This window comes from Pleurodeles waltl, chromosome 10 (assembly GCF_031143425.1).
Source record: "Pleurodeles waltl isolate 20211129_DDA chromosome 10, aPleWal1.hap1.20221129, whole genome shotgun sequence".
Taxonomy (NCBI): domain Eukaryota; kingdom Metazoa; phylum Chordata; class Amphibia; order Caudata; family Salamandridae; genus Pleurodeles; species Pleurodeles waltl.
In genome coordinates, this window is record NC_090449.1 from 1,067,738,526 (window position 1) to 1,067,882,704 (window position 144,179).

The following is a 144,179-nucleotide window of genomic DNA, read 5'->3' on the forward strand; positions in this document are numbered from 1 at the left end:
ATCCCTCGTATTAACTTAAACAGTATGTCACCGTTATGGCAGTATAAGCGCTACGAGGCCGTTGGGCAGTTAGGCGCTATATAAACCATTATAACATAACATAACATAACATTATAGGAGAGTTAATTATGCAATCCGGGATTAGCCAATTTCTACATATTTTAGGGGACACAGCACATATGCTGGGCACTGGACACAAGTGCCCCAGTGTATAAAGTTTAAAAAACAATGAAAAAATTAGCACAAAATGGGGGTGACCACGCCTAAAGTGGCATTTTCTCACACCCTGGTCGAGCACCCCCTACAGGCTGGTGTAGGACACTTCCCCTCTCTGGTGCCTGGCAATAGTTTTCTCCTATGCGACATGCGTGGTGCTCTAGTTATTTGATAAAATGTCATTAATCTTGGACCCGGCACCCTCTGGGGCTTCCGTACCCAACAAATAAGGCAAAGGAAACGGAGCTGCTTGCGTCACCAGGGGCCACTCTCCATCTCCGATGCAGTCGGCGCTGCGCGTTTACAAAGCACGTGACTTTTTGCAGAAGGCGGCAACACCGTTAATAATGTAACATGAGATATTATCTTTACACTAGTGACGTATTCTGCGTCTGTTGCTTGAGTTTAAATGGTAGTAAAAAGACGGAAGAACATAAAGTTTATCTTGTTTTATACTTCTATCTCACAAAAGTGTTTCTGCGGATAAAAGAGGGGTAATCGTGGAGAAATGATGGATTCTGAACACTGGGGGCCGAAAATATTGCAGTTTGGGAAACATAGTTACACCATTTTTCCTCTCAAGATCCCCACTTCCAATTTATATCAGTAAATACTTAACAAAGGCAGAGCCAGCAGGTGAGGTCTTTGAGCCCGGGTTTGAAGAGATACAAACGCGCGCAAACTTTAATTACGCGAAGCCATGCGTAGGTCACCATTACTGACTGACGTGTACATCTTGGAGTTTCCCTGTTTCATTACTTCTAACGTGCATTTTGCATACAAACTGGCAACATTTCTAGGGGTGCATGACATTTGCATAGTTTACTTTTGCATAACTTCGCCGAATTCTGCAAACGTTATGAAAAGTGTAAATCCGGAATTCAGCGCTACATGTTATCATGAAACGCACCTTTGCTTCCATTTTGGATGCAGGAACACGTTTTAAACTTTAAAAAATAGCGCAAAGCACACAAGGCCCGCGAGCATCCGCCCAGTTCGCGTACTCCTGCGCTCAAACGCAGCTAATAGTGAAGCGTAATTACGCCGCGTGCCACAATGGTGTAATGTCGAGAATTTCACGCAATCTTTTTTTAATAACATGAAAGTGGTGCGAAGCTTCCTTTGTTGCTTTGAAAACCGGCACGAAGAAAACTTAGCGATAAATATGGGACTTTTGGGCGGTTCGTGGTCGTTCAGAGACGAGAGGCACAAACTGGCACAGCCCTGGTGCCAGGGGGTCCTGGCAGCAGAAGGGTGGGCTTTGTGAGTGCCGGCCCTGACTGTGGCTCCCACCAGAGAGCCCTCCGCCTTGGGGCTCCCATAGGTGAGAGGGGCCCCTGGTTTAGGCCCTCTCCCTTCCTTTGCTAAAGTTAGAACCGGGGGGGGGGGGCTCTCAGGCTGGGAGGGGCTCAGGCCTCTCTGGACTTGGGTCTTGGTGCAGGGCACATGCTGCACCGACATCTGGTAGCCCGGTGCGGGTTGATGCCAGGCTGCAGGCAGTAGGATAGCGCCTCAGACAGGAAGTGTGGGCTGATGGTCACTGGGAGCTACCTTTGTACTTCTAGGCGCAGGGCTTCTTTAGGCGCTATGTCTGAGTCGCCCCCGTTGAAGCTCAAGCAGAGGAACTTTATTGTTTATCTTTTCGGCTTCCTCGAGATCACACCTTGCGATTACCTCCCCCTGTTTTTCATGTTCATTCATCCCGTTTTCTTTGTCCTGTATACTTTGTTCTATTGGTCCTTCTTTCATTATGTTTTGGTCATGTCCCAATATTTTTTTCTGTTTCTATTATTTAACTTTTCTGTTTTTTTTCTCGAGTGATTTATAGTTTTTGATTTTTTCTCGCCTGTCTTACTTGTCTCGCGTCATTTTTCATTGTTTTGTGTTCATAATTTGTTCATGTAAATTTATCTTTTCTCTTTCTTTTGATTTTCATCTCATTTCTTATTTCTTTGTTCCTGCTTTCCTTACATCCTATTTTACATCTGTCTGTTTTTCTCCTTTTCCTCTCTTATTTCCCTCTTCTTGTGTTTTTGTTTGTTTTCTTTTTCATTCCTTTGTTCCTGATTTCCCTACTAAATATCTCTTTTTAAATGTGAATATTTCTCTCCTTCCCGTCTCTCACTATTTCTCCCTCCTTGTGTTTGGGTTTTAAGTTTTCTTCCTCTTTCTTTCTTTTTCGTTTCTTCCTCTTACCCCTCCCCTCGCCTTCTCCTGCCTCCCCAGGCTGACAGACGTGACCCCTGCGCACCTGGACCCTTCCATTGGCTGAGGGCTCGGGCTGGGATTGGCTGCGCCCTGCTGTCAGTGCCTGGGGCCCCTCCCTCCCGGACAGGTAAGGTTTCACTCCAGAGTGCAGGCTCCCCAGGCAGCAGCTCCCCTGGTCTCTGTGGAATAGAGGGTCCCTCCTGCCCCAGCGGCCCCTGCCTCCCACCCTGCCGGGCCTGCATGTGCTGAGAAGGACGCAGGGGTGATGAGAGACAGCTGCCCCACCCTCTGCACCCCTGCGCCGGACGAAGCCGCGGTCTTCACCCAGCTGAAGCCCGTCAGGATGTCCGGGGAGGCGGGCGAGGACAGCTCGGTGTTTGAGGAGGCCAAGGGCGGCCTCCGGGGCCTGGAGAGCGCGCAGGACCTGGCGCAGGTGAGCAGCTGGGCCCTCCCATGTGGGGGTGGGTGGAGGGTCCTGGGGACGGATCCAGTGGGTTTGGGACCAGAGGAGGGGGCATGGGGTGTCTAGGGAGGGAACAAGGGGGCCCCAGGGGGCGGCAGTGGGGCTTCTGGGAGCTTCTGAGCGGGGCCCCCAAGGGACGATGCTTCAGGAATATGATGGCAGACCAGGGGGGGCAGAGAGGGGCTTCAGGGAATGTCAAGGGCTAGTCCAGGTAGGGCACAGCAGGGAAGCCTGCACCGGGGGAGGGGGCTTCAGAGGAGGGCAATGGGGCACGTAGGGATGGAAGAGCCAACCAAGGCCGGTGGCAGGGTGGGGAAAGAGGGATTCACGTGGAGAGCGGCACGAGGGGGCTCAGGAAGGGGCCAGGAGACGGCTGGAGGGAGGTGTGGGCCGAGGGCCCTCTGGGGAAGAGCGGCTCTTGGGCAAGGGAGGGCAGAGCCAGGGCTTCAGGGGCCTACGAGTCTCGTGCACCTGAGAAGGGGCAGGACGCCTAGGTCTCAGGGCCCTGACAGTCTGAAGTGCTGGGGACACCTGAGGCCGTCAGGCCCGACCTTCAGGGGGACTTGGACTTGAGACCCAAAATGTGGGTTGATTTGTTTCCGGGTACCCCCGGGTAGAAACACGTTACCCGCCTGTGCGAGGCCCGTGTGCCAGGGTCAGGTTAAAGGTCACCGTCTTTAAGATGTTACAGTCAGCAGGCGCACAGAGGACCCATGGTGGGCAGCCGTGTTATGGCTCTGTAAGTCACTTCCATGTGAGCAGCGGGTTATGAAGCATGTTACATGTGTGTATCCAGCGACACGGACGCAGCGCTCCATGTATGTACACTTAGCTCTGATACTATGGTGACCCACTGTCCAAGGTGTGCGCAGTGATTCTTGCTGGGAGAGCGGGGAGTTTGAAGCTTTACCCGGCTACCACAATAGTTAATTTCCAATTGAGTTAATCACAAGGGGTCGCCGTGTCAGTTCACGATTGAAATATATTATTTAACGCACGCAAAGTGAAAACAAATCAATGAAACTCTGATCTCAATGCAGCCGCTGTTTTCTATATGTTTAAATGTGCATGTGTGGTTTTTGTGTCATATACGCGTTATATTATCAGCGTGTGCGCGGCAGCATAGCGCTTAGAGGGCCTGAGGGCCCTTTCTGTAATACTGTGGAGTTTTCCCCAAGAGATTGTGTGTGTTTTTCAAGGCAGATTTGTGTAATAACTGCGAGAAATAACATGTCTGATCCCGCCGGGGTCTCCTGAAGTGTGCCAGGGGTCTGGACCCGGCGCCCAGGACCGTGCAGGTTGTTCCCCGTGGGTGGCAGCCCCGTGCCCGGCCTGGGCACCCTGCTCCGTACACTGGCACCCGCGGCTTCTTATGCGGGGTGTGTGCGTGGGGGTCGTACATATCTGTGCACCGAGCCCTCGGTAACGGAGGGGCGGGGGCGCACGGCACCTTCACCGGGCCCCTTGACAAGAGATCCCAGGGGTCATTGGGCGCGAAGAAAGTCCGGCCGAGGTGTGCACTTCAAGCAGAAAACAGCTGGTCCTGGACCGGTTTTACCTCCTGGGAGTCTGAACAGTTCAAGTTGCAAAACATAGATTCTACATATATATTTGTGTACGAAACAGTTCACACGCGTGTCGCGTTTCAGAAACACCTTAATGTGGCGTAGGGTGGAGGCGGCCAGGCTGGGCGCGGAAACCGGTAGCTTGGGTTCCATTGTGTTGTGAATTTATATAGCGCGTTGAAGAGCTTTGTGGACAGGTATAGGCTTCTCCAGGGAGCCCCGTTATAAAGCGCGTTGAAGCGCTTTGTGAAGAGGTACATGCTTCTCCATGGAGCCCAATTACATAGTGCTTTGAAGCGCTTTGTTCAGAGGAACGGGCTTTTCCGTAGAGTCCAGTTATATAGCGCGTTGAAGCGCTTTGTCAACAGGTACAGACTTCTCCATGGAGCCAATTATATCGTGCTTTGAAGCGCTTCTGGCACAGGTACGCGCTTCTCGGTGGAGCAAAGGGTTAGTCAGGCAGCATCTTATATGCCTGTCTGTACATTAACCACGGTTTACTTGTGCATATAAGCGTGTTTGTCTGCAGACCTCTATGTCTCGGTGTGCCCGCTTTGAGAGCCGCTTGTGTGCACATGTAAACCCTGTGGATAGTGCACATATGAGATGTGTAACATGCCTAGAGTCTCGCAAGCTCCTCCCAGGGATGGCTGGCGGGATTTCCTGGCTCCAGGCTGGCACTTGGTGTGTTTGTCTGCAGACCTCTATGTCTCAGTGAGCTCGCTTTGAGAACGCCGCTTGTGTGCACACACAACCCCTATGGATAGTGCACATATGAGATATGTAACATGCCTAGAGTCTCGCAGCCCCGGGCTCCTCCCAGGGATGGCTGATGGGATTTCCTGGCTCCAGGCTGGCACTTTGTGTGTTTGTCTGCAGACCTCTGTCTCGGTGTGCAGTGTTTTGAGAGCGCCGCTTGTGTGCACACATATACCCTATGGATAGTGCACATATGAGATATGTAACATGCCTAGAGTGTAGCCCCGAGCTCCTTCCAGGGATGTCTGATGGGAGTTCCTGGCTCCAGGCTGGCACTTTGTGTGTTTGTCTGCAGACCTCTATGTCTCGGTGTGCCCGCTTTGAGAGCCGCTTGTGTGCACACGTAAACCCTGTGGATAGTGCACATATGAGATGTGTAACATGCCTAGAGTCTCGCAAGCTCCTCCCAGGGATGGCTGGCGGGATTTCCTGGCTCCAGGCTGGCACTTTTTGTGTTTGTCTGCAGACCTCTATGTCTCGGTGTGCCCGCTTTGAGAGCCGCTTGTGTGCACACGTAAACCCTGTGGATAGAGCACATATGAGATATGTAACATGCCTAGAGTGTAGCCCCGACCTCCTTCCAGGGATGGCTGACGGGATTTCCTGGCTCCAGGCTGGCACTTTGTGTGTTTGTCTGCAGACCTCTGTCTCGGTGTGCCCGCTTTGAGAGCGCCGCTTGTGTGCACACGTAAACCCTGTGGATAGTGCACATATGAGCTGTGTAACATGCCTAGAGTCTCGTAGCTCCGGGCTGCTTCCAGGGATGGCTGACGTGTTCTCCTGGCTCCAGTTTGGCACTTGGTATGTTTGTCTGCAGACCTCTATGTCTCGGTGTGCCCGCTTTGAGAGCCGCTTGTGTGCACACGTAAACCCTGTGTATGGTGCACATATGAGATGTGTAACATGCCTATAGTCTCATAGCCCCGGGCTGCTTCCAGGGATGGCTGACGTGTTCCCCTGGCTCCAGGCTGGCACTTTGCGCACCAGGCTGTAATTGCTCGGGCTGGGCCATGTCCAGAATGTGTTTTGAAATCTCGCAGGACCAGTTCCTCGGAGGGTGGGTGCGTTGCTCGGCGGTGTTTGAAAGGCAGGTTTTCGGCCTGTACTGGGGGCCCCTGTGTGGGCGGACAACGCCCCCAGACAGCTACAAACTCAGGAATCTGACGGACTTGGCTTGAGAGAAGGGTGCATTCCTGTGCAGGGCTGTGGTGCCAGCCACGATCACTGATTGGGTCTGTGTCTGTACGCTATGGTGCCAGCCGAGACCATGGACACTGCCCGTGCCTGGGCACACACTGCGGGACCTCAGGCTGCGGTGCCATCCTAGACCATGAACACTGCCCGTGCCTGGGCACACACACTGTGGGACCACAGCCTTTGGTGCCATCCCAGACCACTAACCCTGCCCGTGCTAGGGCACACATTGTGGGACCTCAGGCCGTGGTGCCAGCTGAGACCACCAACCGTGCCTGGGCACACACTGTCCCCCCCGGCTGTTGTGCCAGCGACGATCACTGACTGGGTCTGTGCGCTGAGGTGCCGCCACCCGATACCATCAACTCTGCACGGCCTGGGCACACACTGAGGCGCCCCCCACCTCCGGCTGTGGCAACAGCCACGATCACTGACCGAGTCTGCGCTGTGGTGCCAGCCAAGACCACTAACCCCGCACGTGCCTTGGAACACACTGTTAGACCTCAGGCTGTGGTGCCAACTGAAACCACTAACCCTGCCCCTGCCTGGTCACACACTATGGGACCGTAGGCTGTGGTGCCACTTGGGATAACTCGCCGTTCCCCTACCTGGCCACACATTGCGGGGCCTCAGGCTGTGGTGTCAGGAGGGCTAGCTTAAACTATCCGGATAATACCTAAACTTTCCCAGGTTGTAGCACCGACAGAGGAGGCAATTTCTTGCCATGTTTGCGCACAAGCTGCGGCTGCCCATGTTGTGGTGCCAGGGGAGAGAGCACCATGCGCCCGTTACAGGGCACTGAGGGGCAGAGCTGGGTTCTCATAGTGCGGTGTGAATAGAAGGTCAGTAAACTATCCCTACGCCTCCTCATGCTGTGGCACCACCAGGACAGTAAATTATCATTATGCCTCATGCTGTGGCACCACCAGAAGGACAATAAAGTATCCCTATGCATCCTCATGCTGTGGTACCACCAGAAGTACCGTAAACTATCCATATGCCTCCTCATGCTGTGGTACCAGCAGAGGGACAGTAAACTATCCTTTTGCCCCTTCATGCTGTGCCACCAGAAGGACATTAAAATATCCCTACGCTTCCTCCTGTTGTGTGGACCAGAGGGACAGTAAACTATTCCTATGTCTCCTCATGCTGTGGCTTCACCAGAGGAACTGTAAACTATTCCTACTCCCCCCTCTATGCTGTGGTATCACCAGAGGGACAGTAAACTATCCCTATGCCTCCGCATGCTGTGGTATCACCAGAGGGACAGTAAACTATCCCTACCCCCCGTGCTATTGTGCCATCAGAGGGACAGTAAACTATCCTTACACCCCCTTCATGCTGTAGTACCTGCAGAGGGAGAGTAAACTATCCTTACACCCCCTCCATGCTGTGGTGCCACCAGAGGGACAGTAAACTATCCCAACGCCCCCTCAGGCTGTGGTGCCACCAGAGGGACAGTAAACTATCCCTACGCCCCTCAGGCTGTGGTAGACCAGAGGGACAGTGAAGTATCGCTATGCTCACCATGCTGTGGTGCCACCAGAGCGACAGTAAACTATCTCTACGCCCCCTCAGGCTGTGGTGCCTCCAGAAGGACCGTAAACGCTCAGCACGGGCACGTACTCCATCTCTTCATGCTGTGGCACCAGTTCAGGGACACCGAGCCCTCTCTGAAGTCAAAGCCGAGCCTCACTCCTGTGCAGGCAGGCTCTGCCCCACTGCACTCTGCTGTGGTAGTTTCCCTTCGCGCTGCACATGGTCCGAGGTCACCACGGTCCTGTGATCCGCTGCACCCTCTCAAACACACACGAGAAAGAAACGGCGCAGCTCACCGTAACTCTGGACAGCAACGTGGCTATTGTTATTGCGTGTATATAGCGCTTACTCCCTCGACGAGGCGCTGAAGCGCTGTTCTTAAAGTTAGAGTCACTAGACAGCCGGCACCTACTTCAAGGCACCTGCAAACCACAAACAGCCCTCCCCATTGTCTGACAACCCCACCCCCCAAGTCGCTCAGCAGAACCAATAAATGCTAAAACGGAAAATGGGGCACCAGGCTTTCTCCATCCGTGCCCCCAGGATCTGGAAGAAACCCTCATCAGGACCACCCCAGCCCTGCTCCACCTCAACACAGATTAAGGTGCACCTCTGTTCTTGATGCAAGGACTGGGGGTATTGATGCAAGGATTGGAGGTATGCTCCCCACTGGAATGTTCTTGATGCAAGGATTGGGGGTATTGATGCAAGGATTGGAGGTATGCTCCTCAGTGAAATGTTCTTGATGCAAGGACTGGGGGTATTGATGCAAGGATTGGAGGTATGCTCCTCAGTGAAATGTTCTTGATGCAAGGACTGAGGGTATTGATGCAAGGATTGGAGGTATGCTCCCCATTGGAATGTTCTTGAAGTAAGGACTGGGGGTATTGATGCAAGGATTGGAGGTATGCTCTCCATTTGAATGTTCTTGGTGCAAGGACTGGGGGTATAGATGCAAGGATTGGAGGTATGCTCCCAGTGGAGTATTCTTGATGCAAGGACTGGGGGTATTGATGAAAGGACTGGGGGTATTGATGCAAGGATTGGAGGTATGCTCCCCACTGGAGTGTTCTTGATGCAAGGACTGGGGGTATTGATGCAAGGATTGGAGGTATGCTCCTCAGTGAAATGTTCTTGATGCAAGGACTGGGGGTATTGATGCAAGGATTGGAGGTATGCTCCCCATTTGAATGTTGTTGATGCAAGGACTGGGGGTATTGATGCAAGGATTGGAGGTATGCTCCCCATTTGAATGTTGTTGATGCAAGGACTGGGGGTATTGATGCAAGGATTGGAGGTATGCTCCCCATTTGAATGTTCTTGATGCAAGGGCTGGGGGTATAGATGCAAGGATTGGAGGTATGTTCCCCAGTCGAGTGTTCTTGATGCAAGGACTGGGGGTATTGATGCAAGGATTGGAGGTATGCTCTCCATTTGAATGTTCTTGATGCAAGGACTGGGGGTATAGATGCAAGGATTGGAGGTATGCTCCCAGTGGAGTGTTCTTGATGCAAGGACTGGGGGTATTGATGAAAGGACTGGGGGTATTGATGCAAGGATTGGAGGTATGCTCCTCAGTGAAATGTTCTTGATGCAAGGACTGAGGGTATTGATGCAAGGATTGGAGGTATGCTCCCCATTGGAATGTTCTTGATGCAAGGACTGGGGGTATTGATGCAAGGATTGGAGGTATGCTTCCCATTTGAATGTTCTTGATGCAAGGACTGGGGGTATAGATGCAAGGATTGGAGGTATGCTCCCCAGTGGAGTGTTCTTGATGCAAGGACTGGGGGTTTTAATGAAAGGACTGGGGGTATTGATGCAAGGATTGGAGGAATGCTCCTCGGTGAAATGTTCTTGATGCAAGGACTGGGGTTATTGATGCAAGGATTGGAGGTATGCTCCTCAGTGAAATGTTCTTGATGCAAGGACTGGGGGTATTGATGCAAGGATTGGAGGTATGCTCCTCTGTTAAATGTTCTTGATGCAAGGACTGGGGGTATTGATGCAAGGATTGGAGGTATGCTCCTCTGTTAAATGTTCTTGATGCAAGGGCTGGATGTACTGATGCAAGGATTGGAGGTATGCTCCCCAGTCGAGTGTTCTTGATGCAATGACTGGAGGTATTGATACAAGGACTGCAGATATTGATGCAAGGACTGGAGCTATGTTCCTCATTCGAATGTTCTATATGCAAGGACTGGAGGTATCGATGCAAGCACTGGATTTGTGCTCGTCGGTGGAATGTTATTGGTGAAAGTACTGAAGATATTGATGCCAGCTCTAGAGGTATTGCTACAATGACTGGATGTACTGATGCAAGGACTGGAGGCATGCTCCCCAGTGGAATGTACTTGATGAATGGACTGGAGGTATTGATGCATGGACTGGAGTATTGATGCAAGGACTGGAGCCATGCTCCCCAGCTGAACGTTCTCGATGAAAGGACTTGAGGTATGGCCGCAAGGACGGAAAGTATGGATGCAAGGACTGGCAGTATTGATGCGAGGAATGGGAGTATGCTCCTCTGTGGCATGTTCTTGATGCAAGGACTGAAAGTATCGATGCAAGGACTGAAGATGTGCTCCTCAGTGGAATAATATTGGTGCAAGGACTGGAGGTATTGATGCAAGGACTGGAGGTATTTTCCCCAGTGGAATGTTCTTGATGTAAGTACTGGAGGTATGCTCCCTAGCTGCATGTTGTCGATGCAAGGACTGGAGGTACTGATGCAAGGACTGGAGGCATGCTGCTCAGTGAAATGTTCTTGATGCAAGGAGCACAGGTATTGATGCACGGAATGGAGGTATGCTCCTCAGTTGAATATTCTTGATGCAAGGACCGGAGATATTGCTACAGGGATTGGAGGTATTGATGCAAGGACTGGAGGTTTGCTCATCATTGGAATGTGCTTGATGCATGGACTGGGGGTATTGATGCAAGGACTGGAGTTATGCTTCTCCGTGGAAAGTTCTTGATGCTAGCACTGCAGGTATTGATGCCAGGACTGGAGGTATTGATGCCAGCTCTGGAGCTACGGATGCAAGTGATGGAGGTATTGATGCAAGGACTGGAGGTTTGCTCATCTATGGAATGTTCTTGATGCATGGACTTGAAGTATCGATGCAAGGACTGGAGTTATGCTTCTCCGTGGAAAGTTCTTGATGCTAGCACTGCAGGTATTGATGCCAGGACTGGAGGTATTGATGCCAGCTCTGGAGCTACGGATGCAAGTGATGGAGGTATTGATGCCAGCACTGGAGCTACGGATGCAAGTGATGGATGTATTTATGTCAGTACTGGAGGCATGCTCCTCAGTGGAATGTTCTTGATGCCAGCACTGGAGATATTGATGCAAGAACTGTAGGTATTATCCACAGTAGTATGTTCTTGGTGCAAGGACTGGAGGTATTGATACAAAGACTGGAGGTTTGCTCCTCGGTGGAATGTTCTTGATGCTAGCACTGCAAGTATTGATGCCAGTACTGGACATACTGATGCCAGTACTGGAGGCATTGATGCATGGACTGAAGGTATTGATGCCCGTGCTGGATGCATGCTCCCCCGAGGAATGTTCTTAATGGCAGTATTGGAGGTATTGATGCCAGGTCTGGAGGTATTGATGCCAGGTCTGGAGGTATTGATTCAAGGACTGAAAGTATGCTCCTCAGTTGACTGTTCCTGATGCTAGCGCTGGAGGTATTGATGCAAGGACTGAAGGTATGCTCCCCAGTGGAATGTTCTTAATGCCAGTACTGGAGGTATTGATGCCAGGTCTGGAGGTATTGATGCAAGGACTGGAAGTATGCTCCTCGGTTGAATATTCTTGATGCAAGCACTGGAGGTATTGATGCAAGGACTAGATGTATGCTCCCCAGTGGAATGTTCTTTATTTTCTTGATGTAAGGACTGGAAGTACGCTCCTCAGTGGAATGTTCTTGAAGCCAGCACTGCAGGTATTGATGCAAGGATTGGAGGTATGCTCCCCAGTGGAGTGTTCTTGATGCAATGACTGGAGGTATTGATACAAAGACCGCAGATATTGATGCAAAGACTGTAGCAATGTTCCCCATTCAAATGTTCTTTATGCAAGGACTGGAGGTATCGATGCCAGGTCTGGAGCTATTGCTGCAAGGACTGGAGGTATTTTCCCCAGTGGAATGTTCTTGATGCAAGGACTGGAGGTATGCTCCCTAGCTGAATGTTCTAGATGCAAGGACTGGAGGTACTGATGCAAGAACAGGAGGTATTGATACAAGGACTGGAGGCATGCTGCTTAGTGAAATGTTCTTGATGCAAGGAGCACAGGTATTGATGCACAGAATGGAGGTATGCTCCTCAGTGGAATATTCTTGATGCAAGGACCGGAGATATTGCTACAGGGATTGGAGGTATTGATACAAGGACTGGAGGTTTGCTCATCATTGGAATGTTCTTGCTGCATGGACTGGAGGAATTGATGCAAGGACTGGAGTTATGCTTCTCCGTGGAAAGTTCTTGATGCTAGCACTGCAGGCATTGATGGCAGGACTGGAGGTATTGATGCCAGCACTGGTGGTATTGATGCCAGCACTGGAGATATTGATGCCAGCACTGGAGATACGGATGCAAGTGATGGAGGTACTGATGCCATCACTGGAGCTACGGATGCAAGTGATGGAGGTATTGATGCCAGCACTGGAGCTACGGATGCAAGTGATGGAGGTATTGATGCCAGCACTGGAGCTACGGATGCAAGTGATGGAGGTATTGTTCCAGCACTGGAGCTACGGATGCAGAGGAGGTATTGATGCCAGCACTGGAGCTACGGATGCAAGTGATGGAGGTATTGATGCCAGCACTGGAGCTACGGATGCTAGTGATGGAGGTATTGATGCCAGCACTGGAGCTACGGATGCAATGGAGGTATTGATGCCAGCACTGGAGCTACGGATGCAAGTGATGGAGGTATTGATGCCAGCACTGGAGCTACGGATGCAATGGAGGTATTGATGCCAGCACTGGAGCTACGGATGCAAGTGATGGAGGTATTGATGCCAGCACTGGAGCTACGGATGCTAGTGATGGAGGTATTGATACAAGGACTGGAGGTTTGCTCATCATTTGAATGTTCTTGATGCATGGACTTGAGGTATTGATGCAAGGACTGGAGTTATGTTTCTCCATGGAAAGTTCTTGATGCCAGCACTGCAGGTATTGATGCCAGGACTGGAGGTATTGATGCCAGCACTGGAGCTACGGATGCAAGTGATGGAGGTATTGATGCCAGCACTGGAGCTACGGATGCAAGTGATGGAGGTATTGATGTCAGTACTGGAGGCATGCTCCTCAGTGGAATGTTCTTGATGCCAGCACTGGAGATATTGATGCAAGGACTGGATGTATGCTCCCCAGTGGAATGTTCTTGATGCAAGGACTGGAAGTACGTTTCTCAGTGGAATGTCCTTGATAGAAGGACTGGAAGTAATGATGCCAGGAGTGGAATTATGTTCCCCGGTGGAATGTTGTTGATGCTAGCACTGCAGGTATTGCTGCAAGGGCTGGAGGTATTGATACAAAGACTGGATATACTGATGTAAGGACTGGAGGTATGCTCCCCAGTGGAATGTTATTGGTGCAAGGCCTTGAGGTGTGCTTCCCAGTGGAATAGGCTTTATGCATGGTCTGGAGGTATTGATGCCAGGTCTGGAGGTATTGATGCCAGGTGTGGAAGTATGCTCCCCAGTGGAATGCTTTTTATGTAAAGACTGGAGGTGTGTTACTCATGGCATGTTCTTGATGCAAGGACTGGAGGTATGCTCCTCTGTGGAATCTTCTTGATGCTAGCACTGGAAGTATTGACGCAAGGGCTGAAGGTACTGATGAAATGACTGAAGGTATGCTCACCAGTGAAATGTTCTTGGTGCAAGGACTGGAGGTATTGATACAAAGACTGGAGGTTTGCTCCTCAGTGGAATGTTCTTGATGCTAGCACTGCAAGTATTGATGCCAGAACTGGACATACTGATGCTATTACCTGAGGCATTGATGCAAGGACTGGGGGTATTGATGCCAGTGCTTGAGGCATGCTCCCAAGAAGAATGTTCTTAATGGCAGTACTGGAGGTATTGATGAAAGAACTGGAGGTATTGATGCCAGGTCTGGAGGTATTGATGCAAGGAATGGAAGTATGCTCCTCAGTTGACTGTTCTTGATGATAGCACTGGAGGTATTGATGCAAGGACTGCAGGTATGCTCTCCAGCTGAACATTCTTGATGCAAGGTCTGGGGGAATTGATGCCAGGTCTGGAGGCATGCTCCTCAGTTGAATGTTCTTGATACTAGCACTGGAGGTATTGATGCAAGGACTGGATGTATGCTCCTCAGTGGAATGTTCTTGAAGCCAGCACTGCAGGTATTGATGCAAGGACTGCAGGTATGCTCCCCAGCTGAACATTCTTGATGCAAGGACTGGGGGAATTGATACAAGGACCGCAGGTATGCTCACCAGTGGAAGGTCCTTGATGCAAGGACTGGAGGTAATGATGCTGGGAGTGGAAGTATGTTCCCCGGTGGAATGTTGTTGATGCTAGCACTGCAGGTATTGCTGCAAAGGCTGGAGGTATTGATACAAAGACTGGAGATACTTATGTAAAGACTGGAGGTGTGTTACTCATTGAATGTTCTTGATGCAAGGAGTGGAGGTATGCTCCTCTGTGGAATCTTCTTGATGCTAGCACTGGAAGTATTGACGCAAGGGCTGAAGGTACTGATGCAGTGACTGGAGGTATGCTCCCCAGGGGAATGTTCTTGGTGCAAGCACTAGAGGTAAGCTCCCCAGGGGAATGTTCTAGATGCAATGACTGTATTGATGCAAGGACTGGGGGTATTGGTGCAAGGACTGGTGGTATGCTCTCTGTATTGATGCAATGACCGGAGGTATTGATGCGAGGATTGTAGGTATGCTCTCGGAATGTTCTAGATGCAATGACCGGAGGTATTGATGCGAGGATTGTAGGTATGCTTCTCAGTGGAATGTTCTTGGTGTAAGGACCAGAAGAACGCTCAACAGTACAATGTCCTCCATGCCATGATTTGAGGTGTGCTCCTCAACAGAGTGTTCTTGGTGGCAAGAAGAGAGATATGCTTAGCAGCAGAAACTTCTGCAAACCATAACTGGTCATTTGTGCATCTGCTCATCACTGAAACTGTCTAGATCTAGTTTGGGTTTTATAAAGGGCTGCTACACCCGAAGGTTTCTTCATGCTAGGATTAGGAGAAAGCAGAGAATAGCAAATTGCTTCCTAGAAAAAAAATAGTCAAACATTCATATTTCAGTGGCCTTTCTGAACATGTTAAAATTTTACAAAGATTGACTCTTTTGAGAGAGTAGATTCCAAAAACATGGGGCCAGAAAAAAGCAGTCAGGGCCACCGACGTGGCTACGGGGTAAATATGGATCAATGGAAACATAGCTTTAGAAAACCTTAGGTGTCTGGCAGGGATGTGTCTGGACACAAAGATTGGAGGTATGTTTGTTAGTACACCGATGATCTGCTCTTCAGTGGCTGGCTACAAGACTGGAGGATGGCTCATCAGAGGAATGTTCTTGCCTACAAGACTAGAGGATGGGTCATCAGAGGAATGTTCTTGCCTACAAGACTGGAGGATGGGTCATCAGAGGAATGTTCTTGCCTACAAGACTAGAGGATGGGTCATCAGAGGAATGTTCTTGCCTACAAGACTAGAGGATGGGTCATTACAGAAATGTTCTTGACTACAAGACTGAAAGATGGCTCATAAGTGCCATCTTCTCATTTGCTTGAGGGGAGGATGTCTCATCAGTGGGATGTTCTGGGTTACACGATGGGAGGGTGCCTCATCAGTGATACGTTCTGGGTCTACAAGATATGAGGATGGCTCGTCATTGATATGTCCTGGGTCTACAAGATGGGAGGATGGCTCGTCAGTGGGATGTTCTGGGTCTACAAGATGGGAGGATGGCTTGTCAGTGGGATGTTCTGGGTCTACAAGATGGGAGGATGGCTCGTCAGTGGGATGTTCTGGTTACAAGATGGGAGGATGGCTCATCAGTGGGATGTTCTGGGTTACACGATGGGAGGGTGGCTCATCAGTGATACGTTCTGGGTCTACAAGATAGGAGGATGGCTCGTCATTGATATGTTCTGGGTCTACAAGATGGGAGGATGGCTCATCAGTGATACGTTCTGGGTCTACAAGATAGGAGGATGGCTCGTCATTGATATGTTCTGGGTCTACAAGATGGGAGGATGGCTCGTCAGTGGGATGTTCTGGGTTACAAGATGGGAGGATGGCTCCTCAGTGGGATGTTCTGGGTTACAAGATGGGAGGATGGCTCCTCAGTGGTATGTTCTGGGTTACAAGATGGGAGGATGGGTCATCAGTGATATGTTCTCGGCTACAGAGGGGAGGATGGCTCATCAGTGGCATGTTCTGGGCTACACAATGGGAAGATGGCTCCTCAGTGGCATGTTCTGGGTTACAAGATGGGAGGATGGCTCGTCATTGATATGTTCTGGGTCTACAAGATGGGAGGATGGCTCGTCATTGATATGTTCTGGGTCTACAAGATGGGAGGATGGCTCATCAGTGATACGTTCTGGGTCTACAAGATAGGAGGATGGCTCGTCAGTGGGATGTTCTGGGTCTACAAGATGGGAGGATGGCTCGTCAGTGGGATGTTCTGGGTTACAAGATGGGAGGATGGCTCCTCAGTGGGATGTTCTGGGTTACAAGATGGGAGGATGGCTCCTCAGTGGTATGTTCTGGGTTACAAGATGGGAGGGTGGGTCATCAGTGATATGTTCTTGGCTACAGAGGGGAGGATGGCTCATCAGTGGCATGTTCTGGGCTACACGATGGGAAGATGGCTCCTCAGTGGCATGTTCTGGGTTACAAGATGGGAAGATGGCTCAACAGTGGGATGTTCTCAGCTCCAGGACTTGTGAGCTTCACTCAGTTCTCGACATCCAGACTGGCATTCTCATTAGCTGACTGTTCTTGATGCCGGGACTGGAGGTATGTGCAGTGCTTGGACTGGCCAGAAATACGTTCATCAGCAGAATTCAATGTTCTCTGTGCGGGGATGCAAGATAGGATCAACAGCAGAACATTCTTGAATCGAGTACTGTAGAGATCTTACTCAGGATTGTTGTAACGCCTGGAATTGATATATGTGTTTGTCAGCACAAAGTTATCAGCTTCGAGATTAAATGTAAATTAATTGAGAAAATGTTCACATCTCCAGCACTGGGCATATACTGATTGAGACAGAGTTCTCAACTCCAAGCTGGAGGTATACTGATTAAGACAACGTTCTAGACTCTGCTTTTAAGATATAGTGGTTGAGACAAAGTTATCTACTCTGCTCTGGAGGTACACTGATTGAGACAGAGTTCTTGACTCTGTACTGGAGTTAACTGATTGAGACAGAGTTCTTGACTCTGTATTGAAGTTAACTGATAGAGACGAAGTTCTTGACTCTGTACTGGAGGTAACTGATTGAAACAAAGTTCTTGGCTCTGTACTGGAGTTAACTGATTGAGACAAAGTTCTTGACTCTGTACTGGAGTTATACTGATTGAGACAAAGTTCTCGACTCTGTACTGGAGGCATACTGATTGAGACAAAGGGCGTGATTTAGATCTTGATGGAAGTTCCCTTGTCCCGCCGTGGCGGGGGGGTTCAAGTACTCCAACAAGCCGGCAAGTTCCAGCCGCCGTATTGAGATGCATTGCGCTTGAACCCCCGACCGCCTCACCGGAGTGCACTCAGTCGCCGTCAGGCTGGTGTTGTTCCGCTGAGTATATGTAGATGTTACAGTTGCACTGGCGTTGTTCTGGCAGCGGATTCCTGACAGAGGGAGGGTTTAACATTAGCACTATGTGTTGATACAGGTGTGTCTCACGTAATTCCTGAGACAATTCATTTAGTCTGTAAAAATCAGTAATAGTACATGCATGTAAATGCGCGGGTTCCGAGCTAATGTGAAGGGACATTTCACGTGAACAGGTAGTATGAACTATTCACCTTCGAGTCCGGCGACCACGGGGTCATGTTCCGTCGTGGTCGAGTGGCAGCAGCAACAGCAGGACTTTTCTGTTCCAGTTCCTGTTCAAAACAGAAGGGGGAAAGGAAAAAAATTTAGGTTTTTACTTAATTTCCCTCCCATTCCACCAACTCAAATGTGGAGGTATCCCCGCCACATCGTGATAGCTTGGCGGGAAACCCGGCTGGGGTCCCGCCACCAGCTGCTCTTTCCTACGGCGCCGCCGTTGCAGATCTGAAGTTGTGGCCACTCGGCGGGACTCGGGCGGTCTATCGTCTGTGGTCCTGCCAGCATCTAACTAGGGCGAGTAGACCATCGGGATGGAGGACGGGTTGTCCGTCGAAAAAAGCAACAGCGCGGACCATTACCACCAAGATCTAAATCAGGCCCAAAGTTCTTGACTCCATTCCGGAGATATACTGATTGAGACAAAGGTCTTGACTCCATTCCGGAGATATACTGATTGAGACAAAGGTCTTGACTCTGTACTGGAGTTAAACTGATTGAGACAAAGGTCTTGACTCTGTACTGAAGTTGTACTGATTGAGACAAAATCCTTGACTCTGTACTGGAGTTGTACTGATTGAGACAAAGTTGTTCACTCTGTACTGGAGTTAAACTGATTGAGACAAAATTCTTGAGTTTGTACTGAAGTTAAACTGATTGAGATCTACCTTGAAAAGAAAAATTGAAACTCTAAAATTTAAAATACTCTGTAAATTTGAAGGACTTTGTGCAAAGGGAAGCATGTTTTACTTTGGGTGGGGAACACTGGTGTAACAAAGGCTCCTGCAGCCCTCCTGATGCAGCCCCCCCGATCTCCAGGTGGGGGGCCTCAGCAAAGTACACTGTACAGGGGGGTGAGCACCTGGCCTGAGAGCTCGTGACTGGGTGGAGGTCCTCCATGCACTTTGCGGGGGTGGGGGCGGCTCAAGTTTCTTTACGCCACTGGTGGGAAAGTGGGGGGAGGAGGGGGGTTAGTACGTTGGGAGGGATAGGGGAGGTTTGGAAAGATTCACCTCGGCTGGGAGGGATGGGGCAGGTGTAAAAGGGTTCACTGTAGCTGGGAGGGAGGGGGCAGGTTTAGAGGGGTTCACTTCGGCGGCGGAGGGGTCTGGGGGGGTCACTGCGTCAGGAGGGATGGGGCAGGTTTAGAGGGGTTCACTTCAGCTGGGAGGGAAGGGGCAGGTTTGGAGGGGTTCACTTCGGCGGCGGGGGAGGGGGGGGGCAGGTTTAGAAGGGTTCCCTTTAGCGGATTGGGGGGGGGTCTCTGCGTTGGGAGGGATGGGGCAGGTTTGGAGGGGTTCACTTCGGCGGCGGAGGGGTCTGGGGGGGTCACTGCGTCGGGAGGTATGGGGCAGGTTTAGAGGGGTTCACTTTAGCTGGGAGGGATGGGGCAGGTTTGGAGGGGTTCTCTTCGGCGGCGGGGGGGGTCTGGGGGTCACTGCGTCGGGAGGGATGGGGCATGTTTGGAGGGGTTCACTTCGGTGACGGAGGGGTCTGGGGGTCACTGCGTCGGGAGGGATGGGGCGGGTTTGGAGGGGTTCACTTCGGTGGCGGAGGGGTCTGGGGGTCACTGCGTCGGGAGGGATGGGGCAGGTTTGGAGGGGTTCACTTCAGCTGGGAGGGGTGGGGCAGGTTTACAGGGGTTCACTTCAGCTGGGAGGGGTGGGGCAGGTTTAGAGGGGTTCACTTTAGCTGGGAGGGATGGGGCAGGTTTGGAGGAGTTCACTTCAGCTGGGAGGGGTGGGGCAGGTTTACAGGGGTTCACTTCAGCTGGGAGGGGTGGGGCAGGTTTACAGGGGTTCACTTCAGCTGGGAGGGATGGGGCAGGTTTGGAGGAGTTCACTTCAGCTGGGAGGGGTGGGGCAGGTTTACAGGGGTTCACTTCAGCTGGGAGGGGTGGGGCAGGTTTACAGGGGTTCACTTTAGCTGGGAGGGATGGGGCAGGTTTGGAGGGGTTCACTTCGGTGGCGGAGGGGTCTGGGTTTCACTGCGTCGGGAAGGGTGGGGCAGGTTTGGTGGAGTTCACTTCAGCTGGGAGGGGTGGGGCAGGTTTAGAGGGGTTCACTTCAGCTGGGAGGGGTGGGGCAGGTTTAGAGGGGGTCACTTCAGCTGGGAGGGGTGGGGCAGGTTTAGAGGGGTTCACTTCAGCTGGGAGGGGTGGGGCAGGTTTAGAGGGGGTCACTTCAGCTGGGAGGGGTGGGGCAGGTTTAGAGGGGTTCACTTCAGCTGGGAGGGGTGGGGCAGGTTTAGAGGGGTTCACTTCAGCTGGGGGGGGGGGGCAGGTTTGGACAGAGCAGGTTTCTGCCAGGAACGACCTCCCTGGGGTCAGCAGGCTGGGAGCCGAGAGGTGAGCTGCGGTGGAATGGAATGCGCGTTCGGAGTTGCACACCGTGAGCCTCACTGAGCGGGGTGTTTTCACGAGACTGGAGGGCCCGAGGGTGGGGGCAGCCGAGAGGTTTCCCTTATCCCAGAGTCTGTATAAACCACACGTTTCGTGCAGAAGCTGTGTTTGTTTTGAGGGCTGTGCAGGCCCGCGGAGGGGAAGGTTGCACAAGAGACCCCAGCACAGCAGTTTGTACTCGGACCTGTTGGGGCAGGAATGCTGGGTGTTTGTGGGGTGCTCGTGGCTGAGGAGCCTGGTGTTGTCATCCGGTGGACGGCTGCCAAGGGAGGCTTGTTTTAACTAGCGCCTCCTTTCAGGCAGGAGTCCCGCAGCGCGGCGCCCCCACGGGGGAAACTTTCAAACAGCAGTGAACTGGGTGCCGCTCCGTCTGAGGTTACTCCTGAGCCCACCGAACGGGGGGTACCTGCGCTTCTCGGCCGGGGTAGTACTTTTAATGAGAGTACCTGCGCTTCTCGGCCAGGGGCAGTACTTTTAATGAGAGTACCTGCGCATCCCGGCGGGGGTGCAGTACTTCTAATGAGAGTACCTGCGCTTCTCGGCGGGGACAGTACTTTTTTAATCGGAGAATACCTGGGCTTCTCGGCAGGGGTGCAGTACTTTTAATGAGAGTACCTGTGCTTCTCGGCTGGGGGCAGTACTTTTAATCGGAGAGTACCTGGGCTTCTCAGCAGGGGTGCACTACTTTTAATGGGAGGATACTGTGCTTTTTATCAGGGGTGCAGTACTTTTATCGAGAGAGTACCATACTTCTCAGCAGGGCTGCAATACTATTAGCGGGAGAGTACCAGCGGTTCTCAGCAGGGGTACAGTACTTTTAATGGGAGAGTACCGTGCTTCCCAGTGCGGGTGGAGGGGCAGTCCTTTTAATGGGAGAGTACCGTTCTTTTCATCAGGGGGGCAGCACTTTTGATGGGAGAGTACTACCTGCTTCTCAGCAGGGAGGAGCACTTTTAATGGGAGAGTATTGGCACTTCTCTGTAGGGGTGCAGTATTTTTATTGGGAAAGTACCAGCATTTCTCAGCAGGGGCAGTACTTTTAACAGGAGAGTACTGTTCTTTTCAACAGGGGGGCATCTCTTTTGATTGGAGAGTACTACCCGCTTCTCAGCGGGTGGAGCACTTTTAATGGGAGAGTATTGGCACTTCTCTGTAGGGATGCAGTACTCTTAATGGGACAGTACCTGTACTTATCAGCAGAGATGCAGTACTTTTATTGGGAGCGTATCAGAGCTTCTCAGCAGGAGTGCAGTACTTTAAATGGGAGAGTACCTGCATTTATTGGCAGAAGTGCAGTATTTTTAATGAGAGAGTAATCTCCCTCTCAGCAGGGGTGCAGTGTGCAGTGGTTTTAATGGGAAAGTTCTGTGCTTCTCTGCAAGGGTGGGGTACTTCTAAGGGGAGAGTATCTGAACTTCTCAGCAGGGGCATAGTACTTTTAATGGGAGCGTACCTTAGCTCTCATTAGAACTGCAGTGCATTTAACTGGAGAGTACCTGCATATCGCAACAGAGTTGCAGTATTTTTAATGTAAGAGTACCCACCCTTCTCAGAAGGGATGTGGTCTTTTAACGGGAGAGTACCAGTGGTTCTTAGCAGGGGTGCAGTACTTTAAATGTGAGAGTACCTGAGAGTGCAGAGCTTCTCTGCAGGGGTGCAATACTTTTAAGGGGAGAGTATCTGGACTTCTCAGCAGGTGCACAGTACTTTTAATGGGAGAGTACCTGCACTACTTGGCAGAGGTGCAGTATTTTTAATAGGAGAGTAATCTCCCTCTCAGCAGGGGTGCAGTGTGCAGTGGTTTTAATGGGAAAGTTCTGTGCTTCTCTGCAGGGGTGGGGTACTTCTAAGGGGAGAGTATCTGGACTTCTCAGCAGGGGCATAGTACTTTTAATGGGAGAGTACCTTAGCTCTCATTAGAGCTGCATTGCATTTAACTGGAGAGTACCTGCATATCTCAACAGAGCTGCAGTATTTTTAATGTGAGAGTACCTGCCCTTCTCAGCAGGGATGTGGTATTTTAATGGGAGACTACCATTGGTTCTCAGCAGGGGTGCAGTACTTTAAATGTGAGAGCACCTGAGAGTGCAGCGCTTCTCAGCAGGGGGTGCAGTAATTTTAATGAGATACTACAGCGCCTCTCAGTGGTCTTCGATCTCTCAACCCTTCATATGTGCTTTATCTAATGGGAGTTGTTGGCATAAGAAGAGAACCCTATATGTATTTGTGCTTTAAAAGCATAGCAAGTGGAATTATGCGGTTATGTGGCTGCTGCATTTTCCACATAATTATAGATTTGCCGCATTTATCTCACTGTCCATCAGCTGTTGCATAATTTGTAGATTTTAACAATGACAACATTCAATTATTTCCAGCTCAAACCTTTCAAAAGTTACTAAAATACAGCGAGGAGTTGGTCTTTGCAAAGGTCAGAGGGTCCAATTGCTGTTGTTTATTGCTAAGTTTGGGTGTTAAACGGGTCCTAGGAAGGTGCAACCAATGCCCAGGATGTGGTAACAAGTGTAAAATGTCAAAATAATGCAGTAATACTATCACAAAATGTGCCACATTATGCTGCATAATTTACTTAACCCTGCCGCATGATTTGTTTCCTACTGCTGCATAATTTCAGTGATCCTGCTTATTAGCGCAGTGAGGTTTCTGAAAAGCATAGGTGAGAAGTGAGTGAACAGGGTTTAAAGCTCTGAGTCGGACCATGGGCTTCCTCGCTGAGGACCATAGAGATGGTCAGCCGTGGTCCTGGGAGTTTGTTTTGCGTCAGGTTACACTTCTTGCACAATTGGAGCCTGATCTACGGTTCGTGAACTGTTCCGCACTTCTTTTCACTAATAAAGCTCCCTTGGCTCTAAAGGGTCAGTCTCATCCTATGAGATGTGAACCATGGAAAGCTCTAGATTTATCCTGGTTGCTCTACTTTTTCCCAAGGGGAAGGGAGGGTTGTCTATGGAGGTACCCCCGGGGTACAGCATCTCTCTGCCATGGGGAAGGGAGGGTTGTCTACAGAGGTACCCCCGGGGTACGGCATCTCTCTGCCATGGGGAAGGGAGGGTTGTCTACAAAGTTACCCCTGGGGTATGGTACCTCTCTGCCATGGCGAAGGGAGGGTTGTCTACAGAGGTACCCCTGGGGTACGGCATTTCTCTGCCATGGCGAAGGGAGGGTTGTCTACAGAGGTACCCCCGGGGTATGGCATCTCTCTACCATGGGGAAGGAAGCCGCTGGGCAGGGTTTGACCAGGAGTTTGAAAGTTTGCTGCTGTAATGTTTGTGGTAATAGCAGAGAAATCAGCAGTGAAAACCAGCTGAGCAGAGCATAAAACAGGACCACAGACAGTCACGAAACCGGCCGAGCAGAGCATGAAACAGGGGCACAGACAGTCAAGAAACCGACCGAGCTGAGCATGCAACAGGACCACAGACAGTCAAGAAACCGGCCGAGCAGAGCATGAAACAGGAGCACAGACAGCCAAGAAACCAGCAGAGCAGAGCATGAAACAGGAGCACAGACAATCAAGAAACCGACAGAGTACAGCATGAAACAGGAGCACAGACAGTCAAGACACCGGCCGAGCAGAGCATGAAACAGGAGCACAGACAATCAACAAACCGGCTAAGCAGAGCATGAAACAGGAGCACAGACAGCCAAGAAACCGGCCGAGCAGAGCTTGAAACAGGAGCACAGACAATCAAGAAACCGGCTGAGCAGAGCATGAAACAGGAGCACAGACAGCCAAGAAACCGGCCGAGCAGAGCATGAAACAGGAGCACAGACAATCAAGAAACCGGCCGAGCAGAGCATGAAACAGGAGCACAGACAGCCAAGAAACCGGCCAAGCAGAGCATGAAACAGGAGCACAGACAGCCAAGAAACCGGCCGAGCAGAGCATGAAACAGGAGCACAGACAGCAAAGAAACCGGCCGAGCAGAGCATGAAATAGGAGCACAGACAGCCAAGAAACCGTCCGAGCAGAGCATGAAACAGGAGCACAGACAGCAAACAAACCGGCCGAGCAGAGCATGAAACAGGAGCACAGACAGCCAAGAAACCTGCCGAGCAGAGCAGGAAACAGGAGCACAGACAGCCAAGAAACCGGCCGAGCAGAGCATGAAACAGAAGCACAGACAGCCAAGAAACTGGCCGAGCAGAGCATGAAACAGGAGTATAGACAGTCAAGAAACCGGCCGAGCAGAGCATGAAACAGGAGCACAGACAGCAAAGAAACCGGCCGAGCAGAGCATGAAACAGGAGCACAGACAGCCAAGAAACCGGCCGAGCAGAGCATGAAACAGGAGCACAGACAGCAAACAAACCGGCCGAGCAGAGCATGAAACAGGAGCACAGACAGCCAAGAAACCTGCCGAGCAGAGCATGAAACAGGAGCACAGACAGCCAAGAAACCGGCCGAGCAGAGCATGAAACAGAAGCACAGACAGCCAAGAAACTGGCCGAGCAGAGCATGAAACAGGAGTATAGACAGTCAAGAAACCGGCTGAGCAGAGTATGAAACAGGAGCACAGACAGCCAAGAAACCGGCCGAGCAGAGCATGAAACAGGAGCACAGACAGCCAAGAAACCGGCTGAGCAGAGCATGAAACAGGAGCACAGACAATCAACAAACCGGCTGAGCAGAGCATGAAACAGGAGCACAGACAGCCAAGAAACCGGCCGAGCAGAGCATGAAACAGGAGCACAGACAATCAAGAAACCGGCTGAGCAGAGCTTGAAACAGGAGCACAGACAATCAAGAAACCGGCCGAGCAGAGCATGAAACAGGAGCAAAGACAATCAACAAACCGGCCGAGCAGAGCATGAAACAGGAGCACAGACAGCCAAGAAACCAGCCGAGCAGAGCTGGAACAGGACCACAGACAGTCAATAAACCGGCAGAGCAGAGCATGAAACAGGAGCACAGACAATCAAGAAACTGGCAGAGCAGAGCTTAAACAGGAGCACATACAGTCAAGAAACCGGCCGAGCAGAGCATGAAACAGGAGCACAGACAGTCAAGAAACCAGCCGAGCAGAGCATGAAACAGGAGCACAGACAGTCAAGAAACCGGCCGAGCAGAGCATGAAACAGGAGCACAGACAGTCAAGAAACCGGCCGAGTAGAGCATGAAACAGGAGTACAGACAGTCAAGAAACCGGCAGAGCATGAAACAGGAGCACAGACAATCAGGAAACCGTCCGAGCAGAGCTGAAACAGGAGCACAGACAATCAAGAAACTGGCAGAGCAGAGCTTAAACAGGAGCACATACAGTCAAGAAACCGGCCGAGCAGAGCATGAAACAGGAGCACAGACAGTCAAGAAACCAGCCGAGCAGAGCATGAAACAGGAGCACAGACAGTCAAGAAACCGGCCGAGCAGAGCATGAAACAGGAGCACAGACAGTCAAGAAACCGGCCGAGTAGAGCATGAAACAGGAGTACAGACAGTCAAGAAACCGGCAGAGCATGAAACAGGAGCACAGACAATCAGGAAACCGTCCGAGCAGAGCTGAAACAGGAGCACAGACAGTCAAGAAACCGGCCGAGCAGAGCATGAAACAGGAGCACAGACAGTCAAGAAACCGACCGAGTAGAGCATGAAACAGGAGTACAGACATCAAGAAACCGGCCGAGTAGAGCATGAAACAGGAGCACAGACAGTCAAGAAACCGACCCCCACGCTGACCTGTCAAACCAGCCCTTCTGGCACTGCCTGACTGTCCAGGAGGCCAGTCCGACCCTTCTCGGGGAGTTGAAACGTGGAGCTGTTCGTCTCTTGTTGGAGAAATCTCCCTAATTAACTACAATATGGAACAACAAAAACAAATCCTTACACCTAACATTGTGAGGTGTTTTGTAAGGCATGTTTCACAGTATTGTGTTACACGGAGGTGAACCTGGCTCACTGTGGTGTCTCACTGAGGGGAGAGGTGCCTTGCACAGTTCTGGGTGTCACACCTTGACATGCACACTGTGTAATGGTGCTCTGTGAGGCATGTTCCACAGTACTGTCAAAAGGAGGTGACATGGCTCACTGCGGTGTCTCACAGGGGGGTGACTTTCACTGTTCTGGGTGTCACACCTTGACATGCACACTGTGTAATGGTGCTCTGTGAGGCATGTTCCACAGTATTGTGTTGCGAGGAGGTGACATGGCTCACTGCGGTGTCTCACAGGGGGGTGACTTTCACTGTTCTGGGTGTTACACCTTGACATGCACACTGTGTAATGGTGCTCTGTGAGGCATGTTCCACAGTATTGTGTTGCGAGGAGGTGACATGGCTTACTGCGGTGTCTCACAGGGGGGTGACTTTCACTGTTCTGGGTGTTACACCTTGACATGCACACTGTGTAATGGTGCTCTGTAAGGCATGTTTCACAGTATTGTGTTACAAGGAGGTGACATGGCTGACTGTGGTGTCTCACTTAGGGAGAGGCGCCTTGCACAGTTCTGGGTGCTACAGCTTGACATGCACACTGTGTAATGGTGTTCTGTGAGGCATGTTTCACAGTATTGTGTTGTGAGGAGGTGCACGTGGCTCACTGTGGTGTCTCACTGAGGGAGAGGCGCCTTGCACAACTGTGGTGTCTTACTATGGGGGGTACTTGCACAATTGTGGGTGTTACAGCTTCAGATGCACACTGTGTAATGGTGCTCTGTGAGGCATGTTTCACAGTATTGTGTTGCGAGGAGGTGCACGTGGCTCACTGTGGTGTCTCACTGAGGGAGGGGCGCCTTGCACAACTGTGGTGTCTTACTATGGGGGGCGCCTTGCACAACTGTGGTGTCTTACTATGGGGGGCGCCTTGCACAACTGTGGTGTCTTACTATGGGGGGCGCCTTGCACAACTGTGGTGTCTTACTATGGGGGGTACTTGCACAATTGTGGGCGTTACAGCTTCGCATGCACACTGTCTTCAAAGAGCCGCATGCAAACTGCAGGGTGTAGATTTGCGCTAGGATTTCTCCCCAGTCTTTTATTATCCTAATGTTGCAAAAAGGGTTCATTTGGGTAAAAGTCAGTTCTTCTTATTATAAAATAAAACCCCAATCACGGTGTTACGTTTTAAGTTCTGAGTTTGTGCTTTTTCCAGGACAAGCAATCTTAAACTGTACTGCCTCCCAGTATGGATGACATGTGCCTCCCACACCTTGTAGACCTCACTCTTATGTAGCATTTCCTATACACTGATTCACACAGGTAGGAATGATAGTCTCTGTACTCAGGCACCCTACCCTGGAATGAGTGCCTCTATAAAACCAATGAAATGCGTCCGTGAGAGAGTGGTTACGGACATTTGAGGGGCTCTGTTAAAGGGTGTTAGTGAGGGAATCCCTGGCAGACGTGGTCATGGGGGGAACGGGGGTGGGTGGGGGCTACAATCATTGTCTCACAGGGCGCCTGCGCTGAGGCCCTTGATGAGACTTCCAACAGGTGGGATTCCAGTGAGGAGTTATTCTAAAGTCTAGAGTGAAATGTCGAGAGGAAACTCTGAGATAAAGGTTAACAATACCTAGTGCTGGATCGTAGGCTTTATCTGTGGCCTCGGGGTGTTGATTAGAAACTACAGGGGGAATCTTTGGCCCAGGTATGTGGTTGACATGTTTCTGTTAATGTACGCCATAGGTGATGACAGTGCTGTTACAAGCACAATATAGTGTTTTATTACATGAGACGTACACTGTGGCTCTTACATAACTGTAGAAAGCACAGGCTTCCAGGGGTACGCATGGTGTGTACTTCTCTCTTTCAGCAGTGAGCTGCCAATTGTATAATATTTACATTGTGGTGCGGAATGTCCACTGTTGTGTTTCACTAGACGTGATGTAGGATGCCCAATGCTCTTGCTTTTGTGCTGTCTTGTGGACAATGTGAGGTGCGGTCACATCGAGATGCAGAGTATAGTGCTGTGTTTCACGAGGTGAGAGGCACATTGTGCAGTGCTGCGTGGGGCGCAGTGTGCAGTGTTATCTTGAGGTGCACAATGGTGTACTGCACTGTGTGAGATGTATACCACGCAGTTTTGTTTCACTAGGTGAGTTGTAAGCTGTATAGTGTTTTCACAGTGAGGTGCATCACCAGGCGAGAAGCATATTGTGCAGTGCTGCGTGGCGCACAGAGTGTGCAGTGTTATCTCCAGGTGCACAATGGTGTATTGCACTGTGTGAGATGTATACCATGCAGTTTTGTTTCACTGGGTGAGCCGTAAGCTGTATAGTGTTTTCACAGTGAGGTGCATCACCAGGCGAGAAGCATATTGTGCAGTGCTGCGTGGGGCGCGGTGTGCAGTGTTATCTTGAGGTGCACAATGGTGTACTGCACTGTGTGAGATGTATACCATGCAGTGTTGTTTCACTGGGTGAGCTGTAAGCTGTATAGTGTTTTCACAGTGAGGTGCATCACCAGGCGAGAAGCATATTGTGCAGTGCTGCGTTGGGCGCGGTGTGCAGTGTTATCTCCAGGTGCACAATGGTGTATTGCACTGTGTGAGATGTATACCATGCAGTGTTGTTTCACTGGGTGAGCTGTAAGCTGTATAGTGTTTTCACAGTGAGGTGCATCACCAGGCGAGAAGCATATTGTGCAGTGCTGCTTGGGGCGCGGTGTGCAGTGTTATCTTGAGGTGCACAATGGTGTACTGCACTGTGTGAGATGTATACCATGCAGTTTTGTTTCACTGGGTGAGCTGTAAGCTGTATAGTGTTTTCACAGTGAGGTGCATCACCAGGCGAGAAGCATATTGTGCAGTGCTGCGTTGGACGCAGTGTGCAGTGTTATCTTGAGGTGCACAATGGTGTATTGCACTGTGTGAGATGTATACCATGCAGTGTTGTTTCACTGGGTGAGCTGTAAGCTGTATAGTGTTTTCACAGTGAGGTGCATCACCAGGCGAGAAGCATATTGTGCAGTGCTGCGTGGGGCCCGGTGTGCAGTGTTATCTCCAGGTGCACAATGGTGTATTGCACTGTGTGAGATGTATACCATGCAGTGTTGTTTCACTGGGTGAGCTGTAAGCTGTATAGTGTTTTCACAGTGAGGTGCATCACCAGGCGAGAAGCATATTGTGTGGGGTTGCGTGGCGCACAGAGTGTGCAGTGTTATCTTGAGGTGCACAATGGTGTATTGCACTGTGTGAGATGTATACCATGCAGTGTTGTTTCACTGGGTGAGCTGTAAGCTGTATAGTGTTTTCACAGTGAGGTGCATCACCAGGCGAGAAGCATATTCTGTGGGGTTGCGTGGCGCACAGAGTGTGCAATGTTATCTTGAGGTGCGCAGCGACTTACTGCAGTTTGTGACTAGGCCTGGACGGAACTCGTGGTGTTTCACTCTGCGGAGTTGCACGAAAAGTGCAAGATTCTTCTTAGTTCTGCGAGCAGTAGGAATTCACGCGCGTCCCGCTGGTTGTGCTGATATTTAGCGCCGGAAGATTGTTCCACACTGTAAAATCAACGCAAATGGCACCACATGGTGCACCTGTGGGCTCTGCTTCTTTCTGCCGCTCAAGTAGATTTTCACTTCCTCAACGTGAATGGTTGCGACCTACTGCGACTACCCGCTTTGAGAAATCTCACCAGGAGTTCTAGCATTCAAAAATCGCACTACGGAACGCAAATTCTCACTTGCGCTCACCAGCATTAAGTTGGCGAGCACAAGTGAAAAAAAAAACGACACCACATGGAGGGTTGCAGAGTTTTCACAGGACTCCGCGCTTCAAGCGGAGCGGGTAAAACTTTGCGAACTCCACTGCTGGAGTGGAATGTTTTTGCCCACCCCTATTTATGAGATGAATAGTGTGCTGTGCTTGAGTAGATGAATTGTAAGTTGTATAGTGTTGTCACACTGAGGTGCAACAAGGACAGTGTTGTGTGTCATGAGGTGAGAAGCACATTGTACAGGGTTGCGTGAAATGCAGAGAGGCAGTGTTATCTTGAGAAGTGCAGTGGTGTGTTTCACTTTGTGAGATGCACATTGTGCAGTGTTTCACTAAGTGAACTATAAGCGTTACCATAGTGAGGTGCAGAAAAGACAGCGCTGTGCTTTCCTAGGTAAGATGCACGTTCAGTGGTGTTTCTCCATTCAGATGCACAATGTTCTGCAATAAAATACACTAAATGGAGTGTTTTGTTACATTATCTTATATTAAGATACACAGAGTGCTGTGCTGTACTGAGATGCACAGTGCTGTGTTATATTGAGATGCATAGTGTGCAGTGCTGTGCTGTACTGAGATCCACAGTGCTGTGTTATATTGAGATGCATAGTGTGCAGTGCTGTGCTGTACTGAGATGCACAGTGCTGTGTATTAAGATGCATAGTGTGCAGTGCTGTTCTGTATTGAGATCCACAGTGCTGTGTTATATTGAGATGCATAGAGTGCAGCGCTGTGCTGTACTGAGATGCACAGTGCTGTGTTATATTAAGATACACAGAGTGCAGCACTGTGCTGTACTGAGATCCACAGTGCCGTGTTATATTGAGATGCATAGTGTGCAGTGCTGTGCTGAACTGAGATGCACAGTGCTGTGTTATATTGAGATCCATAGAGTGCAGTGCAGTGCTGTGCTGTACTGAGATCCACAGTGCTTTGAGATGCATAGTGTGCAGTGCTGTGCTGTACTGAGATCCACAGTGCTGTGTATTAAGATGCATAGTGTGCAGCGCTGGGCTGTACTGAGATCCACATTGCTGTGTTATATTGAGTTGCATTGTGTGCTGTACTGAGATGCACAGTGCTGTGTATTGAGATGCATAGTGTGCAGTGCTGTTCTGTACTGAGATCCACAGTGCTGTGCTATATTGAGGTGCATAATGTTCAGTGCTGTGCTGTACTGAGATGCACAGTGCTATTATATTGAGATGCATAGAGTGCAGCGCTGTGCTGTGCTGAGATCCACACTGATGTGTTATATTGAGATGCATAGTGTGCAGCGCTGGGCTGTATTGAGATCCACACTGCTGTGTTATATTGAGATGCATAGAATGCAGTGCTGTGCTGTACTGAGATGCACAGTGCTGTGAATTGAAATGCATAGTGTGCAGCTCTGTGCTGTACTGAGATCCACAGTGCTGTGTTATATTGAGATGCATAGAGTGCAGTGTTGTGCTGTACTGAGATGCACAGTGCTGTGAATTGAGATGCATAGTGTGCAGTGCTGTTCTGTACTGAGATCCACAGTGTTGTTATATTGGGATGCATAGTGTGCAGTGCTGTACTGAGATACACGGTGCTGTGTTATTTTGAGGTGCCCAGTGTTCAGTGCTGTACTGAGATGCATAGTGCTGTGCTGTACTAAGATGCACAGTGCTGTGCTGAGATACACGGTGCTGTGTTACATTGAGATGCACAGCGTGCTGTGCTGTACTGAGATACACAGTGATGTGTTATATTGAGCTGCATGGTGCTGTGTTACATTGAGATGCATGGCGTGCAGCGCTGTACTGAGCTGCACAGTGCTGTGCTGTACTGAGCTGCACAGTGCTGTGCTATCTTGAGCTGCACAGTGCTGTGCTATCTTGAGCTGCACAGTGCTGTGGTATCTTGAGCTGCACGGTGCTGTGGTATCTTGAGCTGCACGGTGCTGTGCTGAGATGCACAGTGCTGTGCTGTACTAACATGCACAGTGCTGTGCTGAGATACACGGTGTTGTGTTACATTGAGATGCACAGTGTGCTGTGCTGTACTGAGATGCACAGTGATGTGTTATATTGAGCTGCACGGTGCTGTGTTACATTGAGATGCATGGCGTGCAGGGCTGTACTGAGCTGCACAGTGCTGTGCTGTACTGAGCTGCACAGTGCTGTGGTATCTTGAGCTGCACAGTGCTGTGGTATCTTGAGCTGCACGGTGCTGTGCTATCTTGAGCTACACAGTGCCGTGGTATCTTGAGCGGCACAGTGCTGTGTTACATTGAGTTGCATGGTGTGCTGTGCTGAGATGCACAGTGATGTATTATATTGAGCTGCACAGTGCTGTGTTTCATCGAGATGCACGGCGTGCAGCGCTGTACTGAGATGCACGGCGTGCTGCGCTGTACTGAGATGCACGGTGTTGTGTTACATTGAGCTGCATGGTGCTGTGTTACATTGAGATGCACAGTGCTGTGCTGTGTTACATTGAGATGCACGGTGCTGTGCTGTACTGAGATGCGCGGTGCTGTGCTGTACTGAGCAACACGGTGCTGTGCTGTACTGAGCAACACGGTGCTGTGCTGTACTGAGCTGCACGGTGCTGTGCTGTACTGAGCTGCACGGTGCTGTGCTATCTTGAGCTGAACGGTGCTGTGCTATCTTGAGCTGCACGGTGCTGTGGTATCTTGAGCGGCACAGTGCTGTGGTATCTTGAGCGGCACAGTGCTGTGTTACATTGAGTTGCATGGTGTGCTGAGATGCACAGTGATGTATTATATTGAGCTGCACAGTGCTGTGTTTCATTGAGATGCACGGCGTGCAGCGCTGTACTGAGATGCACGGCGTGCTGCGCTGTACTGAGATGCACGGTGTTGTGTTACATTGAGCTGCATGGTGCTGTGTTACATTGAGATGCACAGTGCTGTGCTGTACTGAGATGCACGGTGCTGTGCTGTACTGAGCAACACGGTGCTGTGCTGTACTGAGCTGCACGGTGCTGTGCTGTACTGAGCAACATGGTGCTGTGCTGTACTGAGCTGCACGGTGCTGTGCTGTACTGAGCTGCACGGTGCTGTGCTGTACTGAGCTGCACGGTGCTGTGCTATCTTGAGCTGCACGGTGCTGTGCTATCTTGAGCTGCACGGTGCTGTGCTATCTTGAGCTGCACGGTGCTGTGCTATCTTGAGCTGCACGGTGCTGTGCTATCTTGAGCTGCACGGTGCTGTGGTATCTTGAGCGGCACAGTGCTGTTACATTGAGATGCATGGTGTGCTGTGCTGAGATGCACAGTGATGTATTATATTGAGCTGCACAGTGCTGTGTTTCATTGAGATGCACGGCGTGCAGCGCTGTACTGAGATGCACGGTGCTGTGTTACATTGAGCTGCATGGTGCTGTGTTACATTGAGCTGCATGGTGCTGTGTTACATTGAGATGCACAGTGCTGTGCTGTGTTACATTGAGATGCACGGTGCTGTGCTGTGTTACATTGAGATGCACGGTGCTGTGCTGTACTGTGATGCATGGTGCTGTGCTGTACTGAGATGCATGGCGTGCTGTGTTGTGCTGAGATGTACGGTGCTGTGTTGTACTGAGATGCATGGTGCTGTGTTACATTGAGATGCACAGTGCTGTGTTACATTGAGCTGCGCAGTGCTGTGTTATGAGCTGCACGGTGCGCAGCGGTGTGCACGGTGCTGTGTTACACTGAGATGCACGGTGCTGTGCTGTACTGAGCTGCACGATGCTGTGTTACATTGATATGCACGGGGTGCTGTACTGAGATGCACAGTGCTGTGTTACATTGAGATGCACAGTGCTGTGTTACATTGAGATGCACGGTGCTGTGTTACATTGAGATGCACGGTGTTGTGTTACATTGAGATGCACGGTGCTATGTTACATTGAGATGCACGGTTCTGTGCTGTACTGAGATGAACGGCGTGCTGTGCTGAGATGCACGGTGCTGTGTTACATTGAGATGCACAGTGATGTGCTGTGTTACATTGAGATGCACGGTGCTGTGCTGTACTGAGCTGCACGGTGCTGTGTTACATTGAGATGCACGGTGCTGTGTTACATTGAGACGCACGGCCTGCTGTGCTGTACTGAGATGGGCAGCGTTGTGTTACATTGAGATGCACAGTGCTATGTTCCATTGAGATGCATGGTGCTGTGCTGTACCGAGATGCACAACGTGCTGTGCTGAGATGTATGGTGCTGTGTTACATTGAGCTGCACGGTGCTGTGTTACATTGAGATGCACGGTGCTGTGCTGTACTGAGATGCACAGTCCTGTGCTGAGATGTACGGTGCTGTGTTACATTGAGCTGCACCGTGCTGTGTTACATTGAGATGCACGGCGGGCAGCAGCGTGCACGGTGCCTTCTTTGATGCACTGTGAGTCCTTCCGCCGGTTCCTCCCGCCCTTTCCCGGGCCTGTTCCCGCCCTTTCCCGGGCCTGTTCCCGCCCCACAGGTTCTGTTCTCAGCCCTCTGTCAGTGTGTTTCTGCCCTCGCCCGCCATCTCACCAACTCCCGTGCTTTGTTTCGCTTTGAGCCGCTACGGGCTGTAAATTAGCCGAACCTGTTCCACCGAATCTTACCTCGGATACAACACTCTGGCTCCCACAAGTGAGTGTGAAAGAGAGGGGTCGGCTGAGAGGGTCACAAACATTAAGTTTACACCTGTACCGCGTGACACGTGTTCTCGAGGTGGCTCCAGGTACCCAAGATGTGGGAAGCCCAGGCCCTCCATCCGGGCACCTCACCGAAGGAAGCCATGTCCATCACACGTGTGGAAGGTCTCGCGCGCTCCCAAAGTTCAATGGAAAGATGGCCGCCTAGATATAATGAACCCAGGCTCTCCATCCGGGCGCCTCACCAAAGAAAGCCATGTCCATTACACGCGTGGAAGGACTCGCGCGCTCCCAAAGTTCAATGGAAAGATGGCCGCCTAGATATGATGAACCCAGGCTCTCCATCCGGGCGCCTCACCAAAGAAAGCCATGTCCATTACACGCGTGGAAGGACTCGCGCGCTCCCAAAGTTCAATGGAAAGATGGCCGCCTAGATATGATGAACCCAGGCTCTCCATGCGGGCACCGAAGGAAGCCATGTCCATCACACGTGTAGAAGGACTCGCGCTCTCCCAAGGTATGAATGAAAGATGGCCGCATAGATATGCTGACCCCAGGCCCTCCATTCGGGCACCTCACCGAAGGAAGCCATGTCCATCACATGAGTAGAAGGCCTCGCGCTCTCACAAGGTTTGAATGAAAGATGGCCACCTAGATATGATGAACCCAGGACACCATCCGGGCGCCGAAGGAAGCCATGTCCATCACACGCGTAGAAGGACTCGAGCTCTCCCAAGGTTTGAATAAAAGATGGCCGCCTTGATATGATGAACCCAGGCTTTCCATCCGGGCGCCTCACCAAAGAAAGCCATGTCCATCACACGTGTGGAAGGACTCGCGCGCTCCCAAAGTTCAATGGAAAGATGGCCACCTAGATATAATGAACCCAGGCTCTCCATCCGGGCGCCTCACCAAAGAAAGCCATGTCCATTACACGCGTGGAAGGACTCGCGCGCTCCCAAGGTTTGAATGAAAGATGGACACCTAGATATGATGTACCCAGGCTCTCCATCCGGGCACCTCACTGAAGGAAGCCATGTCCATCACATGAGTAGAAGGACTCGCGCTCTTCCAAGGTTCGAATGAAAGATGGCCGCCTAGATATGATGAACCAAGGACACCATCCGGGCGCCAAAGGAAGCCATGTCCATCACACGCGTAGAAGGACTCTCGCTCTTCCAAGGTTCGAATGAAAGATGGCCGCCTAGATATGATGTACCCAGGCTCTCCATCCGGGCGCTTCACCGAAGAAAGCCATGTCCATCACACGTGTGGAAGGACTCGCGCGCTCCCAAAGTTCAATGGAAAGATGGCCACCTAGATATAATGAACCCAGGCTCTCCATTCGGGCAACTCACTGAAGGAAGCCATGTCCATCACACGTGTAGAAGGACTTGCGCTCTCCCAAGGTTTGAATGAAAGATGGCCACCTAGATATGATGAACCCAGGCTCTCCATGCGGGCACCGAAGGAAGCCATGTCCATCACACGCGTAGAAGGACTCGCGCTCTTCCAAGGTTCGAATGAAAGATGGCCGCCTAGATATGATGTACCCAGGCTCTCCATCCGGGCGCTTCACCGAAGAAAGCCATGTCCATCACACATGTGGAAGGACTCGCGCGCTCCCAAAGTTCAATGGAAAGATGGCCACCTAGATATAATGAACCCAGGCTCTCCATCCGGGTGCCTCACCAAAGAAAGCCATGTCCATTACACGCGTGGAAGGACTCGCGCGCTCCCAAGGTTTGAATGAAAGATGGCCACCTAGATATGATGTACCCAGGCTCTCCATCCGGGCACCTCACTGAAGGAAGCCATGTCCATCACATGAGTAGAAGGCCTCGCGCTCTCACAAGATTTGAATGAAAGATGGCCGTCTAGATATGATGAACCCAGGACACCATCCGGGCGCCGAAGGAAGCCATGTCCATCACACGTGTAGAAGGACTCGCGCTCTTCCAAGGTTCGAATGAAAGATGGCCGCCTAGATATGATGTACCCAGGCTCTCCATCCGGGCGCTTCACCGAAGAAAGCCGTGTCCATCACACGTGTGGAAGGACTCGCGCGCTCCCAAAGTTCAATGGAAAGATGGCCGCCTAGATATAATGAACCCAGGCTCTCCATTCGGGCAACTCACTGAAGGAAGCCATGTCCATCACACGTGTAGAAGGACTCGCGCTCTCCCAAGATTTGAATGAAAGATGGCCACCTAGATATGATGAACCCAGGCTCTCCATCCGGGCACCGAAGGAAGCCATGTCCATCACATGCGTAGAAGGAGTCGTGCTCTCCCAAGGTTTGAATGAAAGATGGCCACCTAGATATGATGAACCCAGGCTCTCCATACGGGCACCGAAGGAAGCCATGTCCATCACATGCGTAGAAGGACTCGAGCTCTCCCAAGGTTTGAATAAAAGATGGCCGCCTAGATATGATGAACCCAGGCTTTCCATCCGGGCACCTCACCAAAGAAAGCCATGTCCATTACACGCATGGAAGGACTTGCGCGCTCCCAAGGTTTGAATGAATGATGGCCACCTAGATATGATGTACCCAGGCTCTTCATCCGGGCACCCCACTGAAGGAAGCCATGTCCATCACATGAGTAGAAGGCCTCGCGCTCTCACAAGATTTGAATGAAAGATGGCCGCCTAGATATGATGAACCCAGGACACCATCCGGGCGCCGAAGGAAGCCATGTCCATCACACGCGTAGAAGGACTCGCGCTCTCCCAAGGTTCGAATAAAAGATGGCCGCATGGATATGATGAATCCAGGCACCTCACCGAAGGAAGTGGTGTCCATCACACACGTAGAAGGACTCGCTCTCTCCCAAGGCTCGATGGAAAGATGGCAGCCTAGATGAAATGAGCCTAGGCTCTCTAGCCGGGCGCCTCACCGAAGGAAGCCCTGTACATCACACATGGGAGGACTCGTGCTCTCCAAAGGCCCGAATGAAAGATGGTGGCCTAGGTGTGATGAACTTATAAATAATAAAGTGCCTTGATTTGTTTTGATCCTATTAAAATCTTTGTTTCCATCACACTTCAGAATTAATAAAAATGTGCTTTATATTTGCTTTCTTAACTGCTGAATGTGTGCAGTTCAAGTACAGGTGTTTACATTCTGTTGTGTGTTACAAAAACGCAACATCCTGCAGCCTTTCCTTTCAGACTCCTTGTACCCCAGCAAGATGTTGCACAATTCACTTTTCTCTTTTTTCCTCTCACTTCGAAGTGAGGGGAGTTCTTAAAACCTGTTGGCGCAAAGAGCACAAATCCTCATACCGGGAGTGGTGTAGTCCCTATATGGAATTTGGTGCTCCTAGATTGGACCCGTCCCTACTACCAGTAAGTTCACATACAGAATTAAAGCGGTAACGTTCTCTATAAGAAGGACAGGCATAGGCAAATATTCAAAGGTTTACATAAAGAATTATTAACGCAGTGTACGGAAATTAGGCTATTGATAACTTTAGCATCAAGACATAGAAATCTTAAGTGCAAAGAACTTAGTAAAGTTCAACAGAAAATCCAGCATAGATTCTCCTTGTATGAACAGGAAATGGGGGTTCCCCCAACACAGGAAGAGTATGTGCTCTCTTAGGACTTTATACAAAGAATTTCACATATTACCACAGAAGTACACAGTTCTCAGGCTATGCACCAATCGGAAATAAGCAAAAAGAAACAATTTACTACAGGATATATTCAAAGATTCTCTCATAATACGATTACATTAGATTCAGGGGTTCTCAGAGTCTATTCAGGTAAGGGGAGTTGAAACACTATACACAATAAAAATGTCACCATGTATGGGGTATGGGGGGGCAGCTTCTGCCAAGAAGTACCTAAGCGGCACTTTTGCCCCACCCCTCTCCCAATCCTCTTCCTCCTCCAAAAAACAAGTCCCGCTGGGGCTGCTGGCCCTGTCCTGGGATGTTTTCACACCCATTAATGGACGTCAGCAGCTCAAAGTCTCCAAAAAACAAGCTGAAGGCCACCTTTGACAGTGGTTTCCCCCTGCAGCCGTGATGTCGGCTCCTCAGTGGATGACTGTGTGATGGGAGCCGATATAGGGAGTCACACGGTGGCACCGTGTGAGTTGGCCGGTCTGGGGACAACGAGGTTGTCCCTGATTACGCACATCATGATCAGAAGATGAGGAAAGCTCCCTGTCTCTCAGTACAAAGCTCACAATTCTTTGTAATTGGAGGAAAAACAGCAACAGTAATCCTGTGGTGCATGGCAACGTCATTTCTTAGCTGAAGGAAGCACAATTTCAGATCAAGTTAGACTTCTGTTGCAGTAAAATCTAAGAGAAGCTGAAGCAGAGTCCACAACACCAACCCACATGTCAAAAGCATAAGAAGCAATTTGTCAGAAGATACAGCCTGGCATTTGATCTATGTCTTTGACTCACAGAAAGTATAACAGGATAAATACAGAATTTAAATGCATCTTTATTTAATGCTTGGACTTTCACCCAATGGGCCGTGACCCAGAGTGGGGGACCGCTAGAGGGCTTCTTGGCGATAGCTCGATGACGCCAACTTTGGATTGGAAAAAGTTGGCGGCTCCTTGGTTGCTGAGAACAGAAAACCCTGGTTGGCACCGTGAGAGAGGACTGTATGCTGTCCTGAAGCTCTGCCTGGAGTGCCATCCGCAGTGCCAAGACTGATACGTGACCAGCCCTGGAGTAACTTCAAGTTCTCATGGTTGTTCCAATTTACAGCTGACCTGGTGAGCTGGGCCAGAGATTCGATACATCTTCTGGCCTTGGCACTATTTATAGAAAGGTTTGTCTATCTCTATTGTAGTCGAGAAGAGTTGGGGAGCAGTCACCACTGGACAGGCAAGAGTGGCCTCAGAAAAAGTTTTTGTGAGTCCTCTGTTTTTTTCTGAATTCTGAGCAAGAGAGCTCAGTACAGTGTAGCGCAGGGAACTGAAGTCGCGTCCAAGCAATGAGTCCAGGGCAGCGGGCTGGGAGACACCCCTTTAAATAAGACGCCTGGAGATACAAAAGGTGGTTTTAATTAGGCACCAGAAGACCATAGATGTTACGCTGATTGATACACTCATAAGAAGTAGAAGTGCGTGGAACTTACGGAGTTTCACTCTGCGGAATTCTGCATAGTTGCATGAAAACTCGGTGCGATTCTGTGGAGTTCCATGAAAGGGTGGAATTAGGCACATTGCGTTGCTCATGCAGATTTTTAGTGCTGAGACCTTGTTCTCCGCTGAAAAATCTGCGTGAATATGGCACTACGCAGCACTCCAGAGGGCGCTGCTTCTCGAGTCGATTTTGTTGCCTCTCGAGTACATTTTCTACTCAAGCAGCAGTTTTCTGACTGTGAACAGTTGTGATCGCCCATGACCCCCTGTGTTGGGGATATCTCACCTGGTGGCCTCCTTACGACCGAAAACTGTGCTAAGGGATGCCAAATCTTGCTCCTGCTTGCCAACTTACCATTGACGAGCTGCAAATGAGAAAAAACTCTGCCACACGGCAGTTGCCAACATTTTGCCGGTATTCTGAGTTACGTGTGTATTGTGGAGTAGCAAAAACTCCACCTACTCCACCAGCAGAAAGGCTTTTATCTCACACCCCTAATATAAAGCAGAAGCCCCTATATGAGGGCCTGATGGTGTCCAATCAGGATCAAGTGACTGAGGTGTAACCAGGGATTGGTCCATGACATCAGTGATTGAGCTAGGAGGTGGAGCCAGAGAAAGTTGAAATGTGGCTGGCAGGCTCTCTACCAGACAGCGTTATGGGAAGCCTGGAGTTATAGAAGGGCCTTCCTGACCCTAATGCTCTGGACACCTCAGTTGGCCAGTCTTTGGAAAACCCTGGCAGACACAGAGGATCAGATAAATAAGGAATAGAGAGGGTTCCCCCTCAGCACAGCTTCTTTAAAACCTTCTCGCAGCCTCGCTGACGCCCTGGCCCCCCAGTAATACCTCCCTGCCACAACTTGGTGAGTCCCTGGGCACTTCTTGCAAACCCCATTCACTTTCCAAAGGTGCACCTCATGTCACCCATCTAGTTTTGTCCCTAGGATCCTTTTCCCATAATCCCATTTGCTCCCCACTTGAGCTTGCACTCAGTGACCCTCATCGGTTTCTGGGGGTGCACAGCTCGTCTGCTGCCCAACAAAGCGGCGGCCATTTTGTTCTCTTCTCACGGCTGGCCTCCGTCTTGGACCCACATCGTTGAATGCCTGCAGAGGCGCTCTGGCCTTGGAACACTTCCTTTCAGCACTGTTTGTTTTATGAATATACGGAACAAGGTGCACTGTTTGCTATTGAGAGCAAACACAAAAAGCAAACAGGAATTCAACATTACAAGCCGCTGTGGCTAACAAACATTGCTTCATACCGCGGCCTTTCGGAGTTCAACACAAATTAGCGCGCACAAAACCAACTGCCTTTTTTAAAATTTCTGTGCTGTAAAACATTTATTCTTACTCCTCCTAAGATGGCGGCTCAAGAAGCCCAACCCAGGAGCACCCCTTGGGCCTGTCTTCTTTCTAATGGTCTAGTGCAGCGGGTCTTAACCGTTTGACTTCTGAGGTCCCGTACAGAATCACCACTGGAGGCTGGGGAGACGCACCTGCTGAATGTCAACGATTGTAGTCTCAAAATAATATACAAAAATACAGAAACAAGTATACATCAAACAAATATACAAGTTATGAAATATTTGATTTAATTCACAACCAAAAAATATAAAGAAATTGAAATTTGAATGCGAAGGTTAGATTTTTTGAAATTGTAGTTTTATTTCTAAAAGCGGAGAAATATGCTGGAGTCTAGCACAGCACATATTCTAGATTCTGTTTGCTGTTCCCGCACTGCTCCTTCATATCCAGACAAAAGATACCACATTTTTAGCTTTCTGTTTCAAATTCCTTCACATTTACAGAGCATTTTAAAATCTTCAGTTTTCAATTTTGCTTTTTCAATATGTGTCCTTTATTAATCTGCTAAACCGTTGTGGACCCCCTGAGTAGGTGTGGTGCGCCCCAGGGGTAAGCAGACCACAGGTTAAGGAGCACTGGTCTAGTGCAGCGGGGGACTGTGCGGTTCGGAAGACGGGCCCAGGCTGCACTGTCAGGACTGTCACTATGCAAATCACTTTTTATTATATATACAATATATAAAAGTATTTTATGTTTCTAGTATGAAAATCTGAAGTGTGTCCGGCCTTCCAGGAACGACACTGGGCACGCCGGGTGTGGGGTCACAATGCAACATCCTAAGGGGGGATTAATGTTTGGGGGAAGAAAAACTGGGGTCTCCAGCACTGCTGTGGATATGAGTATCTTCTCAGAGCACCCTCCCTGCCGGCAGCCCTCCTCCATCCTCCACAATACTCTCTGAGCAACCCTCCCCACCACACCCCTCAGTGCACTCTCCTCGCCACACCCCTCAGTGCACCCCTCCCCATCACACTCCTCAGTGAACCGCTCTCCACCACACTTCTCAGTGCACCACGCCCCACCACACTTCTCAGTGCACCCCTCCCCACCACACTCTTCTGTGCACCCCTCCCCTCCACAACCCTAGGTGCACCCTCCCGGCAACACCCCTCAGAGCACTCCTCCCCACCACACTCCTCAGTTAACCGCTCCCCACCACACTCCTCAATGCACCCCTCTCCATTGCACCCCTCAGAGCACCGCTCCCCATCACACCCCTCAGTGCACCCCTCCCCACCGTACTCCTCACTGCACCCCTCCCCACCGCACTCCTCCGTGCACCCCTCCCCACCGCACTCCTCAGCGCACCCTCCCCGCCACACTCCTCAGTGCACCCCTCCCCGCACCCCTCCTCACCACACCCCTCCTCACCACACCCCTCCTCACCGCACCCCTCAGTGCACCCCTCCCCACCGCACCCCTCAGTGCACCCCTCCCCACCGCACTCCTCAGTGCACCCCTCCCCACCACACTCCTCAGTGCATCCCTCCCCACCGCACTCCTCAGTGCACACACTCCTCAGTGCACCCCTCCCCATCACACTCCTCAGTGCACCCCTTTCCACCACACTCCACAGAGCACCCCTTCCTGCCACACTCCACAGAGCACCCCTTCCCGCCACACTCCACAGAGCACCCCTCCCCATCACACTCCTCAGAGCACCCCTCCCCATCACACCCCTCCCCATCACACTCCTCAGAGCACCCCTCCCCATCACACCCCTCCCCGCTACACTCCTCAGTGCACCCCTCCCCGCACCCCTCCTCACCACACCCCTCCTCACCGCACCCCTCAGTGCACCCCTGCCCACCGCACTCCTCAGTGCACCCCTCCCCACCACACTCCTCAGTGCATCCCTCCCCACCAGACTCCTCAGTGCATCCCTCCCCACCGCACTCCTCAGTGCACACACTCCTCAGTGCACCCCTCCCCATCACACTCCTCAGTGCACCCCTTCCCACCATACTCCACAGAGCACCCCTTCCCGCCACACTCCACAGAGCACCCCTTCCCGCCACACTCCACAGAGCACCCCTTCCCGCCACACTCCACAGAGCACCCCTCCCCATCACACTCCTCAGAGCACCAGGGGCGGTCATCTTTCAAGAGAAGAGTGCGGCATGTTTACAGGGGTGGTGACAGTGTGCCCCCTCAGCTCCCCCATGCACCCCTGTTCCCCTGGCAGTAACTTTATCATTTGTTTTCTTCTCTTTGAGGGGCCCTGCACCACATGGTCCGATCCGCAGCCCCCGAAAGCGCCTTGTGAAACAAGAACAGTCGCACTCGAGATTCACACCAGCGTCCGTACATGTATGTGTAACCTGCATGGCACCGTGTGCCCACACCCCTGTGCCCCCAGAAACACCGTGAGTAGTGATTAGAAGTAATAACCTGCATGGCACCGTGTGCCCACACCCCTGTGCCCCCAGAAACACCGTGAGTAGTGATTACAAGTAATAACCTGCATGGCACCGTGTGCCCAAGCCACTGTACCCCAAGAAACACCGTGAGTAGTGCCTGGCACCGCGTGCCCACTCCCCTGTGCCCCCAGAAACACCGTGAGTAGTGATTACAAGTAATAACCTGCATGGCACCGTGTGCCCAAGCCACTGTACCCCAAGAAACACCGTGAGTAGTGCCTGGCACCGCGTGCCCACTCCCCTGTGCCCCCAGAAACACCGTGGGTAGTGATTACAAGTAATAATTTGCCTGGCACAGTGTGGACACTCCTGTGCCCCCCAAAACACAATGAGTAGTGCCTGGCACCGTATGCTCACTCCCCTGTGCCCCCAGAAACACCGTGACTAGTGCCTCGAGCGTGTGCCCACAGAAACACCGTGAGTTGTGATTAGAAGTAATAACCTGCATGCCACCGCGTGCCCACACCCCTGTGCCCCCAGAACCCCCGTGAGCGGTGATTGCAAGTAATAACCTGCCTGGCACCGAGTGGACACAGAGCCAGCAGGGATGTGGGCACGGCTGGCGCAAGCACTGTCCACCTGCGGCCTCTGGGGGCACTGCCAGCAGGGCGAGCCTGTGTGACACCAGTCAAGCTACTGTTAGCGCTTTTTAATGCCAATAAAGAGGTCGTTGCAGGGTAATTAAAGCCCGAGTTTGACATCAGACCTGGGGAGTTCACGGACAAATAAGGCCCCGGGGGAGATAAGGAAACACGTGCCCCCTCGTGCACCACGTCTCGGCTGCTTACCTGACCGACGGCTCTGGACAGAAAACAACCTTGATTATATATCTATTGCTAATTCTGGTCGATGGCGGTCATATAAGTATCGGTTTACACTAATACACGCATTAATCGCGTCCTAATAATGTAACTTTATCTTAGATTCTTCTCACGATCGGGACAAATAGATGTGACCTCACGACAGGTCAGTGGTGTCCTAGCTGCTCCCCGACAGGTGACACTGTCTGGAAAACAGCCTTAAGTTTCCCTGCATCCGTTGTCCTCTCTGTGGACTTACCTCTCTGAGTAATATCTTCAGAAGTCCCTCAGCGCAGGACACCTGAAGAGCTCTTTACGCACTCATGAACTGCTAACCTAACATAGCACCGCATTCATGGCTTGGTTCTGGTTGTCAAGGGATAGAATTATAAGTAACAGCTAATTACTGGGACTTGTTTCACCGAGGGGGCAGAGGCGTAACATAGGCCCCCGCAGCCCGCGCGCGGGGGGGACCCCTCAGCAGCGTGCCCTAGCCTGGGAGCTCTTGACTGAGTTGGTGGAGGCTCTATGTATTTTGCAGGGGGCCCCCTCAGGTTTCCTCAGAGGGGTTTTCTCGTGACACACCCCCGAGGTGTGTGACTGATTACAAAAGGAACGACTGGAGACATTACCAGGGCCAGCCCCTCGCCTCTGTGCACCCAGGAAGCTTGGCACATGGAACACAGGGGGCAGATGTAAGAGCCCCATCTGCCACCTTACCGCCACCTTAGCGTAATTTCTTTTACGCTTAGGTGGTGCTAAGGTGGCCTTTTCCCTGCGCCATGTTTACAAAGTAACACTTGCTCCACATTATGCCAGTGCCAGGCATACTGTATGGTGGGGGGGTTGTTCCCCCCCACCCGTTAGGAGGCCCAAAAAAAAAATGGCGCAGTAAAATTTAAAAGATTTGACTGTGCTTTTTTTTTCTGTCATTTTTAACACCTGCTCAGAGCAGGCGTTAAAATGATGCACACATTTAAATCAGTACACCTCCTTGCACTTTGCTACAAATAGCGCCACAATGTTTGACGTTAGTGAAACAAAGCACCACAATAGCGTCAAAAATCTTCCTGCTACTGCCATGGTGCGCTCTATCTTGAATAAGGCACACACATGATGGCGTTAGGGGGGTGCATGGGGCGCATGAAAAGTGCGCTGCATTGAAGGCAATGCCACTTTCATTAAATTCGGTCCGTGGCGTCTGCTCGTAGGTGCGATCTGTAGGTCTGGGCAAAATGTAAATTACACCAGCGCATTTTGCATAATTTTGACAAATTCATGTTATGCTTGTTATGCAAAGTTCCTGAAATTACGTCATTACACCACTTTTCATAACTACGTGCCATTTGCGGTAAAAATTTACATCAATTGGCCAAATGCGCAGTAAAAGTTCACCACGAATGAACAAAAGTAACACAATGCGAGCAGCTGGTATTTGCAATGCTCTTGGTCAAAGGTATTGTCACGTCACAAATTGACAGTTGGATGCATTTCGCACTAAAAAAATAGAGCAAAATGACGGATTTGCATTTTGTGTATTTATGCGTAATTTTATGTAATTACTCAAAAGCAATTTAATGGAATTTGGCACAACCCCGGGGTGCAAAACGAAACAAGCGAGCTGTCCTTGTAGGTAGAGGGTCAAAGATGCGTTAGATTCCACTTTACGCAGTTGTATGGATGACTGGGAAACTTTGTGAAGGGTCCGGAGTTTTACATTTTGCTCTGAAATTTTTGACTTTTGCTACTAATTTATGTCACAAACATAAACTTGCTGCGAAAAAAATCTCCTATGTTTGCCATTGTCCATACAAAATCTTTGCAGAAAGTAAACTAACGAAAAATCTCAGTATACAGTTTTCATTTTGCCGGGCTCACTTAGGGCCATATGTACGAACACTTTTTCCCATAGACACAGAATGGGTAAAAACCTTTGCTACATCTGGCCCTTAGTGAGAAAAGGACCTCGCAGTGACCGGTGTGCGGAAAAACCCAACCAGCAAAAGGCCAAGTTAATTCAGGAAGTTTCGCAAACTTGAGAAAATTGAAGATCACTGACTTTGCCAAACCTCTCTGATCATGAACTTATTTAGGGGTCGCAAAGCTATGACCCCTGACTTGCTCCTTGCCAGCCTGGCACTACATTTGCGACCCCTGGCCTCAGAGGGACCAAAAGCCCAGGCCACCTGTCCTAGGACATCATTACCCTTGGCATGTTGGTGAACTGACGTTCATGAATCAGGTGTACAGAAGAAAGCGTGTGAACTATTTTAGAGTGCACGGGAGGTGGGGGTGGGGGGGAGAGGTCCCTTGAACATGGTCTAGAATTTGGAAATGTGGATTGTAATGTGAAGCAGCGGAGTGAGGGCCGCTCCTCGCGCCCACCCTCCCCAGCCCAGATTTACCCCGGGTTGACGTCGACTCTGACTGACTTGAGTTAACTTTGCGGTTGGACAAGTTTTTTTTTTTTTTTTTTTTTTTTTTTTTTTTCCTTTTGAAGCGGTTTCGTACGTGCCAGGCATGATTTCCTGGCACTCACCAATGGTGGCACACTCCTCCCAAGCTACCAGGAAGCCCGCGTGGTGCCATAGGCACCAGCAGCGAGGCGCGGGCACGCCACCCTGCCACCCAAGGGGTGTGTACCTAGTGTCATGCTGTTTGCCAACCTGCAGAGATCAATATGCAATCCTGTGTGTACAGAAATGTGCAATTAGCAGTCACACATGACGCGCAAGGATGTGGCGCGCTTCGCAGCGGTGATGTCTGCCTCGAGGCGAGGAAATTTGTAGGGCGCGGCTGTTGGATTGGAGAAAGGTTGTCCCCATTCTCCCAGGGGCCAAAAAGTTTGGTCTGTGATGTGACCAAGGGCCCAATTCATGCCAGCAGTCTGAGACCTGGGGGCAGTGCGGGGGGCGCTAAGCTGGGTGTAGGGAAGCAAAGCATATACATTTAGTGGCTGAACTGTACAATGTAAAACCAGAAAACCTGCGATTAATTCCGGCTTCCCCACTTAACCAAATTGTGTGTCTTTAGTCAATTGTTTTATTTCAATTTCCCTTCTTTTATCTTCAATACCACAAATAAGGGGGCCTTGAAATACACAACTTGAGGATCTGCGCTGCAGAAAACCTGGACCTGTGTTTTGTTTAATACTCTATAATGTTGTCCATGCGTCATACGAAAGCAGGCCACCCAGAGAGAGCACATAACAAGTGACTTGTGCCTTCATTAACTCAAAAAAATACTTCTCAATGCACTTATATAATCAGATGTACTAAGATGAAATGGTTCTGCTTGTTAATGAAATAAACTTTTTGAATTTTGAAGTGACCTTTGCTGCACGGTGTCTTAATAAATGAAGGTGTTCCTTTGTTTAACGTCATTGACCTTTAAATAAATGATTGCCTGTTTATTTAATATATTTTTATTGATAGTGCTGAGTCGAGTAAACAACAGGCCAGTGCCGCTGTTGACCAGGGGGGCCGCACCTTGAGTTTCACAGGATTCGAGTGTCCTGTGGCTGCTGAAAGCCGGATCCTTGTATTCACTCAAACATTAAATCGTAGGCCATGTGGCTACTGAAACCCTAAATCTATGGCCACTGGAACCCTAAATCCTGTGGCAGGTCTAAAGAGGGCATGAGGAGCCAAGGAAGGCCAGCACTAGTTGTTGAAGAGAGGTCTTCAAAGCACTTGTCTACAGTGAGGAGCAGCCTCACCACCGACAAAGCATCTTCCAGTGACACCCCCAGTGGAACCCGCTGTCCACGCACTGGCCCACAACTCGCCGCATCCACATGGGTGCTACCAGGATTACACACGGGGGTGCCCCCGACTCACCACCATTGATGTCAGTGTCTAACCCCTTATAAACATCCCTTGACAAAAAGCAGGTCTGCTAACGCTTTCAAAGGAAGGATTTTGTGCCAAATCTTAGCAAATGACTATGGGTCTGATTTAGATGTTGGAGGACGAGTTATTCTGTCACAGTGGTGACCGAAATCCCCTCCGTCGAAATATAAATCCCATTATATCCTATGGAGACCGTAATACGGTGGACAGAATATCCGTCACACTTGTGACTGAGAAACTAATCTGCCAAGATCTCAATCAGGCCCTAACTTTGAAAGCACTTTGGGCCTGATTACAACTTTGGAGGAGGTGTTAATCCGTCCCAAAAGTGACGGTAAAGTGACGGATATACTACCATCCGTATTACGAGTCCATTATATCCTATGGAACTCGTAATACGGCTGGTGGTATATCCGGCACATTTGGGACGGATTAACACCTCCTCCAAAGTTGTAATCAGGCCCTTTGAGTTTTTCTCGATGTCACAATAGTGTTTGATACATTTGGTCGCAAGCGTGTCCTGCTCCTTCTTGGACATTGTTGCAGGGGCGCCTTTAGCACTCTGCTAAGTTGTCTGCTTTCTTTTCTGCCCCTGTTACCCCATAGAGTGAAGATTGAAGGAAACACCTTGGGGTCTGCCCTCGTTTCTTATGGGGTTCCCCAGAGTTCTGTCTTAGCCCCACACTTTTCAACCCACACTTGGAACCTCTGCATGAAGTCTGTGACGGTACGGGTACCTCTCTCCACCTGTACGCCAACAACACCTGAGTCTACCGTAAACCTCATCAGTAGGCGATCCTCACCCTCCCTTCGGTCCTTGTAAGGAGTCGATCCTAGATGTCCGACAAGCCCTCAACTCAATCCTCAAATAACCTGGACCCTTAATGCTTCTCCCACAAACACAAAAAGAGCTTCTACCCAAACATCTAAACATTGCTGGATTCCCTCCCACAGAGTAACATCGCGGGGTCATTTACGACCTGCCCTTTGGGTGATCTCTCACAAAATCAAAGCTGAAACCTTCACCAAAGAGCCAAGGAAGAAATCAAGTCATTTCTGTCACCTGATCTCCTGAAACAGCATCTCGTGCTCTAACCCTGTCTCGTGGGGAGGGGGGTGGGTTGGGGGGACTCTGGATCCGTATTTTAGCAGGCCTACTGCAACCTTCCCTCATCCCACTCAAAGCGCTTCCACGGTCCACGGTGAGTCACCTCTCATCTTCTGAGAAGTGCCAACCCCTCAAGGTGGTCCTCATCACATTACATTAGCTTCCCTCGAGAGGAGAATAAACATCAAGCTGAGATGCCCAACCTCCAAGTCAGTCCTAAATTTACCAACCTCTCCATCTGACCTCCTTAAGTTATCCGATGGTGCAAGAGTCCTCAGGAGCAAAACAAGTTGTCTGCAGGAAGCCAAGCTTCAGAACTTCACATGCCAGCTGCCACCCTTCTCTGCAGCTGTGCTCTGGGGCTCCCTTGTACCTGACCTCAGGGTTAAACCCACCTGTGGTCATTCCGACAACACCTGATGACCCATCCCTTCAGACTCCCCTTAACTCAAAAACACTGATGTCTTCCATGTTCCTTTCCCCTGCACCTGTCTCTGATCCTGCCCCATATAGATGCAGAGGGGGAAGGCAGAGTTAAGGGGGACCCCATGCAGAATGGGATAAGGACCCGAATCTCCAATATCTCACACAGACTCATATGTTTTGGATTGCATTGGGTGCCCTCACGAGTTGGGGTCCCCCTGAAGGAGCAGGAGCTGCTAGGGCCTGTGGACGCCCCTGCGTGGATGGACTGCTTGGTGGTCCATCCTCCTTTCCCTGCAGTTCTACTGATCAGCATCCTTCTGGGCTCACCTGATTCCTCCATCTACTCCTCCCTGCCTCTTCCCTCTGACTTCCATTTCAACTTTAAAATCCATTCCTTGCCCACCTGCCTCATTACTCCTCGGCCGTGCACTCTTCGGTCCGTCTACACTCCCTTCTTCTCTGGTTTGTCCCTCCATCCCTGTTATCTCTCATGATAACAGAGCACTCCCATCTCCTCATTTCCCTCCCCATAATCTTGTCCGGGTTCAAGCAAGCCTCCAAGCGGCAACCCCGCCCTAGGCTCCTTCAGCTGTCTCCTCCTCCCACATATAACCAGTGCTTAATTTGTGCCGGTTTTTGCCGGTGCTCAGCACCTACACTTATTTGTAAACACCGGCACTTATTTATGGCAATCTCCCACATGGTGGTGCTATTTTTCAGCATAACTCGTCAACGCCATAGTCAATTTAATAAAAATAAATAAATAAAAGAAGAGGGTGCAGGCCATATTTACAGCGCTATGTGACTTGGAATAATCAAAATATTGTGTCTGTGTTATGGTTCGAATTTGGCCGCACTGGCAGGGACAGTGGGTAATGCCAACCATATGGCCTCCTGGAAAATATCTCAGGCCCTGGCACTTACATTATTACAAATTAAGCACTGTGTATATCCCTTCTGAGCCACTGCATGTTTTTCCCTAATTCCACCAAAGTTTATAACTACATTTTTTCTCCCTGCTTAATTGAGGTCTCATTTTTTCCCGTTTCTTCTATTTACATGTAATTATCAATTGTATTTACATTGTGATAATGTAAACAACCCAAATACTTTATGCTGCACATGCACTATAAAATTGTTTAAATTAAAGCCCCGTGCATTGATCAGCAATTCACAGGATTTAAAAATGGTGAGTGGGCAGCAAAGGAGTATTTTGAGTGCTGGACCGCTGAGCATTCAATGAAAAAGGGCAGCTTTTGTGGCCTTTTGTAGTAATCTGCCAGCACCACTAGGTGTCGCCCAAAGCTGATGTTGTTACTCACCACGTGTAGGCGCCTTTTGAAGCGCACGTGGCCACCACCTGGGAGTGTGTTACCGGAGACCTACGTACAGACTTTGAGATTCATATTTTTAAATGTTGGGTATTGTTGTCCTAAACAGTCCAGCTATAACAGGGTGTGTGACGTCAGGGTCACGGGTTCGAATCCCAGCAGGTCCATTAACCACTTGGCCTTTCATCCTTCTGCGGTCAATAAAATGATTATTTCTGAGTTGCTTCACAAGAAATATCTTTTCTTCACCCCAAGGGCTCTGCCTTTAGAAGCCCCCCCTTGCTGGTTTCACAGGTGCTGCACCTGTTGTGTCAATGAGTTTGTTTGGGGATCAGGGGTGGTGGGTGGTGACCTCTGTGCCCCAGTACAGCGCTCCCAGGGTCCTTCTAGGAGCGGTTTACGAGCCCCTCCAGGGAGGACTCTGAACCCTATAAACTTATAAACACAGACAGCCGTTGGCCATAAACCGGCTGATCACAGTGCCGGCGGGAAGTACCCGCCAGTGCCAGCAGGTCACCAACCGACAGCCAGGTGCTGTGGGGAGCATAGGCCTGGGTGTCAAGAGTGCAGCAGGTGCAGTGGCGCCCGGGGAGCTGAGGGACGAGGGACCCACTTCACAGCTGTCTGTTAATGCTAAGGAAGGACTGAGGGTGGGGTGTGGGTGTGATGGGGGAGGGATCGGGTCCTTTGTATTTATCACAGCTCACTGTGCCCTTGTTGCTTCACGCTGGTGGGAAGGATGGACGAGGGGGTGAGTTAAGGGGCTGGGGGCTGAGGGTTGGGAGGGAGGGGGGGTGCGGGGTGGGGGGGTGGGGGATGCTCTCCTGTCCGGACTGAGTGAATGGAGAAACGTATGATTTGGTCTCCTGGATACCCAGGGCGTCGATGGGCACTGCTGGCGTGTGCTTGTTAACCAGAGCGTTGATGGGCACTGCTGGTGTGTACTAGTTAACCAGTTAACCAGAGCGTCGATGGGCACTACTGGTGTGTACTAGTTAACCAGTGCATTGATGGGCACTGCTGGTGTGTGCTAGTTAACCAGTGTTAATGGGCACTGTTGGTGTCTCATGGTTAACTGGAGCGGCGATGGGCACTGCTGGCGTGTGCTTGTTAACTGGAGCGGCGATGGGCACTGCTGGCGTGTGCTTGTTAACCGGAGCGGCGATGGGCACTGCTGGCGTGTGCTTGTTAACCGGAGCGTCGATGGGCACTGCTGGCGTGTGCTTGTTAACTGGAGCGGCGATGGGCACTGCTGGCGTGTGCTTGTTAACCGGAGCGTCGATGGGCACTGCTGGCGTGTGCTTGTTAACCGGAGCGTCGATGGGCACTGCTGGCGTGTGCTTGTTAACCAGAGTGTTGATGGGCACCGCTGGTGTGTACTAGTTAACATGAGTGTGATTGGCACTGCTGATGTGTCCCGGTTGACCATGGTGTTGATGGGCACTGCTGCCGTGTGTTGTTAACCAGAGTGTTGATGGGCACTGCTGGTGTGTACTAGTTAACTTGAGTGTTTATGGGAATTGCTGATGTGCATTAGTTAACTTGAGCATAGATGAGAATTGCTGGTGTGCGCTAGTTAAGTGTTGATGGGAATGGCTGGTGTGTATTAGTTAACTTGAGTGTTCATGGACAATGCTCATGTGTACTAGTTAACTTGAGCATTTATGAGAAGTGCTGGTGTATGCTAGTTAACTTAAGTGTTAATGTACACTGCTGTTGTGTACTAGTTAACTTGAGCGTTGATGGTAATTGCTGGGGTGTACTAGTTAAATTGAGTGTTCATGGACACTGCTCATGTGTACTAGCTAACATGAGTGTTGATGTGCACTGCTGGTGCGTACTAGTTAATTTGAGTGTTGATGGACACTGCTGGTGTGTACTAGTTAACTTGAGTGTTGATGGATACTGCTGGTATGCACCTATTAACCTGAATGTTGATGGGAATTGCTGGTGTGTACTATTTAACATGAGCGCTGATGAGAATTGCTGGTGTATACTAGTTAACTTGGTGTTGATGGACACTGCTGGCTTGTACTAGTTAACATGAGCATTGACGAGAAGTGCTGGTTAACTTGAGTGTTGATGGACACTGACGGTGTGTGCTAGTTAACTCGAGTGTTGATGGACAATGCTGGTGTTTACTAGTTAACTTGAGCATTGATGAGAAGTGCTGGTTACCTTGAGTGTTGATGGTCACTGCTGGTGTGTACTAGTTAACTTCAGTGTTGATGGATGCTGCTGGTGTTTACTAGTTAACGGAGTGTTGATGGGCACTGCTAATGTGTACCTATTAACCCGAGTGCTTTCGGGAATGGCTCATGTGATCAGGTTGACATTTCCGGTGAGTCTGATGTTCAATGGTGAGGAGTCGTGGTGCTCATTGGGACCCTTGCTCTGGTCTTATTGACTGGTCAAGGGCACAGCAAGGTAATTTATTTCAGTATTTGTTGTTTTCAGGGAAACAATTGTGTGCATCTCTAAAGTACACATTTGGCATCTAAGTCCCGTCCCAGAGTAAAGTCAGCTAGTAGGGCATACTTCACAAAATTGGCTAATGTATGAAAGGAGGGAGACATTTTCATTTAGAGGAACAATTTGGATAGAATCTCCAACTAAAGAGGGAATTCCCCTAATCTAAAATCTTACAGGAACTAAACACCCTAAGTCAACCTCAGTGTTTGATTCAACATCAAACCCTGACGCAATACTTACAAAAACAGAGAAAGAAACCTTGTTACTTTGACGTCCCCTTGTCGATAAGATCTCCACGGCTGAACACATTGTACTCTGGAATCTTGCAAAACACTTTCTTAATCTCACTGTGGCAAGGGTTCTCACCTTTTGCAAAATTAGGTAATGCTTGGTAACAAAATGTGAATATACAAGAAATTACTCAGACACACAGCTATTGTTTAAATTGTCCCAAAACGTAGGTAAGACAGTGTGATGAAAGAACAAATGGAGGATAAAATAGCTTTCAAAATGTTTCGGCTCAAATATAATTGGTTGGTTCTTCTTCAGGAGGTGCCACCATGCGTTAGTTTTTCCTTCCACTGATTCCCTGTTCCACCTGCTTATGGTGCTTTCATTGCTCATTTTGATTCACTAGATTTACTGATTCTGTTACACTTTCAGTTGTTGTGCCTTGTCACATAAGTGCTAAACAACTACAGGCAGCATAGGACAACAACCCCCACCTGAGCCTTTTCGTGTGATATTGCACTGTAAACACCAATCCTAAGCTTGCTAACAAAGTGATGGAGGCCAGCTACCAAAAATTCCGTCACTAAAAATGTAATAATAAAAACTTTTAAGTAGACAAATGTTGGGTATCAGAGTTTACACCCAAGTTTCTAGGTAGCACAAAGTTGGGCATGGTGTGACTTGTGACGAGCATGGGTGGTGTTCATATAATTACATCTAAGCGTCGTCTTTTTTTCCCCATTGACATATTGGGAGATATTTACCCTCACCACGTGCACTAGGCCTTCGTGGGTCTCCGTATTCCTGATAGATGGAGAAGGAATATAAGGTCTTGTTGGAAACACAGGGCTATGTAATGGTAACCATGACCGCTACGGGTGAGTCTTAGGCCTTGCGACCGTAGACAGGTGTATCCTTCCGCCCAAGGGGCGCAGGTGGGGGTTTCACCTCCCTGACCCTTCTCATATATGACAACATTACAATCTGTCAGGTTGGCAAATTTCCAATTTCTATATCTTAGATCAGTGGTTCCCAACCTTTTGACTTCTGTGGACCCCCACTTTAACATTGATGGAACCCAGGCACCCCCAATGAATCATCATCGGAATCCAGGGACCCCCGCCTGTGTCATTACTGGAAGCTGGGGACATAACTTGTCAATATTTGTTCATATTTGTTAATTTTCTAGGCTCTCGCGGACCCCCTGAGAAGGCTTCGCGGACCCCCAGGGGTCCCCGGACCACAGGTTGGGAACCACTGTCTTAGATAATGAATATTTGAAGCCCAACAGCTGAGACTCTCTGTGCAATAGCCTTTGCAGTACTACCAGACCCCCCACAATTTAAGATCAGAGCATGTTTTACTTTTAAAATAACCTCAGTTTCGTTGGAGAACTAGGGGAGGCCATTCTTCTGCGGATTAAGCTTCTAAGGCCTGGAATGAGCTACCTGTGGCAACTGAAGACCAGGCAGTTGACAGGGATTCATTCTGTGTTTATTCTTGGGTGGAGTTTTGTGCCGTTGGCAGCCGGGCGCTCTATAAATGTTTTTGATTGGTTGATTGACTCAATCTCATGGGAACCACAAGCTATACATTTTTCATTGGGCATCCACCCAGCCAGGACAGTGGAGCTTTTTGGCAACCGTAAAGTTGAGAGGTGGTAATGTTTGCATAAAGTAAAATATTCTTCTATAACCAAGGAAAGGTCTATTCAAACCTTATTTTTTTAAACTATTGCATCTTAACGAGGAAGAGTGTTGTGAAATCTCTAGTTTGGTACCATCTGGGGTCTGTAAAGCGCTTGCACGCTTCTAGCACTGAGTTAAATGAATGTTATTTGAAAATAACAAAGGCTCCTTTAATTTGGTGTTTGGGTGAAACCAAAGAAGAAGGAAACGCGAAAAGAAGGTTGCGTTGCAATTGATATATGAGTGTTGTATTGTGTATCATCGGTGTAATTCGTGTTTTATGTCCCAATGGCCGTGATAAACCGTCACTAAACAATGATTAACCACACAATGCATTTCAACAGAGGAGTGAAAAGCAGTTTATGGATGAAAGAGGCAGAAAATGAACGCTAGGGGAGACAACAGCTATATAAGTATTAGCTTTCTCAATAATATTATGAGTTTTAAGGACCTTTCTCCAAGCTGCCTCACAATATATAGCCATATGGATGAGCGCCCCCTACGCTCCCCCCCACCAGCCAATACTTGGCCTTCAAGGATGCTGTTCTGCTAGGGGGTGCCTTCCCGGCAATTGTAATTGTGACTGTGAATTATATTTATATAGCGCTTGCTACCCCTGACGAGACATTGAAGCGCTTTGTGGTATTTAGCGCGCTAATCCAGAACCCAAGATTAGAGGTTAATAGTTAGTAGATTGGAAATAATAGTTTTCGTCTTTTCTTTCTGCTTTAGCTGTGTTCATGATCTTGATTTCTTGTGTGCTTACCAGAGTTTACACTACAGCAGTGATAGAATGATAGAAGTAGATTTGAAAGGGGGCGGTCGGAAGTTGTTTTGTAAGTAGTGGTCGTGTGTGCCTGTTAGTTGGGGGGTGGCGTGGCTAAAAAGAATGGGGGGATACATTTGAGAAGGATGTTTTGGAGATCATAGTAGTCAAGTTTTGAGTGAGTCAGAGAAAAGGGGGATGGGGAAAAGGTTAAAAGAAATACTTTTTTTTATATATAACAAAGCTGAAATTAACCATTAGGTACATATATGCACGCAACACTTGCTAAATTATTAGTGGCTGGAGAAAACCCGTACATATATTACTACCCGAAATGTGCATAGAATAAGCTAGATAAATACCCATATGTACATAGAAGCAGCAATATTTACATGGTCTGATGTGCACATATACCTCCAATGAGTAACCCCAGTACACAGAATATATTCCGCCCAGTGTTCATTTCTCAACCATGGATACATTAAGGTTACCAGATGGCTCTGTCTTGGTGACGCCATTTAATGGTGGGTTCAAGGTGTCCATTTAACAGGCGAATGAGTTCTGGGAGCCGTTCTGACAGCCCATCAACATTTTATGAAAAACAAAATCTAGACTGGAGTATATGTGCCAATAATTAACAGGCACTCGGTTTATCACCCAGCTGGTAGAGGTGTCAAGAGCTCATGAGATTAAATCATGAGCTCAAAGCGCTAGAAAAGGCCTGGTGCAGAGGGATAGGGTAAGAGGGTATCTGAGGTCCTATCTCGAGTCCTGTATGTCGGTATTAGACGCCCTTCCACACGCAGGCCTGTACTCTATGGCCCTCCAGGCAGGGATGCTGTGTGCGTGAGCCCAGGCCGGTACCATAGAGACGCTGACCCGAGGACAGAGCGGCCCCTTGTCACTCCCAGGGCCACTAGGGCTGTTGTGTGGCTAGGGCGGTGGAACAGAGGCTGTAAACACCTAGGTGCTGTTGATTAAACAATCAGGCTAAACAATGAGGCTCGATGCGGTTTGAAACTTCCAATGAGAGTACCAGGCTGTCCTCATTAAACACTAAAGACATCGTTTATTCCACGATTGTACCCCAGCATGCCTCTGCTTGAGTGCCCTGCAACTAACCCAGGACCCTTTGAGGTTGCCAGAGATGTTGCACTGATCAGATGCTCTGTATACTGGACGGTGATGGTTGCAAATGTCATTAAACTTTAACCGGAAGCTGTAGGGCCCAAATTCACCGTCACTTCCTCTCCAACCATCTCTCCTGGCGACCTCAAACTTTAGCACGAATGTGTCCAGTGCTCAAAGGAAGGTCCCAGAGCGACAAGTACACAAAGAACCCGCTGCCCGAATTATTTACAATGACTCATTCTGTACATTACTGCTCACCCGCTGCAATATTCACCCACATGAATATTTTTTACTTATTCATTATAAATAATCGTGCTAAATTCATAACAAAATTATAAACAAATTCCGTTGGTATATGCATTCTGTGTGATTGATTCGGGTATTACAGCAGAAATGCAATATTCCAGGATAACAATTTAATCAGTCCCAAAACGAATTACATAAAACAATCACATACAACGATGTCACCAAACCCCCAAACATTCAACTCTGGAGTTCTTTCCCAGTAATAAAAACTGTGGCTTTGGAAGGCTGAGGCCAGAAAGGACACGGGTTCCAAGGAGCGTATTTGGTATCAGCCTTTCGGATATATGCACAGGCACCTCACAACTATACTTACAGTACTGATCAATGGAAAGAACTCCCGGGACATCAGTGGACCCTGTGCAGAATCCTAGGGAAGCGAGGTAGGTTCTTACAGGAGGTTACTTTTAAAAACCCTGCAGAGGGGCATAAAGTACGTATACGAGGCTTACTCAACAGAGGATATTATCACAATGAACATTAAGGAACCGTTGTAAGATACAGATGCACCAAACCCACGTGGTCATAAGTTAAAAGACAATGAAGGGAGATGTCCTGAAGAAGGCAGCTATGAGTTACCGAAGCTGCCGAAACGTGTGCTGACCAAGTGTCGGCTCTTCTCACTAGACACATTGTTGCAGAGGGGAACTGAGACCCTCCCCTCCTTTGAGGAGGAAAGAGTAGGGGTTGGATTATGAGTGAGGAAGTGGATGTTTATGAATACATTCATGTTTGGGGGTTTGGTGACATTGTTTTATGTAATTGATTTAGAGACTGATTACATTGTTATTATGAAACATTGAATTTCTGATGTATTATCAGACTCAATAATACTGAATGCATATACCAAAGATATTTATGTATAGTTTTGTTCTGAATTTTGCATGAATGTTTATAATGTATTAAAAAAATGTGAAAATATTATGAAGATGGTAGTGGGTCTATAATAATGTATAGATTGACTCGTTGTAAATAATTCGTCCAGTGGGTTATTTTTGTAATATGTTGGTTTCTCCCTCCCTATCCTGACCCAGTAATTAAATGTTTGGGGGTTCCCTTGATAGGAAAGGTCCAGAGCGATGTCTGAGCCTCCTGAGGGCAAGGGATACTGACCTGATAATGAGTGATCATGGGTCATCCACTGCGTCTGTTGATGTGTGGAGGGGACGGGGGTCCTGGGAAGGAACCGGACATCTATTGCCCAAATAAATCAATATTATGTGAATTTGAAAATACTTTCATTATTTTTCTTCATGATGTAGCTGAGCTCTGTCGCGGCACGGACAATTTCAGGCCTTTGGATAGTGGCCCGTAAAGGATGGACGCTGTGGTTCTGCAGCTGGTATCAATAGGTGCTGTGGTTCTGTGGCTGGTATCAATAGGTGCTGGGGTTCTGCAGCTTGTATCAATAGGTACTGGAGTTCTGCAGCTGGTATCAATAGACGCTCTGGTTCTGTGGCTGGTATCAGTAGGTGCTGGGGTTCTGCAGCGGGTATCAATAGGTGCTGTGGTTCTGCAGCTGGTATCAATAGGTGCTGTGGTTCTGCAGCTGGTATCAATAGGTGCTGTGGTTCTGCAGCCGGTATCAATAGGTGTGGTGGTTCTGCGGCTGGTATCAATAGGTGTGGTGGTTCTGGGGCTGGTATCAATAGGTGCTGTGGTTCTGCAGCTGGTATCAATAGGTGCTGTGGTTCTGGGGCTGGTATCAATAGGTACTGGGGTTCTGCAGCTGGTATCAATAGGTGCGGTGGTTCTGTGGCTGGTATCAATAGGTGCTGTGGTTCTGCGGCTGGTATCAATATGCTCTGAGGTTCTGCGGCTGGTATCAATAGGTGCTGTGGTTCTGCAGCTGGTATCAATAGGTACTGGGGTTCTGCGTCTTTTATCAATAGGTGCTGTGGTTCTGCGTCTGATATCAATAGGTGCTGGGGTTCTGCAGCTGGTATAAAAAGGTGCTGTGGTTCTGCAGCTGGTATCAATAGGTGCTGTGGTTCTGCAGCTGGTATCAATAGGTGCTGTGGTTCTGCAGCTGGTATCAATAGGTGCTGTGGTTCTGCAGCTGGTATCAATAGGTGCTGTGGTTCTGCAGCCGGTATCAATAGGTGTGGTGGTTCTGCGGCTGGTATCAATAGGTGTGGTGGTTCTGGGGCTGGTATCAATAGGTGCTGTGGTTCTGCAGCTGGTATCAATAGGTGCTGTGGTTCTGGGGCTGGTATCAATAGGTACTGGGGTTCTGCGGCTGGTATCAATAGGTGCGGTGGTTCTGTGGCTGGTATCAATAGGTGCTGTGGTTCTGCGGCTGGTATCAATATGCTCTGAGGTTCTGCGGCTGGTATCAATAGGTGCTGTGGTTCTGCAGCTGGTATCAATAGGTGCTGTGGTTCTGCGGCTGGTATCAATAGGTGCTAGGGTTCTGCAGCTGGTATCAATAGGTACTGGGGTTCTGCGGCTGCTATCAATAGGTACTGGGGTTCTGCGTCTGGTATCAATAGGTGCTGTGGTTCTGCGTCTGATATCAATAGGTGCTGGGGTTCTGCAGCTGGTATAAAAAGGTGCTGTGGTTCTGCAGCTGGTATCAATAGGCGCTGAGGTTCTACGGCTGGTATCAATAGTTGCTGAGGTTCTGCAGCTGGTATCAATAGGCGCTGTGGTTCTGCGGCTGGTATCAATAGGCGCTGTGGTTCTGCAGATGGTATCAATAGGTGCTGTGGTTCTGTGGCTGGTATCAATAGGTGCTGAAGTTCTACGGATGGTGTTGTAAGATACTGAAGTTCTATGGCTGATATCAATAGGCACTGAGGTTCTGCTGCTGGTATGAATAGGTGCTGTGGTTCTGCAGCTGGTATCAATAGGTGCTGGGGTTCTGCAGCTGGTATCAATAGGTGCTGGGGTTCTGCAGCTGGCATCAATAGGTGCAGAGATTCTGCAGCTGGTATCAATAGGCGCTGTGGTTCTGCAGCTGGTATCAATAGGCGCTGTGGTTCTGCAGCTGGTATCAATAGGCGCTGTAGTTCTGCAGCTGGTATCAATAGGCGCTGAAGTTCTGCAGCTGGTATCAATAGGCGCTGTGGTTCTGCAGCTGGTATCAATAGGTGCTGTGGTTCTGTGGCTGGTATCAATAGGTGCTGAAGTTCTACGGATGGTATTGTTAGGTACTGAAGTTCTATGGCTGATATCAATAGGCACTGAGGTTCTGCTGCTGGTATGAATAGGTGCTGTGGTTCTGCAGCTGGTATCAATAGGTGCTGGGGTTCTGCAGCTGGTATCAATAGGCACTGTGGTTCTGCGGCTGGTATCAATAGGCACTGTGGTTCTGCGGCTGGTATCAATAGGCACTGTGGTTCTGCTGCTGGTATGGGTGAGTATGGTATGGGGCTGGTGTGGTTGTGCCCTGTGGTTCTGCTGCTGGTATGGGTGAGTATGGTATGGAGCTGATGCGGTTGTGACCTGTGGTTCTGCTGTTGGTATGGGTGACCGCTATGGTCCTGGGGCCCACTATGGCTAGGCGCGGAGGTTCTGAGCTTTGTTTGGAGAATGCTGTGGCATTTGCCACAGAATAGAAGGAGGTACAATTTGTACAGCCACCTTTGGTTGTGCACAGAGGTTTTGTGGCCCAGTATGTAGAGGTTCTGGAGCCTGGTGTAATGGAGTTCTACGGACTGATATGGATTGGTGCAGAGGTTCAGCACTCTGGTTTGGGTGAAAACTGTGGTTCTGCAGCCTGGTATGGATGGGCACTGGTTCTGTGGCACGGTGTGGAGGATGCCTAGGTTCTGTGGCACAGTGTGGAGGATGCCTAGGTTCTTAAGCCGGGTGGGGTGTGGGGGGGGGTACGTAGAGGAGAAGCAGCTAGGTATGGCTGGCACAGAAGTTCTACAGCTCTGTAGGACTGGAGGGTGTGACGTTTCTTCACTCCAGTATGGATGGACATACATGTTCTGTGATCCAGCATACATGGGTGCTGAGGTTCTGGGGTCTCTTCTGGAGGGTGCTGAGGTTTCTTAGCCCGGTATGGATGGACATACATGTTCTCTGATCCAGCTTACATGGGTGCTGAGGTTCTGGGGCCTCTTACGGAGGGAGCTAAGGTTTCTTAGCCCGGTATAGATGGACATACATGTTATGTGATGCAGCATAGATGGGTGCTGAGGTTCTGGGGCCTCTTACGAAGGGCGCTGAGGTTTCCAGCCCAGTATAGATGGTCATATAGTGTTCTGGGATCCAGCATACATGGGTGCTGAGGTTCTGGGGCCTCTTACGGAGGGCACTGAGGTTTCCAGCCCAGTATGGATGGACATACATGTTCTGTGATCCAGCGTACATGGGTGCCGAGGTTCTGGGGCCTCTTACGAAGGGCGCTGAGGTTTCCAGCCCAGTATTGATGGACATATAGGGTACTGTGATCCAGCATACATGGGTGCTGAGGTTCTGGGGCCTCTTACGGAGGGCGCTGATGTTTCTCATCCCAGTATAGATGGACATATAGGGTCCTGTGATCCAGCATACATGGGTGCTGAGGTTCTGGGGCCTCTTACGGAGGGCGCTGAGGTTTCTCAGCCCAGTATGGATGGACATATAGGGTTCTGTGATCCAGCATACATGGGTGCTGAGGTTCTGGGGCCTTTTTCGGAGGGCGCTGAGGTTTCTCATCCCAGTATGGATGGACATATAGGGTTCTGCGATCCAGCATACATGGGTGCTGAGGTTCTGGGGCGTCTTACAGAGGGTGCTGAGGTTTCTCATCCCAGTATGGATGGACATATAGGGTTCTGTGATCCAGCATACATGGGTGCCGATGTTCTGGGGCCTCTTACGAAGGGCGCTGAGGTTTCCAGCCCAGTATTGATGGACATATAGGGTTCTGTGATCCAGCATACATGGGTGCTGAGGTTCTGGGGCCTCTTACGGAGGGTGCTGATGTTTCTCATCCCAGTATGGATGGACATATAGGGTTCTGTGATCCAGCAAGCATACATGGGTGCTGAGGTTCTGGGTCCTCTTACGGAGGGCGCTGAGGTTTCCAGCCCAGTATAGATGGACATATAGGGTTCAGTGATCCAGCATACATGGGTGCTGAGGTTCTGGGGCCTCTTACGGAGGGTGCTGAGGTTTCTCAGCCCAGTATGGATGGACATATAGGGTTCTGTGATCAAGCATACATGGGTGCTGAGGTTATGGGGCCTCTTACGGAGGGCGCTGAGGTTTCCAGCCCAGTATTGATGGACATATAGGGTTCTGTGATCCAGCATACATGGGTGCTGAGGTTCTGGGGCCTCTTACGGAGGGTGCTGAGGTTTCCAGGCCAGTATGGATGGACATACGGGTTCTGTGATCCAGCATACATGTGTGCTGAGGTTCTGGGGCCTCTTACGGAGGGCACTGAGGTTTCCAGACCAGTATGGATGGACATACGGGTTCTGTGATCCAGCATACATGTGTGCTGAGGTTCTGGGGCATCTTACGGAGGGCGCTGAGGTTTCCAGCCCAGTATGGATGGACATATAGGGTTCTGTGATCCAGCATACATGGGTGCTGAGGTTCTGGGGCCTCTTACGGAGGGCGCTGAGGTTTCTCATCCCATTATGGATGGACATATAGGGTTCTGTGATCCAGCATACATGGTTGCTGAGGTTCTGGGGCGTCTTCCGGAGGGTGCTGAGGTTTCCAGCCCAGTATGGATGGACATACGTGTTCTGTGATCCAGCATACATGGGTGCTGAGGTTCTGGGGCGTCTTCCGGAGGGCGCTGAGGTTTCCAGCCCAGTATGGATGAACATACAGGTTCTGTGATCCAGCATACATTGGTGCTGAGGTTCTGGGGCCTCTTACGGAGGGCGCTGAGGTTTCTCAGCCCAGTATGGATGGACATATAGGGTTCTGTGATCCAGCATACATGTGTGCTGAGGTTCTGGGGCGTCTTCCGGAGGGCGCTGAGGTTTCCAGCCCAGTATGGATGGTAGCAGAGGTGCTGAGCCTTAGTTTGGCTGGTCACAGGGACCTGTGGCCCAGAGTTCTTGGTTACAAAGGTTTTGTGCAGAAAATGTTCAGGGGATGTTACTGTGAAATACATAAATGCACAATTACGCAATAATAAGCTGTGTTTATTCCACAGCTTACCCCCGTGAGGATGGACCACTGGCGGCAGATGGCCTTGCAGGTGAAGTGTTTATTACAATGTGTAAACTATACAATCTATAAGCTCTGTATGTGACAATGTAAACCAGCAGGACAGATAGAGGTGAAGCGTGAGATGGAGAGAGGCACCAAGAGGGCTGTATCTGTGTACGCAGCGCCTATGAAGTAACTGGGCGCTGTACAAGGGAGACAGACAGATGGGCAGACAGACAGATCAATACACAAATACACCTGGAAGAGAAAACATGTCAGGGAGAGCTAGAAAAGTGGGATAGAGTGACATCCGTTCTCAGAAGTGTATCGCCCTGCCTCCTGTTTCTAAGAATTAGTAACACCTCTTCCTTGGGATGGTCACAGCAAGTGACTGGTAGCTACTGATAAAGCATCTATCCCTCCCCAGTCACTGTGCAATAAGAAGAATGAGTCTGTGAGGGAGAGCCCATGGAAGTCAATGAGTGCACTGTAACGTAGTGCGTGTTTCCTGGGATGTATGTTTGCTTGGAATTAATTTTTCCTGAGAAGCATGCGTCCTGAGATGCATGTTTTCCTGGGTTATATGTCTACTGGGAAGTATGCTTTCCTTGGGACAATGGATGCATCTTTACTGGGATATATTTTTCCTGACATGCATGTTTCCTGACATGCATGTTTCCTGGGACACGTGTTTTTGGTATGCATGTTTCCTGGAATGCATGTTTCCTGGGATGCATGTTTTTGTGGGATGCATGTTTCCTGGGATGCATGTTTCCTGGGATGCATGTTTTCTTGGGATGTATGTTTCCTGGGAAATATGTTTCCTGTGAAGTACTCTTTCCTTTGGACTATGGATGCATTTCTCCTGGAATATTTTTCCCGACATGCATGTTTGCCTGGGAAGCATGTTTTCCTGGGATGTCTTTCCAAGGATGCATGCTTCCTGGAATGCATTTTTTCTGGGATGCATTTTTTTCTGGGATGCATGTTTTCCTGGGATGCATGTTTTCCTGGGATGCATGTTTTCCTGGGATGCATGTTTTCCTGGGATGCATGTTTCCTGGGATACATGTTACCTGGGATACATGTTACCTGTGAAGTATGCTTTCCTTGGGACTATGGATGCATGTTTCCTGGGATATATGGTTCCTGCATATATGTTTCCTGGAATGCATGTTTCCTGGGGTGTAAATTTCCTGGGACACATATTTCCTGGATGCATGTTTTCCTGGGATATATGTTTCCTGGGAAGTATGCTTTCCTTGGGACTATGGATGCATGTTTCCTGGGATATATTTTTCCTTACATGCATGTTTTCTGGGAAGCATGTTTTCCTGGTACACATGTTTTTGTGGGATGCATTTTTCCTGGTATGCATTTTTCCTGGAATGCATTTTTCCTGGAATGCATGTTTTCTTGGGATGCATGTTTCCTGTGAAGTATGCTTTTCTTGGTACTATAGATGTATGTTTCCTGGGGTGTATGTTTCCTGGGGTGTATGTTTTCTGGGGTGTATGTTTCCTGGGGTGTATGTTTCCTGGGGTGTATGTTTCCTGGGGTGTATGTTTCCTGGGGTATATGTTTCCTACGATTAATGTTTCCTGGGACACATGTCTCCTGCAACGTGTTTCCTAGGACACGTTTCCTGGGATGCATGTTTTCCTGGTATAAGTTTCATGGGCAGTATGCTCTCTTTGGAACTGCATACTTCCTGGGAGGCCTGTTTCCTGGGATCTATTTTTCCTGGGTTTCCTGGGACACATGCTTCCTGAGATGCATGTTTTATGGGGCATGTGTTTCTTGGGATGCATGTTTTATGGGACACTTAATTCCTGGGACAGTTGTTTCCTGGGACGCATGTTTTCTTGGATGCATGTTTCCTGGGATGCCTGTTTTCCATGGAAATGTTTTCCCAGGATGCATGTTTCCCAGGAGTCATGCTTCCTGGGACGCATGTCTCTTGTGATGCATTTTTCCCTGGACGCATATTTCCTTCGAATGATGGACGCACTTTGGAGAGGTGAACTCCTGGATTATCTCATTTCTCTTTGAGGCTCATCCCATTGTAGTCTATGTGGCGAGGTGATCCATTGGAGTGTATTTGGGGAGGGTGATCCCACTGGATTTTATGTAACGAGGGTGATCCCATTGGAGTCTGTGTGGGGAGGGTGATCCATGAGAAGGATAACCTAGTTGGAGTCTGTGTGGGGGGGTGATCCTATTGGCAAAGGGTGATCCGATTGGAGTGTATGTGGGAGGGTCCCATTGGTGTGAGTTATCCGTGCCAAGGTTGATCCTATTGGAATCTGTGTGGGGAGGTGATCCATTGAGAAGGATAACCCAGTTGGAGTCTATATGGGGAGGGGGGTCCCGTTGGAGTGTAAGTGGGCAGGGTGGTCCCGTTGGAGTGTAAGTGGGCAGGGTGGTCCCATTGGAGTGTGGGCAGGGTGGTCCCGTTGGAGTGTAAGTGGGCAGGGTGGTCCCGTTGGAGTGTAAGTGGGCAGGGTGGTCCCATTGGAGTGTGGGCAGGGTGGTCCCATTGGACTGTAAGTGGGCATGTTGGTCCCACTGGAGTGTAAGTGGGCAGGGTGGTCCCACTGGAGTGTAAGTGGGCAGGGTGGTCCCGTTGGAGTGTAAGTGGGCAGGGTGGTCCCGTTGGAGTGTAAGTGGGCAGGGTGGTCCCATTGGAGTGTAAGTGGGTAGTGTGGTCCCATTGGAGTGTAAGTGGGCAGGGTGGTCCCGTTGTAGTGTAAGTGGGCAGGGTGGTCCCGTTGTAGTGTAAGTGGGCAGGGTGGTCCCATTGGAGTGTAAGTGGTTAGTGTGGTCCCATTGGAGCGTAAGTGGGCAGGGTGGTCCCGTTGGAGTGTAAGTGGGCAGGGTGGTCCCATTGGAGTGTAAGTGGGCAGGGTGGTCCCATTGGAGTGTAAGTGGGCAGGGTGGTCCCGTTGGAGTGTAAGTGGGCAGGGTGGTCCCATTGGAGCATAAGTGGGTAGTGTGGTCCCATTGGAGCGTAAGTGGGCAGGGTGGTCCCGTTGTAGTGTAAGTGGGCAGGGTGGTCCCATTGTAGTGTAAGTGGGCAGGGTGGTCCCATTGGAGTGTAAGTGGTTAGTGTGGTCCCGTTGGAGTGTAAGTGGGCAGGGTGGTCCCGTTGGAGTGTAAGTGGGCAGGGTGGTCCCATTGGAGTGTAAGTGGGCAGGGTGGTCCCGTTGGAGTGTAAGTGGGCAGGGTGGTCACATTGGAGCATAAGTGGTTAGTGTGGTCCCGTTGGAGCGTAAGTGGGCAGGGTGGTCCCGTTGGAGTGTAAGTGGGCAGGGTGGTCCCGTTGGAGTGTAAGTGGGAAGGGTGGTCCCGTTGGAGTGTAAGTGGGAAGGGTGGTCCCGTTGGAGTATAAGTGGGCAGGGTGGTCCCATTGGAGTGTAAGTGGGTAGTGTGGTCCCATTGGAGTGTAAGTGTGCAGGGTGGTCCCGTTGGAGTGTAAGTGGGCAGGGTGGTCCCACAGACATTAGTATCCCATTAGATTTTGCGTGGGAAGGGTGAGCCCGCTGAGGTCTAGGTTGGGGGTTCCTTCTCAGGAGGTTGTCAGTGACACCAGTTCTAAAGAGTGAGAACCTTCTGAGGGAAGCTGAGTAGGGAGCTATGTTTGACTTGCAGAGTTAGTGAGGGAGAGGATGAGTCGACAGGTCTCATATCTACAGAGCAAAGAGTTTGAAATCAGAGCACGAGACAAACAAGAAGCCCCTGGTCCTCTGATCCTGTGCGCCTGTTCCCTGGTTCATGTCTCATCAGACCAAAGAATAAACTATAGGTGCGACCTGTGACGCCAACCTATGTGTCAAAGCATCTTTGTGTGATGGCCGGGGCAGCACCTTGACGACTAACGTTGAGTGCAACTCCTTGCTCACTACAAGCTCTTGCTGCACCCGGTTGACCAGGCGCCATTACCGTCCCGTTGACTAGATGTCCTTAAAGACCTGCTGATCAAGTTCCATTACCGTCCCATTGACCAGGTGCCATTACTGGCCCGTTGACCAGACACCATTAACGGCCCACTGACCATATGTCCTTAAAGACCTGCTGACCAAGTTCCATTACCGTCCCATTGACCAGGTGCCATTACCGGCCCACTGCCCAGATGTCCTTAGAGACCTGCTGACCAGGTTCCATTACCGTCCCATTGACCAGGTGCCATTACTGGCCTCTTGACCGGGCACCATTACCCACCCATTCACAAGGTGTCATTACTGGCCTATTGACCAGATGTCATTAGAGATCTGCTGACTATGTGCCATTACTGACCTACTGACCAAATGCCTTTAACAGCCCATTGACCAGGTGCCATTACAGGCCCACTGACCAGGCACCATACCGACCCATTGACCAGGTGCCGTTACAGGCCCACTGACCAGGCGCCGTTACAGGCCCACTGGCCAGGCGCCGTTACAGGCCCACTGGCCAGGCGCCGTTACAGGCCCACTGGCCAGGCGCCGTTACATGGCGCCGTTACAGGCCCACTGGCCAGGCGCCATACCGACCCATTGACCTCATGCCGTTACAGGCCCATTGACCTCATGCCGTTACAGGCCCATTGACCAGGCGCCATACCGACCCATTGACCAGGTGCCGTTACAGGCCCATTGGCCAGGTGCCATACCGACCCATTGACCTCATGCCATTACAGGCCCACTGGCCAGGCGCCGTTACAGGCCCACTGGCCAGGCGCCGTTACATGGCGCCGTTACAGGCCCACTGGCCAGGTGCCATACCGACCCATTGACCTCATGCCGTTACAGGCCCATTGACCTCATGCCGTTACAGGCCCATTGACCAGGCACCATACCGACCCATTGACCAGGTGCCGTTACAGGCCCATTGGCCAGGTGCCATACCGACCCATTGACCAGGTGCCGTTACAGGCCCATTGGCCAGGTGCCATACCGACCCATTGACCTCATGCCATTACTGGCCCACTGGCCAGGTGCCATACCGACCCATTGACCTCATGCCATTACAGGCCCATTGGCCAGGTGCCATTCCAACCCGTTGACCTCATGCCGTTACAGGCCCATTGGCCAGGTGCCATTCCAACCCATTGACCTCATGCCGTTACAGGCTTGTGGACCAGCTCTCATTGGAGTCTTGCTGACCAGGTGCCATTAGGGGCCCATCGACTAGGTGCCATTACCCACCATTGACCAGGTGCCATAAGTGGCCCGCAGACCAGAGGCCATGACAGTTCTCTTGGTCACAGTGATAGAGGACAAAATGCTAAATAAGAAAATGGCGGGGAGAAAAGAGAATTCTGGACCCAGCTTTCAGGAAGCAGATATCGGCTCCTTAACATCCGGGGGACAATAAATAGACCAATAAAGAGTCAAAATGTAACGTCCAATGGTGTCATCTGTACTTTAAAAAGTGCCAGCACTGTGGTGCTAAGGCATATATAGGATGATGCCCCCCCCCCCCCCATTAAGGAATTAGCAGCCAATAATGGTGAGATTTAGGCAGAGCTTGAGCAGAGAATAGAGGCATACTGGTACTCGCTGTCCCAGAGTACCTGCTTGCTACTGAGAAGTGCCAACACTCCCCTATGAAAAGTACTGAACCCCAGCTGAGAAGTGCATTGAAAGTATTGTGGCCCTCCTGAAAAGTGCTGGTACTCATTAAGAGTATTGCACCCTTGCTGAGAAGTGCTAATGCTCACTACAAGTATTGCACCCCTGCTGAGAAGTGAGAAGTACCAGTACTCATTAAAAGTATTGTAACCTTGCTGAGAAGTGTTGGTACTCATTAAAAGTATTGCACCCTTTCCGATAAGTGAAAAGTACCGGTACTCATTAAAAGTATTGTAACCTTGCTGAGAAGTGCTGGTACTCATTAAAAGTATTGCACCTCTGCTGAGAAGTGCTGGTACTCCTTCAAAGTACTGCATCCATGCTGAAAAGTACTGGTGTTCATTAAAAGTGTTGCACCCCTGCTGAGAAGTGCTAGTACTCTCCCTTTCAAATTAAGTAAGAGCAGCCAGTACTGAGTTCTTACCAGTACCTGCCAATTTAAAGCACTGGAAGTAGGAGCGGGAGTCTGCTGGGGTCCCCTGAAAGGAGAAGTCGTAGAAAGTGAGGTACAGTGCAAGGAAGTAGGGGGGAAGTGACACTTGGGAGTTTATTCACCTAAACATACCTCACTTTGATTCATTTGCATGCATCTGGTGTGATGTGGGCGCCTCTGCTCTGAAGGTTTGATATGAGGAGGTAGGGGTTGGAATGAGGGTTCCCAAGTTTGCTTGCCTGCTGGATTTAGACCCTCCTGTGATCAGCTTGTCTCTGACCCTTCTCTTTCTCTTACCCCCTCCAGGCGCGATCAGAGATGGACAAGTACCTCTTCGACCACACAACGCCGGTGGTGCAACTGTTGTCAGACAAGAAGTACCGGCGGGAGAGCGCCTCGGTGGTGGATGAGTTCTTCGAGACGGAAAAGCCCTCTTCCGCACCCTACAGTGTGAACATCAACGTGATCCTTCCCGACACCACGCACCTACGCACCGGCCTCTACCGGCCAGCCAAGCCCCTGGCCGCCTACCCCCAGATCAAAACCGAGCCGGGTACCAGCTTCGCGCAGCCCTGCTCCTCTGCCCAGACCCTGCCCGACTTCACCAGCGTCTTCAACATGCCCCAGTCTGTGTCGGTCAACAACATCTTCATCAAGCAGGAGGTGCCAGCAGAGCTACCCGTGGCCTGTGCCGGCTCTCAGCCACCCCAACTCTTCCAGATGCCACGTGGTGATGGAGTGGCCAGCTTGACCTCGACGCCCGGCACCACCACACTGGTCAATACCCATGGGGGCGTCCCCATGACCACCACCAGTGGTGGATCCAGCCTTCATCTCACCACCACTCAAGCAGCGCAGGTCAAGGTGTACCAAACTCTTGGCCAAGATCAGGCGAACTTTGCTCTTCCGGCACACTTCTACCCGGTGCCGGGGGTCCACCTTCCACCCTCACCCCCGAACTCACAGCCAGGGAGCCCCGAAAACCAGCCAGAGATGATCAACACCATCTCCCCCCCACCCTCCTACGAAGCCACCTTTGGACTCAAGCTGGGACAATCCCCCCCAATGCCCCCGATGTCCAATGGCCTGGCCTCTCTCTCGCAGGGGAGTCTTGGGGGGCCACCCCTCAAGTTCAACCGGAGGAACAATCCAGAACTGGAGAAGAGGCGGATTCACCACTGCGATTATCCAGGTACCTCCCAGGTTCACCTCAGGACAACCCCAATGTCCTGGAAGTTTTACTAACCTAAGTGTTCAACTAACAACAACACAGCCGTTTCCAAACTGTGAAACAACTGGTGGGACAGCTCAGCTAACGCTCCCAACCTTTAGAGCAGAAATCATGTCAAGAGGGAAGAGTTCAGGCCAGGGACGCTGCTTTCACCTTTGTTAGCGCATTTTTGCTTTTTATTGACCTTTGCTATTTTTCTCTTGGAAAGATCCATTGGGTCAAAACGTTATGAGCGATCCGCAAGGATGTTTAGGAGTTGTGAATATTTGGAAGGTAACTAAAATACATATCCAAGTATTCTTCACAAATAAAAAAAATATATTGTTAATTTGGAAAGGTATAAAATAATATTGGGGATAAAAAAGATTGCTAATTGTGAATGATTAAACATATTGGTATGTACGTGTTATCCTGTCCCAACAAAAAACATGTTTTAAAAATCATTTAGTTAATACACCAATCACTTGTTAATAAAGCGCAGTTAACGGCAAACCGCCTTATATCCTAATGCAGGGAAAGTTCTCAAACTTTTGAATTTAAAAGGTGCCCTTTGACCTTCTCTGGATGATAGTGTGTCTAAGTACACCAGTGTCACGTGAACTATTGCGGTGGGAAATTATAGAGAAAATACTGGGGTGCCCTGGGCGGATGAATTAATTGTCTTACACGGCAGGGAGCTGGTACTGTGAGGCCCTCCAAATGGAGAACCGGGGCACAGGGCGAGAAAGGCGATTTGTTCAGGATCACACAGTTTGTGTGCGTGGGGATGCTGGGATTCCTAATTTGGCTATCTATTCCTAAAGTCTCCAGTGTACCCCTGGTCCGCATCTGTGCCCAGAAGTGGACCGGGGAGTGTTGAGTTCATGACCGTCGGGGTCGTCTCCCTGCAAATCGCAGCTCGACAGAGGGGTTTAAATGACCACGACAGGCAATTTAATTAACCGTGCATTCAACAGCCATCACTCCTGGAACTACCCGAAAAGTCACCTCTGACAAAAACTGCCACAGCTGGGAAGTCTGGAGGAGTGGAATAGAATGCAGAAGTACTGGGAGAGTAACCAGAAATGTAAAATACACACTGTGATATATTATATAGAGAAGACGAGCAGCCCTCACAGTAACGAGATCCCCTGTTAGTTCATTAGCATCGCCGATGACGTCAATCTGTCCCTTTCACAACTACAAAGTGAAAGAGCCCACACTGAACACACTCGCCACAACTGACCCACCAGGGAAACAGGCACTTGTGCTAATCCACCACTTTTATACCTCTAATCTTGGAGTGCAGAGAGCGTGCTACTCTCTGCAAAGTGCCTTGACGCCTCGTCAGGGGTAGTAAGCGCTATATAAATATAATTCACTATTGTAATCTGATATGACATCAGAAACCCCGCCGCAGACTCTTCCAGAAGGAGTGGGCGTGTCAGGGATGACCCAAGAAGCGGACTTAGAACCAGGACATGAAGACCCGGTCAGGCCGGGCTGGGGACGTTGGGAGGGGAGGATAGATGCTGGCCTGAATATAAGACCCGGTCAGGCTGGGGTGTGGACGAGGGGGTAGATGCTGGCCTGAATATAAGACCAGGCCAGGCTGAGCTGTGGACGGGGAGGAGGGGGGATAGATGCTGGCCTGAATATAAGACCAGGCCAGGCTAAGCTGTGGACGAGGGGGTAGATGATGGCCTGAATATAAGACCAGGCCAGGCTGGGATGTGGACGGGGGGGGAGAGGGGTAGATGCTGGCCTGAATATAAGACCAGGTCAGGCTGAGCTGTGGACGGAGAGGAGGGGGATAGATGCTGGCCTGAATTTAAGACCAGGTCAGGCTGGGCTGTGGAGGGGGGAGGGGGGGGGGGGGGGTAGATGCTGGCCTGAATATAAGACCAGGCCAGGCTAAGCTGTGGACGAGGGGGTAGATGATGGCCTGAATATAAGACCAGGCCAGGCTGGGATGTGGACGGGGGGGGAGAGGGGTAGATGCTGGCCTGAATATAAGACCAGGTCAGGCTGAGCTGTGGACGGAGAGGAGGGGGATAGATGCTGGCCTGAATTTAAGACCAGGTCAGGCTGGGCTGTGGAGGGGGGAGGGGGGGCGGGTAGATGCTGGCCTGAATATAAGACCAGGCCAGGCTAAGCTGTGGACGAGGGGGTAGATGATGGGCCTGAATATAAGACCAGGTCAGGCTGAGGTGTGGACGAGGGGGTAGATGATGGCCTGAATATAAGACCAGGTCAGGCTGGGCTGTGGACGGGGGGGGTTCGATAGATGCTGGCCTGAATATAAGACCAGGTCAGGCTGAGGTGTGGACGAGGGGGTAGATGATGGGCCTGAATATAAGACCAGGTCAGGCTGGGATGTGGACGGAGCGGGGGATGGGGGGGTTATAGATGCTGGCCTGAATATAAGACCAGGCCAGGCTGGGATGTGCGCCAGCGGGACAGGAGCTGACCACAGCAGGGGGTCGGGTCAGTTCCTCTGCATCAAAGCAGCTTAAACGCAAAATAGAAGTGAAGAGGCGCGCGCCTTATCACTGAGAAACGGAAAATGACTGTTTTATTTTAGGATTCGACATTTTTGGTCGGGGGTCTTTTAGAGAACATGTAGTTAGAAATATTTTTTAAAAAAAGGTCTTGTAACCTGTTAGTCGAGTGTGTCAAGCACATGTCCCCTTTCAGTTGAGTGAACTTGACTTATCCAAATATCAAACTGCCTACTGACAGGGGGGGGGGGGGGGGCAATCAATCGCATATCACCCTGCACCTGGGTCAATCACAGGTCATGCGGTATGGTATTTGGGAACAGTCATGCAGTACCTGGAAAGAGTCAGTCACAAGTCATGCAGTACCTGGAAAGAGTCATTCACAGGTAATGCAGTACCTGGGAAGAGTCAGTCACAAGTCATGCAATACAAGAGCCAGTCACAAGCCATGCAGTACCTGGGAAGAGTCAGTCAAGTCATGCAGTACAAGAGTCAGTCACAAGTCATGCAGTACCAGAAAGAGTCAGTCACAAGTCATGCAGTACCGGAAAGAGTCAGTCACAAGTCATGCAGCAACGGAAAGAGTGAGTCACAAGTCATGCAGCAACGGAAAGAGTCAGTCACAAGCCATGCAGTACCTGGAAGGAGTCAGATCTCTGGCCGTAGCTGATTTGTTTATTTCAAACCTGCGGTGTCTCCCCCTCTTTAACAGTGGGGACCCCAGGGTTTCCTCCAGCTGAGCCCAGTTGGCTCTTGCCCCTGACCTGATGGCCTTTCTGTCAGGTCACATTGTTGGACGCCCCTCCCTGTTTAATGCAGGACAACCCTCATTTAATATTCCTCCCCGAGACCACAATGTGCGAAAACTCTGCATCGGGACAAGAGCTTCCTCGTTCTGTGAGAGCAGACCTGTCACTGAGGCGGAGTTTGCTCCTACAGAACAAATACTTTGCCAAGTGGCCCCATCAGACTTGTCACTCGCTGGGTGAGAGATCAGAACCTTTTATGGCCCCAGTGGAGGCAGTCCCAGTGGTGGCAACCCCTGCGGGGGCAGCCTCAGTGGTGGCAACCCCTGCGAGGGCATCCCCAGCGGTGGCATCCCCTGCGAGGGCAGCCCTAGTGATGGCATCCCCTAAAAGGGCAGCCCCAGTGGTGGCATCCCCTGCGAGGGCAGCCTTAGTGGTGGCATCACATGGAAGGGCAGCCCCAGTGGTGGCATCCCCTGCGAGGGCAGCCTCAGTGGTGGCAACCCCTAGAAGGGCAGCCCCAGCGGTGGCATCCCCCGCGAGCGCAGCCCCAGTGGTGGCATCCCCTAGAAGGGCAGCCCCAGTGGTGGCATCCCCTAGAAGGGCAGCCCCAGCGGTGGCATCCCCTGGGAGGGCAGCCTCAGTGGTGGCATCCCCTAGAAGGGCAGCCCCAGCGGTGGCATCCCCTGGGAGGGCAGCCCCAGTGGTGGCATCCCCTGCGAGGGCAGCCCCAGCGGTAGCATCCCCTGCGAGGGCAGCCCCAGCGGTGGCATCCCCTGCGAGGGCAGCCCCAGCGGTGGCATCCCCTGCGAGGGCAGCCCCAGCGGTGGCATCCCCTGCGAGGGCAGCCCCAGTGGTGGCATCCCCTGCGAGGGCAGCCCCAGTGGTGGCATCCCCTGCGAGGGCAGCCCCAGTGGTGGCATCCCCTGCGAAGGCAGCCTTAGTGGTGGCATCCCCTGGAAGGGCAGCCCCAGTGGTGGCATCCCCTGCGAGGGCAGCCTCAGTGGTGGCAACCCCTAGAAGGGCAGCCCCAGTGGTGGCATCCCCTGCGAGGGCAGCCCCAGTGGTGGCATCCCCTGCGAGGGCAGCCCCAGTGGTGGCATCCCCTGCGAGGGCAGCCCCAGCGGTGGCATCCCCCGCGAGGGCAGCCCCAGCGGTGGCATCCCCCGGGAGGGCAGCCTCAGTGGTGGCATCCCCCGGGAGGGCAGCCTCAGTGGTGGCATCTCCCGGGAGGGCAGCCTCAGTGGTGGCATCCCCTGCGAGGGCAGCCTCAGTGGTGGCATCCCCCGCGAGGGCAGCCCCAGTGGTGGCATCCCCTAGAAGGGCAGCCTCAGTGGTGGCATCCCCTAGAAGGGCAGCCCCAGTGGTGGCATCCCCCGGGAGGGCAGCCTCAGTGGTGGCATCCCCTAGAAGGGCAGCCCCAGTGGTGGCATCCCCTGGGAGGGCAGCCCCAGTGGTGGCATCCCCTGCGAGGGCAGCCCCAGTGGTGGCATCCCCTGCGAGGGCAGCCCCAGTGGTGGCATCCCCCGGGAGGGCAGCCTCAGTGGTGGCATCCCCCGGGAGGGCAGCGATGCCTACCAGGTAGGTGAGACTCTCTAAATGTGGCAGGTGGGATTCTACTGGGGAAGCAGCGGTCACAGCCTCCCCCGACCTGGGGGGCAGCAGCCGCTCCCACACTTTAATTGATGTCCTAAATATCAAGATGTTTTGTGGACAAACAGCACCAACTCGGGGGACGCACTGAACCCGTCTTTTTTGTTTTCCAGGTTGTCCCAAAGTCTACACGAAAAGCTCTCACCTGAAGGCTCATCAGAGGACGCACACAGGTAAGAGGCGCAGGGCCTCACATACCTTAATGCTTCCTTCATAACCTGGGGTAATTACTGCTAGCAATCCCGTGCAGAGGGTGCAGGGTTGCCACCCGGCTCCTTGCCATCATAACACCTTCTTTCCAGTACAGCCAGGGGGAGGTGCATTGACAGAGCTGTGTGTGGTGTCAGGAGCGGCTAGTGAGGAGCATTGACAGAGCTGTGTGTTATGTCAGTGGTTGAATACTAGAGAGCGGCGCTAGCCGGGGGGAGGTGCATTGACAGAGCTGTGTGTTGTGTTAGTGCTTGAATGGTAGAGAGCGGCGCTAGCCAGTGGGAGGCGCTTTGACACAGCTGTGTGAGGCGCTGCTCTGGTGTCTGGGATAGCGGTGACTACTGCAGAGGCGCTCTCAAGGCGCTCTTGCAGGTTCGTGCACAGCACACGGCGGGGCTGCTGGTGATGTCCGCGGGTCTGATCGTCCTTCGTTTTGTAAAGGAACAGTATTTTTATTTGCAGTGAATGTGCGCAGATCCGGGCAGTGAAGTGGACAGTGGAGCGGGTAGAAGTGCGGTCAGTGTAGGGGGTAGTGGAGTTAGCAGTGAAGCGGGCAGTGGAGCGTAGTTAAGCGGACAATGGAGCTGTCAGTGAAGTAGACAGTGGAGCAGTTAGTGGAGTTAGCAGTGGTGCGGACAGTGAAGCGGGTAGTGGAGTTAGCAGTAAAGCGGACAGTGGAGCGGTTAGTGGAGTTAGCAGTGAGGCGGTCAGTGAAGCGGACAGTGAACCTGTCAGTGAAGCGGACACTGTAGCGGGTAGTGGAGTTAGCAGTGAGGGGCGCAGTGAAGGCGACAGTGGAGCGGGCAGTGAAGTGGACTATGGAGCTGTCAGTGAACCAGGCAGTGGAGCAGGTAGTGGAGTTAGCAGTGAAGCAGACAGTGGAGCGGTCAGTGAAGCGGACAGTGTAGCAGGTAGTGAAGAGGGTAGTGAAGCGGACAGTGGAGCGGTCAGTGAGGCGGACAGTGGAGCAGGCAGTGAAGCGGATAGTGGAGTTAGTATTGAGGCAGTCAGTGAAGCGGACAGTGGAGCGGTCAGTGAAGCGGACAGTGGAACGGGTAGTGGAGTTAGCAGTGAAGTGGACAGTGGAGCGGGTAATGGAGTTAGCAGTGAAGCGGACAGTGGAGCGGTTAGTGAAGCGGACAGTGGAGCGGGTAATGGAGTTAGCAGTGAAGCGGACAGTGTAGCGGATAGTGAAGCAGACAGTGGAGCGGACATTGGAGTTAGCAGTGAAGAAGACAGTGGAGCAGGTAGTGGAGTTAGCAGTGAGGCGGCAGTGGAGCTATTACTGGAGTTAGCAGTGAAGTGGACAGTGGAGCGCTCAGTGACGCGGACAGCGGAGCGGATAGTGGAGCGGTCAGTGAAGCGGACAGTGGAGGGGTTAGTTGAGTTAGTAGTGAAGCGGACAGGGTAGCAGGTAGTGAAGCAGATAGTGGAGCGGTTAGCAGTGAGGCGGGCAATGAAGCGGGCAGTGGATCTGACAGGGGGGCAGTTAGTGGAGTTAGCAGTGAGGCGGCTAGTGGACCTGACAGTGGAGCAGGTAGTGGAAGTTAGCAGTGGAGTGGTCAGTAAAGTGGACAGTGGAGCGGGTCGTGGAGTTAGCAGTGAGGCGGACAGTGGAGCGGGTAGTGGAGTTAGCAGTGAGGTGGGCAGTGGAGCTGGTCGTGGAGTTAGCGGTGAGGCGGACAGTGGAGTTAGCAGTGGAGCGGTCAGTGAAGCAGACAGTGGAGTTAGCAGTGAGGCGGGCAGTGAAGCGGACAGTGTAGAAGGTAGTGAAGCGGACAGTGTAGCAGGTAGTGAAGCGGACAGTATAGCGGGTAGTGGAGTTAGCAGTGAAGCGGACAGTGGAGTTAGCAGTGAGGCGGATAGTGGTGCAGGTGGTGGAGTTAGCAGTGAGGCGGGCAGTGGAGCGGGTAATGGAGTTAGCAGTGAAGCGGACAGTGGAGCGGTTAGTGAAGCGGACAGTGGAGCGGGTAATGGAGTTAGCAGTGAAGCGGACAGTGTAGCGGATAGTGAAGCAGACAGTGGAGCGGACATTGGAGTTAGCAGTGAAGCAGACAGTGGAGCAGGTAGTGGAGTTAGCAGTGAGGCGGCAGTGGAGCTATTACTGGAGTTAGCAGTGAAGTGGACAGTGGAGCGCTCAGTGAAGCGGACAGCGGAGCGGATAGTGGAGCGGTCAGTGAAGCGGACAGTGGAGGAGTTAGTTGAGTTAGTAGTGAAGCGGACAGTGTAGCAGGTAGTGAAGCGGATAGTGGAGCGGTTAGCAGTGAGGCGGGCAATGAAGCGGGCAGTGGAGCTGACAGGGGGGCAGTTAGTGGAGTTAGCAGTGAGGCGGCTAGTGGACCTGACAGTGGAGCAGGTAGTGGAAGTTAGCAGTGGAGTGGTCAGTGAAGTGGACAGTGGAGCGGGTCGTGGAGTTAGCAGTGAGGCGGACAGTGGAGCGGGTAGTGGAGTTAGCAGTGAGGTGGGCAGTGGAGCTGGTCGTGGAGTTAGCGGTGAGGCGGACAGTGGAGTTAGCAGTGGAGCGGTCAGTGAAGCAGACAGTGGAGTTAGCAGTGAGGCGGGCAGTGAAGCGGACAGTGTAGCAGGTAGTGAAGCGGACAGTGTAGCAGGTAGTGAAGCGGACAGTATAGCGGGTAGTGGAGTTAGCAGTGAAGCGGACAGTGGAGTTAGCAGTGAGGCGGATAGTGGTGCAGGTAGTGGAGTTAGCAGTGAGGCGGGCAGTGGAGCGGACAGTGGAGTTAGCAGTGGAGCGGTCAGTGAAGCAGACAGTGGAGCGGGTCGTGGAGTTAGTAGTGAGGCGGGCAGTGGAGCGGACAGTGGAGCGGACAGTGGAGTTAGCAGTGAAGCGGACAGTGGCGCGGGCAGGAACACGCCCCCATTCACAACTTGATTATTTTGAGTCCCTTCTCCAAAAGAGGAACTGTTTTTTTTCTGGCGGGTTCTCCCGGCGCCGAAGCCATAGTCCGCGGGTCCCGTTTCGAAAGGTTTTCCCACTGAGTGAGCACCCCGCCCTCCCCCCGCCGCACCCCTCCCCCATCCCTCCACCCTCCCCCCCGCCCCTCAGAAAGGGAGGTTTTCATGAAAGTGGAACTTGAATCTTCTCGGTGCACGGTACCCAGGGGGGGGGGGCGGTGCCCGGGGAGGACGGTGCCAGGGGCGGTGGGAGGGGGGGGGGGGGGGGAGCAGTGATAATATCGGACTTTGAAAAGGGAGTTGGGAGTTTGGGGTGGGGGTGGGGCGGGGGCTGCGCAAACGGAGACTTAATAACCAACCCCACGTGTGGGGGGCCTTCACGAACCCCAGGTCACCCTACTTCATGTGTCCTGCAGCACAGATAGAAAGAGCAAACAAGCATTTGCAATGCAATGGGTCTCAGGATTGCTGCAGTCAGAGCTATTAGTGTTGTAAATTCCTAACTGGAGTGTTCTTGACACACAAGCTGAAAATGAAAAGTGAAACAGTTGGCATAGCGGAGCCCCTGACCCAGAGGAAAAAGTTTGCAGTCAAAGTATCAACGTAAAGCATTTACCAATGATAACACAAGATTTTTGAAGGGCAAGCCCATGAATGAGTGATCGTGATGGGCGTGCGGTGGGCGTGGTTGAAAGCCCACAGATAGACTACAACAGACCAGAGCGCTTGCACGCCAACGCGAAATAAAGATATATCTCCTCAGTGCACCTGCCCTGGGGCGTAGGCATTTGAGGCATTCCCAGGTTTACAAATCCTTGTGAATCTGGAAATGCTTCAGAACCCATGGATGTTATGAGGGAACCCCCACCCCAACGCCCATGGAATGCTCCCCTGAAGTGGCTTTGCGTGGCCTCATAGATATGAGTTCAAGGTGTGTGCAGCAGCACAAGGGGCTCATGGTGTCTGTGAGCAACAAGATCCCTGAGATGGCGGCCTTTCTGCCCCGAGATTTCTGTAACCGTAGGCCTGAGACCTGGGCTCGATCAGGGCAAAACTGAGGTTGCTTCTGCTGAGGGGGGTTTCTAGCTCCCCTGCCTTTCCTTGTGCTGCTCTGTCAAGGTTAGTTCTGGCTCTGTTGTTCTGCTAGCACTTTAAGAACAAGCATTTGCAATGCAACGGGTCTCGCATTACGTCGAGTTAGAGCTATTAGTGTTACAAACCAGACTTTTCTTGCCACACTAAATGAGAATTTAAAAAAACTACCGCGGTCGTGCTGTCGCGCTGCGAAATAAAGACAAAAGTAGTTCAGAAACCATACAGAAAACAAGGATCCTCGTATGTTTCCAGTAGTTTACCGGTGCTCTCAAGGAGGGCTAAACACTGGAAAAGGCATGACGTATGCATGCCTTTCACAAATGAAAACAAGCGGATTTTAAAAGGCAAGCCCACGAATGAAGGAAAGTGACTGACGTGGCATGGGTGTGGATAAATCGCCCTAACGAGAGATTAGAAGAGGGACGGAGAGCTTTGCACTCGCCCCTAAAAATGCCATGCCCGCCTTCCTTTGATGGAGCTTCATGTGTTTCCTCTGAGCACCTGTGACAAAGCTGCTTTCTTTCTTGTGCGCTTACTGACGAGGTCTCTAAAACGCCTACTGAAGGGGTCTCTGAAACACCTAGTGAAGGGGTCTCTGAAACGCCTGGTGAAGTGGTCTCTGAAACGCCTGGTGAAGGGGTCTCTGAAACGCCTACTGAAGGGGTCTCTGAAACGCCTGGTGAAGGGGTCTCTGAAACGCCTGGTGAAGGGGTCTCTGAAACGCCTGGTGAAGGGGTCTCTGAAACACCTAGTGAAGGGGTCTCTGAAACGCCTGGTGAAGTGGTCTCTGAAACGCCTGGTGAAGGGGTCTGTGAAACGCCTGGTGAAGGGGTCTCTGAAACGCCTGGTGAAGGGGTCTCTGAAACGCCTTTGGACACATTTTCAGCTTTATAAAAATTACACATTCCTTGAACACGATCACAATGAAGCAGTGTCCACAGGCTCCCCACTGCCCTGGGGCAGGCCCATTAAACAATAGAAGGGGTTGAAACATGTAGACTTCATGACGAACACGCTCCATAGGAGAGAGACAAAAGGCGCAACTCTGCTCCCTGCTACTGCAAATAACTTTCACCCAATTCTGTACTGCAAGCATCTTATTAAATGGAACTCGTGCAACTCCCTGACAAGTGGTAGTTTGTACTGAATACAAAACTGGACGCTACGCCTGGTTCATCCATTCATGGATTGGTAAAAATAATACTATCAGAAGCAGTGGTGACTCTGCACAGACCTCAGGACTCTAATTTATATTTATGGAGACTCTTCACTGATGCCAGAGTCGAAAACTAGAAGTTTTCAAATATAAGGGGTTGGTTTGACATGTAGAAGTGAACCACATATTGGCCAACTCTATTTTTAAACAGACTTTAATAATAAAACTTTTAAGACATGGACTTGTGAACGTGTCCTGGCGTTTCGGTGTTTTCTGCCTTAAAACAGCCGGAGAAAGGCTGGAAACGGGAGAGTTCTCTCCATTAACAGACTGTACACGTCTCACCAACAATTCAATAACTGTAATTCTTTTTCGCCCATAAACACCACGGTGGAGGTGATTTTTTGCTTAAAACACAGAACTCCCTTCTCTAGTGAGAGAGAAGGGGAGAGAGTGAGAGGGGATCAGGGTGTGGGGGATGGATGGAGAGGGGGGGTGGGAACAGGAGGAGAAGGGGGCGGGGCCGGTGTCAGCATCTGAAGTTGAGGTTTGCCACGTCACTCGTGGCAGTGGATAATTCTGTGGATAATTCTGTTCTACTTCTGACCCTTGATGTCTCTCTGGTGTCTCAGTGCGGCCACAAATGCACCGATGTGCTTTTTTTTTTAATAAATCCTCTCGTCTCTGTTTTATATCACGTGACAGAGGGAATAGTTTCGGGATGAGGTGAGCGGCAGAACGGGGATCAAACCTTGACCTCAGAGCTGGAGTGAGTGGGGAGCTCCGGGATCTTATTGGCAGAGCACCCCTCCCCCATATATATATATATATATATATATATATATATATACGCACACACACACACACACACACACACACACACACACACACACCCACACCCACCCCCACACACACCCCATCTCTCTCCCTCCCTCCCTCGGGGGCACCAGGCACACAATCGCATCTTCTCTGTGTGAACGCACCATCCTCGCCACCCCAAGCCTGGGATGCGCGGTGCCCCCTCGGCGCCCCGCATCCCGGAGCGCGCGCTCTCAGGGGCCGTGCCCATCAGATACGGCTGCGCTCCCCGGCACCCCGTCTCCGGCAGGAATGTGACCCGAGGTCCCTCCCAGGACGCGGCATCTCCTCCTCCATGGGTGGTACGCCTCTGTGGCCACGCCTGGAGGGAGAGCTCATTACATCCTCTGAGAGGCTGGTAGGGCTGGGCCGGAGTCACCTCGTTACAGTGACCACTTAGGCCCTAAGATGCTGGCGGTTTGGTCCCTACTCCATCCTTGAAGGAGGCGGCTGGCACGTCTGACTCAGGGCTGGCGCCTGGTCGGTTTGGTTCCCCACCAGCTGACGTGGGACCAGCATACCTGGGGCTCCCCATTGTACATGTTCAACCGGCCTTCATTAGTCCAATCTGGCCCATTTCTCTCGCCCATGGGGAATGAAACATCTTAGGGGACCTCAGACTTCACTGGTGTGTTTACTCCTGAAGATGGTCTCACGTACTAGACACAACCGAGGCCGAAACGCACAGCAGCTCCCCATGTCCTCTGTCATTTACTTACTAGACCGACTTCTGCAGCTCCTAGACGTCTTCTTCTGACTGTTTCCAGGAGTGGAGCGGACGGACACGTGACTCACGTGTGATTATTGTAACCACACGGACACACTACACACTGGACGTGTGTGCATGATTGCGCATCTCTGTAACGTCCTACTGTATGTTCTTCTGTAACATACATACCACGAATGCAGTAGTTTTATTTTCGTAGCTGTTTTTCATTAGTGTTTATCAGTCATTGTGTTACCCGTGATTGGTTGAGGTTGTCCTGTTTAGTTGATGTGGGTGTTTGCCTAAATATGGTCGAACATTCGATTCAATGCGTCATACCTCAGAGACGCCTAAATATCTGGACTAAGCACCCCCTTTTTGGCCCTTGACTTCAGCTGATGAGTGCCGGGGTGGCACCCCTGTCCAGCCGCAGTAAGGGACTGAGCCTAGTAAGCAGACATGATGTAGCTAGCCCCTCCCAGCTCCTACAAGGGGGCCTTGTAGACTGGCGGGTGAGTGGTGTTTAAGGGGCCCAACACAGTCCCTCAGAGTGGGCCCTCCTGGGGCCGGGGTTGTTTAGGGTTCTGTAAGTGGGGACGGTCCTGGCTGGGGTGGGGGCCAAGGCCAAGGGTCCTGAGAGAGGCCTGCCTGGAGTGGGGGCTGTTTAGGCCTTGGTTATGGCCTGGATGGGGTGATGGTTGTCTAGGCCTCAGCTAGGGGCCCGCTGAAGTGAGGGTTTAGTTGTGAGGTTGCAGTCAGGGCCAATCTGGGGTGGGGGTTGTTTAGGCCTTGGTTATGCCTGGATGGGGTGAGGGTTGTCTAGGCCTCAGCTAGGGGTCCGCTGAAGTGAGGGTTTAGTTGTGAGGTTTCAGTCAGGGCCAATCTGGGGTGGGGGTTGTTTAGGCCTCGGTTAGGGCATGGCTGGGGTGAGGGTTGCTTAGATCTCAGTTATGGCCTGTCTGCACGAAGAGTCATTTAGACTGGTTGGTTCAGTCCTGGCTGACAGGAGGGTTGGACGGTCAGGCCTCGGTTAGGCCTGACTAGGGTGATGGTTGTTTAGTAGGCGGTTAGAGCCTGGCCGAGGAGATGGTTGGACGGTCAGGTCATGGTTAGGCCTGGCTGGGGGGAGGGTTGTTTAGTGGTCGTTTAGGGCACACCTGAAGGGAGGGTTGGACGGTCAGGCCTCGGTAAGGGCCTGGCTGGGCTGAGGGTTTTTTAGTGGTCGGTTAGGGCGTGGCTGAGGGGAGGGTTGGATGGTCAGGCCTCGGTAAGGGCCTGACTGGGATTTGGACTGTTTAGTGGTCGGTTAGGGCGTGGTGACAGGAGGGTTGGAGGGTCAGGCCTCAGTAAGGGCCTGGCTGGGTTGAGGGTTTTTTAGTGGTCAGTTAGGGCATGGCTGAGGGAAGGGTTGGACTGTCAGGCCTCAGTAAGGGCCTGGCTGGGTAAGGGTTTTTTAGTGGTCTGTTAGGGCGTGGCTGAGGAGAGGGTTGGACGGTCAGGCCTCGGTAAGGGCCTGGCTGGGATTAGGACTGTTTAGTGGTCGGTTAGGGCGTGGCTGACAGGAGGGTTGGAGGGTCAGGCCTCAGTAAGGGCCTGGCTGGGCTGAGGGTTTTTTAGTGGTCAGTTAGGGCATGGCTGAGGGAAGGGTTGGACTGTCAGGCCTCCGAAAGGGCCTGGCTGGGTAAGGGTTTTTTAGTGGTCTGTTAGGGCTGAGGGGAGGGTTGGACGGTCAGGCCTCAGTAGGGGCGACGCTGGGCTGAGGGTTGTTTAGTGGTCGGTCAGGGCCTGGCTGACGGGAGGGTTGGAGTTGGACTGTCAGGCCTCAGTAAGGGCCTGGCTGGGTAAGGGTTTTTTAGTGGTCTGTTAGGGCGTGGCTGAGGGGAGGGTTGGACGGTCAGGCCTCAGTAAGGGCCTGGCTGGGGGGAGGGTTGTTTAGTGGTCGTTTAGGGCACACCTGAAGGGAGGGTTGGACGGTCAGGCCTCGGTAAGGGCCTGGCTGGGCTGAGGGTTTTTTAGTGGTCGGTTAGGGCGTGGCTGAGGGGAGGGTTGGATGGTCAGGCCTCGGTAAGGGCCTGGCTGGGATTAGGACTGTTTAGTGGTCGGTTAGGGCGTGGCTGACAGGAGGGTTGGAGGGTCAGGCCTCAGTAAGGGCCTGGCTGGGCTGAGGGTTTTTTAGTGGTCAGTTAGGGCATGGCTGAGGGAAGGGTTGGACTGTCAGGCCTCAGAAAGGGCCTGGCTGGGTAAGGGTTTTTTAGTGGTCTGTTAGGGCGAGGCTGAGGGGAGGGTTGGACGGTCAGGCCTAAGTTAAGCCTGGCACGGTGAGGGCTGTTTAGTGGTCGGCTAGGGCCTGACGGACGGGAGTGTTGGAAGGTCTGGCCTCGGTAAGGGCCTGGCTGGGATTAGGGCTGTTTAGTGGTCGGTTAGGGCGTGGCTGACGGGAGGGGTGGAAGGCCAGGCCTTGGTAAGGGCCTGGCTTGGGGAGAGAGTTGTTTAGTGGTCGGTTCGAGCCTTGCTGAGGCGAGGGTGTGATGGTCAGTCTTCAGTTATTTTTATTTCTCTATGGAACAGTGTACTTCAGTTAGTTTTATCAGTCTTCAGTTAGACCTGGCCTGGGGAGAGAGTTGTTAATGCTTCAGTTTCTCACAGTGGGCACTCCTGAGCTGAGTTGTTTTCCAGCGAATATCGCTTCTTGGCTCGGCTCTTATCTGCATTTCAGACCATGACACGGAATCTCATCCAACCTGTTTCTTTCCATCTATTCATCAATGTGCCATGCGCCGCACTGCATTGTGGGAGTCTACATTTCAAAGTGCTTTCTTGAAATTCAAATAAACAAGCTTGATTATCCTGTGTGGCTGGTGGGACAAAGTGCAGGGCAGGCTAGGTGTGATCAGCCCCAAGTCATGCCATGATGCAAAGATAGCCATATCTGGACGCCTCATTAATATGTGGTCAGATATGAAACATGTGCCTGGGTAAGCGATGCACTGTCAGGTCACCAGTGTTGTAGGGATTGCACTTATTAAATGTATGTGTCGTCCTTTTAGTTTTCGTTAACTTAACATCTTTCTGGGGTGGTAGTTTGAACATGTTTTTCACTAAGAAGAGAAAATGCCATGCACACGTTTATTCAAACGTTGTTCTGTAGTCTGCACAGTTTGTTTCAGGGACGGTTACTTTGTCACCACAGTGAGAATATCCCGGGCCACAGAAATTTAAAAGTCATTGGATATAATGGTATTTAGATTTCAGCAGATGGGATATCCCTCACACATCAGTTCTAAATCAGGCCCAAGTTCTGTTGTTTTTCTGCATCTCTTGGTGGCCTTTTATTATTTAAACAAGGTCTACTGATATCAGCTGAGAGGCACTTCAGGCTGGAGTTATCATGCAAAGCTGCGGAGGAGAATGCAGTTCGCTCACCCACACAGAGTGCATTCATTCCATGCACTGAGGCCGGCTTCCCGAGATATCACACCAGGGCATGGAGTTAGATCATTCCACCCAGGTCTTCCAGGATGCTCTCAGGCCTCTTAGTGACAGGTAGAAGCAACCTTAGGTGTGCAACAGTACGGCTGAATTATTTGTGTTTTTCACCATTCTAATAAAGCTTGTTATAGAAACATCTCTCATTTGTCTAATAATCACAGTTCTTGTTTTTATTAGAAGGACTAGATTATACAATAAACCTTTGAAAAAGTACGATTGTTCAATTCTTCATGAAAGTTTGGACATGTGAAAGTGACATGCGAAAGGGTAGATCTGTTCCATGAATTCCTTGGGAGTCAGAGTGGTCATGTGGTGAGGTTGCCAACACAAACTATAACTCTGGAAGTTTAGGAGTTTAGATGTGATACTGTGAGCAAGCTGAGCCAACATTTACTGATTATACTAGACTACTGAGGGCCTGATTTCGATTTTAGTGGATGGGTTACTCTGTCACAACTCTGACGGATAGCCCGTCCGCTGAAACATAAATCCCATAGGACATGATTGGATTTATATTTCGGTGGATGGGCTATCATTCACTGTTGTGACTGAGTTTCCCGTCCGCTGAAAAGTAAATCAGGCCCTGAGTCCCTGAAGTTTTGTTTATCCGGTACATAGTTGTACTGAATTTGTGGAAACCATGCACCAGCACACCTGATCAGATGGCATATGTCTGGTTGGGTCAGGTGTCTGTGCTCAGGCCAGTGATATGTGGTCAGATTAGAAATATCTGTTTGAGCCAGTGAGACGGGTTACACCAGCAATAGTTTTTCAGACCACTTATATGTGGTTGGGTCAGATATACATGGTCAGGTCAGTGATTTGTGGTCAGATCGAAAATACGTGGTTGGGTCAGTGGTACGTTGCCAGGCCAGAGATACGTGGTCAGATCAGAAATCTGTGGTGGGGTTAGTGGTACGTGATTAGGTCAGTGATCCAAGTTACTGATATCTAGGTTGGTCAGTAGTACATTGCCAGGCCAGAGATGCATGGTCAGATCAGATACATATGGTTGGGTCAGGGATATGGTGTGAGGACCACGAGACATGGACAGATCGGAAATGTGTGGTTGAGTTAATGATTCATGATTAGGCCAGTGATATGATGTTAGGCGTATTTGGGTGGGTCAGTAATACACTGCCAGGCCAGAGTTATTTGGTCAGATCAGATACATGTGGCTGGTCAGTGATCTGTTGTGAGTCCCACAACATGTGGTCAGATCAGATACATGTGGTTGGGTTAGTGATACATTGTGAGGCCAGTGGCTCATTGTCAGACAAGAAACATGTGGTTGCATTGATGATATGTGGTCCACCCAGCAATGTCCGGGTGTCTCATTGGAACATGATTGGATCAGCAATATGTGGTTATATGGGGATACATGATCAGTTCAGTAGTATGTGGTACAGCCACTGAAATATCAGGAGTTCAGTCACACCTTGTAAGTTCAGAAATCATATGGGCATTTTTACCTAGTGAAGTCAGAGAAACGTGGGCAGATTGATGGCGTGGCTGAACTTGCCATACGTGAGTTATCACCAATTGACAATAGGGTCGTTGATACTTTATTGTGGCATTAATATTTGGATGGGGTAGGCCAGATGTGGCCCTGTCATTGATAAAGCATATGTGCTCAGGTGGGCTTAGGCCAGGTAAATGCCATCATGTCAGTGGCATGTCAGAGCAGCAATATGTGGTCCGACGAGCAATGTGTGGGCAGGTCATCACTGAGTGGATGGGTTGCAGATAGGTGGTAGAGTCAGGGATACTTTGCCGGGTGATTGATATGTGTGGGCAGCACCGCTATACTGGGTCAGATCAGTGATGGTTTTTCAGCAGTAGGCCAACAGTATGTGGCCGGGGCTTCTTCACATGGTCGGTGATGTTTAGATCAGCTGTAGATAGGTAAGCAGTTTGTGGCCAGGGTCCCTATGTAGGGTCAGTGGGGGCTGGATCAGCTGTAGATAGTCAAGTCAGCACTCAGTACTTGGCTAGGGACGATATAGGGGGCAGGTGATGGCTGGTATCCGCTACAGATAGCTAAGTCGATGTGGCTTGGGTTGTTAATTCTATAGTGAGTTGGTTATGTTCTTCCAGGGCTGATACAGTGCCTAATTTGTGTTTAAAAGACAAAAAAAGTGCCGGGGCCTGGTCAGGAGGCTACCCCAGCCTGCACCATCCATTGCCCCTACAGCCCTGTCAACGTCAGCCCTTGCCAATTACTAAGCATCATGCTCCTACAATTGTGACAGTTCAGACTATTTCAGGCCCGAAAGCTTTAAGAATGGCTTGGGTGGCAGGCAGGTTTTAGTCGCTTTTAGTGTATATTCAATTAATAAACAATTGTTGTTCTGCTAATTTCTAAATCATACAAGAAGCGCCACCATGTGGCAGATTGTCATAAGAGCTGGTATTGACAATTAAGTACTGGTGTAGAGCACTGGAAACCACCGGCTCAAATTAAGCACTGGCTGGTATAGTGGTGCATAGTATGTGGTGAGGTCATTGTTGTCCATATGTACAGAAGGAGCCCTGAAAGCCGTAGGGCCCACAGCGGCACCACACTTAATGGAATTACCACATTGGCATTGAGGAAATATTATATGGGGTATTGTCTGCCTAAAGTCTGTCTCAGGAGGAGTCCACACACCATATACTCTAATCATGTACTAATCATATACTCTAATCATGTAATGTAATGATCATATACTCTAATCATACACTCTAATCATGTAATGTAATGATCATATACTCTAATCATGTAATGTACTGATCATATACTCTAATCATTTACTAATCATATACTCTAATCTTGTACTGATCATATACTCTAATCATGCACTAATCATATACTCTAATCTTGTACTGATCATATACTCTAATCATGCACTAATCATATACTCTAATCGTGTAATGCACTGATCATATACTCTAATCATGTAATGTACTGATCATATACTCTAATCATGTACTGATCATATAGTCTAATCATGCACTAATCATATACTCTAATCATGTACTGATCACATACTCTAATCATGCACTAATCATATACTCTAATCATGTAATGTACTGATCATGTGTTCTAATCATGTACTGATCATATACTCTAATCTTGTACTGATCATTTACTCTAATCATGGACTAATCATATACTGTAATCATGTAATGTACTGATCATATACTCTAATCATGTACTGATCACATACTCTAATCATGCACTAATCATATACTCTAATCATGTAATGTACAGATCATGTATCCTAATCATGTACTAATCATATACTCTAATCATGTAATGTACTGATCATATACTCTAATCATGTACTAATCACATACTCTAATCATGTACTGATCATATACTCTAATCATGTAATGCACTGATCATATACTCTAATCATATACTCTAATCATGTAATGCACTGATCATATACTCTAATCTTGCACTAATCATATACTCTAATCATGTAATGTACTGATCATATACTCTAATCATCTACTAATCACATACTCTAATCATGTACTGATCATATACTCTAATCATGTAATGCACTGATCATATACTCTAATCATATACTCTAATCATGTAATGCACTGATCATATACTCTAATCTTGCACTAATCATATACTCTAATCATGTAATGTACTGATCATATACTCTAATCAGGTAATGTACTGATCATGTATTCTAATCATGTACTGATCATATACTCTAATCATGCACTGATCATTTACTCTAATCATGTACTGATCATATACTCTAATCATGTACTGATCACATACTCTAATCATGTAATGTACTGATTATATACTCTAATCATGCACTAATCATATACTCTAATCATGTAATGTACTGATCATATACTCTAATCATGTACTGATCACATACTCTAATCATGTAATGTACTGATTATATACTCTAATCATGCACTAATCATATACTCTAATCATGTAATGTACTGATCATATACTCTAATCTTGTACTGATCATTTACTCTAATCATGCACTAATCATATACTCTAATCATGTAATGTACTGATCATATACTCTAATCATGTACTGATCACATACTCTAATCACGCAGCTCTAGGTATTGCACTGTCCTCCCCCCTCCCAGGGCAGATGCACACACCATGATGTGTCCGAGCACCTGGTGACACAATACAAGGTGCTTCTGCCCGCCCCGCCCGCTACCTTCAAACTGTGCACTCAGTTTGTGTTTACTGTGAAGTAGGCTCGGGGGTCTTGTAAATACTCCGCACGCTCTTGCAATAACTGCTGTTTTGAAGACACCGTGATGTGAAAATACATTTGCATCAGTAGGTTAAAATGACAAAGAATGAATCGTTCTTTCTATCTTGTTTGGATTGCATTTAAATATGTTTTGTGTTTGTTTCCTGGTGCAAAAATATGCAAATTGAGCGCCATATTGAGAACTGACTGGCAACTAATGGTAATTTTATAGCACCCGGATGCCCCCAGTCTAGCCTCAGCCCTAGCAAAACCCCAGCGAAACACTGACAAATGACACCTTGATTGTGAGTGGAACATTGTTTTTAACAAAGGATATAAACATTATCGTGTGTGGAGCTATTGAGTCAACTGTAAGTGAAATATCATGAAACATAATTAAAAACAGATCGGTAAATAAGTCACGGAGAGTAACTTCTGACAGGTGAATAAATCAGAGCGAACACTCCATACCCCTAAGAGCACCAAGGCACCTCTTGCATCCTAAACACCATTGGACCACACAGGTGGAACCACACACCTGCATCCGTGGGGGACGGCCCCCACCTTTCTCTCCCTTGTCCTGATGCAAGAGCCCCCCCCCCAAACACCAAGCTGCTAAGGGGCTGCGATGAGGTGGCCAGGAGCTGAACCCATGCCCATCCCCATGAACTGGGCACCCTAGCCCCCAACTGGTGGGCACATCCGCTGGTTGGATCAGGACTACTCGACCCTAACCTTGGGTTTATCCAGGGGACCCTGCTTTGGGGCTCCTTTGCTGCCTAGGGGTGAATGTAGTAGTTGAGATCCCGCTCCAAGATAGGGGCGGAGTTTGGGTGACGCCGATCACCTTTGCCCGGCATCACTGCACCCGCTGCCAGAAAGGCAGAGGCCAAGGAAGAAAGCACCTAAATCCCCCCCACCAGCGCAGCGGCGGGCGGAAATGACGTGCCTCTGTGCCACTCCCTACTTCCTTCTGCCCCCTGTTCTTGTGGGGTGTGGGGGCGGAAGCAGATTGGCCAGCTTAATGCCAAGACGGCACCCGGGCCCAAGGGCCACGGTGGCCCGTGTCCTAAACGGCGCACCACCCTGATTGGGGTGGTGCTCTGTCCATTAATATAGTGCTTACTACCCCTGGATGACGAGGCGTTTAAGTGCTTTTTAGTGAGTAGCACGCTACCCCGGAACCCAAAGGTGGATTATTAGCGCAAAATATAAATTGTCATTGGGCATGGTGGGAGGGGTAGACATGTGAGTCTGTGGGTAACTGAATGGGTTAAATGAAGGGTAGAGGTGGGAATAGTTTAGACCGGATTATTTGGGAGTTCACAGTGGTAAAGTGTGTAAAGTAATGCGCAACACTCCGTGGGTGTAGAATCTCACCACGCCAGTGGCCCTCAGTATCTTGTACTTATCAGCAGTGGAACCAGGGCTCGCTCCAGCCAGGGAGGGGCTCCCAGACTCACCTAGAAAAGATTGTGATTTAATAGGAGGCTTAGATAGCAGAGCTATCATTAAAGGACTTTATTAGTAGGAAGTACTTGCTGGTCTCAGTGGATACAAGACAGGGGTCTCCTGGGTCACTGGTTGGAGTTCAGAGCACATAATGCCAGGGTCACTGGCAGGTAACACCGCTGCACCTGGGTTTTTAGCTCAGCACTGCATGAACTGACCTCTGACTTCCATGGACCCCCAACAAACATAGAGCCGGACACAGACCAGACCAAGAACTAGACACAGACAGGACCAAGAGCTGGACAGCCTAGAGCCCGACAGATCCAGAGCCAGACGCAGACCAGACCAAGGGCCAGACACAGACCAGACCAAGGGCCAGACACAGACCAGACCAAGGGCCAGACACAGACCAGACCAAGGGCCAGACACAGACCAAGAGCCAGACACAGACCAAGAGTCAGACACAGACCAGACCAAGAACTAGACACAGACCAAGAACTAGACACAGACAGGACCAGGAGCCAGACACAGACCAGACCAAGGGCCAGACACAGACCAGACCAAGGGCCAGACACAGACCAGACCAAGGGCCAGACACAGACCAAACCAAGGGCCAGACAGCCTAGAGCCGGACAGATCCAGAGCGCGACACAGACCAGACCAGGAGCCAGACAACCGAGAGTCGGACGGATCCAGGCCCAGGCCCAGACAGGCCTGTGTTGTGTTGTGTGGTGTGTACACGGCACCAGTCCAGCACGCTCCTGCCCCGCGTTCCACGTGTCTGCATCTGTGGGTTTGCCCACGGAGGGTCCTCTGTGTGGCTCTCTGCAGACAACCCACGCCAAGCACAGCGGGACTGGTCTTCTGCTGGATGTTGGGGTTCCAGCAGTTCTTTTTGGAAGGGTGTGTGTGTGTCACTGGGACCTGTTGGCTAAACTAATGTGGGGTGTTCCAGGGTTTAGCTCTGTGGGTCACACAGCAGTGGTTGACAGGTAAACCGACTGCCCACCTAAGGTGTTTTCGTGTGCTTCCCTATGTGTAATTGTAGTGTTTGTGTGAGTGGGTGTGTGTGTAATGTGTGATCTGTGATGTGTGGTGTGTGTTACTGAGAGTGTTTAATGTGATGTACTGTCACTCTCACCTGTGTGTTGTGTGGGTCAGTGTACTTCCAAGGGTGTTATTGTAGTGTTTGTGTGAGTGTGTGGGTGTGTGATGTGTGGGTGTGTGATGTGTGGTGTGCGTTACTGAGAGTGTTTAATGTGATGTGATGTCACTCCCACCTGTGTGTTGTGTGGGTCAGTGTACTTCCACGGGTGTTAGTGCAGTGTTTGTGTGGTGTGTGATGTGTGGGTGTGTGATGTGTGGGTGTGTGATGTGTGGGTCAGTGTACTTCCACGGGGGTTATTGTGATCTGCACTGATCTAGGGTAGAGTGATTATAGATTTTCTGGTGCTGGTGAATATCTTTGTAGAGTTTCTAACAAGGCAGAAACATGTTGGTCACTGCACGAAGGTTCGGTTGAAAATGAGCCCCTGTTTTTAACTCACCCACAGACCTCTCACCGGTGTGTGGATGTGACCTGCCATCCTCACTCTCACAGTGCACAAGCGTCACCCTCACAGTGCACAAGTGTGACCTCTCACCCACAGACCTCGCACCGGTGTGTGGATGTGACCTGCCATCCTCACCCTCACAGTGCACAAGCGTGACCTCTCACCCACAGACCTCGCACCGGTGTTTGAGTGTGAGCTACACCCTCGCCCTCACAGTGCACAAGCGTGACCTCTCACCCACAGACCTCTCACCGGTGTTTGTGAGCTGACATCCGTGCCCTCACAGTGCACAAGTGTGACCTCTCACCCACAGACCTCGCACCGGTGTTTGAGTGTGAGCTACATCCGCGCCCTCACAGTGCACAAGCGTGACCTCTCACCCACAGACCTCGCACCGGTGTTTGAAAGTGAGCTACATCCGCGCCCTCACAGTGCACAAGCGTGACCTCTCACCCACAGACCTCGCACCGGTGTTTGAGTGTGAGCTACACCCTCGCCCTCACAGTGCACAAGCGTGACCTCTCACCCACAGACCTCTCACCGGTGTTTGTGAGCTGACATCCGTGCCCTCACAGTGCACAAGTGTGACCTCTCACCCACAGACCTCGCACCGGTGTTTGAGTGTGAGCTACATCCGCGCCCTCACAGTGCACAAGCGTGACCTCTCACCCACACACCTCGCACCGGTGTTTGAGTGTGAGCTACATCTTCGCTCTCAGGCTGCACAAGCGTGACCTCTCACCCACAGACCTCGCACCGGTGTGTGGATGTGACCTGCCATCCTCACTCTCACAGTGCACAAGTGTGACCTCTCACCCACAGACCTCGCACCGGTGTTTGAGTGTGAGCTACATCTTCGCTCTCAGGCTGCACAAGCGTGACCTCTCACCCACAGACCTCGCACCGGTGTTTGAGTGTGAGCTACACCCTCGCCCTCACAGTGCACACGTGTGACCTCTCACCCACAGACCTCTCACCGGTGTTTGTGAGCTGACATCCGTGCCCTCACAGTGCACAAGCGTGACCTCTCACCCACAGACCTCGCACCGGTGTTTGAAAGTGAGCTACATCCGCGCCCTCACAGTGCACAAGCGTGACCTCTCACCCACACACCTCGCACCGGTGTTTGAGTGTGAGCTACCATCCTCGCCCTCACAGTCTCCTCCAGACAGTGCTTAATTTAAGCCGGCGGTTTTGGGTGCGGGGCACTGGCACTTATTTTGGAGGGCCAGAGATTATTTTTCTACATCAGGCAATTACTGCGAGCAAAAGACACATGTGAAAGACGGAAGGGAGAGAAAAACGAAAAAGCATCACAATGGGAGAAAGCAGAAAGCTGCAAGAGTGAGCTGAAGGGGCAGGGAGTGGCTGTGAATGGATTGAAGAGGCCCGAGATGGCTTCAGGATTAGCTTCCTCAGTATTCCCTGCTGGCACATTTAATTTCAGCAGCCGCATGTTTCAGAGGAGAGCTTTGGGCACTGGCACGTTTTTATTTACAAATTAAGCACTGTTGGGTAGCTCCCCCACCCCGTCTCCCCCGGACCTTTTATGGAGTGCCCTCATGGCGTGTGAACTCCCCCCCCCCTTCTCAGCCCTCGCATGAAGGTGCATTCTTGGGTACGCCCCCCCCACGACCTTGCTCGGGGGTGCCATCCTTGGGTAAACCCCCCCATACCACTCTCACCTTGCTCTGAGGTGCCTCCCATGGCCTGTGAACCCCACCCTTCCCCAGCCCTCGCTTGGGGATGCATTCTTGGATAGTTCTCCCCCCTCGACTTTGCTTGGGGGTGCCATCCTTGGGTAGCCCATCTCCCCCCCCCGTGCCCCCACACCTTGCTCGGGGGTGCCTCCCACGGCCTGTGAACCCCACCCTCCCCAGCCCCCGCATGAGGGTGCATTGTTGGGTACACCCCCTCTTCCCCCCGCGATCTTGCTCGGGGGTGCCATCCTTGGGTACATCCGCCCACCCCCCGTGCACTGTCTGGAGGAGACTTGCTCTGGGGTGCCTCCCGTGGCCTGTGAACCCCACCCTTCCCCAGCCCTCGCATGGGGGTGCATTCTTGGGTAGCTCCAGCCCCCCACCCGACCTTGCTGGGGGTTCCATCCTTAGGTAGCCCCCATCCGCCCCAACCCCCGTGCCCCCCTACCTTGCTCGGGGGTGCCTGTCACAGCCTGTGAACCCCCTTCCCAGCCCTCGCACCGTGCCCTGGCAGTGCCCAGAGCCGGAGCCCTGCTGGGAGAGCCCGGTGCCCGCCCGGGCCATTGTTCCGAGCTGCCCTGCCGTGATGCCCCGGTGCCAGGAGCCAGCTCCGGGACAATGGCGCCGCGGCGCAAAGATTGATCCGCCATTGTTCCGGCGCACCCGGCTGGCAGCGGGTGACCCTGGGCGGACAATGCCTGGCCGAGGAGGGGACGCTGCCCCAGGCCGGCTGGCAGCACATGCGGAGCTGTGGGGAGCAGGGCAGTGATGGATGGGCGTCCCGGGAGAGGCCCACTTGAGCTGGGGGGCGGGGGGGCTTAGGGCAGCTTGTACTTCACGGTGATGGGTACCCCTTCGGCTACCTCGGAGGGCAAATACTGAAATCCATCCTTATCCTATCCAAGGGGGCTTCGGACTTCCCGAAGTCAGGCTAAGATGCAGACATGACGCGCTGTGTGATATTGTGCACATCCCTTGCTCTGTCTGGGCCCTTTAGGGCACAAGTGATTGTAAACCATTCACCAAGAGAGTGCTGGACTGCAATGGGCTCTAAAAGCAGCCATGGATGATGCCAATACCAGCCCCGGATGTTCCCAAGTGAGGGTAGCGAGTGAGTCTGACCACTTCCGGGCGCATTGGACGGTGGTGCTTAAAGTCCACACTTCACCCGTGCCAACCAACCATCAGATTTCATAATGTGAGTGCAGTGGGCTGCCTAGATTTTACATACACCTTATCAAATGCCGGAGAAGTACCTCGGTCAGTAAGGTTGGGGTGGGGTGAGCTTCAAAGTTTCCAACAATCAGACTGGCATAAAATGTTAAAATACATTATACAACAGGGAGGGCGCACGGGAGGGGCCTGTGGGACAGTGGCAAGGGAGTGGAGTGGAATGGTAATAGTACTGAGAGAAAATACAATATTTTGTACGAAGAGAGAGTTTTGTTTTTTTTGTCTGTCGGTATGTAAAAATTCCTGGTGAAATTTGACAGACACCTCAAAATCCTCAACTGTGAGCACTGGTGCCCAACTATTTATCAGAAAATATATTTATTAGAGGGGTGTACCACCCCCTGTGAAGCTACCCCCTGTCGGATGTGTTGTGATTAGCCAGTGGCCCCGGATAAGTGTGCTTTATAAACTGTGCTGATCTTCTGCTGAATTTGTGCTGGTGCCATGGTGCCATCTGCCAGCACCCACTGGGGCACAGTCCAGCGGCTCTGGCACTGTCTGCATTCTGTTGGGAGCAGCAGAGCGGGTCTTTCTGACTTTAACATCCAGCCGGGCTCAAAGCAAAGGCCTGACTTCAAGAGCCATCAGTCCTTCTTCTGTTCATGTATCATCCTGTCAGGAGCCACCTGGAGCCCCACCACCTAGAGGCCAAAGCAAAGGTGCGCAGCTTGTCACTTCACAAGTACTTTGCAGAAACTGTGGCTTGGGGGCAGGTTTGTGACTTTCTTCAACACGCCTATGTAAGAGATGTGCATGCACTGTAAACAACAACATTTATTGTATGCAGAGTAATTACATTTATGACGTTTTAAATGGCACCTGCTAATTTATTTTCATATAGTTCTTTTATAGCGCTACTCATTCCAGTGTGGGGTTTCAGAGAGCTTTACAACACACACAGTTACAATAAATCACGCAAGTGTACAGTCAGGAGAAACACAAAGTCACAATATACAACATAACACAGTGATTGGGGTTGTCTGCACTAACAAGACTTTATTAATTCCCAGAGGGGCAACTGTGGAATAACAACAGATGAAGAAAAACAAAAACAATATGGTTTTGCATTCAGCTCCTTGATACCAGTAACTAGATCAGTGCGCTATATTAGAAGGACTGCAACTTATGGACTGGAAGTTTTGAAATGATCTCAGTGTCAAAACCATTAGCCCACTTACCTAGGTACACAAAATGCAAGTTTGTGATCAGCATGTTACAGGATGTGCCTTGCATCAGGCACATTAACCCCCTATGCTACCTTGTGAGTCGATACTGTGATGGAACAAAACACAGAACTCTCCCAGAAATCCATTAACTAACAGAGCTATCTTACCACTGTTGTAATCCCCTCAAAATTGCGAGTCACACAAAGATTTCTGCAGCAGGCGCCTTAACCCTGTAAGATATTTTACAATGCTGCGTGGCCAATTAAGTAAGATAGAACATCTTTGCTGCTACATTTACCAATGTCTTTGCAGCAGATTTTTAAAAATATATTTATACGTAGACTGTCACGATCTGCTTTTCAAGCTCCGCCCCTCATGACACCACCCCCTTTCCTCTGCCACACCTTGACACCCAGTTTCTGGGTTCCTGGTGTAATTTTTTCCAACTCCAGCACTGCCTCTAGCCTCCTCCATGCCAAAGAGAACAGATGATCGTGTGGTGGGTATCAGTATCAGCCCTGGCACCTCACATGCCCACTGGCACAGAACAATCTGGATGGATGGTGGCTGCAGAGGTCCTGGCACAGCTGTGCTGAAGCTGGTCTGCAGATAGACCTCTACCCTCCACCATGCCATGGTGGGCATCAGTCCTGGCACCTCACATGCCCACTGACACAGAACAATCTGGATGGATGGTGGCTGCAGAGCTGCTGGCACAGCTGTGCTGAAGCTGGTCTGCAGATAGACCTCTACCCTACTCCATGCCATGGTGGGCATCAGTCCTGGCACCTCACATGCCCACTGACACAGAACAATCTGGATGGATGGTGGCTGCAGAGCTGCTGGCACAGCTGTGCTGAAGCTGGTCTGCAGATAGACCTCTACCCTACTCCATGCCATGGTGGGCATCAGTCCTGGCACCTCACATGCCCACTGACACAGAACAATCTGGATGGATGGTGGCTGCAGAGCTGCTGAAACAGCTGTGCTGAAGCTGGTCTGCAGATAGACCTCTACCCTACTCCATGCCATGGTGGGCATCAGTCCTGGCACCTCACATGCCCTTGGCTACTGGACAGTCTGGATGGTGGCCGCCCGGCGTCCAAGAGAGCTGTGAGACAGGTGCAGGCAGGTGGGGCTGGTAAAGTGAGGCTGCTTCACCCTCCCATGAGGTCAGTACCCCAAAAGACACTCACAGATGACACATCACCAGAACTCCATGGTACTTGCTGGGCACAGCCCCAGGTAGTGCTTTCCAGACACCCCCCCCTGACTCCAAACATGTGGAACTGGTCTCTGGTTAGGACCGAGAAAGAGCAGGACCCCAGATCTGGTCTTACTCGGTTTGGCTGGTGGGGTTGTTGTGTACAAGACCCCAAGGACCCAAATCCATCTGCGAGGGAGCAGGTGGGTGGTTGGTGTTTAAAGGTCCTCTGGACTGGTTTGAGCAGGTTGCACAGGGCTGGGTTAAATGTGTCCCCGAGTCATGGAAGTGGCGTACTGAAGAGGTCATGGGCCCTGGTTCAAAACAGAGCCCTAGTTTGGGTAGTAAAGCCATGACCGGGGTTCAGTGGGACCCCAATGCTTCTGACTCTGCACCAGCCGCACTATTGGCAGCTACGTCACCGAGTCGCGGCCCCAACACTTCCAAGGGTTCTCCATGCTTTCCATATTCGATGTATTCCTAACTTTTTGTCCCATGGATTCATGTTCTCAAGTCTCTTTTTCTCAAGGCCCATATCGTTTCACAAGCATTCCTGTCCTTTGTCCCCCAGAGCATGATGTTCTTAAGCCTCTGTTTTTGAGTTCTCTTCAGCTTTCTCAAGCTTCAAGTATTGTTGTGGAAGGCCCCTGTTTTTCTGATTCTTTCCTGTTTCTTAACTTCACATGCGTTCACTCAAAGGTCCTTATACGCTCAAAACCTTTCTGTGTTTTCTGGGATTTTACCAACCTTCCCTGTGTCTTTTCCACTGCCATTGTGCCTTCTCAAGCATCATTGTGTGTCCTCAAACTTCCTTGCGTCTTTTCAACCTTCCATGTGCCTTCTCTAGCTTCTCTGTGTCTTCTCAAGTCTTCTCAAGTCTCTGTGTCTTCTCTAGCTTCTGTGTGCCCTCCCAAGCCTCCATGCGCCTTCTCAAGCCTCCATGTGCCTTCTCAAGTTTCTCTGTGCCTTCTCAAGCTTCCATGTGTCTTCTCAAGTCTCTGTGTCATCTCTAGCTTCTGTGTGTCTTCTCAAGCCTCCATGTTTCTTCTCAAGCTTTCGTGTGTCCTCTCAAACTTCCCTGTGTTTTCTCAAGCATCTGTGTGCCTTCTCAAGCCTCCATGTGCCTTCTCAAGCTTCCCTATGTCTTCTCACGCTTCTCTGTGTCTTCGCAAGCTTCCATGTGCCTTCTCAATCTTCCCTATGTCTTCTCACATTTCTCTGTGTCTTCGCAAGCTTACATGTGCCTTCTCAAGCTTCCCTGTGTCTTCACAAGCTTTCATGTGCCTTCTCAAGCTTCCTTGTGTCTTCTCTAGGTTCTGTGTCTTCTCAAGCCTCCAGGTGTCTTCCCAAGCTTCTCTGTGTCTTCTCAAGCTTATATATGCATTTTCAATCGTCTCTGTGTCTTCTCAAGCTTCTATATGCCTTTTCAAGCTTCTATATGCCTTCCCAAGCCTCCATGTGCCTTCTCAAGCTTCCATGTGCCTTCTCAAGCTTCCCTATGTCTTCTCTCGTTTCTCTGTGTCTTCACAAACTTCCATGTGTCTTCTCAAGTCTCTGTGTCATCTCTAGCTTCTGTGTGTCTTCTCAAGCCTCCATGTGTCTTCTCAAGCTTCCCTGTGTTTTCTCAAGCTTCCCTGTATTTTCTCAAGCATCTGTGTGTCTTCTCAAGCCTCCATGTGCCTTCTCAAGCTTCCCTATGTCTTCTCACGTTTCTCTGTGTCTTTGCAAGCTTCCATGCGCCTTCTCAAGCTTCCCTGTGTCTTCACAAGCTTTCATGTGCCTTCTCAAGCTTCCATGTGTCTTCTCAAGCTTATATATGCATTTTCAAGCTTCTCTGTGTCTTCTCTAGCTTCTATGTGCTTTTTCAAGCTTCTCTGTGTCTTCTCAAGCTTCTATATGCCTTCCCAAGCCTCCATGTGCCTTCTCAAGCTTCTGTGTGCCTTCTCAAGCTTCTGTGTGCCTTCTCAAGCTTCGCTATGTCTTCTCACGTTTCTCTGTGTCTTCACAAGCTTCCATGTGTCTTCTCAAGTCTCTGTGTCATCTCTAGCTTCTGTGTGTCTTCTCAAGCCTCCATGTGTCTTCTCAAGCTTTTGTGTGTCCTCTTAAGCTTCCCTGTGTTTTCTCAAGCATCTGTGTGCCTTCTCAAGCCTCCATGTGCCTTTCTCAAGCTTCCCTATGTCTTCTCAGGTTTCTCTGTGTCTTCACAAGCTTTCATGTGCCTTCTCAAGCTTCCCTGTGTCTTCTCTAGGTTCTGTGTGTCTTCTCAAGCCTCCAGGTGTCTTCCCAAGCTTCTCTGTGTCTTCTCAAGCTTATATATGCCTTTTCAAGCTTATCGGTGTTTTCTCAAGCTTCTATATGCCTTCTCAAGCTTCCATGTGCCTTCTCAAGCTTCCATGTCCCTTCTCAAGCTTCCCTATGTCTTCTCACGTTTCTCTGTGTCTTCGCAGGCTTCCATGCGCCTTCTCAAGCTTCCATATCTCTTCTCAAGATTCAATCTGTTTTCACCGAGTTCATGTTTCGTTTTGCCTTCCTTGTATTCTCAAGAGTATTGTGCCGTCTCAAGCTTCTGTGTTCTTTTGGATCCCCTCTATGTCTTCTCAAGGTTTTCTATTGCAATTTCATATTTTGACAGCAGGTACTAGGGTCGGCGCATAGATGCAGTCTTAGCAGTCACTATAGGTTGATGCACACGTGGCTGGTTCTACTCAATTCATATTTTAGGTGCATTGGCCTGTATTGTAAATGCTACTCAGTGGCACTGAGTTCCCATTATTACATCTCCTTCGATACTCCTCTTCTCTCGCATTACGCCTCTGCCCACCCCCCCCCCCCCCCAGAGCCAAACTCTAAGCTTTAGCCTGACCGAAGCCACCTCTGAATCCATGGACCTTCAGTGCAGCCTAACAGAATCACCCCCGAGTACCCTGTGTTTGGTGATTAACGACCAGAGCTCCAGAGAGATCAAACAATTTGACCAGGATCACACAAGTTAGTCCAGTGGGGAAGCTGACCCCACAATACCTCCTGGTTCTGAAGCCCGCCCCTTGGATAGGGTGAGCAGAATTGCAAAGCCAAAAACCGGGACATTTCACAAACATAGAAGAAGGACAACAAGTTTTCTTCAACCGAGCGCCGAGAATGACAGCGCTCATCACCACAGAATTACAAAAGAGGCAATAAGAACACAAATCAAATGCCATTTTTAAAGCCAGTATAATGCCTGTTAGTTAAATAGCTTTCCGGTAACACCTGCTTTGTATTTCTGCTCTAGACAACAGAAAAATCACTTCTTACAGTTTTCAGGCGACTCTAAAAACCGGGACATGAGCTAAATTTCCCGAAATCTGCCGGAACAGCTGGTGAAAACCGGGACTGTCACGGCAAACCCGGGACGCCTGGTCACCCTACCCTTGGCCCTCATCTCACACACTGAAATGCAACCAGTGTGAAGAATGACGGCTCTGGGCGGCCCCCGGATCATTTTCACATCAGCCTTGAGCGTCAGACAATAAACGCTGATTTGGTGTTTGCTAACTCGCAGCTCGATGGGCCTTATCAGGGACTTTGTTTGCTCGCCCGCTTCTGATAAGCTCCTCGAAGCTGCCCTGGCTGTTCCCAGCACACCTGCTGTTTGGAGACAGCCATGGACTGCGGGTCGGGCCCTTCGCCTACTGCAGACTTGGGATCCAGTCCCGGCTTCCCTAACCCGCCGCCGTGTGCTCCTCAACCAATCCCAGTTTCCCCAAATCTGATTTCTATTAGCAGACGAATTTGGAGCTTAAAAAGGGGGTGCAGCCTGGTAGTTCCTCCTCAGCCCCCCCCCCCACCCAGAGTCTTGGTGAATGCCAGTCTGTCCCAGGTCACCAGGGAGCAGCCAATCAAGGACTGAGATACAAGCTGTCTCATCTCAGGTGGGAGAATCTCAACCAGGCCTGAGATTCACACTGTCTCTTCTGAGGTGTGGATTACTCAACCAGGCCTGACGTCTATGGGGGTCTCATCTCAAGTGAGAGCAACTCTAGGAGGCCTGAGATCTAACCTGTCTTATGTAAGGTATGAGTAACTCTACCAGGCCTGCGATCTCAGCTGTCTCGTGCCTGGTGCGGGTAACTCAACCAGGCCTGGGATCTAAACTGTCTTGTCTCAGGTGTGAGTTACTCAACCGGGACTAAAAGATTATGGGGGTCATTCTGACTCTGACGGGCGGCGGAGGCCGCCCGCCAGAGTTCCCCCCTCCAAAATACCACTCCGCGGTCGAAAGACCGCTGAGGGTATTTTGGGTTTTGCACTGGGCTGGCGGGCAACCGCCAAAAGGCCGCCCGCCAGCCCAGTGCAAAACACCCTTCCCACGAGGACGCCGGCTCAGAATTGAGCCGGCGGAGTGGGAAGGTGCCACGGGTGCAGTTGCACCCGTCGCGAATTTCAGTGTCTGCAAAGCAGACACTGAAATTCTTTTTGGGGCCCCCAGAGGCCCCACGACAACCCATACCGCCATCCTGTTCCTGGCGGGCGAACCGCCAGGAACAGGATGGCGGTATGGGCTGTCAGAATCCCCATGGCGGCGCAGCAAGCTGCGCCGCCATGGCGTATTCTTTTGGGCAGCGGAAAACCGGCGGGAGACCGCCGGTTTTCCACTTCTGACCGCGGCCAAACCGCCGCGGTCAGAATGCCCTGCGGGGCACCGCCAGCCTGTTGGCGGTGCTCCCGCCAACCCTGGCCCCGGCGGTCCATGACCGCCGGGGTCAGAATCACCCCCTATCTGTCTCATCTCAACCAGGCCTGAGAGCTTAGCTGTCTCATGTGTGGTGTGAGTAACTCAACCAGGCCAGGTGTGAGTAACTCAACCAGAGGTGAGACCTAAGCTGTCTCATCTCAGTTGAGAGTAACTGAACCAGACCTAAGATCTGCACTGTCTCTTCTCAGGTAAGAGTAACTCCACCAAGCCTGAGATCTAAGCTGTCTCATCCTAGCTGAGAGTAACTCTACGAAGCCTGAGATCTAAGCTGTCTCTTCTGAGGTGTAACTCAGCCATGCCTTAGAGCCAAGCTGTCTCTCCAGATGGGAGTAACTGAATCAGGCGTGAGATCTTAGCTGTCTCATCATAGGTGAGAGTAGCTCTACGGAGCCTGCTGTCTCTTCTGAGGTGTAACTCCACCAGACCTGAGAGCCAAGCCGTCTCGCCTCAGCTGAGGCCTACTCACCAGGCCCGCTCAGCGCCTGTCGGGTCAGGCCGGGATGTGGGCGCTAGACCAGCAGCATCTTTTTATCACTAAATTGGGCAATATATTCGGGGTCAGAAAGTCAGCAGGTTCCCTGAGTCCATGTGTTGTTCCGGCTCCAGGTGCCAGTGTTAATATTTGAAATGCAACGCCCAGTGTTTCCAGCGATGATATGGCCTCGGGTCAAAGGTCAGCTCTCTTCCACGAAAGCGCCTTGTGTGGTTAGGAACCCGGATGTGCTGCAGGCTCGTGTTATGCGGAACAGGGGTGTGGATGTGCGGGGGGAGTGTTTGCGGAGCAGTGCTGGGGTGTGCGCGTGTGTAAATACTGGTGTGAATGCGTGTAGCAGAGTTTGCGGCTCAGGACACGCGTGTCTGTGTGTGTACACACATATTTCGAGTCAGGGCACCTATGCACTCACATGTCAGGGATAGTGGAACTCAGGCCCGGCTCTAGAACATTTTGTTTGGGTGGGCCCTGGGTGTATTTGGGTGGGCGGCTGCAGGCCTAACTTGTGCTTCTGAAGGTAGCCTACAAGTCCTAGATTATATCATATCTTCTTCAAAAACATGTTTGCACCAGGATACAAAGGATAGATTCTTTGTGTATACATTGCACGTACAGGTGAAGGGTAGTTTAACAACCTGCCCCCCCCCCCCCCCCCTTGTCTCTAGGCATAGATGCACCTCCTCTGTGTGCCCCGCCAATCCCCTTGGCTGGGAGAAAACGAATTACCTGAGCCCCCCACACACATTTTCAAAGAGAAACAGGCATTTGCAATGCAAGGGGTCTTGCATTTCCTTTAGTCAGAGCTATTAGTGTGGTACATTCCTAACTGGACTTTTCTTAGCACATAAATTGAAAATGAAAAGTAAAACAGTTGACCGAAGCAAGTTTCAAAGCGCCAGGGCCGCCAGCTCCCTGCGTGAATGTCTAGAAGGAGAGGAGGGGCCATCACACGCTGTAACAGGAGGAAGCATGACGTAGTGTGATGGCCAACAAAAATGTCCACTTAGTTAATTCGCCTGGGAGGGCACTCAGCACACAAAGGAGGGACATTTCACAAAACGCACCAATAAAAATGAAGCATTTAAGACAAGCACAACAACGAATGAATAGCAAGAGTGGGCGTGGTTACAAGCCCACAGAGAGATTACAACAGGCCAGAGCACTTGCGCGCTCGACCCTAAAAATGGAATCAGTATTAGATTCCAGGCAGAGGGCGCTAGTTGGGGCAGTACAGTCGGTGAAGGTGAGGGAGATCTGAAGGTAAAGATGTCAACACGCTTATACGTTTTTGTTAAAGTTTTCCCCATCCTATCCATACTTATGCACATGCCTCCTCTTTAGCCTGAGTTTCTGGTTGACCTCCTTGACATGGACTGTGCCAGCACCCACATGGATGCCTGAAGACGGCAGCCACACACTAATGCCAGCCCTTCGGCTGAACTGCTTTGAAACTCAGGAATTTCTGGCTAGATGAGATAAAGGCTGGCTCTCACCTTCTGTATGTGGTGGCGGAGTGGACTGGCCATTTCCCCAGGAAGATGTGGGTCTGGGGCTACTAGACGATTGCTTCTCAAGGGCCGGGGCTGCCTCCAGCAGGACCTCAGTGCGCGTGGGTAGGCCACTGAAGGCCTGAGCCGGACATGTCTAGCTCAACTCAAGGTCCTCTTGGACCTTCAAGCCCAAAACAAGCCAAGCTTTCCTTTGGCCTGTCTCGTGGCCCGGCTTGTCTCTCCCAAGCTTTACAAGGCCCTATAAGATGCACTGTTTTCCAAATCTGTCCGTAATTGTTGTAACTTTTCACCTGCAGAACCAGGGGCCAGTTGTACGAAGCAGTTTTCAAGTCGCAAACGTCGAATCGGCCCGTTTGCGACTAGAAAAATGCTATTTGGGATGTACAAAGCCCAAACTGCAAGTCGGTAACTTGTTACCGAATCGCAGTTTGGGTTTTACGATTCGGTATTAGGAAGGGGCGTGACAAGGGCGTCCCTTCCTAATACTGAATCCAGATGGTATGTATGATTGTTTTGTGACCACGAATGTGGTCGCAAAACAATCAGTTAGCACCAGTTTCAAACTCGTGCTAACCCATTTGCAAACAGGAAGGGGTCCCCAGAGATCCTCATCCCCTTTGTGAATGGCAGAGAAAATATTTTTTCAGAGCAAAAAGTGGTCCCACGGACCACTGCCTGCTCTGAAAAAATGAAAAGAAAACTTTTCATTTTTGATTTTGAAATTTATCTCGTTTTCTTTTAAGGAAAACGGGCTGCATTTGAAAAAAAATGCTTTATTTAAAAGCAGTCACCGACACAGGCCACCTTCCCTGTGAGGGCGGCCATTCCCAATGGGGTCGCAAATTGCGACCTACCCCATGAATATTCATGAGGTAGGTCATTTGCGACCTCATTGGGAATCGCAAACAGTGTCATTGACACTGTTGTACATCAGGTTTTGCAACGCGCAAATTGCGAGTCGCTCTGACTTGCAATTTGCGAGTCGCAAAACCTGATTTTTGTACATGTGGCCCCAGGTCTCTGCCACCAGAGCAGAGATTGGCCAAAGGTAAAATATAGGGAACAGTTTAAAAGTTTATTAAACTTAAAAACAGATTAGTAAAATATTTTAATGTTAAATATTATTTTAAATGTATTGTTGAATGTAGAAAAGAATAAAAATGCTCTAGCACTATTAACTTGATTTTTAAATATTTCGTTATGTCTAATAATTAAATGAAATTACCTTTCTTCACTTAACATTTAAATTAAAAAATGCCCACTGAAATTATAACATTTATATTTTAATATTTTGTAAACAATTATTTTTTTCTCTAATTTGCTAAATATAAGTACCATTAATATTACTTTGGGCCTAAAGATTATTAACATATTTTGTAATAAAATACTACTAATGTTTTATTTATATGCAATTGTTTTAAAACTTAAATTAAACATATTAAAATGTTTAATACATTAAATAGGTTAATTTGATTTAACACTCGTTTCAATGGGCTTTTATTTTAAGTCCCGGCCTCCATTATTTTCCATGGAAGGGTGTTGCTGTACCAGTGGTTGGTCATGGTGCTGAACATACTCCACTTATGAGCTGGAGAACATTTACAACTGTTATGCATCATTTTTGGTTGTAGTAACTACAAAAGTGCACTTCATGGAAAGGAGTAGGATTACTCTTCGGTGGGTGGGTGTATGTCACTCTCTAAACCCCCTCCCCAGCCCTACCTTATCCCCGCCTTACTCCTACGTAAACACCTCCATTTATTCATGAGTATTCCTCATTTTCCAGCCCTTCCCCCTGCGCTTCTCACATTTACTACCAAAACATATACCTATGTGTACGGACGTCTCCCCAGGCAGGACAGAGATCTAGGCACATCAACGATAGGAGAAGTGAAGTTGTAAACCTCTACGTGTAGATTAGTGAACAGCATTTTGCAGTATGTTAGTAGTACCCGTGTAGTATTATTCAACATACTACAAAAGACAGTGTGGGAATAGGTCCCCGTTTCTGGAAGATAAAGAGGGAAGGTGTCACCCCGTCTGAGAGTATACCACGCAGTCACTAAGGCTGTTAAAAATCTGTTTTTGTCAGTAGTAGCTTTGGGAGAGAAAAAAAACAAGTAGTCTTTCTTCTCATGACCTCAAGAGGCTTTGGTAAAGCACAAGAAGGAAGTAGTCTTTCTTCCTGTGACCGCAGTAAGTCTTGGGAGAGCACAAGAAGGAAGTAGTCTTTTTTCTAGTGACCACAATAAGTCTTGAAGGAGCACAGGAAGGAAGTAGTCTTTCTTGCAGTCACCTCAATAAGTTGCACAAGAAGGAAGTAGTCTTTCTTCCCCTGACCTCAGTAAGTCTTGGGAGACCACAAAAAAGGAAGTAATCATTCTTCTAGTGACCTCAATAAGTCTTGGGAGACCACAAGAAGGAAGTAGTCTTTCTTCTAGTGACCTCAGTAAGTCTTGGGAAAGTACAGGAAGGAAGTAGTCTTTCTTCTAGTGACTTCAATAAGTCTTGGGTAAGCACAAGAACACAGTAGTGTTTCCTCCAGTTACCTCAATACGTCTTGGGAGAGAACAACAAGGAAGTAGTCTTTCTTCCAGTGACCTCAATAAGTCTTGGGAGTCCACAAGAAGGAAGTAGTCTTTCTTCTAATGACCTCAGTAAGTCTTGGGAGAGCACAAGAAGGAAGTAGTATTTTTTCCAGTAACCTCAATAAGTCTTGGGTAAGCACAAGAACACAGTAGTGTTTCCTCCAGTTACCTAAATAAGTCTTGGGAGAACACGAGAAGGAAGTAGTCTTTTTTCTAGTGACCGCAATAGGTTGCACAAGAAGGAAGTAGTCTATCTTCCCCTGACCTCAGTTAGTCTTGGTAGAGCACAGGAAGGAAGTAGTCTTTCTTCCTGTGACCTCAATAAGTCTTGGGAGACCACAAAAAGGAAGTAGTCATTGTTCTAGTGCCCTCAATAAGTCTTGGGAGACCACAAGAAGGAAGTAGTCTTTCTTCTAGTGATCTCAATAAGTCTTGGGAGAGTACAGGAAGTAAGTAGTCTTTCTTCTAGTGACCTCAATAAGTCTTGGGAGAGTACAGGGAGGAAGTAGTCTTTCTTCCAGTGAGCTCAATAACAGCTGCTCTGTTGACCCATGTCTGAGTTCTCTGTGTACATCTGACATCCACAGCATTTCTAATTCCATTTTCTCTCCCCTATATTGCAGGTGAGAAACCCTACAAATGCACATGGGATGGCTGTGACTGGCGCTTCGCGCGCTCCGACGAGCTGACCAGACACTACCGGAAGCACACCGGTGCCAAGCCCTTCAAGTGCGTAGCCTGCGGACGTTGCTTCTCCCGCTCCGACCATCTGGCCCTGCACATGAAGCGACATCAGAACTAAGCCACTTGGCTGTGGTGGGGTAATGTGCCTCCACCTACTGTATCTAGGAACAGATACTCCTGTCCAGACAGGAGCCCCATGCACGCTCCAGGTCCCACCCAGACACATGCACCTGGCCCTGCCCAGCAGGAAGTGACGTGCTCCTGCTAAGAACAAGACTGCTCTTATCCAGGGAGACCATCGACCATTGGTCCACTAGTGTTTTTCATGAGTGTTGGCAGAGACCCTAGCAAAGACGTTTCTCAACAGGACGTGCATGGGGGCTATTTGATAACCATTATTTATTTGAGACTCTCTCGACAAATGAATTTACAGAATTAAAAGCCTGGCTCGCACTTTTTGAAGCCATTTTGATATGAGGTGAAAAGCAAGCATGGACTGAACCAAGTCTGCTGCACACCAAGGATCCCTTCTCTGGATCCCTTCTCTGGATCCCTTCTCTGGAAGCTGTACAGGAACAAGATGCAGCTAGGACAGATCCATCATGTTTTGTGGTCCCCCAGGCCCCCAACTCACCAAGGAGGACTGAAGGGACTGATCTTGTCAAGACGTTCATGTGATGAGAGCAAAACAAATCAATTGCATTGACCGTGTGTATGCTCCAGGTGGGCTGGGGTGGCCAGGTGGGTGGAACGCGTGCTCAAGGGAGGTTCTCTCACCTGGTCACACGTGAATGTTGAAGCAGAAGGGAAGAGATGCAGGACTCGGATGCATGATGGAGTGAGCAGAGAGCAGCAGTTTTAAAGGTACCCAGAAGGTAAATGCTGAGGGTCAACTTCTGCCAGCAGATTGCCCCGATCTTCTGGCCACATATGTCGACTGTTGTGAGCTCAGCCCCTCTGATTGCCTTCGGCCAAGACGACCTAACCTTGAACTCTGGAAGCTGGTACAGAGATGGGCTGTCACACTGAGAGGTTGAAAGACTTCCAGAAAAATCTCCAGTTTTCAATGTACTGCTGTGTTCCTCAGACTTTCATTGAGGTTTTAGTGAGAGCTGAGAGGGTAGTGTAGATTGTACCAGTGGCTCTTCGACACCCTTCAAAAGAAGGGGTGTGGGAGGCGGGAGCAAGCATTCACAATCTCCATCACTGTGTGTAAAGGTTGTACTAGCAAAGAGAAACATCCTCAGGGCTCTTCTGGCACCTTGGTGGCAAGACATACTCTGCAAGGGTCATATCACACGCATGGTGGTGACCAGACCATGACTCGCGGGGACCTCTGTCACGTATTGAAAATTGGTCTTACATCTAAGCGTATTACTCGTAACTCAGAAGAGAAGAATGGATTGCCAAGTCTTCAGAGCGGCCGAGGTGCACCCCAAGGCTGCTAGTTTCATTTGAGCACGCAAGACCCCTTTCTGGACCAGATCACACCATACAGGCCAAACACTGTCTGAAAAAGAGGCGCTGAAGCAGAGAGACCAGAGGGGAGCTGGAAGCATGGTGGACAATAGTCCTGGCACAGCTTCTTACTAACCGCAGATCTGTGCCGCTGGTGAACTGCCCGCACTGGGAGCTGAGCTGTGGTGCCTAGCCAGAAGATGTGACTTGCTGGGTCCTGCTGAGGCCTACTTATTCTTGCTGAGACCTGTTGAGACCCATCACGGCCTACTGACACCCGCTGAGATCTGCTGAACCATGTTAGGGCTTTAGGAGTCCCGCTGAGGCTTGCGTAAACATACTGAGTTTCACTGAGGCCTGTTTACTCTTCCTGAGACCTACTGAGTCATGATGAGTCCTGTTGAGAATCGCTCAGACCTACTGAATCAGGGGGAGCCCTTTTGAGACTCACATCAGAGACCTACTGAGTTATGCAGAGTCCAGTTGAGACTCCCTGAGGCCTGCTGAGTCATGGGAAGTCCGGTTGAAACTCACTGACGCCTGCTGAGTCATCCAGGGTCCTTTTGAGACTCATCGAGACCTGCTGAGTCATGCAGAGTCCTGTTGAGAAATACTGAGGCCTGCTGAGTTATACAGAGTCCTGTTGAGGCCTGTTGAGGCCTGCTGAGTCATCCAGAGTCCTTTTGAGACTCATCGAGACCTGCTGAGTCATGCAGAGTCCTGTTGAGACATACTGAGGCCTGCTGAGTTATACAGAGTCCTGTTGAGGCCCGCTGAGTCATCCAGAGTCCTTTTGAGACTCATCGAGACCTGCTGAGTCATGCAGAGTACTGTTGAGAAATACTGAGGCCTGCTGAGTTATACAGAGTCCTGTTGAGGCCCGCTGAGTCATCCAGAGTCCTTTTGAGACTCATCGAGACCTGCTGAGTCATGCAGAGTCCTGTTGAGAAATACTGAGGCCTGCTTCGTTATACAGAATCCTTTTGAGGCCTGTTGAGGCCTGTTGAGGCCTGCTGAGTCATCCAGAGTCCTTTTGAGACTCATCGAGTCCTGCTAAGTCAGACTGAGTGGCAGAGGTCCGATGAAACCTTCTAACTTCATTAAAACTTGCTGAGGCTTACAGAGTCCCTCTGAGTTCCACTGAGGACCTCCATTTGCGGTTGCAGAGTGTATTGATGGTTCTCCTCTTCTAACATTGTAATTAGTGATTGCGTCTCATTAATTATCCGCTATCAACACCTTGATTATCCATCACCCAACTCAACCCATAAATGCTAAGACACAGTAGTGATAGCCCACTGCTGCAAGTGGTAACGTGCGATGCGCCTTGAGTGGCTCACTGTGTTGTGGCTCGTGGCACCATAAGAATTTCACTTTTACACCAAACATGAATGTGCCAGTTTTAGGCCCTTAGTCATAGGAATGGTGGCGAGGGGTGTACCACCCCAAAACTAGGTCCAGGTGTGCGAAACCCAAGCAGTGACACACAAGTAGGCCAACAACGCAAGCACCTAATCCGAGAGTGCCAGATCGCAACCAGTGGAAGAAGCAGTGCCGGATCTGAAGCAGTGCCGGGTCTAAAGCAGTGCTGGGTCTAAAGCAGTGCCGGATCTAAAGCGGTGGCAGAAGCAGTGCCTGATCTAAAGCAGTGCTAGATCTAAAGCAGTGCCAGATCTGAAATAGTGTCAGAATTAAAGCAGTGTCAGATCTAAAGCAGTGCCAGAGTTAAACCAGTGCCAGAGGAGAACCACAGTAACACCAGACCACTGCCCAGCGCTCCATTGTACGTACAAGTCAGTGCCATTCCTTGGGAAGATCAGTTACACCAGTTAGCAATGTGCCAAATACTGGACGAAGCCATACTACTATCATAGTACTATTTGTCCATACAGTGCCAAATATGGAACAAGACTACTCTGCTGGGCCAAGGCGTGCCCAATACAGAGCCATGACATAGGGTTCCCGGATGGATACCCGGGTATATTGTGCCAAAGCCAGATCTTCGCTATAGAGGTGCCCTGGTTTTTCCACACCCTTCTGCACATAAGGCCTGATTTACACCTCAGAGGAGGGGAATACTCCGCCACAAACGTGAAGGATATCCCGTCCACCGTAGTACGATGTCCATGGGATAGAATGGGATCGTATCCAGCGGACGGGATATGTGTCACGTTTGTGATGGAGTATTCCCTCCGACGGGATATGTGTCACGTTTGTGATGGAGTATTCCCTCCAATGGGATATGCGTCACATCTGTGATGGAGTATTCATTCTGACGGGATATGTGTCACGTTTGTGATGGAGTATTCCCTCTAATGGGATATGCATCACATCTGTAATGGAGTATTCATTCTGACGGGATATGTGTCACGTTTGTGATGGAGTATTCACATTGATGGGATATGCGTCATGTTTGTGATGGAGTATTCCCTCCGCGAGGATCTAAATCAGGCCCTTTGTCTTGTCTTTACACTTCCAGTCCTTCACCTCCTCAGCTGTTCTGGTTGAAGCCGTGATCTAGTGGTATGTAAGCTGGGAACATACTCTTCATATAAATCTAGCGCCTGCCAAAAGTGAGAGCTATCTCACATGCAATGTTCCTTCTTTCTACAGTGATGCGCCTCAGATTGCCTGCTGTCTCAAACATCCCTCTCTATTGTCCCAAACACCTTCAAGAAAACCAGCTCTGAGTTAAAGCTTCTGATTGTCGCCTCTCCGTTTTTCACTCAGTGACCCTTTCCATCCATGCACACCTTCTTTCTCTGAGCACAGCTACTCTGTCACATGTTTACCTTAATTTCGATTATAACACTTCTACAAATTGCCCTCTCCTCTTCCCAAAGACATAGCAAACTCCGATGTAAGTAATACCCCTGCACCCTCTCTTGCTCACTTATCGAGCCTACCAACCATCTGCATGACCTCACATACCCTGACTAATGGTTGCACTTAAGTCCTCTTAAACTCATCTACTGCAAACAAACTTAAGTAAATGCATGGAATGATTTCCTGAGATCAGAAGATCAATTTCAATAACCAATACACACTGAACTAACCATTAACTTTGGATTCCCAGAGCGGAGTACTGTCTGGCGAGAAGAGCCTCAACGTCTCCTCAGGGGTAGTAAGCACTATATAAATACAATTACAATTTCAAATAGTAGCAGAATACCACAGCTCTTAAAATGGGACTGTTTCATAACTCCTGCCCCTCAGAACTGAGGACCAAGGTGACCATGATCTTGGAGCATTTTAAGTAGAACCTACTTATCAGGTCCTTTTTGTTGCACATGTTCTTGTGGAACAGACACTTCATAAGTTCAAGGTCGGTCCCACGTTGCTGTGCTCGCTCTGGGTACGCGGGCTTGCACTCTGAAGAATTTCTTCATACATTGCCTGCAACGTCTGTTTTGCTCCAACTGCCTGGTCCTCACCTCCCTACCTGATGGAGGGACCCAAGAGTTTTTCCTTGTGTCCCCTTTTTCTCATCCTCCAAAGCATCTCCCTATTGTGCACAGTATCTCCTTCGGCCTTGAGTACCACCTCTATGCCGATTACACCCAAATCTTGGTCTCCACCCTCCCTTTCATACCCGACAACAACCGGCCAGAGACTGACAATTACCTCACTCAATGGCCCCCGAAGGCCACCTCTCCTCTGTCTCATGTAATGTTTGAGGGACACTGTGGAATAAATGTAAGGACTTCATGAATGAAGTGTGAGATTTCACCCAATGCATTATGGGTGGATGCAAAGGAGCGTCTGCTTTACAAGCTAACATGGTATTTAGACAAAATATCTGAAATGCAAATACCGTGGGATAGAATATTGTGTCAAAAATATTGAGGGCAAAAATATTGTGACGGTAAGTTTCAATAGGTAAGTAAAGTTTTACTATATGTAACTCCACAAATATGTACCTTGACAATATATACATATATATATCTTCAAGGTACTTAGATGTGGAGTTGAGAATAGTAAATCTATACTAACCTACTTGCTCTTACCTTCTCGATATTTTGGCCCTCGATATTGTTGTCGTGATATTCTGTCCACATAATATTTGGGTTTACGGTCAGTGATCCAGCTACCACTGTTGGTAAACAGTTTATGCTACTTCCAAACAAGGCCGCGTCTGTATGTACCGATTCAAGATGGCCGCTGGCCAGCCACGCCTCCTGCCTAGCCATCTCCTCCCCAGCCATCCTGACCCTCGTGGCTGTCCAATGGCATGTGTCAAAGTTCACATCTGTCAGAGTACAAGTCAAAGGTGATAGGTGATAACCTGGTCAATCGGTTGGATGTCACGACTCGTGTAATTACCCGCGACCCCACCCTTTACAGCTAGAAACTCTGATAGGGTTAATTGACTGCAGAGATGTCTCCCAGGACCCCTCCTGTAAAAAGCCACCACCACTTCCGGGATTTTACATGCTAGCTTTCATGTTTACCGGAAATGACGAACAAAGCCAGAGGAAATGGAGGAGAACCACCAGTTCCCAAAAGAAGAAGAGTGTGTGTCGTGTTGTGTGTTGGTTTGGTGTGTGATTTCCTTTTCTGCCAACATCTGGCACTTAATGACGTAATAAACTGAAGTGCTAGGTGGGAGGAGCGTTTGTTTTTGCATTGATGTTGTTATCTTTTTCTTATTTGTTCCCTTTCCCCCCAAAAGGTACATTCATAGGATGTATAACCTGCAGGTCATAGGTTTGAATTCCAGTCAGGCTGACTGAGACACTTATCATTCTGAAGCTGACAAAATGTGTACAAATGAAGGTGTTATTAAGGACACCTATGCTTACAGCGCCCAATGGACCAGCTATCAATTCATTATGTAAACAGTTATTACTTGTAATAATACTATTGTCATTTTCACACTTCTATACGCTGAGTTGTACTGTAACTTTCTTTATTTGCATCTGCTGTTTGCCAGTAATTTCAGACCATGGAAAAGGATGGAATGGGCTGTCTCTGATTGGCTAGCTGCTGGCCACTGAATGCATTGTGGGACTTGTAGTGTATTCTCCGTTAGCTTAGAAACAGTCCTGTACGTCAACCAGTACCCAGCTGTCAGGCATCCCTTGAAGACCTGTTGCCCCCACGCACATCTCCAGCTTTAGTCCCAGCCCCTCTAGCACTTGTTCACTTCTTTGGGGGGGGGGTCAAGTCTTAATGAGGGCAGAGGGAGCCTTCTTTAAGCCCCCATTCACTGCCTGACTTCTGACATTTTCTAGGATGCTGGGGACAGTATTTGTATTTTCAAAGTTTTTACATATTTTTTCTGAAAAGACAAATGACCCTCCCCGGTGGGAAGGTATAAAATAATAATTAAAAAAGTGAGGATAATCAACTGTAAATAGAGATGCTGATTTGAGGTGTGAGTCTTATACAGATTTTATAAAATAAAGATGTAAATGTTTTTTTAAGCGAAAACAATTAAATAAAATTACCTTTATAAATTGTGTGAGTTCTTCTTTCTGCCGCACTGCAGTGGTAAGTGGGTGTGCTGTTTGTGTTTGCCACATGGCGGTCATGGCAGAGAGTAGCCACACTATACAAAAGCTTGTTGTTCTACAGGCTTTATCATCTTTCGGTAGGGGTGGGCGTAACTTGCATAATTCCGTGTGGCATAATCATGTGCAATTACCCTAAAATTTCTGCGAGATTACGCAGAATTACATAAAAAGAGTAATTCTGCACTAACCGATATTTTATTAGCGCAGAGTGTCCCCTTGCATGCAAAATGGATGCCAGGATGTATTTTGCACTAATAAATTGAGCTAAATGCAGTAGAACGTAATTAGCAGTGCAAGCAGCAGTTTGCCACGCTCACTAGATGTGCACTTGGAGTAGGATTTTATTGCTAGCTTCTTAGCACAAAATCCACCCTCACGTCCAAAATGTAACAAATGCATCAAAGAGAAACACAGAATTACCAAAATTACTCCAGCATAATTCAAATTACTCCCAGGCCTTCTAAGAAGGAAGTATGTGAGAGAGACTTAGAAATCTATCTAGGGGACTGAGTATTCAGAATACACATGCAGTGGACAGCAGATAAAAGTTTCAATCAACAGTTGATTCTAAACTACCCAATGAAGACGGCATTGCTTTCCCCCTCCCCCAGGTGAGGTCAAATATATGAATTAAATGAGATTTAATAAATCCAATTTAGATATGAGTAAGAAAGAGCTAGTTAAGGGCCTGTTGAACGATAAATCCATTATCATTAGAAAACGTATGAGAGAAGCAGCGGAGTGAATATCATTTATATAAATTGTGACAAAGAAACTTAAACTTATCTAATTGGATATTTTGCTATAAAGAAGCACCAAGGAACAGTCTTAAAAGGCTAAAAACAGAGGTGTGTATCCTACCAGAGACATGTTTTTAAATGATGACTACAGATATTTGCAATTCAAAAGTTCAAGTAATTTAGGGCCTAATTTAGAGTTTGGCGGATGGCGTTACTCCGTTACAAGTTTGATGGATATCCCACCCGTCGTATTACGATCCCATTATATCCTGTGGAACTCGTAATACAGCGGCGGGATATCCATCACGTTTGTGATGGAGTAACCCGTCCACCACACTCTAAATCAGGCCCTTACTTTTTGTCTAGAGTAGATTAAGGTGGGAAGCATTTGGGAGGCAGACCTATATCTGATGAGTTAGGTTCATTGTTGTGCATTTAGCTCTAATAGTGGTCACATCACTATAATATGTTAAAAATACTAGTTATCTGTTTTAATAAACTACAAGATACCATGGGAGAAATAACACATGCATCAGCCAAAAGAATGGACTTAAATCTATGAAAATATCCTTGACTACCAAATCAACACATTTTCTTGCTCTCAATACAATGTTACTGTAACTGGTGCTTTCTGTACTCCATAATAAATATGTTTTTATGAATATTAATTGTTTAAACAAAAGCAAAGAATTGAGATGGGCAGAAGATTTGTTTCCACCAATGCCGACCTTTTCATGAAGTGATATGAAAAGGTTCATGTTCTTAAAATATATTATTCAATAAAAGAGAACATTGTACCATGCTATTGCTTTAATGAAGATACTTAATCATATGGAAAGGTTATAAGGAAACCTTGTTGGTTTTTCTTAGTCTACAGACTGTAAATGAAGTCAGCAGAGAATTAGGTTTAGATTGTGAAATCTAAATAGCAGATGTTGCGCTGGAAAGTAAACTACAGAAAGAGTAACATCCACCAACAGTGTATCACAAGCAAAATGTGGACATCATTGACATAAAAAAAAATATTCAGATTTGTAAATTTATGGGGGCACAATGCATGTACAGCGACATTTTGAAATATATGAACAAGGACAGAGATTTATCGAAAGACTTTGTAATTGAAATGTTGCTAGCAGCGCAGCACTTGGTGCATCGGGGTCCAAAAATGAACTTCTTAATAGTAAAAATACTACAAAGACTTTGCAGTGGACATCAGTTGAGAAGATTTGATTGATGTCTAAGTTTAATGCAGAATCAGCAATACTCCCGAATTTGGACATTTGCTTTTAGTTACAATTGACTGTCAAATTAAAGAGTATGGCATTAAAAAACATGTATACCATGCAAGAGTGATACGACAGAGAGGGATTTGCTAAAACTTAGTGACGGAATAACTTGGCTTACAGAATGTGGCTCCTAAGTTTCCTATATCTGAAAATGGAATCTCCGAATGTGGAAATTGTATATGTTGCAATTACAAAGTGGAAGCAAAAGGGTTTATTCGGTGTGTGAAGGAAAGTATAAACGTTGTGACTTTCCAGATGTCAACACTCTATATTGTGTCTACCTGAGAACATAGCTGTGCTCTCCAACTTATGAGGGATCCAACCTTAAACCCTTCAGGAGATGAGGAAGAAACATTGAGGACTCTCAACATCAGAAGCAGAAAATGGGTATTTTGATGGTGTACAATCATAAAAATGAGATTAAAAATATCTGTTTTGTAAGACATTTTTTCAAGTAAAGAACCCACCGTAGAGGTCGTGACAGGGAACCTAAACTGCAGGAAACTACAATGGCTTAGAACCAGTTCACAGAATATAATAATGAACTAAAAATTCATTGGATTAGCAGATTGATTCTTCACATTTGAAGAAATGGGAACAAAATTGAAAATGGTTTTATTGTGATAGATATTTAGATTGAAATTACTATGATTACTAAGAATGCTGCGTCGCTCACAGAATATAAATTATGCCAAGGATGAATTGGAGTATGGGTTTGTTTTTTATTTATTTATTTAGTGTAGGTATATACCCCGGACCTGGCCACATGGCAGCCGGACATCTCACAAGCAACAGGATAAACAAGCATTTGCAATGCAATAGGTCTCACATGTTTCAAACAAGTTTTTTGTCATCTTTTGATAACAACGCCCACGAGCAAAAACAAATGAGTGGAACCTGAGAAAAGAAAACTTAACAAAATAAAATAAAGTTAGCTTTGAAAAAAAAAAAAACTTTGTCTTGCTTGACACGTTTTTGCCAGTCACAAGCCTTCTGTTTGCAGGCACTGGAAGTTAGAACAAAATAGTACCTCAATCACGTCGAGAGCAGCGAACGGGCGCTAATTATGTTGAAATCAATTACTGCTTGTGCTTCACACAGAGGAACAAAAATGATGCCAGATATGCCTTGACGAATCACAAGGCTGTAAAGAAGAGTGCCACGCAAACCAACAAATGGTGAGCGACAGACGAGATACTGAACACAACAGCGTCTCGCAAGCGAGACGCATGTGCTAGCGCATTCACTCGCAGGCTCGACCCTAACAAAAACTATAGTAACAATGGGGGGAATACAAGCATAGACAGTTCTTAGAGAAAAATGTAGTCTTTCTGATCGGCTTTCTAGTGGTGGATTTTCAGGTTTCTTACAATCCTTAGTAAAATTGTTCCAAAGTTGTAGTGCAATAAGATTTGAGGGATCAACTACACTTTGCTTCTGATGTTTTCTTGGCTAACCTTGGTCGTGAATTTGCTTTCAAATAAGAGGGTACACTTATATTTTCGCAGGGATATGCAAAATTCATGTAGTTTGATTTTGCGTAATTATGTGAAATTTCTATAAAATATCACAAATTACATGAAATGCAAATCCATCTTTTCGCACTATATTTTAGTGAGTGATGTGTCCTCCCAATAACCTTTGACCCAAGAAAGCATTTCGTGCTAAAAAAATTGTAAATAAACAAAAGCACTGTGAACAGCTGTTGCTCACATTCTTTTGTCCCCGTGCATTTGCAGCAAATTTTTACAGTGAATGATGCGTAATTGAGTGAAGTGGCATAGTGGTGTAATTTCTGGAATTTCGTAATTGAGTGAAGAGGCATAATGCAAAATTCCCCAAATTCTGAGAATAACGTTAGCTTAGGCTATATTTCACCCAGGTCTAAAATTTAGTTTTTGTGGGTGTTGCAGGCAAATTTGAAATATATGTCTGGCATAACTGTGGAACCTGCGGGTTTATTGTGCAAGTAGAGCAGGAGGAATTAAGTTTTGGAGGGCTACGTTAAGAAATATTGGCCCTCATTAGGACATTGGCAGAAAATCCCGCTTACGCCACGCTGACTGCCGCCAACCTACCGCTGCGGACATCCGCTCACCACATTATAACACACACACACACACACCAATCCATCACTATTCAGCCACAGACACAAATCCGCCGCACCAAAGGTCAGTGATAAACTGGCGGTATCAAAACCCACACCGTTACGCCAACAGAACAACGCCCACCACATTATGACCCACGAACCACCATGGCAGACATTCAATGGCAGTAAGCCATTGGCGGTACGTACCTCTGCGCTCAAAATACACACACTCAAACAAAACAGCACTACATTGGACTACACACACTTGACACCCATACACACACACCACACCCACACCACTATAAAATACACACTCACAGTACCACCATCACCTATACACCACCCACGCACCTTACTTCACACACCCCAACACATCACCCTACACACACTCACCCACACTACTCACACAAGACCCATGGCACCACAGAGACACCCCCGATTCTCAGAGGGGGAGCTAAGGGTCATGGTTGAGGAAATCATCCAGGTAGAGCCACAGCTATTTGGAGCACAGGTGCAGCAGATATTCATTGCTAGGAAGACGGAGCTCTGGCGGAGAATCGTGGATAGGGTCAATGCTGTGGAACAGCACCCAAGAACCAAGGAAGAGGTGGAACGACCTACAGGGGAAGGTACATTCCATTTGAGCAACACACCATTTCGCTGTACAGAGGACTAGCGGTGGACCCCCACCTCCTGCCCCACAACTAGCAACATGGGAGAACCAAGTCTTGGCAATCATGCATCCTGAGGGCCTGGCAGGAGTAGGAGGAGGGCTGGACTCGTAAGTCAACTCACTATTCCTATCACCCCCTACCTGAATGCCATAACATACCCTCACCCTCACTCCCATCACTCCACCACCTCCCACACACCCTACCATCACATATCACTCATCCCAATGCCAAGCCCTGCATGCACCACCAATGCATGGACACCACTTACAGCCCTGCATGGACACCTATCGCTAAAGCATGCACACTAGAGAGAATCAGCTAGCCCACCACATACCAACTTACACAAGTGAAAGCTGTCAGGGCAAATACAAACAAAGAGGGCAACCCACTGATGCACACTATGTCACACACAGAAACAATAAGACTGCATTCACATCCCCACAGGTATCCCAGCCAATGTCAGCAGAGAAGAGGTGCCAGCACTATCCAGTCTTCCCACAGAAGAGGCCCACAGTGATGACAGCGACTCTGGTCGCCTGGATATGGATGGCCAACCTGGCTCATCAGGGACCTCTGGACAGTCGGTTACCCAGCCGCAGTCACACACCACCACAGAGCCTCCCCCTCAGGAATCACCACCACAGCACCCACCCAGCATACCCATACCTCTGTCCCCAGGACATGTCAATCAGCAGTGTGTCCACCACTACAGGGACCCCAGGGCACACCTCACCCCCACGCCAATCAGGGACCTGGGGTCAGTGGCCGTGGGCACACGGTTCAGGGGATAGAGGCACAGGACAAAAGGGACACTGGGAGGACTGCTGTGTGCCAGGGAGGAGGACAGGACCAGGGAACCGACTCTCCAGGAGGCACTCACCGAGATCCTGGGAGCATACCACCATTCCCAGGATACGATGGGCCAGATCCTGGCCAAAGTGCAGGAGAACAGGCAGCTGGAGGAGGGACAGTACCAGGGCATCAAGGAGGACTTTCAGGCCATTAACACCACACTGGTCTCCATTGCAGGGGTGCTGGCAGACATGGCCAACATTATGAGGGAGGCAGTCTCACTACAGTGGGCCCCTGCCACTAGCCAGACATGTGAACTGCCTTCCACCTCCGCTGCCGCTAGTGGACAGGAGGCCCCGCCACTGGACCAACAGGCTGCAAGCATCCCCCTTGCAGAAAGAGAACCACCCCGCAAATGTTCCCTGCGATCCAGGCAGAAGCCAGAGACTATTGCCAAGACCCCTGCCAGGAAATGAGACTCTCCTGGTTGTCACCCTTGTGTCCCACCCTGTCTCCGTGTCCACTTTGAACTGCCATTGCTCCCCTTCCTATGTCCCCATGGACAATGCACCTGTGATACCAATAGACTGGACTCTACCCTGGACTTTCCTCCATCATCACCCCAGCCCATTGCACTTGCCCCTCTACTTCTAAGCACTTAAATAAACACCCTTTGAAAAAATACAAGTATGGAGTATGCCAAGTGATTTAAGTTTGTATTCGTTTAACCAGGTTCAAACATTGCATTTCAAATGTACAGTAATGTTCACATTGGAAAGACCTGTAGTTGGCTACAGTGATCACACCAGGAGCGATAGTCGGGCACCAACATCTGCAAAATCAGTTACCGAAGGGTACAGTGAGTGGGCATAGAAGTGGGAAATAACATCATGCCAGTGGCAAAGACAAACAAGAAAATGTCAATGAAAGATGAAGTAACACTGTCCTACCTGTGTGTCATTGGAAGCATTGTCTGATCACTGCAGTTCTGTTGTCCTCATCCTGATCCTCTGCCTCCTCATCCTCACTGTCCTCAGGGTCCACTGCTGCCACACGGGGATTTCCAGTCCCCTCCTCCTGCAGAAAAGGCACATGGCATCTGAGGGCCAGGTTGTGCAACATACAGCATGCCACGATTATCTGGCAGACCTTCTTGGGTGAGTAGCACAGTGATCCACCTGTTAGATGAAGGCACCTGAAACTGGCCTTCAGGAGGCCAAAGATACGTTCTATTATCCTTCTTGTATTCCCATGTGCTTCATTGTAACGTTCTTCTGCCCTTGTCCTGAGATTCCTCACAGGGGTCAGTAGCCATGATAGGTTGGGGTAACCTGAGTCACCTGGAAATATGGAGGGACAACATTTAGCCACACACTATCCCATATGGCCCACACCATACCCATACACCAACATCCACTGGGTGGGAACCATCACCTATTAGCCACACCCTGTGTCTCTGGAGTTGAGACATCACGTATGGGATGCTGCTATTCCTCAGGATAAAGGCGTCATGGACAGACCCAGGATACTTAGCATTGACATGGGAGATGCACTGGTCCACCAGGCAAACCATCTGCACATTCATGGAATGAAAACTCTTTTGATTTCTGAATACCTGCTCATTTTGCCGGAGGGGCGGGGGGGGTGGGGCAAATGCAATATGTGTTCCATCAATTGCCCCAATTATGTTGGGGATATGTCCCATTGCATAGAAGTCAGCCTTCACTGTGGCCAAGCCCTCCACCTGGGGGAATACAATGTAGCTGCGCATGTATTCAATCAGGTCAGACAATACTCTGGTCAGCACTATTGAGAACATTGGCTGTGACATTCCTGCTGCCAAGCCCACTGTCACTTGGAAAGAACTAGTTGCCAGGAAATGGAGCACAGATAGGACTTGCACAAGAGGGGGGATCTCAGTGGGGTGACGGATAGCAGAGATCAGGTCAGGCTTCAGTTGGGCACACAGCTCCGTGATTGTGGCCCTGTCCACTCTGTAGGTGAGGATAATGTGCCTGTCCTCCATTGTTGCCAAGTCCACCAGGGGCCTGTACACGGGGGATGTCTCCATCTCCTATTCATCCACAGCGGTAGCAATCTATGGGACAAAAGAGTGAGTGAGAGTTAATTAAAGATTTTTCATTTGTGTAAGAATTGTAGACAGGATGTTAAGAGTGATGTGGTGGGCGCTCTTCGGATGAGGCCCCTTCCCTCCAGTGCCTTGAGACCCTCACGGGTGAGTAGCCGTGCTTTACAAAAACTGATTGATTGATTAACTATAATTCACTCACGTCATTTCAGAATGTTGGTGTGAGCGCTAATGTAGGGGACCAAAGAAGAATCCTCTCAAACACCAACATGAAGTCTGAGCAGGTTTAATAAGCAAAAGTATAAAAATCATGATGTCACAAGATAAAGTGACCAGCACCCCCCCTTCTACCACAGTGAGCATTTAATGCTGGTCACCTTAACACAAAACATGGAGTTTTGAATGTGCCGACAGAACAAAATAGTTAAATCATTGCAAGTGTGATGAAAAATATAAGAAATGTAGATTTCTAGAGATTGGCTACTTGTGAGTGCTTCCTCGGAGCTGCCAGGCGCGAGAGTGAGGCTGGATACCTCACGAGCAGCGATGCCTCTACGAGAATCGATAACCTGGGCAAAGAAAGTTGCATCTCTGATCACAGTAACATCAGAGGCACATGTGAGATGGAAGAATCTTTGAACAGAAAACAATTCACAGGACGACTCTTATTTGAAGTCAAGGGAAAGCTAAGACATAAGAAAGTTTTATATCTGGTCCATTCCAATGCAAATGTTATTTCCAGTCACAAATAGCTGATGACTGAGAAATATTATCAAAAACCAAGGGCCAGATGTATCAAGTTCTCGGTTTGCATTTCTTAAATAGCAAATTTTAAGTAATCGCTATTTAAGAAATGCAAAATGGGATGTATGAAATTTGCTATTCGGTAATAGCGATTTCTTAAAATTCGCAATTGCTATTACCGGATCCCAATTAGAGAATGGGACTCCTTTCATCCCTATTGGCCTGTAGGCTCATAGGTGCGAGTGGTTTTGCCTTTCCCAATTTGTGAATTCCAGTTGGGAATTCTCAAATGAGGTAATGCAAACCCCAGGGTGCTGGGGCCTCAGGCCCCCTCTGATGCACCCCCAAAAAATATTTGCGGACATGTGAAGCACACAAATGCCCTAGGGGCATTTGTGCGCCACATGTCATTTTTAAAAATGGATTTATAAAGCATTTTTAAAAATTGCACATGCTTACCACCAAACTGGATTTGGTGGTAATTGCATTTCCTAAATGCTGAGTTCGCATTTAGGAAATGCTTGATACATGCGCTTTGGAAATCGCAATAGGAATTCCCTATTTGCGATTTCCTATTTAGAGAATTGCAATTTGCGATTCTATAAATGGGGTCACAATTTTAAGGAACCGCTATTTTTGCGATTCCTTGAAATGGCACTGAGATGCCTTTCATACATCTGGAAAGGCATTTTTGCATTCGCAAACGGCTGAATTTTCCAATTCTCATCGTTTGCAAATGCAAAATTGCTTGAGACATCTTGCCCAAAGACTGCGTTCCTTCCTAAGTTTTATGTAGTATTATGTGTTCGGGACTGGTAAATGGTTATTTGGGGCAATATTTATTAGTCAATAGCCTAAGAAATTGATTTAGGAGTCAGCTCCGAGTTGATTGGTCTATTGTTTTTAATAGTAGAAATGATTAACGTAGGTGGCTTCATGAACATTCACTGAATGTCTAGGTTGAGTAATTTTAACATGAAATCATTCTGTGTGTAATGTTTATTGACACCTGAATAGTGTTAATTTTGGTATTTAGAGCTATGCCGCCCTGCCATCAAATGTCAGTATATTTTGTTTCCAAATGCCAGGAAAGAGGACCTGAATGTTTCTGCACCAGGGCAGTGATGGTGGAGGGGGTGTTGCTGTTTAATACAGTGATGGAAGAGATTTCTTTTCATTTTGCCACATGGTGGTGCTGAGCGTGGGTGGTGCTGTTGTGTTGTTCCCATGGTGGGGGGTTGGCGAGGGTGCAGATTTGTTGTTCGGCAGGGTAGTGATGGTGGAGGGGGTGTTGCTGTTGTGTTGTTCCCATGGTGGGGACGAAGCGGGTGCAGATTTGTTGTTCCGCAGGGTAGTGATGGTGGAGGGGGTGTTGCTGTTGTGTTTTTCCCATGGTGGGGACGAAGCGGGTGCAGATTTGTTGTTCGGCAGGGTAGTGATGGTGGAGGGGGTGTTGTTGTTGTGTTGCTCCCATGGTGGGGGGTTGGCGAGGGTGCAGATTTGTTGTTCGGCAGGGTAGTGATGGTGGAGGGGGTGTTGCTGTTGTGTTGTTCCCATGGTGGGGACGAAGTGGGTGCAGATTTGTTGTTCCGCAGGGTAGTGATGGTGGAGGGGGTGTTGCTGTTGTGTTGTTCCCATGGTGGGGACGAAGCGGGTGCAGATTTGTTGTTCGGCAGGGTAGTGATGGTCGAGGGGGTGTTGCTGTTGTGTTGTTCCCATGGTGGCGACGAAGCGGGTGCAGATTTGTTGTTCCGCAGGGTAGTGATGGTGGAGGGGGTGTTGCTGTTGTGTTGTTCCCATGGTGGGGACGAAGCGGGTGCAGATTTGTTGTTCCGCAGGGTAGTGATGGTGGAGGGGGTGTTGCTGTTGTGTTGTCCTCATGGTGGGGACGAAGCGGGTGCAGATTTGTTGTTCCGCAGGGTAGTGATGGTGGAGGGGGTGTTGCTGTTGTGTTGTTCCCATGGTGGCGACGAAGCGGGTGCAGATTTGTTGTTCCGCAGGGTAGTGATAATGGAGGGGGTGTTGCTGTTGTGTTGTTCCCATGGTGGGGACGAAGCGGGTGCAGATTTGTTGTTCCGCAGGGTAGTGATGGTGGAGGGGGTGTTGCTGTTGTGTTGTCCTCATGGTGGGGACGAATGAAGCGGGTGCAGATTTGTTGTTCGGCAGGGTAGTGATGGTGGAGGGGGTGTTGCTGTTGTGTTGTTCCCATGGTGGGGACGAAGCGGGTGCTGATTTGTTGTTCCGCAGGGCAGTGATGGTGGAGGGGGTGTTGCTGTTGTGTTGTTCCCATGGTGGGGACGAAGCGGGTGCAGATTTTTTGTTCCGCAGGGCAGTGATGGTGGAGGGGGTGTTGCTGTTGTGTTGTTCCCATGGTGGGGACGAAGCGGGTGCAGACTTGTTGTTCCATGCCTCAGTGATGGAGGAGGGAGCTCTATTGAATGTGTCCTAAGGCAGTAATGTGAAGGGGGCTGTGTTGTTTTCTGTAGAGCTGTGATTGAGTATTCACTGGCCTATTCTTCCATCCGGTTATGATGGGGGACGCTCTGTTTTCTTTTTCTTGTTGTGGTGAAAGGTTCTGTTGTTTCATGAGGTGGTGATCTGGTGGGTGAAGTTTTACTTTGCCGTGATGTGGCAACAGTGGGTGGCACTGATTTGGTATGTAGTGTTGATAGGACAAGATGTTGTTCTGTTACAGTGTTTAGTGGTAATGGTCAGGTGTAGTTTATCCTGTGTTGGTGGAGAGAGAGTGAGGTTTTTGGCGGTACATGGTGATAAAAGTGGGTGCTGGTTTGGGTTTCAGTGGTGTTTGGAACTGCTAGCGCGCCTTGTCCTTAGTAAGTAAACTTACAAGGGGACGCGTATAGGTCGTTTAATCTTTTGGATCGCATAGGGTATTCTAGTCAAGTATAGTGAGTAAGATATATCTACAACAAGTATTCTAGTCAACATGCAATACCATAAACTAGTCTAATTAAAAAAACACCATCACTCATATGAAAGTTAGTTCGTTTTATTCCCTATTAGTTACAATTCTAATCAATAACCTTTTATTCAACTCAAACCATGATTACCAAACCTTTATTAGCAACATGAGCAATATATTTTCAAGATTTTATTAATATGCAACCAACGTTAAACGAAAGCATAGCAGTTCATAAGCGATTGAATAATTCTGCAATATAAGTCAGTCAGTCTAAGTCAAAGTCACCAATAGTCACCCTTGTCACCCTTGTCAGCCTACCTATATCCAATTAGTATCAGCATGTGGGTCTTCATGCAAAAACAATTTTGTCAAAAATCATTAATTTGGAAAAATCTAAACATAGAAAGAAAAAGCAGTCATTAGTCAGTCACGTTATAGCTACCTATCCAAGATAGATCAGCAACGAGTCAGTCTTCGTCTCCAGGTCATCAGTCATCAGCAAGGCTCAGGCTCACGGAAAGCAAGCCCAAGTTTCAGCACTTCGGACAGCGTCTCCTGACGTCATCAACTTTCGCCTCTCCGTTCTGATTTCTCCCCTCATGTCATGACTTTTTATTAGGGTCTCTCAGTCCGTCCCACAATTTTCCAATTGGTCAACCTTATCAAGGGTTATGACTCTAACCTATAATTTTGGTTTACCACTTGTCTACGTTATTTTGAGAGTCAAGTTCCATTCACGTGATTGGTTCTTCTGTTGATGAGAACATCGTCCGGTTCTTCAGGTAACAAAATTGTTGGCCACAGTCTTTTAGTCAGTGCTTCCATTGTTCAAGTCCTGGGAAAGTACATTTAGCCTACTCTACACATAATTGTATCAATTTGTTCTGATCGTCTCCTGTCCGCTGGTGAGTTTGCAGATTTCTCTAGCAGAGCTTGTCGCTGAACTCTTTACAGTTCAAGGTCCTTTTCTCCAGTTCCAGTCCTCTGCAGCTCATCGCATCTCCACGTTCAAACAAGCAAGGCCCAGCGCCGACCAGGCCTCTAGCTAAATTAAGAACATGAAGCATTACAAACATAGATGATATTGTCAATTATGGTATATTAATTCAAAATTTTAAACATTTCACATTATTTAGTACTGTTAACACAGATGGTGACCACTCCCCGTGGGCACATTTTGCACATTACACATTATTTTCATTTATTAGTTTTAAATATAGTTTTTTCTCATTAGTATGTAGCTCTCTGCTACTCTGTGGATACCTCAGGCTCGGGGACAGCAGACCACGACATGTCTAGGAGCCTTTCAAGGTTTTTAGAGGGGCACGGACTTGTGCCCCTAGTTTTTTACTGATTCTTTTGTTGATTGCCCTGTTGTAGTCTATCCATCCAGTCTAAAGGAAAATAATATTGTTTCCAGTTGCCGCTTAAGTGCGGATGACAGCACTCTCTAACATGTGCCCCTTTGTGGTCTGCGTACACATGGACTTCATCTCTGCTCAAAGTGGTTATGTGTTATCATGCTGTGCTATGCTATGCAATGCTTTGCTATGCTATGCTATGATGTGCTATGATGTGCTATGCTGTGCGCTGCTGTGCTCTGCTGTGCTGTGCTATGCTATGCTATACTGTGCTATGCTGTGCTGGGCTGTGCTGTGCAATTCTATGATGTGCTGTGCAATGGTATGATGTGCTTTGCTGTGCTATGCTGTCCTGTGCTCTGCTGTGCTCTGCTGTGCTATGCTATGATGTGCTGTGCTATGCTGTGCTGTTCTATGCTGTGCTGTGCAATGCTATGATGTGCTGTGCAATGCTATGATGTGCTTTACTGTGCTGTGCTATGCTGTGCTATGATGTGCTACACCATGCTCTGCTGTGTTGTGCTATGCTGTGCAATGCTATGCTGTACTGTGTTATGCTGTGCTGTGCTGTGCTATGCTATGCTGTGCTTGTGCTCTGCTGTGTTATGCTGTGTTATGCTGTGCTCTGATATGCTGTGCTATGCTGTGCTATGCTGTGCTCTGCTATGCTGTGCTCTGCTATGCTATGCTGTGCTCTGCTATGCTGTGCTATGCTGTGCTCTGCTATGCTGTGTTATGCTATCCTGTGCTGTGCTATGCTATGCTGTGCTGTGGTGTACTGTCCTGTGCTATGCTGTGCTCTGCCATCCTGTGCTATGCTGTGCTATACTATGCTATGCTGTGCTATGCTGTGCTGTGCTCTGCTGTGCCCTGCTGTGTTGTGCTATGCTGTGCTGTGCTCTGCTGTGCTATGCTATGCTGTGCTACACTGTGCTGTGCTCTGCTGTGCTATGCTATGCTGTGCTATAATGTGCTGTGCTCTGCTGCGCTATGCTATGCTGTGCTGTGCTGTGCTATACTGTGCTGTGCTCTGCTGTGCTAAGCTGTGCTATGCTGTGCTATACTGTGCTGTGCTCTGGTGTGTTCTGATGTGCTATACTGTGTTGTGCTGTGCTATACTGTGCTGTGCTATGGTGTGCTATATAAATAAATAGGTGCAGTAGCCCCAGAGTTTTTCCTAAGAGGTGGCACTGGCGGGTGCCGGGGTTTTTACTTACCAAGGTTGCTCTGTCTTGATTCCATCTCATGGCTTTCTTCCTCCACCACACCCCCCATCCGTGAGTCACTTTTGTAGGCAGGAGTGACTCCCGGCTTTCTCCCTTTCCTGCTGTTTTCCTATTTTTCTCTGCATCTCTTTTCTGTCTTTCTCCCTCTTGATCTGGGTTGAAGTGATAAGTGCTGGTCTCCGCGGGTACAAATTAATGACTGGGGTGGCATTTGACAAGGGTTTGTGGACATAGAGGGTTCACACATGCCCCTCTTTGAGCTTTTAAGGCCAAAATGAAGCCATCACTAATTTCTTTCTAATTTGACTTTTTTCCTGTTGCCTCTTAAAGATCCCAACCTGGATGCCTGGCAGGAGCTTTAGACACTGGGCTACTACAGAGAATATTTGGCCCCTCATTCCCCATCTATACTCTGCCTCTGAATATAAATAGGCTTTATGCACATATTATCTCCTAGTGGTGTCACGTATGTGAGCACTAAGAATAAACATAATTTTGTTTCAAACCTCCACTGGTGGCTCTTTTGTCAATATGATAAATGTTATACAGCAATTGTAACACTTAATTTATTTTCATCCGAATAGGAAATATAAATTGAAGTCCAATTACATCTAAATGGCTAGCTTGTTATAAACTCAGATAGTCACACGGAGGCCTGACAGTGGATGAGGAGAAACACAAGTTAGAGAACACAAGCCTCCTTAATTCAACACTTTTCCATTTATAAGTTGCGTTAATAATAACACATTAAAATTACACTACTTAATGGCACTGGGTGTATTACCTCCTGCTGGAAACAGGAACAATTGCCTTTGTTGGAGTTTGAACTCATGACTTGCAGGATCCATACAGAAGTCAGCGGTGATCGCTCAATTAGTTGAGTCATGTTGCTTGATTCGTGGTGATCGGAGCTTCTCCAGTGTGTGAATGAGGGTTTATTTTGGATTAGTGTCCATATATGATGGTTTAAGAAGTTCCTTTATCTTTCACTGATCTGACAATGATACCAGCCAGCACACCATCTCCACAGGCACTAAAGCAAAGGTGTCAACTGCATCTGCAACAAACAAAATTCAGACAAGCTCCTGATTGGTTATTGGCAGGGCCACTGGAATTATGCGGCAGGGGATGGCCAAATGATGCGGTAGGGACGAGTAAATTATGCGGCAAGAAAGATCAAGCTATGCAGCAGATTTTGTGACAGTATTACTTTATTATGTAGAGGCTCATTACAAGTTTAGCCGTCGGACCAGGTGACTGCCAAACTTGCGAGGATGAGACAGCCGTCATCCTGGCTGCCTCACCCCCCCACCATATTATGATGTTCCCACCGGTCTGACCAGGGGGAACATTGTATTACGACATTCCCGCTGGTCAGCCCAGGGGGAGCAGTGCTATGGCATTGGCCTCTGCTCCCTTCCGAGGGTGCTGGGCATTAGCAGTGCAGGGCCCCCCGTGGTCCCCAGCATTGGGTTTCCACCAGCCTTTCCATAGCGGGGTCCCTGCCATGGAAAGGCTGTCGGAAACAGGAGTTGTGATCTGCACTGCGGCACTGAGTTCAGCACCGCTGTGGCTGACCACGAGTCCGACCGCCATCAGCCCGGTAGGAACCACGTTTCCAGCGCTGACGGCGGTCTGACCGCCAGGGTCGTAATGTGGCGTCGGAGTACCTGGAGTGCGACGGTCCCACCATCACCGCGAGTCTGGTGGCCCTTGGACTGCAAAACTCATAATAGGCCCCTCAGACATTTTTAAACTTGGTAACACTGTCTAGGCATTGGTTGCACCTCATTAGTATGGGTTTAAAACCCAAATACAGCAATAAGTAACCGAACTATGACCAGTCAACCTTGCACAGCAACATGTGTCGCTGCGCTTTTGCTAACTCTTGAACCGTTTAGGCTAAAAACACAAATTTCTTTTTGTTAAAATCTGTAGATTATGCAGAAGATGATGGATTATGTTGCAAATGCGGCAAATCGACAATTATGCGATAATCGCCATAGCCGCTCAAACACATAATTCAACTGCACTGAGCCGTGACCTGGGCAGCCTTCTTCCAATGCCTCCCACCTTCTTCACTTAATTAGCCTCGTTTTCACGTCTTTGCCCACCTGGGATGGCCACATTCAATTTCCACTTTGACAATGCAGTAGGCACCAGCTCACAATATGTGGTAAAAAAAGGAGTTTGATAACCTGTCTTCAAAAATAAATAATTTTGCTTATGTTTTAATCTTTTATGTTTATACTTTTGATCAAATTACAGAATACCTCCTCATCTACACATGCGCTTGGTTCCTTTATTTGGCAATGTAAATTGCTGTAGCTTATCCAAAATGCAACGATCTTTGTGTGATACCTACATTACACAAGCCACGCTCACTCTGAAGCATTACACACAAGGTGGCCCATTTCTCTAGAAAATCTGATGCCAATCCCTTGCCTTCACTCTGTAATTCATTGCCAGCAAGACTATGCTTAACATCCCAATTTTAGAATTTCTGAAATGTATTTTTTACCCACTTTCTGCTATGATAGTCACTGTTGAGGTGTTCTACTAGTTCATCATCCATTAAATAAATATTGTGAATGTAAAGTACCACTTCATGGCACTCCTGAAGGAGTTTCAAGATTTTAGCTGAAAACAATTCAGAGCTATTCCTTTATCCCTGTGGTAGTCGACTGTAGCGATAATAAATGCCACCAAAAGAGAATGCAGTCATATATTGTAATTCATTGTTAGGTTTTGACTGAAGAACATATTTGATACATCAAGTGACATTCTGAATTCCCTTTGTTCCAAAGTCTCCCCTCTCCTTTTATAGTGGCATCCTACAAGGATCTGCCGTGTATCCATATTTGTTCAATTTTACCTCCCCCCATTACCAGTTCATTCAATCTAATATGCTACAAATATGCAGCTAGAACACACATTTTCCAAAAAGTTGAAAATTGTAAAGACCTAAAGTCATCTAGACTTGGTGAGTGTCTCCATACCATTAATGACTGGATGATATCCAATCCCTTCAACTCACTGCTTCCAAAACCAAGATCACGAACTTTGGACCATGGAGTACTTACCGGTCTACTGCAATCTGGCCCAAAGACCTAGAGACATCACCAGCCACATCAAGGGAAGTAACAAATCTTAAAGTGATCATGAACTCTAGCCCTGATGCCACACGTTAATGACGTCACAAGAAGTGCATTCTTGGCAATTTAAGCACTGCAATGCATGTTCCTAAACCTAGGATAGCCAAAAAAACTACAAGTCTTTCTCACCTTCATCAGAAGGTCTGAACTTTGAGGCTCCACTATTATTATAATGAAGATTTCAAAGGATTCAAAACACCATAGCACAACCATTATTAGTACACCTTCATCTAAAGAAACATCACACCGGAGATTCATGCACTTAGCTGGATATCCATAGCTGGAAGCTCTAGCACTAAGGCACTCCGCATTATCCACAAACACATCCATTTTACAGACTTTCCAGGGGAAATCCAGTGATACGCCCAGAACAATTTAGTAGGCATAGCAACTCATCTAAACATTTCCTCCTACTTGAAAAGACCATAGGTGTAAAATTGGGCTAAGTGCAACAAAATGTTGGAACTCATTACCTGATAAGATAAGACATATATGAAACCAACTGAGCTTCAGGAAGAAAGTAAAGACCCGTTTGTAATTGTGTGGGGCATACAGAATCAATGTGTGTCTTACATCACACACCTGGATAACCCGAGAGAACTCAAGAGAAAACTACACTAAAAAGTGCTGCAGGAGGGGACACACTGGAACTGTGGTGAATCCATTTTAGTTCCCATCTGGGACACAGGATTCAGCTTAACCTTTGGCCTGCAGGCTGTGCCCCTGTCACCTAGTGACTTTTTACATACTTAGCTTGCTCTGTTTTATTCCATTTATTTCATTATTTCTTTTAGCTTGTTGCCATTGCTTATTTTTAAAAGAAATGTTTTGATTTTCATTATCAGTGCCATCTTGAGAAGGCATCATTATGGGTGTCAGTATCAGTGATACACGTAGGTATTGTCATCATGCCTCTTTCTCACTTACATGTGATAGGAACATCATGTGCACTTGTTAGGGATTGTTTACGCAATTGCCGATACAAGCCTGCCACATTATACGTTTTTTAGGAACATACCTCAGTCAGGGATCCTACATGATCTGTATAGATATACCTCATATGGACAAGGTCATTAGAGGGGTTCCTTCCAGATGCCATCTATTCTGCGCGTCACCTTGCTGCAAAACTCAGCCTTTGTGTCACCACGGAGTCTGACCTAGAGACCTCATTCCAAGGTAATGAGGGTTGGGGGGGCACTTTTCATGGACATGGTACTGGCAGATTAGGTTTATCATACCTAGCTCTCGCAAGGGTAGACAATTAGGCTTTCTTGTTTAGAAATGTCATATCTAATGTTTATTGTAAGATGGTGGGGTTTTTATATTCACAACTCTCATCTTCACAATTCTGCCTTTATTACTATTCATTATCCTAATCATTGCAGCACATGGATTTTGTCATAGATTGCACTCTTTTCAATAAATCTATTGAGAACTCTCCTGTATCTCCTTCATTGCCTTTGTGTGTATGAGGCTTGTTGCTAATGAGAGAAAAGAGTAACTTCCGTTCCACCACAACTTCTCTGAGAGACTTTACCTAGAGCCCATGCGTAAGGCACCCAGAAATCACCTTTACTGTCTGAGTTTTGGTGATGTTGTGCTTGTGAGCTGGTAGGGTTAGGCCGACAGTTGTGACTTGTTGTAGGAGTGACTCAGTTGCCTATAAACAAAAGTGCTGTCTCCACTAAACCAGCAGTCTTGCTAAGGAGCGAGAGTCAACTACAATAGAACAATACTAGTTCCAGGAAAAGTCACAGAAATAACTGAAGAAGTTTGCTACCATGGCTGATTGTAGTGAGTGTATGAAACTGGCGTTGTATATACTTTACCAAAGTGAGGTATAGTGTGCACAAAGTCCAATGGATCCCCAGAGGCTTTACGGAGGGTAAGTAGATAATACTAATGCCCTCTTTTGTGGTGGTGTGGTCAAGCAGTTCGGCTTATCAGAGGGTAGTGTTAAACATTTGTTGTACACACACAATCAAGAAATGAGGCACACACTCAATAACTAACTCCAGTCCAATGTTTTATGTTCTTTATTTCTACAAACAAAAGGATCTTTCTTGCTGGTAAGTACAGTCTCAAGAATGTATCACTCCCAAGTGTTAAAGCCACTTTGATTGTAATTTACAGATAAAACAGTTTTCAGGTAAGTAATACTTTTCAATATCAAAAGTAGACAGTGCAATTTCCATTGAAGGCAATGCAGTCCTGCAGTAAAAAGTACATACACAGTTTATAGGTAAGTACTAGACTTACAGTCACAGTCTTCAGGTTTTAAGGTGTCCACAGGGCAAAGTATAGGAAGACACCAAGGGTGCACCACCAGCAACTCAGGGCCGGCCGGGTGCAGAGGTCAAAGTTGGTGTCGGGTACCCCAAAAAAAATCCTATGGAGACTAGGGGCACTCAAAAGAGAACGGTTTGCATGTAAGTACCCCCCCCCCATCTTAGGGCACGGCCCTGGGAGGATTTATATCAACTTTGGTGGGGGCCACAGGTCAACACACACCCTGAGCAGCATAGGGAGGCCGGGTGCAGGGTGCAAACACAGCGTTGGGTGCCCTATGCTTTCTTATGAGGAACTCAGGGTTCACAAAGAGGCTGCAGGCTTGGTCCTGGGGGTTGGCTGAAGAAGGCCAACAGCTGAACAGTTGAGGCTTCTCTGGATGTTTATGGACCATCGGCTGGGTTCCCCAAGGCCAGGGGGCTGCGGGTGAAGGGGTGCCTTTAGGCATCAGGTATCTTCACCGGATATGGTCACAGTCGGGGGGGGTCCTCTGGATTCAGGCTGCAGGCATCGTCGTGGTGTCCAGAAGTGTTCAATCCAGGGTGGACTTATGGTCAGAATCACCAGGGGACTCTCTCTGGTCAGGTGGGCCACCTGGGCTCGGGCTGTGAACGTCGGGTGCAGAATGGGTAGGACTTGTGGATCCGGAGGGCTCTGGAGTCCTCGTCAGAGGTTTCTTTGTGGACAGGGCCGCTGTCCTCGGGAGATCCAGCCTTTAGGGAAGGCAGGCAGTCCTCTGAGGGTTGGTAGAGGTCACTGGTCCTGCAGGATGAGTCATTGTCTTGTAGCAGGGGTCTTGAAGCTGCAGACAAGCCGGTAGGGCTGGGGCCAAGTCAGTGGTCATCTGGAGTCTTCACTGCTGGTGTGGCACGTCAGGCCTTCTTCTTTATCACCAGGAGGTGTTCACTTCAGCTCTGGGCACTCCAGGGGTGGTCTGAGCTGGGGTGGACACTTTTCCTGGTGGTTATTAATTTTCCCGTCAGACCTGCCGTCAAAAGTGAGGCTTGGTACGAGGGACGAGCATCTTCGACTAGCTAGAGTGCCCTGAGGCAGCAGAACAAAAGGCAGGAGCCTCTAAGGCTCACCACAACATGTTGCTGTTCCCTGTAAAAGGGGGGGGGGTGAAGCACCTCCACCCAGAGCAGGCTTTTTCTGTGACCCCTGAGAACACAAAGGCCCTCACCTCATGGGGTCTTGTCTGGTGGTGGCAGGCTGGCATAGACCGGTCAGCCACACATTAGAGATTTGGGTGAGTTTCAGGGGGAATGTATAAGATGCCCTCTGAGTGTATTTCACAATAAATGCAACATTGGCATCAGTGTGGGTTTATTGAGCTGAGAAGTTAGATTCCAAACTTCCCAACATTCAGTGAAGCCATCATGGAGCGGTTAAGTTTGTAATGACAGCCTCCCAGCCCATTTACTCAATATGGCTAGACTGCACTTACAATGTCTAAGAAAGGACTTAGACACTGTAGGGGCATATTGCTCATGCAGCTATGCCCTCACCTGTGGTGTAGTGATTCTGCCTTAGGGCTGTAAGGCCTGTTAGAGTGGTGACTTACCTATGCTATAGGCAGTGGTTGGTGGGCATGGCACCCTACGAAGGATGCCATGTCGACTTTGCCTTTTTCTCCCCACCAACACACGCAATCTGCAATGGCAGTGTGCATGCGTTAGGTGAGGGGCCCCTTAGGGAGGCACAACACATGCTGCAGCCATAGGGAAGCTCCCTGGTCACAGGGCCCTTGGTACCACTGGTACCATTTACAAGGGACTCATCTGTGTGCCAGAGGTGTGTCTATTGTGGAAACAATGGTACATTTTTAGGGAAAGAACACAGGTACTGGGCCTGGTTAACAGGGTCCTAGCACACTCTATCAAGTCAGCATCAATATGAAGCAAAAAGTGGGAGGTACTACAACAAAGGCCAGTTTCCTACAGTGAGTTCCTGCCATGAACCAAACCTGTACTTCTCCTGGTTGTCCCAACAAACAAATCATCCCAACTACCTTTAGTGCTCACCAAAGGGAGCTTCTCTGTTCCTCCTGGGTTGACCCTTGGTACACCAATATAACGGCAAACTGCAATCAGGACTAAACATAGGGTGCACCTAATCATACAGCCATCACCAACCCTCCTAAATCAACCCACTCATTACTAAGAGGAGATGTGACCAACACATGAAGAGCTCTGCCATCCGACACTTCGATACCTTAAAGTAAGATATAGACCCTCTCTTGCTACAGTAATGGAGCATCTGATGGGAAAGTTCAGTGCAGTCCACCTGTTCGGGTCCTACTTCTATCCCCACTCAGATTAATCTTTTAAAGCATCATAACCCCTCTCATTATAACAGTGGCTTGTGTCAAGGGTGACTTTAATGCAGACCCTCCCTGTGGATCTTTCTTCGGCCCTCACCATCCCCTCCAAGGTCACACACAGCTTCTTCCTGGACTGCTCATCCACCACTGGAAGGGGCTGGTGGTTCTGCTGTCATCCAAGAATTCCATCAGGGACCTGCCAAGCTTCTCGCAGCTTCTGTACACACTGTGTGCGCTCTGTGTTCGCCCTCCTTCCCACCACCAGACTACTAACTACTTCAACTTAAAACAGAATAAGGGCATCACTCTGGTCACTCATGCGCATCACGAAAATGCTTCCCACATGGGTCTCACTGCAGCCAAGCGCTCCCCGTGGTGCAGCGTGCCACTCATCCGATAATGCACTTTGGTCTGGTGAGCGCTATGAAGTGATATACAGAACCAGTTTCAATTACACTTACATGGCTCCTAACATCCTCAGGAAACTGGAAAGGCAGAACACGTCCAGGCACCATATAGTCCCTCACAGCACTCCCTCTGCATAAAAAACCCAAAGCACATAAATACACTTGGACATGCACTCACCTCACAATGTGCATTATCTGGTTTCAAGGACTGCTGTCCTTACTGTAGTCAATTAGAACTTTCAATCAATCAATCAATCAAGAAATTTGTATAGCGCGCTACTCACCCGGAGGGTCTCAAGGCGCTGGGGGAGGGGGGACCGCTACTGCTCGAACAGCCAGGTCTTGAGTTGCTTCCTGAAGGAGAGGTGGTCTTGGGTCAGGCGGAGGTGGATAGGGAGGGAGTTCCAAGTCTTGGCTGCCAGGTAGGAAAAGGATCTTCCTCCCATGGTGGCTTTTCTAATGCGTGGCACGGCGGCGAGGGCGTGGCTGGTCGATCGTAGCTGGCGGGTGGGAGTGTAGAAGGTCAGGCGGTTGTTGAGGTACCTGGGGCCCAGGTCGTGGAGGGCCTTGTGTGCGTGGGTGAGGAGACGGAACGTGATTCTCTTGCTGACGGGGAGCCAGTGCAAGTCTCTCAGGTGTCCGGAGATGTGGCTGTGACGGGGGATGTCAAGGATGAGGCGTGCGGAGGCGTTCTGGATGCGTTGGAGTCTTTTCTGTAGTTTGGCCGTGGTTCCGGTGTAGAGGGTGTTACCGTAGTCCAGTCGGCTGGTGACGAGTGCCTGGGTGACCGTCTTCCTGGTTTCAGTGGGGATCCATCTGAAGATCTTTCGGAGCATGCGTAGGATGTTGAAGCATGATGATGAGACGGCGTTGACTTGTCTGGTCATCGAGAGGGAGGAGTCCAGGATGAAGCCCAGGTTGCGTGCGTGGTCCGTTGATTTGGGTGCGCTGCCCAGGGCAGGGGGCCACCAGGAGTCGTCCCAGGCAGAGGGTGATGATCCAAGGATGAGGACTTCCGTCTTGTCTGAGTTCAGTTTCAGGCGGCTGTTCATCATCCACTCTGCTACGTCTTTCATCCCTTCGTGCAGGTTGGTTCTGGCGGTGGCTGGGTCGTTGGTGAGGGAGAGGATCAGCTGGGTGTCGTCGGTGTAGGAGATGATGTTGAGGTTGTGTTGGCGTGCGATGGCTGCGAGGGGGCTCATGTAGACGTTGAAGAGGGTGGGGCTGAGTGATGATCCTTGTGGTACGCCGCAGCTGACTTCGGTGGCCTCGGATCTGAACGGGGGGAGGCGGACTCTCTGGGTTCTTCCGGCGAGGAACGAGATGATCCACTCTAGTGCCTTCTCTTGGATTCCGATGTTGCTGAGGCGCTGCACTAGGGTGCGGTGGCAGACAGTGTCGAACGCCGCGGAGAGGTCCAGGAGGATGAGGGCCGCTGTCTCCCCGTTGTCGAGCAGGGCTCGGATGTCGTCGGTGGCTGCGATGAGGGCGGTCTCGGTGCTGTGGTTGGCTCGGAAGCCGGACTGCGAGTGGTCGAGGGATCCATTAGTCTCGAGGAAGGCGGCTAGCTGTCTGTTGACGGTCTTCTTGATGACTTTGGCAGGAAACGGGAGGAGCGAGATGGGGCGGTAGTTCTTGAGGTCGGTGGGGTCTGCTGATGGTTTCTTGAGGAGGGCGCTGAGTTCGGCATGTTTCCAGCTCTCCGGGAAGGTGGCGGTGTTGAAGGAGCAGTTGATGATGTCCCGGAGATGGGGTGCGATGACTGAGTCGGCTTTGTTGAAGACGTGGTGGGGGCATGGGTCGGTTGGAGGACCGGAATGGATGGTGTTCCTCATCTGGATGGTGTCTTCGGTGCTGACCGGGGTCCAGGCGCGGAGGGTGGTGGTGGGGGGCGTCGGTTTGGTGGTTGGGTGCGTGGTCTGTGCGCCGAAGCTGTTGTGTATGTCGGCGATCTTGCGGTGAAAGAACGAGGCGAGTGAGTCGCAGAGGTCTTGTGAGGGAGTGATGTCGTTGTTTCCGGCGCTGGGGTTGGAGAGCTCTTTGACGATGCTGAAGAGTTCCTTGCTGTTGTGTGCGTTGTTGTCTAGTCGTTCTTTGAATGCTGTCTTCTTGGTGGTGTGGATCAGCTGGTGGTGTTTGCGGGAGGCGTGCTTGAGGGCGGTCATGTTGTCTGTGGTCGGGTTTTTTCGCCAGGCTTTCTCGAGGGTGCGGCAGTTCTTCTTGGAGTTCTTGAGGTCGTTGTTGAACCAGGAGGCTTTCTTGCTGTTGGGCCTGGTGGGATGGGTTTTCAGAGGTGCGAGGTTGTCAGCGCAGTTGGTGATCCACTGTGTGAGGTTGTTGGCTGCTTGGTTGGGGTCCGCTGAGCTGGCGGGAGGGTTCTGGCTCAGTGATGTGGAGAGCTGGTCGGTGGTGATCTTGTTCCAGCTCCTGCGGGGAGCCTGTTGTGGGTGTTGGTGAGTCGTGGTTCTTCTGAAGCTGAAGTGGACGCAACTGTGGTCTGTCCAGTGGAGTCTGGTGGAGTGGCTGAAGGAGATGTACTTGCTGGAGGAGAAGACTGGGTCAAGCGTGTGTCCGGCGTAGTGGGTGGGGGTGTTCACCAGTTGCTTGAGTCCGAGGTTGGCGAGGTTGTCCAGCAGGGTGGTGGTGTTGTTGTCGTTGTTGTTCTCCAGGTGGAAGTTGAGGTCCCCTAGGAGGATGTAGTCAGCGGAGGGGAGGGCCTGTGGGCTGATGAAGTCTGCGATGTCTTCGCTGAATTGTGTGCGGGGTCCTGGGGGTCTGTAGATGAGGGTGCCTCTGAGTGTGGTCTTGGGGTCGGTGTGTATCTGGAAGTGGAGATGTTCGGCGGCTGTGAGGGTGTCGTAGGAGTTGGTCGTGATGCGGATGGTGTTCTTGTGGATGATGGCGATGCCTCCTCCTGTCTGGTTGACGCGGTCCCTCTGGGTGATCTTGTATCCGTCCGGGATGGCGATGGCGATGTCGGGCGCTGAGGAGGCGTTCATCCAGGTTTCTGTGAGGAAGGCGACGTCTGGAGATGTGGTGTCGAGCAGGTTCCAGAGTTCCACGGCGTGTCTGTGGATAGAGCGGGTGTTGAGCAGGATGCACTTCAGGTGGTTGCTGCTGGTGCTTGGCTTGGCGGGTGCGGTCCGTGTCTGAATGCAGGAGAACTTGCAGGATTGGCAGGTGAAGGGCCCGTGGGTGCGTCTAGGGGTGGCTCTGCAGCAGCCGGGGATCTGGCCGGTGTTGATTGCGATGAGAGTGGCGGCGTTGTAGGTCTTGCGGGTGGGCTGGCCTCTGCGGGGGCCAGGGGGTCTGGCGCTGGGCGCGGGCCAGGCGCGGACGGGCGCAGATGGGCTTGCCTTAGGCACGCCTTCGGCGCGCCAGCGGCGCAGCCGCTGCGCGGCCTCCATATGAGTGGGAGAGGGAGGAAGGAGCAGCTGGGAGGTGGGAGCGGGGCGGCCAATGGGGTGCGAGGGGGCGGAGCTACGGGACGCGGCGGCGGGAAACGGGCGGCGAGGGGGAGACGCGGTGCGCAGGGAAACAGAGATTTAGGACCACAAACTGGGCAGAAAAAGATGAGGGGAGCAGTACAAGGCAGCAAAAGGACACAGGAATAAAGCAGCGGTCAGCGGTCTCACAGGGGCTGCGTGGCAGTGAGGGGAGCGACCTGCCTGGTAAACAGGGTCAGAGGTCACTCTCTCTACCGCTGCGCGGCCTCCATATGAGTGGGAGAGGGAGGGAGGAGCAGCTGGGAGGTGGGAGCGGGGCGGCCAATGGGGTGCGAGGGGGCGGAGCTACGGGACGCAGCGGCGGGAAACGGGCGGCGAGGGGGAGACGCGGTGCGCAGGGAAACAGAGATTTAGGACCACAAACTGGGCAGAAAAAGGTGAGGGGAGCAGTACAAGGCAGCAAAAGGACACAGGAATAAAGCAGCAGTCAGCGGTCTCACAGGGGCTGTGTGGCGGTGAGGGGAGCGACCTGCCTGGTAAACAGGGTCAGAGGTCGCTCTCTCTACCGCTGCGCGGCCTCCATATGAGTGGGAGAGGGAGAGAGGAGCAGGTGGGAGCGGGGCGGCCAATGGGGTGCGAGGGGGGCGGAGCTACGGGACGCGGCGGCGGGAAACGGGCGGCGAGGGGGAGACGCGGTGCGCAGGGAAACAGAGATTTAGGACCACAAACTGGGCAGAAAAAGGTGCGTGGAGCAGTACAAGGCAGCAAAAGGACACAGGAATAAAGCAGCAGTCAGCGGTCTCACAGGGGCTATGTGGCGGTGAGGGGAGCGACCTGCCTGGTAAACAGGGTCAGAGGTCGCTCTCTCTACCGCTGCGCGGCCTCCATATGAGTGGGAGAGGGAGGGAGGAGCAGCTGGGAGGTGGGAGCGGGGCGGCCAATGGGGTGCGAGGGGGGCGGAGCTACGGGACGCGGCGGCGGGAAACTGGCGGCGAGGGGGAGACGCGGTGCGCAGGGAAACAGAGATTTAGGACCACAAACTGGGCAGAAAAAGGTGAGGGGAGCAGTACAAGGCAGCAAAAGGACACAGGAATAAAGCAGCGGTCAGCGGTCTCACAGGGGCTGCGTGGCGGTGAGGGGAGCGACCTGCCTGGTAAACAGGGTCAGAGGTCGCTCTTTCTACACATCTAGGTTCTCTCTGCAAGGTCGGTTTACTTCTTTTTAGTGTAAAGAAAGCAGTCAAAAAAGCTGTTGATGGTAAATCTCCGAGTGAAACCAGTGTTTTGTTGCAAAAATTAAAACACTGCTTTGCAAGGAGTCTCAGGTTGTAGAGAACAGCAGGACTGACCTTCTGAACTCCAGGTGATGTTCAGGTAATCTGCATGTCAGGCACAGATGCCCTAGCGCAATACTGGGAGTTTTGCCATTAAACACACAATACAGTGTTTGTTCTAAACAAGTATCACATATTAAACCTATCTGAATTAACAGGTGTGAGAGACACAATGCAGGCAGCAGAAGAGAACTTCCTTGAGTGCCAGATGGAGACATAGAAACATTACTCCACCCAGAAAGTGAATGGGTGGAAGGAACCAGGCTGTAAAAAAACTGAGTAACTAGAAATGCTGTCCTTATGAATTCATTGTAAAAGAAGAGCGGGCGATACAGCAAAGAAGGTAGTCATCCAACGGCTGACTCATTTGCCCATCCACTCAATGTCAACAGTCATTCAGTATAAATCTAGAACAATTTTTGGCAGATATTGGTCAGTAACAAAAGTGTTCAGGATGCACAATTTCAGGACCAGCTGCAGGTCACATGCCTATCTGTTGGCTCGCACCAAAGCAAAGGGGTAGAACCCATGGGACATATCTAGCTCACCACTCACAAAGGCCATGTCCAGCCAGTGTTATCACAATGCACATACGGCACATGCAACCCAGGAAATGTGTCTAGACCACACAACCAGCAGCCACCCCAAGGCCACATGCTGAGGCTCATTCATAAGGGCAGCCATAGCATACATTTTCTAAAGGCTTGGGTTTGATGATATGACATGAACCTTTTTCCAGTATGTCAACTCACATCCAGCTGAACAGCAGCCAGCTTCCACTGGTCTCATCACAGGCAGAAGGTCAGAAGCAAAAAGATACTTCCTACAACTTCCCATTGGGCAAGACCGTTGCACATTCCTCATCAAAGCATAGATATTAGGCATATTGTGGGTTCGAAACAAGTGTATTTTCAATGGTATGAGCGATGAGGATTTCTAATGGCAGGAAAGGATCTGTGTTGGTAGGGGAGGAGAAAAGGATCTCCAATGGTAGGAGAGGAGCTCTGATGGTAGAAGGCAGAGAAGATCCCTGATGGTAAGAGAGGGGAAGAGAATCTCTGACGGTAGAAGAGGAGAGGATCTCTGATGGTAGCAGGGGTAGAGAGGATCTCTGAGGTTAGGAGAAGAGGGGAAGATCTCTGATGAAGGAGAGGAACTCTGATGTTAAGAGAGGATCTTTGATATTGAGAGAGGTGGAGAGGATCTCTGATGGTAGAAGAGGAGTAAAGGATCTCTGAGGTAAGGAGAGGTGGAGAGGATATCTGATGGTAGGTGATGATCTCTGATGGTGAGAGAGGAGAAAAGGATCTCTGATGGTAGGAGAGCAGGAGAGGATCCGTCATGGTAGCAGAGGTGGAGAGGATCTATGATG

At 49.6% G+C, this 144,179-nt stretch overlaps 1 protein-coding gene across 3 annotated transcripts; it reads left to right on the forward strand.

Annotated features, from left to right (window-relative positions):
• Nucleotides 1–2,542: 2,542 nt before the first annotated feature.
• LOC138262243 (Krueppel-like factor 5) lies at nucleotides 2,543–115,873 on the forward strand. 3 transcript variants are annotated; one of them, XM_069212106.1, is made up of 5 exons: nucleotides 2,544–2,857; nucleotides 63,825–63,869; nucleotides 70,172–71,057; nucleotides 76,089–76,148; nucleotides 108,896–115,873. In XM_069212106.1, exons 1-5 carry the CDS (start codon nucleotides 2,690–2,692, stop codon nucleotides 109,072–109,074), a joined length of 1,338 nt encoding a protein of 445 aa, XP_069068207.1. In that variant the 5' UTR covers nucleotides 2,544–2,689; the 3' UTR covers nucleotides 109,075–115,873. The 3 variants fall into 3 exon arrangements, with proteins under 3 accessions (XP_069068208.1, XP_069068207.1, XP_069068209.1); XM_069212108.1 differs by lacking the exon at nucleotides 2,544–2,857 and adding an exon at nucleotides 6,279–8,601; XM_069212107.1 differs by lacking the exon at nucleotides 63,825–63,869 and having other exon boundaries at nucleotides 2,543–2,857.
• The last annotated feature ends 28,306 nt before the right edge of the window (nucleotides 115,874–144,179 follow it).

Bases quoted from the DNA above. Each gene is read 5' to 3' on its own strand.
- LOC138262243 (XM_069212106.1), top strand. From the start codon at position 2,690: ATGAGAGACAGCTGCCCCACCCTCTGCACCCCTGCGCCGGACGAAGCC. The intron at 71,058-76,088 runs GTACCTCCCAGG...TTTGTTTTCCAG, and splicing joins TCACCACTGCGATTATCCAG to GTTGTCCCAAAGTCTACACG. The intron at 76,149-108,895 runs GTAAGAGGCGCA...CCTATATTGCAG, and splicing joins TCATCAGAGGACGCACACAG to GTGAGAAACCCTACAAATGC.